This window comes from Thalia democratica, chromosome 6 (assembly GCF_965202585.1).
Source record: "Thalia democratica chromosome 6, ktThaDemo2.hap1.1, whole genome shotgun sequence".
Classification (NCBI taxonomy): domain Eukaryota; kingdom Metazoa; phylum Chordata; class Thaliacea; order Salpida; family Salpidae; genus Thalia; species Thalia democratica.
Window position 1 is genome coordinate 22708733 of NC_139170.1, and position 144179 is coordinate 22852911.

Here is a 144179-nt window from a genome sequence, read left to right on the forward strand (position 1 = left end):
ATTAAAAAGTTAGTATCAATATGGTTGCTTGTTCAGTTAATTAATTTAAAAACTAATAGGACCAACAATATAAAAACGACAAATAAAATACTCAATACTATATGTAAAATCCACATTTTCTAAAATGTGTTATTTGTATAACAGAAGCGCCAAACTAAAAACTGAATGAATATTCTAATATTTAAAGCTTTATAACTTAATTATAGTGAAGTAACTGTTTTACTTATTAATTTAAATTTATGGCGCAATAAACAATATTTCTTTAACGTGAATAGCTTTCACATTACAAATGACAATTCAATTTCTGACAGTTCATATTCCGACAATTAAAATTCTTGACAAATTATTTAAAAGTTATTTGCTATTCTAGGAAAGTTTTTAAACGTATTTGTATAACATTTGCTACTAAGTATGTAGAGGTCACTCATTTTATTTTATATTTTATTTAAGAAACGTTTTCAAAATTATACTAGTTTTATTCTCAAGTGGTAAACGTTAAAAGAATTAAAACATATTTAGATTTAAACTTTTATATGAATATAAAACTTATTTTTTATACTGTTTTACTTACCAAAAAAAGTTCAAATTCTTTAACATTTACAACTTGAGAATCAAGCTAGTATAGATTTGAAAACTTTTGTGAAATAAAATTAGTAACCTCTACATACTTAGTTGCAATTGGTATAAAAAAATGTTTTATTTTTTTGAAAATAACAAAAATCATTGTGTAATTCTAAACAATGACATTATGATAGTAAAAAATTATAAAAACATAATATTAGTAATTATTTCAGTAAGTTTTAAAAGTTAATTTACGTGTGTCTCATAAAATTATTAAAGTTTAATAAGATTTCGATTGTAAAATGTATTTGTTTTTGGTATTAGTTTAAAAAAATATTTAACAATAACTAAGTATTGTAAAACTTTTACCTTTAGAAACAACAGTAAAAAAACTTATTGATAAGGTAAATAATATAACTTAAAATATTTTAAGATTTAACCTTCAATACAATGTTTCAATCAAAAAAGAGACCATCAGTTAATAATAAAATCTTATTTAAATAGAAGTTATAACTCAATACCCATAAAGTTTGAATTGTCAGAATTCGAATAATCGTGCATCCACAAAATACACAATTCTATAAACTGAGACAAACATATTGATGCAACAAAATGATAAAGTTAAAAAAAAAAAAAAATTTAAAATAATAAATATTTAAAGATTTCTACGGGAGATTCTAAGAGATATCTCATTTTGATTTATTTGTTCGCATGGGTTTCTTACACTATTGCTTTTTTATCACTCTTTGAATCTTTTTAAGAAGAAGATCGTCTTTTGTCAGAGTTATTGGCAAGCTCCTCCTATTTATCAGTGCTGACTTTAAAGATCTTTAGGTTGCGCTTTTAGACGTCCTAAAACATAGTACTTTACGACCTCGGTTGCGTCTGCCAATGACTAAATCGCCATACAAAAGAGACTATGAGATTATTCGCTCCTCAACCATTCTCAGAACATGATCAAGCCAGCGAATCGTGCGCTGCCTTTGGGTAAAGTATTTGATGATAACAGTACGTATCAAAACTTCTATCGGTGATACTTTGTTGCCATCCAATATTAAGGTTACAGCAAAGGCATAGTAGGAAGAAGTTAAATTTGACTTCTTACAAATACTTTAATTAAACAAAAGTTGTAAACAGAGTTTGTACAAATACTTAAATTTTGGTAACAAGCTCTTTCTGTTGGTAGAGCAAACGTTCTGGATGATTGATTTCTGTGTCCAATGATGCGTTTGATGCGGTTACATGACAGTTCAAATTCGAACAACTCAAATTCCGACAATTCAAGTTCTTTAAAAAAAATTTAAAAGACCTTATCTCAATAAGTAATAAAAGTTTGAAACCAGTAAAAAATATATATGTAGATCTTATTAATATTTACAAGCCACTTTTTTATTTTATGCAAAATATTAAATATTTTTTAAGATATTTTAAAATTACTAAAAGTACCTTTTTTTTTTACTTTATATAAGCCATATCTCAAAAATTTTTAATGTTTTGCAAAAAGAAAAAAACGGCTTGTAGGTATTAATAGGACCTACATATGTATTTTTTACATTTGACAGATATACAATACTTTTTTAGTAGTGGCCCTTTCAATTTTCTTTTAAGAATTTGAATTGTCTGAGTTTGAATAGTGGTGCACCCGTTTGATGCAATACTTGATCCAAATTATAAAAAGTTTTTTTTTTACATTTTCGATGTCTTTGCCATCGATCTTTATTTAAATTAGAGTATCTGTTCCTTGGCTTAAGATTTAAGCTTTTTTTAAACTTATGATAAGGATTAAATTTTAGCATGTTAATGAAAATTAACTGAGTAATTTCTAAAGCTGACTTGGTAAAAAGCACTGTGTAAAGTGTTAAAAAATCTCTGGTAGTAGGATTTAAATTATTATTTTAATTAATTTAAACCCTTCTACCGGTAACTTTTTAAAACTAAAAACAGTGTTTTTTATCAAGTTTGGTATGAAGATCTCGGACAGAGTGAGCTAAAAATACAGCCTCATCATCTAAGAGAGTTTGTCGTTCTGTTAAGCTTTCACTTTGCTTTTAGACGTGCAAGTTTGAAAAAGCGAGCATAACGTTTTATTTGTAGCTTAACTCCTATAACTGACTATTAAAAATCGCAATTTAACAGAACTTAAAGGAAAATTTTGATTAGATTTGGAGCAAGAGCGAGGACCCAACCTAACTTTAAATAAACCAGAAACGCTATCATCAAATTAAATGCTTGCCCTTGTATTTCTGTGAAAACAGTTAAATTTGTTAAGAAGACTTTGAAGACATATAATCTTCAACAAAACCGCAAACAGCCATTCCTTATTTTCTATATCGAAATGTTTAGTTAGGTCAATTAAAGCATTAAGTAAAAGCACGTTCTGTTCATTGCATTTCTATTACAGCTGTCATACAAGGTAAATCATATGAGTGGTAAAATTATTACACCTTAATTCACATATATAATATTTAAGTCTGCTTTTGCGGCAGAGGAATAAACACACGTGCAATTTCTTAAATTAGATGAAAATTCGAATCCCGAAAAATCAAATTCTTATTAATATTTAAAGGGCCACAACTCAAAAAGTAATATGTATTAAAAAATGCTTCTTTAGGTCTAATTAACAAGATTATGAATGTAAAAGAAATTCAAAATTACTAGAACTACTATACTTTAAAACTTAATTTTGCCATATCTAAAAAAATAATGTAAACATTTAGAAAATAAAATGGTCATTTTTTGTTATTAAGAATATTATTATGGTAAAAATAAATTTGTGTTTAAACATTTAATAAAAGAGATAAACAGTATCAACAGAACTATTAAAACTTGAGATTTCCGAAATTAAATAGTTGTGCTAACAAATTCTTTACCATCAATTCCTATAAGACGAATCACTCTATGGTTGTGGAAATCCGACCTAGAACTTTGTTTTCATACAAGGTTATAAAATTACGATTTTAAAATCGTCTATATCTTGTGGCACCATACCTTCACTTAAAGATTCGAATTAAATTTCATGTAGAAGAGGTAATATACAGTGTAATTTGCAATGATGGAGCAAGTCGGGTAGTTTTCCGTTACTGCCTTCCTAGTGCTTTTCAAAGAACCATCCCTTTAATAGTTTTACGAAGTTCTTCTATACTTAGTTCGCTACTGAGGTCATTTATTATTGGTTAATGGTCAGACTATTATATTGTTAAATGCATCGTCATTAATAATATTATTTGTTGAATAAAGAAGAAAAAATTGTTGAATTCATCTACCTAACTTTTTATTCGTACTGTGTATATCTTTTTAAATTTTAAATTTCAAAGGTGGTGTTGACTCTGATACTGGTCCAACTAATTTTCTAAGTAATAAACTGATTTGGTATTGCTTTTGTTAGCAGCAGCTTGAATACTAGCATAGTTTTCAATTTAAACTCTGTTGTGCATTTCATTACTGTATTTTATAATATTTTTTTAGCTTCATGTAGCCAATTATAACTCGTGCTACTTAAGACATGTTTATAATCAATGATAGCTTGTTGCTTATTGTTTATAGAGGATAATCTGAAAACCAGTCTTTGTTGATATGTCTTTTCTAGACAAAATATTCCAGGGCATTCAAGTATATCAGGGGCGAGTTTTGACTAATTAATTGTTTCCTGGGCGAAAAAAAAAACTAGAATAATCTTAATTTAACTTATTGAATATGGTTCTATTTTAAAATATTTTACTAAAAGTTCATAGATTTATATCAAATTTCAGATATCATGTAAAGTTTCGTTTATATTTTTAAATCAATTACGTTAGAGTTTACGTGGTTTTATGAGTTGTTTATGTTGAAATAATTATAAACTGTATAAAAAATTTACAATAACGAAAGTTGCACAACTTGTAAGAGGAAACTTTTCATTCATATACATGTAGCAAATCAAAAGTGTTTTAAAAAACTACATTCTAATGACTTTACAACTCGAAGGGTTTTATTTTTAATTTTGGAAACTTTTGAACAAATCACTTACTGTTTTTATTTTTACTACATTTAAAAGCCGTAGTTACAAAATAGTTGTCCACGTCTACTATTAGTTTGTTTTCAAAAATGTTAAAAATATTGTTTTTGGAATAAACTTGATTTTTAGTTAAAATATTTTAACAGAAAATGCTTTACTAAGCAGTTTATTTACATATCATTGAATATGTTTTTTTCTATTGTTAAGACATGTTAATAAGTAATTTTGATTAGTACTTCGTTATTAGTTTCTTATGTGTAAAATATTTCGTTATTCGTGTTAGCTTCACAATGTAAGGCAAAACAAAAATAAAAACAGGACTTATGTTTATATTTAGATTATTTTACTAGAAATTTAAGAACTGGATTACTTATGAAGATTTTGCATTCTGTTTTACTAGTATTTTCAAGATGTTTTAAGTTAAAACATTTTTATGTACCTGAATAACTTAAGACAACTATTTATTAGAAACTTATGTGATTTTCTAAAGTGTACTATTAAAAATACTATACAAAACACTCATTATTGAACAAAAAAAATTGTGTAACCCCACTGAAAAAAGTTTAGATATGCCCTAAAGTATATATTTCTTGAATTCTAGATCGAAACTAAACTTAGTTGCAGATGTGCTCCACGAGTCCTAATGAGAAAGATACCAGGTCGTTAAATACTGCGTGCATTTTAGTGTTGTATATGTATTTTGTGTTGTTGATGATCGTAATGTGCAGTCTAGTATTTAAAGTACATATTAGAAAATACAATGAAATGTTTGTAAGTCAATTTTCAATCCGTTACTATATAGCAAATACAACTTACTTGTTTTAAGAAAAGTGGCTCTCAACAAGACAAAACTTCTGCAAGTATTTGCTATCAGACAAAGCAAAAGCTCAACACTTACCAAGCAATAAATACAAATGATAAGTCAAGAAAAAAATAATTCTTAACAAACCATATAAAAGTTGAACAGAGACTAAGCAGTAAACACAAATGATCTCTGCAAAAAAAGTGATTCTAAACAAGCCAGGCAAAAGCTGCACAGAGTTCAAGCTGTAAGTAATGATTTGTTCTGAAAAAAATCTCAACAAAAAAGGTAATAGCTGAACTAACTGAGAATTGAAAACTCTGTAATGGGAGGAAACTGAAGGCTGTTTTACATCCAAAAAAACAGTGGTTATGTTCAAAAAACTAAATTAATAGTTTTGGAAAACTCCAATTGTTGCTCTTCTACATAATTATTTTTTTAGTTTCGCTCATTTATGTTAGAGGTAAAAGGTTATATCATTAGATTTATACATCAAATCGACATATAACTGAAAGTACTAGAACTAGGTGTTTTTAGACTGAGCTTGCATACTGACATTTACATCTGAGTCTTTTTCGAAAATGTTATGTCTGTTGGAAGTCAGAGAATACTTCTACTTTCTTACATAAAAAACTTATTTATCGTTCTAACAATAACTAGTTTCAGTTTATGAGCTTGAAAAATTTCAAATTATGGACAAAACACATATTTTACTAACTTCTTGATAAAATTTTTAATCTTTAATTTTAGTACAAACTTTGAAAAAAATATCATTATGCTTTAAGTTCAACATAATAACTTTTATTTCTTGCACTTTTTTTGTGTTTTTGTATTTAGCTTTAGTTAGTTTTTTTTTATTTTTTTTTTAATATTAATATAGGCTGTTTACTACATTCATACATAGAATAGATGAAATATAACAGTTTTTAATATCAGTTTATTGCCTAAGTTTTAATGTGCAACAAATCTTCGCTCTTTTTAATTAGGTTAAGATAAAAAATTATGGCTTAGATTAATAAGTTAAAAATAGAGCACGTTAAACTTAAACTTCAAGTTTTATTTAAATAAAGTTTAAATAAGAACGTTGTTGTTTCCAACAAAAAAAAACACAAAAAGTATCTATAATCTGTAATAGGAAAGTAATAATCAGCTTACTAACTTTTATTAGGCATATAAATAGCTAAATACTTAAAATTTGTAGCTATTGTTGTTATGTTTTTACCAGGAATTTAAATCTAGCAATAATGATAATTGTATTTTTTTTGACATAAATTTCATATAAGTTTTACAGTTAAAAAGTAGTATGCAGTTTACATAATATTAAAATAAAGCCCTTATTGTAGGTTCAAGCTATTACAGATATAAGTTAAACGAGTATACAATTCAATTTTAACTTATTTTGGTAATTATAAACTAGCTTTTAAAAATTGTTTACTAGTACAGTATTACCTTATTCTTACTGTTATTTTTAACTTTTCTGTCTACCTATACTTAGCTGTTTTTCTAATATAACTTTTAAGTATTCTACCAATTCAAAGTTGTTATACTCTCTTTAAAGATGTGTCTTCATCTTTAACTAAATAAATTAATATTTATTTTAGTATTTAAGTAAAATGGTTTATTTTAATCACTTTTATTTATTTTCTTGAAACGTTAGTTCTAGAAAAACGCTTAATTAAGGTAGTTTTTAATTTTTAGTACTACATTCTTAATTTATAAACCTTAAAAATATTTCAATCATTTAAAAAGTAAAAAAAATTATTCAACTACAACTTAAAAAAAAACTACAAAAACTAAGCAGTTTTTTGTTTTGTTTTTAAAACAAACTGCAATCTCAAAAATTAGAACGAACCAGATTTAAAAATAAATTTTCGTCAACAGTTAAAGTTTTCATGAATTAAGTTAAAAACAAAATAAAACTCATTTTAAAATTTTAGCAACATCATATCTTTATTTTAACAACTTTAAGTTTATTTTTTGATTTTAATTAGCATTTTATTGTTAGAAAACAAAATTAATCCAGCTTTTTTGCTTAAAATATATAGAAGATAGTGTTCTTTAATATAAACTTTTATTTATATATACTTTTTTTAATTGTAATATGAAATGTGTACAACACCTTTAATATACTTTCAGGTTTTTTTTGTTTATATTATAACCATACTTAGATATTTCGAAAAAGTAATGAATGACCTTTGCAACATTCATCCGTTCAAAAAGAAATAAAAAGAAAAACAAATACTTAATATTGATATTCTTTGTGTCTCATTTTTTTTGCGTTGAATAAAACGATTTATATAATAATTAATGTATAAAAAACAGGAATAATATTTACAACGAACTAAATAACTAATTTTACTATATTTTGATTTTCAAACTTAAGATTCACATTTTGAAATGTAACGCATTAACAGTAATTTGTAAAGAAATAAATTATGTTTCAAAATATTATTTTATCTTACGGCGTTTCATTGTGCATATTGAAATACACCGTTTTAAGGATTCTACAGTTATAAGTTCATTACAAATTTATCGAAAATGACCATAGAAATTGAAAATTTTCAAAAAAAAATTGATTTAAAGATCTGGTGTATGAAAAGACCTCTCTATCATCAATTCGTACACCACAAGCTTAAATTACAACTATAATGAGTCAAAAAAAAATCAAAACTTAAACTCTAAAAAAAGAAAAACTCCCAATAAGACTTATCAAAACTAGAATAAAAACTAAACTAATTGCGACGGTTAACTTATTAATAATTTAACATAAGTGCAACATTTAAGTAACTAAAAAAAAAATAATGAAAATTAAGACTCTACTATAAACTAGTTTTAAATTATAAAAAGTTAAATAGAGAATTAACTTTTAAATCTGTTCTTTATAAACAAATATTTTAATTTAAAGCTATAAGTTCTAACAACTTTAATAAATATCTAAGTCTAAAAATTTTACTCTGACCAAAATAAAAATGTAAACGGGCAAAAAGAACACTTAAAACAGTTTTTTTGTAAAAAAAACAATAATAATAGAATAAGTTAAAACATTGTCAATTTTATCAGTAATTTAAGCTTATTAATTTAACATATATATATTTAATATATTCTATAAAAAATAATTATACAGATTTTTGTTAGTTAATTTACACATATTAAACGTTATCTATTTAATTACGTCATGTACTAGTACACTATTAAACTAAAAAGGACAATAAAAACTAATTAATAGACTTTTTACAGACTAGACTGAATTAATGCCATTGAAACACTAAAAAGTTACTGTACTCAGTAACTTCTTATACATATAAAAAAATTAACCTTGTTTACCTTTAATTAGCTTTATTTTACTAACTGATGTCTTGATAATCACTCTTAAGTTCAATCTGGAAATGTCCAAAACAGCTTTAGTCTTTTAAACTAATAGGAACTAACCATAGCTTACTGCCTCGATAAGCTAGTGACTTATGGTTATATTTGTTACTAAATCTTGGTAAATAAAATTTGATTTTAGGAACCGTGTTAATTCTTATACAACTTTAATAATACTTTTAAAACGATATTTAAAACTAACAAGTAGAATGTTATTTTTAATTTTAAACATGAAAACACTCAACTCGTATTTGAATAACTTTTAGACATACTTTGCTATTTTTAAGTTAATAACACTTGTGTTTTATTCTTTGTGTTGAATGCACCTAAGTCCTTAATTTTTGGGAAGGTTCAACTTACTTTAGCTATGTTAGTTCTTCTCAAACCACTACTGTCTGTACTTTGTATGAATTATAAAAAGTAAAATAAAAATTATCAATTAAGATTTTTGAATCAAAAAGTACCGTGTTTTATAAAAGTTACCAATTTTATTTGGTTTATTCTTTACTATTTTAATGTGTTCTGATAGTTTAAACTATTGTATATTTTAACTCCCATATACTTATAAATTATTACCTTTACTACTACTGTTTTACTTATTTTGACAACAAAGTTTATATTTTCTTAAACCTTTTTTCCAAAGTTTTAACTAGACGAAATAGTAAACTTTTAGTTTTATCTATGTTTGTTTTAAGTTGTTTTTAAGCCAGTTAGTGATTTTTTGAAGTGTAAAACTAGTTTGTCACTGTCTTGTAAAATGTGCTATATTTTTGAATGTTCTATTTAAATAAAGATGTGAAAATTAAATACTGTATTTAAAACCAGGTTTTGGTGACAAAAAATTGCGCCCTCTTCTAGTAAGATAAAATAGTAAACTGCACATAACGATGTTGCTTATCTATAATGTTATTTAAAAACTTATTCATGCGTTATAATCTAAACAAAATTAATTTCATGCATTAAAACTAATTAAATACTACATATTCAAAAATCAAGCTTATCAGTGTATAATTAGGTAAAATTAGTACTAATTTTAAAACAAATTTTATTTATTTAATATACTGAGTCAAAAAAATTAACTGAATTAAGAGCTGTTTTTAAAAAAGTTTAAAAATTTTTATACCTTGAAATTCATCTAAATGGAATTAAAAACTATCTAAAATTGGAACTTTAAGCCAAGTATAAACAAAACATTAACAAAAATCTAAGTCACTAAAAACTTTAAAATCTAATTTGTGTTAATTTAATGTAACAACTGAAATTTAAAAGAATTTAAGAATTATCTAAAAAATATTTAAAAAAATATATCTAAGTTAAACTGAGAACTATCTAAATTTTTTTATTTAAACCAAAAATCAACAAAACTCAATGAAAAAGTCAAAAACCTATTTTTTACTAGTATCAAAATTTGATTTAAGTCTTGTCTGCTTTCCAGTTTTATTAATAAAAAATTGTTTCTGTGTCGGCATGAGTTCATTAATTCCGTTCTTTTGTTGATGGAATTAGAATCAGATTCAAATATTAATAAATATTCGCTTCTTTTAAGCAAAACCTGCGTGTTATTGCTCTTGGTTTCGATTTTTTACCATTTGTAGTATTTTCCAACTTTTTTTCTAGTTCTTGTTTTCATTTTTTAAATTATGTGTTATTTTCAAAGCTCGGTTGCTTGTTTGTACTGGAGGTAGTTTTTGTCGTTTGGTTTGCTGTTTATTGTGTGTTGCTAAACGTTTTCTATCTAGTAAAGAATAATCCGCAAAATTTAAAATTTTTAAGCTACTTTTATTTTTTAGTCATCAATTTGTATTGACAACAAACATATAAATTTAAAATAGTGAGAAATGTACGATAATGCTAATTGTATTTTTTTTGTTTATTACAAAAGTAATGAGTTTTTTTCAAAAAAGTAAATTTAGTAATAACTAGTATTTGAAATTAATATTGAGTTAAACTTTATGCACTAACTAAAAAAAAACTGTTTACAAAGTAAGTATATAAATTTTAATAACTTTCTCTGCGGTAACTGTAAAGCCCCGAAAACCTCCCGACCCCTGCTAAATAATAAACAATTTAGTCTGTAAATATACTGTTTTATTTATGTCGTAATTTTATTAATTAAATATAATTAAGAACAATGAGTAAATTTTTACTTAATTGTAAAAAAGCTAGTTTTTAAAGAATTGTATTGAAATACTTTAAAACAATCCTCTTAAGCTTTATTATTAATAAAACTTTAAATATTAAATTTGTATAAAAAATTTTTTACAAAAGTTTAAAAAAATTTAAAAACGATAGCATGAATATTATCTCAGTTTTTTACATGTTTATTTATAAATTAGTGATTTTTTTTTCATTTGTGAATAAGTTTTAAAGTTAATTATTTTTTAAGTTAATAATGACTTTTAGGTATCATTATAAGTTTGATAAAAAAATTACTTTATCAATAGCATTTTACACGCTAATAAAAGTTATACAAAAAACTTAGCTAAAGACCTAGCATGATGATAAGCTATGCAGTTTTTGTTTATAAAAAACAGTTACATTGTTACAAAAATTATTAACTATGTTACATTACAACTAGCTGATTTTAAAAACTTCGATCAATGTTAGATAATTAAATTTCAAGTATATTTGTATCTTGATAACTTAAATTTAAAATTGAAGAACGAATATCAGCAAATAATACTTCAAAACACCAATACTTTAATTAAATATATTGTTTAATATAAAATGTTATACCGGTTGTATTAATAAATATATTTGCTTTTAGCTAAGATTGAATATGTTTGTATTATTATTTTACATTTATTATAAATAATGTTCAGGTTTAGAAAAACACAGTTTTGTTTATAATTAAATTTTTTAAATAAATAAAAAAATCACACAAGTTGTTTTTTATACAAAGTGTCTTATACAAATAAAATTTGTTTTTATGTGTTAGGTAATTTTTCTATCCTATTTTGTATCCAAGCTGTAATAACTTCAAACATTTCACTTCGTTTGTTTTCGCTAATTAGATTATGCTGAAAGTCATCAAATATCTGAAAAAAAAATTTATCAAAACATGTATAAATATAAAGTAATTTATTGTATTTTATTTTACTAACATCAAATAGATTAAACACATATCTTATTGTAAATAGTTTGCAACAAGTTTAAATACAATGACTGTTTTTTTTAATTTCAAAAAGAAATTAATCTTTTGTAAACAAAATTTTGATAAGAGGTGAGATACTCTTAGATTAATTAAAAATATTGTTTTGATTATAAAAACAGTTTTATCAGTGATCAACTTAAGTTTCTTATACCCAATAATTTTTTTGAATTTCGACAGATCATATATTGCATAAGTTAAAAATTACAAATAAGCGTTAACTAGTAATAGTTTTTATAATTGAAAAGTGTTTGTCATAAAACTTTGAAAATTTTGAATGCTTTTTGAACTAAAATATGGAAAATGTATATACTACGTTTTAAATAAATAAAAAAGATCTTTTTTTAATTACTGTCACGTTGTAGATAGCTCATATCTCAAATTCTAAGGTTTTTCTCTTTTAGCTTTGGCAACTGCAATTTTTTTCCTTTTTACGTATTTAACATAAGAATTTCTATTTGTATAAGAATTTTTTACGTATTTAACAGTATTCTGTTTTAAGTTGTGTAAATTGTAGAACAGACTATTGCTATCATCTAAAATGAACCTTTGATGTATTTTGATTAAGTTGTGTTAGTAATTTTTTTTGATTTAAAACTATGTTTATGCATGGTTGCCACTGATCAAGCTGAGAAAATTTCCTGACTTTTTCCTGACTTTTTACCAAAATTTTCCTGACTATTCTAAATCAAACTCTCAATTTAAACTTATTTTAAAATACATAAGCTATCACTTGAAACTATATAAAACTTTCAATCTAATTTTAATACAGGTTAAAAACAACAGTTTTTTGCTTAATTCTATCATCAAACTTCCAGTACATCACTTAAACCATCTGTGTATGATTGATGTTTGTAATAAACAGCTCTATCAGCAAAATACTTGTAGTATTACCTTATAAACACAGCTTGTCCGAAGAAAGACACAATTTTTTAGCATTTCCTAGCATAAATGTATCTAGATAAACAAACGACATATAAGGAACTTTTACAATTAAAACCTTAAATTAATAACGAACTTTCACAACTAAAATCTTAAAACAATAACGATTTTTTAGAGTTGAAACCTTAAAAGAATAAAGAAAACAATTTTTTAGAATTTCCTAGCATAAATGTATCTAAATAAACGAAACGACATATAAGGAACTTTCACAACTCAAACCTTAAAACAATAACGAACTTTTACAGTTAAAACATTAAAACAAGAAAGAACTTAATCAAATACTGTTTTTTTAAATGTATAACTAAAATTTGTTTTCTCCGTTTTTTTTTATTAGTACTTCAACCTCTTCATCTAATGAAGATATAGTTTCCTTCATCTGGTCTGCATTCTGCTTCATTTTTTTGGCAATTAAAATCATTTGCCTCATTTTATTTAAATCGCTCTCATCTGCTGTCCCTACACTTGTTGAAGAGAATCTTTTCTCTAAATCAAGCCACAACTTGTGGGCTTCATTTCTTTTCTTTTGGCACTCATTTATTTTTACCTCCAATTTTGCTGCCTCTGATTCCTTCTCATCCTCCATCTCTTCCTGCCTTTGTTCTTTTAAAAATGCTTGATATCTGATTGAAAAAATCTATATTAAAAGTATACTTAAACGAATTTTAATTTTAAAATATTACTCTAACACTAAAACGTAACACTCTAAAAAATACAACATACCTTGATCTTGCGGTGGCTACCGACATCTGCATATCTTTCGAGACGTTTACTTGATATGGTTCTAGTTTGTAAGCATACATGTAATCTTTAATTCTTTTTCTGGATTTAATACTTTCTTCTTTCATGTTATCTTCAAGGAGAGCTTTGTTAATACTAAACCCTCGTTCCACCTCCGCCTGTCCATTGTGCAAAACAAAAATGATTGCAACAGTTTTCCGAGAGAAGATTTGGTACAAACTCCCAATGTTTCAAAATAAAACTGGTCCAAACGATCTTGACTTCGCTTGAAGCTTTTAAACTTTAACACATTCATTTGGAAATTTATCAAAGTTCTAAATTGATCGATGCTCTCATCACCTTCAGTGTTTCATTAAGGAGTGCACAATATTGACAAAACGCTTAACCAGAACTGTGACTCCTAATTTGTCTAGGTTATGAGGATTTAGGCATGACATATTTTTTAAAAATGTAGTTTCAAAAGCCATTCTGCTCCGGAGACTTTCAACGGGTTTTATAACAAATACTCTACATTCTTTATTAAAATTTAAGATATTTTGTTCCTCAGCTAGGTTTTTTTTTCCTCAAATTTGAAAGCAAATTGGTTGCTGCACAACCAAGATCAAGGGCAGGCTTTGAAAAATTATAAAAAGGTAAAGTATACACATTAACTTGTTACATAAAATACTAAATTAACTGCTTAGTCATAAAGAACTCAATTATTTACTTAAACTAAAACACTTTGATTCTAAAATTATACTAGATTATATCACAGTTTCACTATGGAAGTGTCTTTGCTACAGATCATCAATATTAAAAAGCTTACAAAATATGCTTGTTCAAGTAGGGTACTTGTTCAATATGTTAATAGAAAATTTTGCGTACTTTATACTTTAAAGGTGGCAATTAAAGTTCTCAACTTAAATAAAATAAAAGGAGATTTATCAATTATAAATTTTAAATTTGATTAAACAAAACAATGTTTCACTCGTTTGAAGACGAGATCTTCAGTTGTTTAAAATCGTATTCAAATACAACTTATTCAAATATTTCTATTTGAATAAGATTTTAAATAACTGAAGATCTTCAAACGAGTGAAACATTGTTTTGTTTAATAAATTTTAAAATTTATTATTGAATAGAAATTTTTTGCAGTTTTATAAAGGACATTTTACTAATTTGTACCAGATGAAGGCATTGGAAATAAAATTAAATATTTTTGTAAATTTCTAGGAAAATTTTGGAATTTTTTGTGACTTGAAAGGACTTTTAATTAATTTTTACCATTTGAAGGTTTTTTTTCCTGACTTTTGTCATTTTTTTAAATTTTTCCTGATTTCCTGACTGAGTGGCAACCCTGTTTATGCTAGTAATATGTTGTTTTTAATGAATCTTGTAGATCTTCTATATTGTTTAGCTTCGTTTAGGTTAGATGTTATTTGTATACACCTTTTAATAGGCATTGTACATAAATACTGGCAAGAGTTATTTTTTGTTAAATTACTAAGTTTTGCTGACCTGTTGATCTGTTTAGTACACTTTGAATATGCGATCATATTACGTTTTTTAAATAAATTTAAATTGTAATCTGAATCTGTTTGAGCAAGCCTTGCATCTGCTTATTAGATACACAGAAAGAACAAGCAAATCTTCATTCCAGAAAAAACTAAATCAATAACAAAAAATAGCAACAAAATAAAACCAAAAACAAGAAAAAACAAAGAAAAAAATAAGTTAACTTGAACATAAGTTTTTAAGATAAGCTAATTAAAATTATTCAATTTTATTTGAAACGTCATAATGTGTTTGTTTTTTTGTGATTCTTTAAAATTTTGCTATGTGCTTTATATTGTTCTGATGAAACGTGTTAAACGTTGAAACTTAGTAAACAATAAGAAAATTAGTAGTTTTTTTGTATTATAAATATTAATCTCTGTTTTCGCATTAAGAACTTTGACTTTTGTCAATTAATAAACAATTTCAAAATAACTTTAAATTAAAATATTTTATTTATTTTTTTAATATTCTTTAACATAAATGTTAATTATTCATTAAGTGTTTGGCTATTGAGGGTATTTTAGCAGGTTTATGATTGATTTTGTCGTAATTTCATTTTTTTCTTCAACAATTTTCGACACACATTAGGTTAATTTATTTGATCCTATTTTTGAAATTTCTCCTGTAACAGAAGCTTTATCGGACAAAACTAGGATTAAATAAACATTTACTTAAAGGTGTGTTAAAGTTTGTTCGATATAACGCCTTTTACAAAAGCATTTGAATTTAAATACTATACAACTTTTGTTTAAATTGGGTATCGGATCTTTCAATTCCAATTTTGGTATCGAAACAAACATAATTTTCGGATATACTTGATTATACCTTTTATTCGTTTAATTTTTCACTCTAGCAAACATTTTTGTAGGATAATTAGAATGTTAAAGATTTGTCTGAAACTGTTAAAGATTTGTTTTTACACGTTGCTTACATCATGTATTTTGATGACTGTTTAGTTATATCTAATGCAGAAAACGAAAGTTAGACGCTTTACACGAAAAGATAGCTTTCAGTAAAATATTGGAAGAGAACAACCATTTCTCATCTATATATATATATTGATTACAAAACATAAAACGAAATTCCTAACGAATGTTTTCAGGAAGACAACAGTTACTGGGCAATACTTACATTACCAACTTTTTTGCAGTAAGAAAATAATAGTAAATTTAACAGGGTTGCGACTCGTTTTTTTTTTTAATTTTCCAGGTTTTTTTAATTTGTTCCAGATTTTTAAAAGTACACATTTTTGGGTCTATTTTTAGTTTAAAGTTAAGTTTAAGGTAAGAAACTGTTAAAATAGTATAATAACATTGAAAAAATACTGTAAAGCTAATTTAAATAGATTTTTTAATTAAAAAAAAAATTGATGATGACAAAAATTTTTTATTTGTATAATAGATTTTTTGAGTCAAATCGAAATTTTACTACTGAACATGTAAAATTGTTAAAATTCGAGCTTTTTTTAGTGATTTTTGTTCAAAATTCCAGGTTTTTCCAAACTAATTTCAAAATTTCCCAAATTTCAAGTTTTTTTTTTTGCCTAAACTGTCAAATTCCAGATTTTCCAGGATTCCAGGTAAAGTGGCAACCCTGATTTAATCAAAACACTATACCATAGAGCCTACAAGATATGTTCTAAAGTACTTCTTCACTTTTAGGTACAGACAATAAAAGTCATTCACGGTATTCAAGTAAAAAATGGATACCCATTGGGTTTAATCAAAAGAGTGATAAAATCATATGACAATAACTTAAACAAATTTAAAACATACGGACCAGAGAAGTTCCCAGGAGTTTTAAAGCTACCATATGTTTGAGATATATCACATGTTTTTGAGAAGAAATTAAAACTTCAACAAAGTCAACGTATAACCAAGAATTCTGAGAATTATATTTGTTTTTAAACTAATAGTAAAAATGGAGTGGAAAGACCCGATACCAAATTTAAACAAAAATTGTATAGTATACAAGTTCAATTTCTCCTGTAACAGAAGCTTTATAGGACAAAACTAGGATTAAAAAAACATTTACTTAAAGGTGTGTTAAAATTTACAGAAACCTCCTTAAACTCCAGGTCTCAAAAAGCTTTTGATTCTATAGGGTATCCTCAAACTATGGATGAGCTAGACTTCGACTCAACCATTTTAGAACCCAGTAGTGCCACTGATCACTTATCCAATTAAAATGCACCAGGTGCTGATGACATACCACCTGAAATGATCAAGTCAATTAAGCTTGCTCTGCAACTAATAAATAATAAAAGGCCCGCTATCAGCCGGGATCGGCTATGCGTAATTGTGCATACAGAATAAAAATAAATGATAATAATAAATTAAAAAGAACAGTGATGCAATAAATAAAACTAACAGATAATAAATAATAAATAAATAAAAACAACTAAAATTCATTATGTTTCTTATTTTTTCACATTCTTCGGTTTCTTAAAGTATCCTTTTTCCCTTTCTTTCAATCTTTTTGTACAGTCTTTTTGGCGGGAGCGGGTCAGAATGACACAGCGACAAAATGACACGGTTGTCAAATAGACACGGTGCGTCACTTTGGCACAGCGATAAAATGACACGGTGCGTCACTTTGGCACAGCGACAAAATGATACGCTGCGTCACTCTAGCACGGTGCGTCACTTTGGCACAGAGAGTCACTTTGACACGGCGACAAAATGACACGGTGCGTCACTTTGGCACAGCGACAAAATGACATGGTGGGTCACTCTGGCACGGTGCGTCACTTCGGCACAGAGGGTCACTTTGGCACAGCGACAAAACGACACGGTGCGTCACTTTGGCACGGAGGGTCACTTTGGCACAGCGACAAAACGACACGGTGCGTCACTTTGGCACGGAGGGTCACTTTGGCACAGCGACAAAACGACACGGTGCGTCACTTTGGCACGGAGGGTCACTTTGGCACAGCGACAAAACGACACGGTGCGTCACTTTGACACGGAGGGTCACTTTGGCACAGCGACAAAACGACACGGTGCGTCACTTTGGCACGGAGGGTCACTTTAGCACAGCGACAAAATGACACGGTGGCTAATAAGGGAGGGAACGATTTGTTATGAAACTTCAATCTTCATTGGTATGGACAACGATCTTGTTTTTCTAGGAAACTTTTCGGTTTCCTGTCTTCTAACCGGTTTTGTAGAATCAGCAACAATCACATTGATTAACTTTAAAAACAAAGACCGCAGGAATTTTTGATTGTGACTTCATAAAATACAGTGAAACAAGTAATGTTTATACCTTCTATTGTCCATCGTTGTACTTATAAACTACATACTTATTTTTAAGCAGTAGCAAGGTGTAAGGTGTGCTTAAAAGATGTGCTTAATAAGCGACAATCAATTATTTGTATCAAACAAAGTTCACAAAGATGCAAAAGCAGCAACTTTTTTAACAAAATACGACTGCCAAAGTTAAAGGGAATTTATTTTTGATTTCTTTCAAATGAAAAAAACTTAAACACAGTTTTGTACTAGAACCTGATACGAGTAATAAAAATTAAAAAATGACTTGCCATTTTACGACTAAAAAGATAAAAACTCATACAAACATATTTTTTAAACTTCAGCAACATTCTGATTTAAAAAATACAATCTACATTTTAGATCAATCATTCAGCACATCAAAACAATAAACTAGTAGGTGTAAACACAGAGAAAAATTTGTTTTATAAACTAAAACTCAGACGTTATCGAAAACAACTTTTCTGCTGTTGTAATTCTAAATTCTAATGCGGTTCTTATTTTTCGATTTTATGCTTAAAAAAAGTGATACTTGCGCTCTTTTGACGAGGTTAAAATTTTGAACTAAAATACTGCGTTTCCTGACGATTTACGTTAGTAGCAACATCTTCAAGAAATAATTGTGCACTTGACTTAAAAGATCGAAATTTTGCGCCTCTATGCGACTTTGTTAGTTGCAACATATATCGTGCACTTAGAAGTAGAAGTATAATGCTCTTTCGCAAATAAAATTGTGCACCTAAGCACTAAAACTGCATAGATAAAAGTATAAGTACAAATAACCGCAAATATTTTTTTTTTAGCAAAACATTCCCTACATCAAGCATCTCTTTAAATAAAACTCAATAAACCACTATTACACACTTGTAATAGACTATTGTAGACTTGCTTTAACAAAGTACAATTTTTCTTACTATTATAATACTAAAACTACTAGTATAAATGCTATTCAATTCCTTAAATGCAAAAAAATACTAGAATATCTGTCATACTCTAAGTTTAATTCTTTATATTTTAGGCTACAAAGTTTTGTAAAAATTAAAAAGACTTGTAGTATTAACTTTATTAGAATTAACTAAATTGACGATAAACTTAACATTTAATACACTATTTTTAAGAACAACTAATTTTGATTTATTAGGACTCAAGTTGTATAACCTCTTGTGCTTAATTTTCTTAAAAGTGATAAATTTATAAATGCGCATGAATGGTTGCATCAGACTCTTAATTTTCTCTCAACTGTTCATAATACTATTTTTAACTTTTTCATAAATTTAGGCTCCAGGACTGTTTATTTTAATTATTTGCTTTTAGACAAGTTTATTATACATTTTCAGTACAGAGTTTTAAGTAAACATCTTAACTTATTAACTTTTGTTGAATATTTTATTGTATGTATTTGGAAATTCAGGACTAAACATTAAAAAAAAAATATTTTTAACTGCACGTAATAGATTGTTAAAGCATGTGATTTACGACTCGATAACTGAAATGTTTTTTGGTATAACTTTTCGAGCGATAACCTTTTGTCGTTTAAAAAACAGTATAATAAAATTTTTATGTTTAAACAAACTACTAGGTTAAATATTAAACATATTTAATATAACTGGCTAGATACTACAAAAGCAGCTAAACTCTGTATTTTCAAAAACTAGAGTTAAAACACGCATGACTTTTTCTTATAACGAAATAACTCTGTATTAAATTATAGTTATTTTTTATAACAATTCCTGATAATAATTAATTAAACGTTTAACAAAAAGTACTAAATTTTATTCATTACATAAATATGAAAAGTTGTGAAACGTAAAAAGTAAAACTTAAGAATATTTTTGTTTTTATACTTGGACTTAAATTTTAAAGCATTGTATCATATATAGTTCCAAATGTATCAAGCTACAATAGTTTGGAAAAAAATATAATAAATCTTTTGTTCAACTAATTACTATCAAAGTTTTACAGTTAAAAGTTATATTACTGAAAAAGTTTATTTTTGCTTATAAGTTTGTTTATCCATGCTACAGTGATGCACCGTGTCATTTTGTCGCTGTGTCAAAGTGACGTATCGTGTCATTTTGTCGCTGTGCCAAAGTGACGCACCATGTCATTTTGCCGCTGTGCCAAAGTGACCCTCCGTGCCAAAGTGACGCACCGTGTCGTTTTGTCGCTGTGCCAAAGTGACGCACCGTGTCATTTTGTCGCTGTTCCAAAGTGACCCTCCGTGCCAAAGTGACGCACCGTGTCGTTTTGTCGCTGTGCCAAAGTGACGCACCGTGTCATTTTGTCGCTGTTCCAAAGTGACCCTTCGTGCCAAAGTGACGCACCGTGTCGTTTTGTCGCTGTGTCAAAGTGACCCTCTGTGCCAAAGTGACGCACCGTGTCGTTTTGTCGCCGTTCCAAAGTGACCCTCCGTGCCAAAGTGACGCACCGTGCCAAGGTGACGCACCGTGTCATTTTGTCGCTGTGCCAAAGTGACGCACCGTGTCATTTTGTCGCCGTGCCAAAGTGACCCTCCGTTCCAAAGTGACGCACCGTGCCAGAGTGACCCACCGTGTCATTTTGTCGCTGTGCCAAAGTGACGCACCGTGTCATTTTGTCGCTGTGTCATTCTGACACCCACCCCTTTTTGGCGTGGTCATTTCCAAGCAACTCTAACTCATCAGTTATTATATTCAAGCTTTTTAGGTCGCGCTTGCATACGTCCTTAAAACGTAACTTTGGACGACCTCGGTTGCGTTTGCCAACGACCAACTCGCCATACAACAGAGACTTTAAGATTCGCTCAGCACCCGTCCTCAGAACGTGACCGAGCCGGAGAAGCCTGCGCTGACTGAGAGTAAAGTACATGAGGTAAGGTTAGTACGTATCAACACTTCCTCGTTGGTGATCTTGTGTTGCCATGCAGTTCTAAGGATGCGACGAAGGCGTCGTAGGTGAAAGGTATTAATTTTCTTCTCCTGCACGCTAGACAACGTCCATGTTTCACTACCGTATAGCAGAGTACTGCATACACAAGAACAATAAAGGTTAGCCTTTGTGCAAATGCTTAACTTTTGGTTATCCAAAACTCTTGCAGTCGAACGAGCGAAAGTTCTTGAGGCCTTACCAATGGGAATTTTTATTTCTGTGTCCAATGATGCGTTTGACGCAACATTTGAGCCAAGGTATACAAAGTTTTTTTTTACATTTTTGATATCCTTGCCATTGATTTTGATCGATGGCAAAACATAATTTTCTTGACTTATAGTAAGGCCGAAATCCAAGCATGCTGTGAAAACTGACTCAGTAGTGTCAGCAGGTCTTGGGCAGAGTGAGCCACGAATGCAGCATCATCAGCAAAGAGAAGATCAAGTATTGTGACAATCTTCAGATTTCGCTTTGCTCTTAGACTTGCAAGATTGAAAAGTTGTATATCTACAACAAGCTCTGCAACTACTACCGCATGAAACCATTAAGTCTAGTTTAGTCCTTTAATAACAGCATGTGGGTACTGTTGTGAGCTGCTGTATCTGCCCTGGTGTCCATTTTCTTTTTATTGGAGCGCGTGGTGATTTGTTGTAAAGATAACGGTTTATAATTATCCTTATTCTTATTATGATGTTTCGACATATACGATTTTAATAAAGTAGGTTTAAGCTAAAATATATTTCTTTTTTAGTTGTGAAATTTATTTACAAAATTATAAGAGAAATAAGTGCATGCAAAAACTACAACACGATTAAAAAATAATACAATAGTTACAAGACTAACAGTTTCTTCGAATGTATACTAACTATCACCCAACAATCGTAGTGAATTTCCGAACTCTTAGTCCCTTATGCGTCGATAGCAACTATTGATTTAATATCTTGAGTGAATAGATTCTCTACGACGTTACTTCCCACAGTTTAACAATGTTTAGTGACCGATGGTTTTTAGAACTCACTCTTTTAAGAAAACGCGCTGATTTTATATTAATTCAAAGGAAGTTTTACTCCTTATATAAAAAAATGTTTGTTTTTTTATAAAAATATGTTTGTTTTTTTAATACTGGAAGCACGTCACAAAGTCTGCGTAAAACAGTTAACAACCTCCACTTTAAAATACGAAAATGAGATGTTAATATCATTACACTGTATAATACGATGGAAATATGTATGAGCTTTTTTATATTCAAAATGTCACTAAGCAAGGTAGTGTATGCACTTTTGGAACAGCAGAAGAAGGTACTTCATATGCAACAGACAACTAAATGTTAAATCCGAAAGCAAAAGCTAATGTACTATAAAAGAAAAAAAAACACACTGTTTACACAGGACACAGTCCATCACAACTAAAACGTTGAAGTAAGTGTTCTGCGGTAGCGTTTATTACTTTAAAAACTTAAAAGATATGCAAAACAGCTTAAAATAGTACAACAAATAAATAACGCTCAGTAGCTTTTCGATAAAAATTATTGTACAGGGTTGCCACAGATCAAGCTAAGAAAAATTTCCTGACTTTTTATTAAAACTTTCCTGACTTTTTTAAGTCAAGCTATTTATTCAAACTTATTCTAAAATACAAGATCAAATACTTAAAACTATATATAGCTTTGTACCTTATTTTTATACAGGTTAAAACAAAAGTTTTTTTTTGCTATTCATCTAACTTCCATTACAACACTTGAACCATCTATGTATGATTGATGTGTTTGCAAAAAACAGCTCTATAAGCAAAATACTTGTACTTTATAACTTATAAACACAACTTGTCTGAAAAAAATATCTAAATAAACGAATAGACATAAGTAACTTTTACAATTAAAACCTTAAAACAATAACGAACTTTTACAACTAAAACATAAAACAATAACGAACTTTTACAGTTGATCCTTAAAACAATAAAAAACTAATCAAACACAGTTTTTTTCACTATACGTACTAAAATTTATTTTCTCCGTTTCTTTGTTAGCACTTCAACCTCTTCATCTAATTAAGATATGGATTCCTTTATCTTGTCTGCATCCCTTTCTGCTTTATTTTCTTGGTAGTTAAAACCATTTGCCTTATTTTACTTAAATCGTTCTCATCTGCTGCTCCTACTTTTGTCGAAGAGAACCTTTTCTCTAAACCTAGCCACAGTTTGTGAGCTTCTTTTCTTTTTGCACTCAAATTAACAATTTTTACCAGATGAAAGCGTTGGATATTAAGTAATTTTGTAAATTTTTAGAAAAATTTGCAATTTTAGTCTGACTTAAAAGAATTTTTAATTAATTTTTACCATTTGAAGGCTTTGGAAAAAAAAGGAATTTTGTTAATTTGAGTTAACAAAATCTGACGTTTTTTTTTTCAAATTTCCTGATTTTTTTTCAAAACCCCCATTTTTCCTGACTTTTCCTGACATGTGTCTTGTTTTTTTAGTTTTTCCTGACTTTTCATGATTTTCCTGACCTTGTGGCAACCCTGATTGTAGCTAATAAGCTAGTTTATTACAAGGAGTTATGTTATTTGCAATGCTTATAAAACAGCATTAAACTTCAATTTCTTGTAGTCGGCAAAGTCAGTTGGTGCAGTGTTTGTGTTAAATTCGGTATCATTCCAGTGCGTTAAAAACAATGTCAAAATGTTTTAGTTATATCTTCGTTTATTTTTCTTTTAATTTTATTTATCACACGAACGTTAACTTAGCTCGATTAGCATTTTTTGCAACTTTTAAAAAACGTCCAAGCTTTAAATACAATTATTTTCCTATCTTTAAAGCTAACTAAGATTTTTTCTCCTTTGCCTTTAATTTTTTTTAAATCCATTGGATATGGGTTTGAATTTTTGATTGGGGCCCATTAGAAAAAAATGTTTTTTTTTTGGAATTTTTACTCTCACGGATGTTTTAGCTGAAAAATATAATTTATAAAATAAAATTTTCTAATGTTCTTACTTTGCTGCGTTCTCAAGGGTCGTTGTTTTTTTTCCTAATTTATAATATTTTAATTATATATACAAGTATGCCCGATTGTAAATTTCAAAATCCTTCAATTTTCTAACGGTCGCTGTAACAAAAAAAAAAAAACTTATTTTAATACACTTAATTATGACTATTTTAAATGGTCCACGCTTTTTTTTTATCTAAACTATTTTTATGTGAGACATTACCCATGTACGTTTTACTAAAATTATCATTAATTGAACATAAAATTGATCATAAAAGAAATATGTAAAAATATGATGTCAAATATAAAGTTATAATAATAACAATAAAAAGTGAAGTTAATTTATAAAATAAGTCTTATAGGGGTTTTCTGAAGAAAAAGTGGGATAGAACTGTATAAAAATATTTAAAAAGTGTTTGCTGATTATGCGTAAATACTCTTATAATCTTATTTAAATTTGTCAAATACATAGTTTTCAATAAACAAATTTATACCCCAATGTTGTCCGCAAAGTATTTTAAGTTTTTAAAGCTGACTAGACTTACGACAAAAAAAATATTAAGTAGTATTTAAAATAAAACTGATAAAAATATTATAAAAATACTAATTATACTTCGTAAACAAAACTTTATATATATTTTTTTTCCAAATACTAAAAATTAATAAAGTACAAAGTAAAAGAAGTAATTCAAAGGTTTTTTCGTTGACGGTTGGTTTTTCAATTAAAAGACATCAAAACTTGATTTTTACAAAGAACCCTTTAAATCTCTTTCCGCACAGCTTCTGTTTATAACGAAAGTTTTCAATTTAGTTTAGTTTAGTAAATACGCGAGAATCTTGGCTTCCTTGTTATCAATTTTGAATTAAGAAGTGATTTTGTTTTTTTCCCATTTTTCAAATTGCTGGCCCATTTTGCTTGGTAATTTATATTTCCTTTTTATATCATTCAATTATTTTAGTTTTTTCTCATAACTTTCATCATTTTGATGTACGATTTTAAAGTTAAACAACATAAACAACATAAAGTTAAACTCATAAAATAAATATGATGGATTTCATGTTCAATTAATGATAACTTTGGTAAAACGTACATGGGTCATGTCTTACATAAAAACATTTTAGATAAAAAGAAGCGTAGACCATTTAAAATAGTCATAATTAAGTGTATTAAAATAAGCTTTTTTTTTAACTACAACGACCGTTAGAAAATTAAAGGTTTTTGAAATTTACAATCGGGCACATTTGTATATATTGTTAAATTATTAGAAATTAGGAAAGAAAAAACAACGACCTGAAAACAACGACTTGAGAACACAGCAAAGCAAAAATATTAAAATAAAACAAAATAAAATATATTTTGGCTAAAACTTCCATTAAAGTAAACATTCCAAAAAATACATTTTTTAATGGCCCCTACTCAATAATTGAAACCCCAATCTAATAGATTTTTTTAATTAAAGGCAAAGGAGAGTTTTCTATAATAAAAAAAACATTTCAGTTAGCTTTAAAGATAAGGAAAATAATTGGATCTAAAGTTTGGACTTTTTTTTTTTAAATGTCCAAAAATGCTAATCGAGATAACTTAAGCTCGTATTTATCACTTATAGTTTAACATAAGCTTGCTTGTTGTAGTTTTCATTTAAACATCTTTTGTTTTAGTTGTGTTAATAAACTTTCGATCTCATTCACGTTTATAAAAAACATGACTATTTTGCCGAGAACACCGTTCAAAATATCGCCACTACTCGTATCTTTCCCCTTTAACTTTTAGCAACTTCCTGATTGCGACAGGATCGCTTTGCTAATGCATGCACAAATTTCAAATTCACCATCTGTCTAAGCGCATCGCTAACATCAAAATTAATAACCACCAATCAGAAGTGCTTAACAATTTATATATTTAGGTTCCACAACTAGAAGCAAGTTTTCTCTCGGCAAAGAGATAGTCAGAGGAATTGGGAGAGCAGATGCTACTTTTCTTCCCATTGGAACACGTGTATTGAAATTTCTCCGCTTATTTTTATAGCCAAGAATGTATAACGCTTGTGTTCTTTAGACACTTATATACGAAAGCGATCCTGGATATCATATACCGTTCACAAGTAAAGATTAAAATATTTTCTTTATGTGCTCAATGAAAAAGCTGCTAAAAATATCTTAATAGTATACCAAACACAGTTGTGCTAAATAGATGTTGTCTACCGAATATTTTCAATAAGTACCTTACGTCTTGCACATTGTTACGTAAGCTTAAATGGGAACGGGTCAAATTGCACAAAGACAAAATTGCACGAAGGGTCAATTTTGCACAAAGATACCTTTGCACAAAAACAAACTTGCACGAGGGGACAAAACTGCACAAAGACAATTTTGCACGAGTTACAACTTTGCACGAAATGTCATTTTTGCACAAGAGTAAAATAAAACAGAAAAAAAAATTAAAAGGTAAATTAGTAAAAAAACAAACATAAAAAAGTACTGACCGAGAGTAAGGGTTAGGGGTAACAGTGATAGTAAAAATAAAAAACAAAAATAACTAATAAAAATTCTTTAAAAAAAAATTAAACAAATAAATTAAATAATATAGAAAAAATAAACTACTGACCGAGGGTAAAGGTTAGGGTTAACAGTGAACGTAAAAAAAAAACAAGTAAAAAAATATTTATAAAAAAAAGTTACCGACCGAGGGTAAGGGTTAGGGGTAACAGTGATGGTAAAAAAAACTATTAAAATTTAAACTAACAAAAAAAACTACCCGTGCAAAAATGTATCCGTGCAAAATTGTTTGCTCGTGTTAAATTGTCTTTGTGCAGTTTTGTCTTCGTGTAACTTAGTCCCCTCTTGAAATTTTGTCCGCTCGTGCAAATTTGACATCTACTTAGCTTAAATGTAGCAAATTATTTGTGTTTTAAAATTTAGAACGATTTGAAAAATCTTAAAGCTTGTGTCAAAAATTCAAAATTAAGGTCCACGGCAAGATAAAAAATACCTTAAAGTATATTTAAAAATACTTTTAAAAAGTTTCTTTCTTTTCTTTGGTGAAATGTTAATTGATATATTCTAAAGTTTTTGGATATTTAAAAAGAAAAGTACACTATTTCTAAATTCAAAAACTGCTATACTTTCTGTAAATTCATTGGTGTTTTTCGGGTCAGCTGCAGTTATAAGTTTTTGAAAATGTTTTCATTCACAACATTATGCAAGTTTATGCAAATGAGGTAAATTAATAATACAGCAGAACATTAAGAACATTTATACCCTTAACCCCAACCCACCTTACCCAACATTTTTATTCTACACCCTTATCCCTAACCCATCTTACCAAAATAGATAAAAAATAAATCAAAAAATAAAAGTTTCATTACGTAAAATCTAAAAAAAAAATAAGTAAAACATTAGCCAATCAGAAGCGACCTTAGAACTGCAGCTGACGCGTGTTTTTCAGGTAATTTAAAGTATTTTTAAGAGTTAAATTTTTCAAAACACCCGTCACAAACAATACTTTTTTTCATATTTCAGAAAGTATGTCAAGGAATTTATATAGTTCAACTTCGTAGAATAACTGAGATGACGCGCAAGTTTCTTTGAGATTCAGAGACCCGACAAAAAGAAGCATCAAGAGGAAGACAAACACCATTAAAGAAATGTTTTACCTGCAAGAAACATACCACCACCGGACGCAAGGTTAGCTAATTTTGAAAACGCTTTGTACAGGTTAATTAGTAATATTAAATTTTAAAAATACAACAACAACTTATTAAACACTTTGAAAAAAGACATCAAAAATATAACATACTCCGACAAATTATTTATTTTTTCTGACAAATCAACTAACATTTACGAAATAGACAAAAACTCTTACAATAAACTTTTGAAAGAAAATATCACATCAGAATACAAAAATCAGACCCGGGCATAATCGAAAAATTAAATGAAGAAACTTACCAATTTATTAATAAATACAACGTAAAAGGCAAAATTAAAAAATAGAACAAAAACCCGCATTTATCACAATCAAAGACAACAAAAAATATTTTTCAAACAAACTAAACTGTAGAGTTTTGAACCCCTCTAAGTCCCCTTTCAACAATTATACCAAAGCTAAACTAGACACAATAGACAAAAGAACAATGGTAGGCTCAAAACTAGACCAGTTGAAAAACACAGACAGCATTGTCAACTGGTTCAATAAAAAAATTATTACTAAAACCCGATTCATAAAATTCATTATCACTAAATTTTACCCATCCATGACAAAAACAACCTTAATTAATTATTAAAACTTGCTGAAAAGTTCACACTAATCACAGACAACGACCAAAAATTAATATTACATTCATGCGTATCCACATTATTTTACGAAAATAAAACATGGTAAAAAATAAACACAACTGACCGTTTTAAGGTTTGCATGGGATCCTACAATGGAGCATGGTAGGACCATTTATGCTAAGCAAAATTTAAAAAAATTAATATATTCAACAACGAATGATTTGGAACTTGTAGAGACGATGGCCTCGCGGTCATATAATCAAAACCGCCGATAACCGTAGAAAACACAGCAAAAGCGCTACATAAGTTTTTTAATAAATTGGGTTTCAAAACAACGATAGACTCAGGTCTAATTCAAACAGACTTCCTAGACATATAGTTAAACCTAACCAACAAAACATACATCCCATTTAGAAAACAGAACTCGGATATCCTATATGTGAGTAAGCAACCACCCTAATCAAATATTAAAACGATTACCTATAAGTATCAACAAAAGACTAAACAATTTATCAAATAACCAATAATCATATAATCGTATAAAATATAGTTATCAATCAGCCATCGAATCCGCCAGCCACAAATTCAATCTAACATACCAGAAAGTAAATAAAACAACAAAAAGCAAAATTATTTATTTCAACCCACCTTTTTCCCTAACTGTACCCACTAAAATAGGCAAATAATTCTTAAACTTAGTAAAAAAACTGTTTGAAACAAACCACCGATACCACAAAATTTCTAACAGGAACACACTTAAAATTTCTTATAGCTGCATGGATAATTTCAAAACAAAAAATCCTAATAACAATAACAAAGTATTAACAACCTAAACCTCAAACAACAAGAAAAAATTTGCAACTGCAGGATAGAAAATGTCCTTTAAACAATAACTGCCTATCAAACAATATAATTTACCGAGCTATAATAAAAGCAAACAACATAACAAAATTTTACGTGGGTTGAACAAGCACAACATTCAAAAATAGATACAGTAATCATAAGGCAAGCTTTAATAATAAATTAAAAAGACATAATACAAAGTTATTAAACTACATATGGGAACTAAAAGACGCTAATAAAGACTATAATCTAAAATGGGCAATACTCTGCAGAACTAAATCAAAACCGAAAATAAAAAAGTAATTTACGTAGCCTAGAAAACTACGAGATTAAAAAAACTAAAAAAGAGTCATCGCTAAATAAAAAAAAAAACATCAACCCTGTCTTCACAACAAAAATATGTTTTTAAATGAACAAAAACATTGGTCAATAACAAAAAAATAAGCAACAAACGAAAACTAAAAATAAGAACATACAAGACAAAACAAAACATAAGAAAACTTGTACAGAAGTTATCTTTAAGATTAGCTAACTAATATTATTCAACTTTAATTTATTTGACACGTCATTATGTGTATTTTAGTAATTCTTTTTAAAAACTTGCTGTTAGCTTTATTATTGTTCTGATGAAACGCTTAATGCGTAGAAAACTATAGTAAACAAGTCGAACATTAGTTTTTTTTTTTGTATTATTAATAAATTTTAAAATATGTATCTTAAAGAGAGTATACATATTTCTTTAGGTTTTAGGTATTTTTGGGAGTAAATGTGACTCTCTTGAAGTAGTTAATAGTTTTTTTTCTCTTTCTAGTCCTAAAATTTCATTACAAATTAAAACTTTAACCACTTTTAAACAAAAACAAACCGCCTTATTCCATTTGTAATACTAAAAGTAACTTTAAAATGTATAATAAATAGTGCCTTTTGTGACATTTATATATCATCGGACACGTTCAAAATCCACCCTCCGTGATCAAAATCCACCCGATCAAAATCCACCCAGTCAAATTCGAGAACCACTTACGTAAGGGTTAGGGGTAACAGTGATAGTGAAAAATAAATAAATAAATAAAAATATTTTTTTTAATATATAAAATAAGTTAATAAATATAGCAAATAAAAAAAAATCGGGTGGAATTTGATAATATACCATATATCACAAACCGCTAGACCCACCTTTTCAGCCCACTGTGATTTGGATATGTCCGTTGAATAAAAGAAAGAACATACAAAAATATATCTTGTACAAAGAGCTTATTGCTGGAAAAAAATCTTGGGCACTCCCAACTAATATATCGGATTTTTTTCAAACGGGACATAAATGATTTGAACATTATCCTAAACAATTGGAAAGAAATTGTAATGGACAGTTGTAAGAGGAATAGTTCCTTGCAAGCCACTTTTAAAATTGATAAAAGTAAAATAATTATTGCATTTGATAACAAACACAAACTGAATAAAAATAAAACAAACATTGCCAAAAAGTTTCAATACAAAATTATTTGTAATTGAAGGAGGCCTACAACTACCATATCTGCCAATGTAACAAGCTTTAAACAACTTATGTATTAATCGGTTAAATTTTAATGATCAATAATATAGTCTTTTGAATGCCAAATAAAAAGCTTTTGAAAAACATTATACTTAAAATATAAACTATATTTTTATTAGCTTCACTTTTCTGTACTAAGTTATTCAGGGCTCATAAGTATTTTTTTTAAATTTTAGACTGAAGTTCCACAATCTAGACCAATTTATACTGACATTTTTCCTAACCTTTTTTGTTCGGCTCACAGTTTAGCTTTTAACCAGATAAAACAATGTAACCTGTTATAACTTATTAGATTAATTGTAATAGCGTAGTCTATTAATAATAGAACATTTTGGCACATATTTTTACCGAATTTTTTCATTAGATATGGCCTCTAGAAACGATTATAAAAGTTAGATAGAACTTGAATTGTCACTTGAGTGCTTTAGACATATTTAACCTTTTACTGTCGGAGTGCTAACTTACCAGTTCTTAATTTTTTTTTATAAATTGTGTTACAGCAAAACTGGTGCCCTCTATTTATGATAAATATACTTATTTCTAAGTCAGTTAAAAGTACATTACTAGCAAGAAGGTTATTAATATACACTCATAATTTGTTTTACAAACTCAGAAATTTACTGAAATTGATTAACAATTTTTTTAGAAATTCAAAATTTCAAGCATTTATTCTGTCAAATATTGACATATTGCCTACAAAAGGCAAATGGTCACTTAGAAAAAAATTCAAAATTTAATAATATATTTAAAAAAATAACATATTCTAAAACTATTATACATTTTCTAAGATTAAAAAAGCAAAAAACTGACATTTTGCTAACATTGCAGGGTTGCTACTGGTTTCTGAGATATTTCTTCCAGATTTTCTTAATATCTTCCAGGTTTTTAAAAGTACATATCTTTGGGTCTATTTTTATTTTGAAGTTAAGTTTAAGGTTAAAAACTGTGTTAAGTAGTATAACAACATTGAAAAGATACTGTAAAGCTACTTTTAAATGAGCTTATTAAAAAAAATTGATGATGACAAAAAATTGTTATTTATACGGTAGACTGTTCGTGTCAAATCAAAATTTTACTACTTAACATGTAAAAATTGTTTGAAATCCCTGGTTTTTTCAGGTATTGTGGCAACCCCAACATTGTCTTATTTTCTAAGAAATTCTTAACTTTTTCACTTACAAAAAAAAATTCTCAAATTTTCAAGCATTTTAACTGACAAAAACTGACATTTCCTAATTTTTCTAAAAAACTTATTTAGCCTAACGCGTATGAATCCTGCTTGTACTTTATTATTCAGGTCTTTTTTTGTTAATGAGTAGGAACCTCATTGAAGAAAATTTTAATTTTGTACATACTGACTTTTAAAGTTGCTGTAAAACGTAGTTTTTTTTTAGCAAATCAATCACGCATGATGTTCAAATTTCAATCTAACGAAAATAAATAAATGTTATAGACTAGTCGAAAACTAGTTAGTATAAAAACTAGTTTAATAGGTTTAAAAAGTTTAGACAAGCATGGTGAGTTTAAAAATTAAAAAAAAAAAAAAGCAAATAACTATTCAAAGATATAAATTTAAGCGTTTGTTAAGAAAGATACGAGCGAAACAAGCTCACTGGAATATATAATGATAACAAATTAAGCAGTATTCTTTCTTTATTACAATAACACATGTTTCTGTGTGTTAAGGGGTTAACACACTTCAACGGAGCTATGAAAAGTAATTTTCTTGATTGGTAGTTTCTTGAAGACTAGTTTCTTGATTTTCATAGCTCCGTTGAAGTGTGTTAACCCGTTAACATACGGAAACACTTGTTAGTGTAATAAAGATAGAATACTGTTTAGTTTGTAAAAATCAAACATAAATTTATGTTTAATTTTGTTTTAGTAGCTTGTAAATTATTCTTATTTTCTTAGTCGTAGCAAAAATGACTGATTGAATAAAATAAGCTCATAATGGGTATAAAAACTTTTTACAAAAGACAACATTGAGTCTGATTTATAAGCTTAAAGTTTATAAAGTAGGATAAACTTTGTGAAAATAGAAAATCTACTATATTTTGAATTACAATTAGTTTTGTAGAAAGTCTTTGATACAAACTCTTAGAAAATCATTTTATTATATTTACTTTTCTTGAAATGAAACCATTCTAAAAATCTATATCCTCCTAATTTTTTATTTCTTTCTATATTTTCACAAATATATGCTTATTAAAACATTAAAAATAACTGGTATGAGGCGTACTTTTCTAAATAACTAATTTAGTGAATACTATTAACATATATAATTGATTGTTGTTTGTTTATACATTATTAGAGATTGGACTATAAAATTCAAAAATTATTGCTTAAAAATTATAAATAGGAGGTGTATTTATAGTGAGATAGTCAAATTTCGCCTTTTTAAATCGCGTCTTTTATATCTTTGCTTATATTTAAAACAACTTTAGTTTTACAAAATGGTATGAAACAACAAGGAGCTTAGTTATGTAAAACATAAGACTTACTTTTAAAAAATAAAAACTTGTTAGGGGCTATTACTACAAACTTCTTTACAAATTGTGCTCATCGTGATTATTGACAGAAATATTTTTTATCAAAGTTTGTAACAAAATCAAATATGGATTGAAGTTGTAAAAAAAACTGTTGTCATCGATTTAAAAACATTTATCTCATAAATAAGATACCTATTCAAAGTTTAAACGATAGATAATCAAATTTATCAGAGAATAATATTAAAAATAATTAAAATAAAAGACTGTCGTTATTTTTTGAATATTTCTAGTAACAAATAAATTTCATCATTTTTATAAAAATAGATTACATGATTTACTTTAAACACATCACTGAAAACAACTTGAAATCTCTATTTAAGTATTAAACTCTCCTTTTTTTAATACAAGAAATCGTGTTTTATAAAACTATTAGTAAAGAAATAATAATGCATTTAAATTACACTTATAACAGTATTTTTTTAATAAACAAGATATATGAACAATCTAAATATTACTATAAAAAACAACACAAAAGCCTTCAATTGTTTCTACAAAAGATCTCACTCTGAAAATATATTTTTAATAATTAATATTCAAAATTTATGAAAAATAAAGATTTTTATCATTTCTATACCTTCAAAGTTTTGTCTGAAGATGGAGACTCTTCGAAGAGGCTTTTTGACACTGAAATATCAACTACAGAATCATTTTTTCCGTGAATTGCAAGGAATGGAGTTTTAAAACTACTCCTCAAATTCTTACAACATTCACCTAGTTTATTAAGTTCATGAACCATTTGTGATTTCAGCGTTCTAACTTTTAGCGGATCATTTTCACTGACGGTAAATTCCTGTTTGTTATACGTAAAAATAAAATCATTTATTACATAATTATTGAGTTAAGTTTGTACAACAAACACTTTAACTTTGTACTTTTATTGCTTTCATTATATAATCTTAATCATAATCACGAACTGTATTATAAGTATTTTAGAGTGAGTTATGTAATTGCTACAATAAACTAAGGGTTTTAATATTTTTCTACATTAAAGAAAATCAGTGTTTATCAAAATTAAAACTAGGCTTATGGTTCTAATCAAAATTCATTAACTTCTAACTTTATATAAAAACAAATCAAAGATAAAGCAAAAAAAACACTTGTTTATTTTAAAGAATATTTTCATTTAAATAAACATGCATACTGACTGATATCATTACAATAAAAAAAATGTTATAACTCCATCTGTAGTTAAACAACTTATAGCATTTGACTAAGTATAGAGCACTCTTTATGTCTACAAAAGTTAACTGAAATCCATTTTCCTAATCAATCCAAAGTATGACGTAAGCAATTTTTTACAAATAAAAAAAAATCAATAACTCCCTAATCAAAGATTAAACATCATGAGTTTAACATAAAACTTTTATATACTTTTTTAATACCTTATTTTTTCAAAAAGATCAGACTTTTCCAGTATCAGATTTTTTAAAAACTTCTATTAAATTGATTTTCAAAATTAAATAACAAATAAAAAAAAACTATAAAGTAAGTCAAAGTAACCAAGATTTAAAAATAAACTAATCTGCCGCTTGAGTGATTACTTTAAAAAGAGCCCGGAAAATGCGAACTTAGTAAAATTATGTTTTTATACACATAAAGCCAGAACTTCCCCAGTCTAATATGAACATAAAGCATTTAAGTTTTATTTTAACTTTAATGCACTTTATTTTATTGTTTGTTCGTAACATTATAGTTTATAATATTTGTTATAGCTTAAGTTTTGAAACTAAATTTAAAAATTTATCTATTTAAAAATAATAAAAGTTTATTATGGTTAAATATTATACTTTGCGCCTTCCTTTTAACTCATAAATGAGTATTAATTATATAAAACTCTTCGTTTAGTTAATCATAATATTGTTTAATTTTGATAATTTTAATTTAAAGACTATTTAAAAATTAAATTATAAATAGTAAAAATTATAGTAAATTTAGTAAAATTAATTAGTAAATATAGTAAAAATATAGTAAATATAGTAAAAATAGAACACAAAAAATTTGGCTCAAAAAAGCGAACTCACCAAAAGATTGCTATATTTTCTAAAATAATAACTATCCTTAAAGTATCTTTGTAAATGACTGCTTGCAGGAGATTTAGCCGACAAACTAATAACGTACTTTGCAAAATAACTCCTTACTTAAGTTCTTTAATTTATTTATAAATTGAACGATTTGTAAAACTAAAAGATGTAAAAGGATACAATTAGCTAAATAACTCTAGTCCCCTAATTCATTCAAAGCAAAAAAATCTATACTTAAGATATTTATAGGAGAATGGAAAAATAATTTTCAAAGAAAGCAATCAAGCAAATTATCTAATATATCAAATTATCTAATATATAATAAATCGGTAAAACAGTTGGACATAGTTCTAACATAGATAATTTTTAAAAGCTTTAAAATAAACCATAATTTAAATGCTGCGAGAATCCACTTAAAAACAACTTTGAATTATCTAGAACTCCATGCTAAACCCTTCCTTGTACTTTACTACTAAGCCTCCCTTGCGTATTATAGTCCTTAAACTGATTCAAGCCAATTGGCATACCATTTCAAGTCGGAACCATCAAAACAGGAACACGCTCTTCTTGTATTTGACTCGTAACTGGTACACCGGTAGTGTCACCGTTGGAATAGTCACCAACACTATCTAGACTTAGAGAATCAAAAAAAATCATGGCTTGATATAATTCATAGAAGCCAAGGAACTCCTTTGATTTAAACCTACTGGTTGATATACGATTGTGCAACCTTAGAAATTTTATGCTTCTTCGAGTGAGTCTCCATGAACCATTAATGACTATAAATTGATTGTGGAGAAGCATCTATTCCATTATTAGTCCACTTCTAACCCATTATAACGGATGAGCGCCGCTCTAATTCTGCAAGAGACAACATTTTGTCGCCACCTACTATAAAATTGTTTACCACAAACTGAAAAAAATCTGCAAATATCTTTTAAAAAGGGCTTTTATAAGGTGAATTGCGGTTGCAGCTTTGACAATTTCAGCCCGAACTGATTCATTTTTTTGTGTAATACCAACCCAGAAAACTATCTGTTGAAAACTCTTGTCTCTCCTTAGTGCGACGAATGTAACTTGTTGAGAACACAAGATCGTAAACTGACGAACACCTTTAATCTACTTTGTCCTTGTAAAATACAGTGCGTCATATCTAAAGTACGCTGACAAAGATAAAACATTTCTACCTTCTCAAATACACCTGAATACTTTTAAAAGCACTTTGACATTTAATTCATTGGTCAAATTTAGATAGCGCGATGCAGCATCTACAGGTAAATTAGTTTTACCAGGCATGTAAAGCTCTTTAAAGAGCCATCAAAATAACACATAAGCCAAAACAAAAACCAAGTATTTTAAAAATTTTAATTTATGTTTAGTAACAATTACCAGTTAAGAATATACTTTACTAAAATAATTTAATTTTCATAGTATACTAATAGTTTTTTTATTCTTACGTAGAATAAAATCAGATTAAATATAAAAATTACCTTTCCGTTTTCATCAGTCTTTACTTCACAATCATCCGACATAGTTTTTAACACAAAGTTTGGAAAAGTAAAAGACAATAGCGGTAGAAAAAATCTCTAAAAACAATATACATTTCAAAATCTGCATAAAAACAAAGTTTGTATTTTATTGTTAAAAAAATATTACTTGATTACTTTTTTTAATTACTGTTTTTTAATAACTGTGTTTAACGAAATAAATGTATGTAAATGTTAATTGCACTGTTCATTACTTTCGTTTATCTTTAATTTGTATAACTTTTAAGTTTTTTTTTATTCTTATGTTTCAATAAAGGGAAATGGAAATTTAAATTCCACTGTTCGTTATTTTCGTTAAATAAAAAATTGTAATGTGTTTGTTTTAAATATTATAAGATACACAACTTGTAAGTTTATAACTTATTTTCTGTTCCTTTAGTCAGGGTTGCCACTAGTTTTTTCCAAATTTTTTCCAGGTTTTCCAAATTTCTTCCAGGTTTAAAAAGTACACCTTTTTAGGTCTATTTTTAGTTTAAAGTTAAGCTAAAGGTAAGAAATTTTGTTAAATAGTATAAAAACATTGAAAAGATACTGTAAAGCTACTGTAAGTATGTTTTTTAATAAAACATTTTTTTGATGATGACAAAAGTTTTTTATTTATATGATAGATTTTTTGCGTCAAATCAAAATTTTACGACTGAACATGCGAAAATTGTAAAAATTCCAGGTTTTTTCAGGTTTTTTTTCAAATTTTCTCAAATTCCAGGTTTTTCCAGAACTTTTCGCCTACATTGTCAAATTCCAGGTTTTTCCAGGATTCCAGGTAAAGTGACAACCCTGTTTAGTTGAAAGTTATCTAAATTTAATACACAGTATAATATATTTTAAAATATAATACTTTTCTACAAGCACTTTTAGGTTTGTTTTTAAATTTCAAAAAGAAAAACATTTTAAACACAGCGTTTTTTGGCTAAAATGTGCGTACCATACTGGCAGTTCGTATCTAAGAAGTGCGTACCTAGTTGGCAGGTTACTGTATTTACTTCATTTAATCAGTATCACGTTTTAGTTTGTGTTAAAAAGTTTATACCTCATTAGCTTTAATAATCTAAGTTGATTGATTAAACAAAGACATGCAGATCATAACAATATCTTCTATCCCTTATATATCCTCTATTATTCAGCCAGGGTTGCCAAAGGTTTTTTAAAATATGTTTCCAAGTTTTCTTATTTTCTTTCAGGCTTTTTAAATTACAAGCTTATTTTGTTCATTATTAGTATAGAACTTAAGAAAAAAATATCGTAAATAGTATAAATTTTTTGAAAAGATACTGTATGGTAATATAAATGTGTTTTATAATAAATAAAATTCTAAATTTTACACAAAAAATTATTACATATGATAGATTTTTGTATCTAATCTAAATTTCATTTTCATACTTCTAAAAATTGTTTAAAACTCCAGGTTTTTCAATGTTAAGTTCACTATTGCTTTTAATGGAAACCACAGGTGGTCAAAGCTTTATAAAACTTCTAATAAGAACAAGTTAAAAAAACGATAAGGAGTAATTTAGAAAAATCTGTTAGTATGTTAAAAATATTTAATTTACTTGAAACTTTTTTTAAGCTAATTTTGATTATGACACTAAAAACTAAGAAAATTTATTTTTTGCAAATTTTGAATATGTAACTAAATAATGAATTTTATGTATTAAATGTAAAAATTGAGACAGTAAGTTACAAGTGTGTAGTAGTAGCCTATTAAATATTATTAAAACGATATGTTTATTTCTTTCATTATATTAATACTGACAATTAAGTTTTATAAATGCTTAGTTATGTTTTTTTGCGATTATTATTATTTATACTATTTTTTTGTTTTTATATTTCTAAAGTGCAGATCTTTCAATGCAAAGATGCACAATTTTACGAAACTAAATTTGCAGTATCTATAAATTGCCAACAAAAATCGAAACACTTCGATGCTAAAGTGTAGTAGTAAGTCGCTAAGTGACTGCAATATTTTTTCATAAAAGCATATAAACATACGTTATAAACACGCAAGTGTTTATTATATAGAAGCAAAATAATCATTCTCGATGAACACGTCTGGGCCTGAGTACTAGTTGATAAAACAAATGGTTTGTTTTTGGTTAGTACTGCATGTTTGATGTTTTTGATCAACTAAATCTCAAGACATTGTTCCAAAGACTAAATTGTATTTTTTTAACTCAAATAATTTTGCTGAGCTTTAAAGGAAACTGATTATAGATATTTTTCAGTTTTTTTCACACGTAAAATGTAAAAATAGTAATTTTTAGTTTTACTTTCACTTTTAAAATGTCAAGCTTGAGAAAAAAGTTGTGATGAAATTTTTCCTTTAAAAAAATTGTTCAACAGTTTTTTAAATCCTGTTAAATCTAAACTGTAGAGTGTAGACGCTTGTAAAAGCACCGAAAGAAAAAAATTTAGCTTCAAACATAAATCTTGAGCTCACTTAACAACACCTTCTGCTTTTGTCCCAAAAGAACTTTACAACTTCATCTAGAAATGACGCTTTCGCGGTTAACATATGACGTCACAATTAAGAAATTCTGGAACAATGCTGAAAAACAAGCGATTAAGAATTGATGTTTTCTAAATGTTAGAGATTTTAAATAAATCAGATGCGTCATAGTTTTTCAATCCAGATCAAGATGGCCGTACCCTGGCCCTACCAAACCTATATAGTGGAGAAGTTCGAAGTAGAGTAGCATAAAGTGAAACAGTGTGAGTGAAGAATTATGAACTAATTATTGACTCTATCATAGAACTGTTAATTTTTATTTAAATGTTTTTTTTGAATACAGTAACCTCTCGCTTATTTACGCACATTGTGTCCACAGAAAAAATGCGTAAAGATACGAGAGATCGTAAAGATACGAGAGGTACCAAATATACTTACTATAATGGCTGTTTTTAGATATTTCTTTTAGTTAAAAGCAGACTGGGTACTTTCTCACTTTTTAAAAATTTGTTTAATTTATTTATAAATATGTATACAAAAGATAAAACTATACATATATTAAAAAAAAGGATTTAAATTTATATAAAATAATAACACTTTTATAAAATTTTTACTAATTTTAATAATAAGTAGTTTTTATCTTTATTTATTTTTGATTTATTTGATACTGAACATTTATATTCTATTCTACTTAGCAAATTCAATTTATAATTAAGCATTTGTGTTAAACGTAACCTCTATATTTATTAAGTATCACTGCTACTTTTTGCTAGGAAGTTTCATAAGATTTCTTTTTTAGATGTTTGTTCATATATAGGGAAAGAGTGCTGTATTATTGGTTTGTGTTTTAAACTTTCATTATTTCATTATACTTTCATTATTTAACACAGTCATATTTCTTTCAGAATTTTAGTTTAAACTCTTATTGTTAACAAAATTTCTGATATACTGAGGTATAACTAAATGTTTATCAATTAGTCAAGGAACATAAGTTTACAAAGTTTAAAGATATAGTGAAGTTAGTTAGTATTTAAAAACATTTTTTACATTAAAAATTTAAAATAAATCTAATTTGTGCAATATTAAAACATATTAAATGTTTTTTTTAATTTTATAGAATTGTAAAATGCGTAACTAAACGAGAGTGCGTAACGTCACGAGTGCGTAAAGATGCGAGAGGTTACTGTATATATTTTTCAAAGATAACTTGTAACAAAATATACATTTTGTTGTTTTTTTAAATGACCGCCAGGGGGCGTTAGACGATTGTTTATCAAATCAACACACAATAAAACTTAAAATATGTCTGTTATTACGCTCAGTTAAGCCATAAGACCGTGCGAGATGCACACTAATTGATTATAAGAACTTTTTTATTATTTTCATTTTATAAGATCTTGATGTTTATTTGCATTATTATATTATATTGTGCTTAGTTTAACCATCGTTGTGCATGAAGCACGACATATATTAAGACTCTGTATTATTAGTAGTGTTATTAAGACCTATTTTGTATTTAAGATTTGTGACATCCAGGCACTTTAAGAACATTATTAAGACATTTGACTTGAAGAATTTGGTTTTTACTTGTTGTGTTTATATTCGCAGTTTTATTCTACTGATAAATTGGCTGCTTTATTATTTCTACTTCCTAATTTTCACATTAACATTACGTTTTCAATAAACTCACTTCATTAAAGAAATTATATATATTAAGTTTATTACATACTTATTAATTACTAAGTTAAACCTAATGAGTAAGGTAAATTCAGTAAAAACCTCAAGAGCTAAACGCGCTAAGAGTTTAGCACAAAAAAGGGGACTTCCCCTAATTAAAGGTAGTTCCTACCTCAGGCCCTGGAGGACTACAATTGGTGACCTTGACACACGACCGGACACAAGACCTTCTAATACAACAGAGGCTAACCCAGACGCGATGGCTTTGCCAAACAATCCTAGCTCAAGTAGTATTGATAGACCGACTATGACTGAACAGCAAGGTGACAGTCAAATGTTAGGAAGAGGATTACCGCCTTTCAATACGGTAAGGGACGAAGATCCTACTACTAGTGGACTTACTAGCTTAGTAGCCGAACTACGAGAGCTTAGATGTCAGAATCAGGAATTTGATAGACAGGCCTTACAAGCACAAATTAGACAGGAAAGAGAGAGACTCAGGACAAATCAGGATAGAATTAGGTTTGACATAGAGTCACCTCAGTACATGCCTGCAAGAGAAACCTTTCGCCACACAGAAACGCCAAGGTATTCAACTAGTCCCAGAGACAACCAAACATTAAGACAAACAATAACTCAGACAGAAAGATTCAATAAGGAAATCAGCTCATACCCAGAGTTTATCAATTTAGGTGACAGTAGACTTAAGTGACTGAAGTCATTTAAATTTGATATTGATGACGCAAAGGCACAATTTCTTTACTTTGAAGAACGAATGGCCGACCATGGCATAGTTGATAACACAGAAAAATACTGGGTGATTCGTGATTTTTGGCCAAACAAAGACATGTCAGACTATAACTTGTGTACAGCGCCTAAAGATAGAAACTTTGGAAGTTTACGTAAATATCTCCTGGAAAAAGATGGAGTTTTGCCACATATTTTACTGCCAAAGAAAGAATTTAAGTCTGTTAGTGGGTACGACCTGAACACTGAAGTAAGTAGGTGTTTACTCGACTTGAAGAACGAAGAGGTATTGCAAAAATTTTTATACTTGCACCTATTACCAAACCATTTGAAAAACAGGGTGTCAAGTAGCCTTTCACTAGGATTAGAAGATTTCAAAAGGTATGTGATGCACATTTGTGATATGGATTTTAGGCAAACAAGGGATGAAGGAAAAAATGTAAGGTATAGTTTTAACAGATTTAGTAAAGAACGATCTAAATCAAATTATTATGTTAACAACCAAAGAAATATTAGTCCAAATAATGAATACAACAGCATAATTGAAAATATCAACCATCCTATAAATACCTACACTCAAAACCAAAGCATTTCTGTACATAAAGATAATGACAAAATTCTAAAACACTGTTCGTTCGCTACCAGAAAAGCTCCTTTAGTTAGAACGATTAGAACGTTTAAAACAGCTAGACTTAAAAAAACAAGATCTAAAAAGACTTTAGAATCTGGAATTACTGGCCGAGTGGTGTGGTTTAATGTACGCAAAGGCTACGGATTTATTCATCGTGACGATCAAAACACTGATACTTTTGTCCATCAAACTGCCATTACCAAAAAAAAACCAAATAAATTATTAAGATCAGTCGCACAAGGCGAAGTTGTCCAGTTCGATATTGTTATGGGTAAAAAGAACATGCCTGAGGCCTCAAACGTATCAGGTCCGAACGGCAAACCTGTCCGGGGGTCCAAGTATGCCCCAAACAGATGGCCAAGCTATAGCCAGCAAAGGCCTCAACAAAACAATTATATGAGTAATGGTTATTGCAAACTAAGAAACTATCATCAGTATAAGAGAAGATCAAGCAACTACAGAAGAAGATACACATACGAGCATGATCCTAGAGTAATAAATAAACATTATGAAATGTACGAACAAAACTCCAGCTGCTACGAATCTTCTGAAAACAGTGAATCTGGATATGACTCAGATACCAACAATTTATTTTACAACTATGCAGAAAGTATAGATTCAAAACACTTTTAGTCTCAAAAGCTTAAATATTGTAAATAATCTTTTTATCAGGCAAGCAACCTTAAAATTTTTTTAAATCTATTAAAAAAACTTTTAGAAAAACAGGATAAAAATTTTGAGAAACACTCATTAGAACGTTTGACTGAATTTCATAAAAATCAATTAAACAATATTCTATATAAATTTAAACAAGTGATATAGCAGCAAATTTGTTGGTTGTGACATTATGTTGAATTAAATAATTTTTCAAAGATTTATTTAAATTAATAACTTCTGTTGCTTTAAAGCTTTAGTCTTGTTTGAACAAAAAGCTTAAATAATTAAACTTGATAATTTAAACGCTTTTTGACATTAGTCAAATTAACTGTAAACTGTAAAATTTTTGTAGCTTAAAAACTTTTTTATGCAACCCTTATAAGTTCAATGTGACTAAATGTAAAAAGCTTTCAAACAACAAATTCGAAATTGCTTATCATTTTGAATAATCAATTTTGAATAATTTAAGTATTTTATCTTAAAACAACCTTATTAAGTAAAACATAATCAAATTAAAATAAAATTAAGATATGTTAAAATGTTTTTTAATTTAATGTATTTTTAAGATTCAATGTAGATTTTTTTTGTTAAACATTTTAATTTTTATGGTTATAAGTTTTATAATTTCTTGTGGTGAGAGGTTTTAAAGAATTTTTAATTTTGAATTATGTATGTATTTGATCAAGTTTATTTTTAAAGGGAACATAAAAAAAAGCAGTGTGTGAAGTCAGTTTTAAATTTTGTTGTAACTAAAAAGTTTGTTATTGCTTAAAGTGCGAGTAAAAATGGCAGCTGATAAAAAGTTTTCAAAAAGTTTTCCACTAAGATTTAAAAAAATTGCAACTCGGTTAGAAAAGTAAAACGGCTTGTTAAAATTTGTTTTAAGTGTAAGATAGGTCAAATTTTACGACCATAAATGAAAAGCTTTTTCAAGCTATTTAAAGAACCAAATTAAGTTCAATAGTGTGTTTTTCTTAAAAAAATACATCTTTTACCTAATTAAACTTTGGCCTTTTAATTTTTAAGTCAATTTTTACAGCTTTTAATAAAAAACATGTGTAAAATTATATTAATCACTAAATTAACTTGCTTTCTTAAACCAATATCTTTTGACCTATAAAACTTAAAATGATTTAATACAATATTCAAACTTTGTTGCTATAACTTTCTTAAAATTGTTTCGTAAAGTGTTACTTTAAAAGTTTTTAAAGCTCATTGATTTTTTCGCTTAGTAAACTGGGAAGACGTAAAAGTTTTACAGTTGGCTAATCACGTATATTAAACTCGGGTAATTAAACTTTACTAGTAGCAAAATTATACGGAAAGCATGAAAAAATTTGCGATTTAAGAAAAAATAAAAGTTTTTTTATTGCAATAAGCATGGAGATTAAAATTATTAACTTTGCAACAGAGGGAATTGGAATTGCTTTCACACATTGTTTTTAAAACTTGTTTTTTTTATTAATTCGTTTATTTTAAGCAATACTTTAAGAGGTTTACTGTATTATGTTCTAATAAGTAATTTTATAACTTTTTTTTTTGACAATTAAAATTTTAATAACGTTGTTTTTGAGCAAAGCTGTTAACTATTAGAAATTAAAAATATATTAACACTTTTTTTTCCAAATTAACCCCAAACAGTTTTAAAATATTAAAAGCTTACCTTTTTATCGATATCGCTATTAATGTTCTTTTATTGCTTGCCTTGTGTATATATAAAAAGACTTTTGTATTTGATTTTTTGTTATTAATGGTTGAGAAGAAAAACTGTTTGATAACCATGATTATGTTATATATTAATCAAAAAAATTGATTGAAAATTTACAAACCATAACGATGCTAGTAAGCAAGAAAGTTTATATACGCAAGGCGCAAATACTTGCTCTTGTGCATAGCCTAACGGAGAAAACACTAAAAACGTCATCAGATAGTTAAAGAGACGCAAAGCAATGTTTCTGAAGTGTGAAGTCATTTGTAGCTGTTACACACCACAGCTGATGTTACAAACAGATCGAACCAAGCTGAAGAGAGGTATTCAACGGACAGACAGGCTTAGCGCCTAAAAGTGGTCAGATTGGAGAGGCAGGCAGAAAAAGCAGCAGCTGACGGCCGCCGATGGAGTTAAGACTTATAAAAATTTCTGAGAGACAGTATTATATACTTTTCACTATTGTATAAACACTTGTAAGAACCACTTGAACTTAGAAATAATACTATCTAACGATTTTGTACATTTTGAAAATTAACATTACTCAAACATTATGCAATAATAATTGTAAGAAACACTTAAAAACGTTGCAAGACCCCATCAAAAGACTTCAATTGAGGACTTTTTGGTGGGAAAATGTAACAAAATATTCATTTTGTTGTTTTTTAAATGACCGCCAGGGGGCGTTAGACGATTGTTTATCAAATCAACACACAATAAAACTTAAAATATGTCTGTTATTACGCTCAGTTAAGCCATAAGACCGTGCGAGAGGCACACTAATTGATTATAAGAACTTTTTTATTATTTTCATTTTATAAGATCTTGATGTTTATTTGCATTATTATATTATATTGTGCTTAGTTTAACCATCGTTGTGCATGAAGCACGACATATATTAAGACTCTGTATTATTAGTAGTGTTATTAAGACCTATTTTGTATTTAAGATTTGTGACATCCAGGCACTTTAAGAACATTATTAAGACATTTGACTTGAAGAATTTGGTTTTTACTTGTTGTGTTTATATTCGCAGTTTTATTCTACTGATAAATTGGCTGCTTTATTATTTCTACTTCCTAATTTTCACATTAACATTACGTTTTCAATAAACTCACTTCATTAAAGAAATTATATATATTAAGTTTATTACATACTTATTAATTACTAAGTTAAACCTAATGAGTAAGGTAAATTCAGTAAAAACCTCAAGAGCTAAACGCGCTAAGAGTTTAGCACAAAAAAGGGGACTTCCCCTAATTAAAGGTAGTTCCTACCTCAGGCCCTGGAGGACTACAAACTAAGTATATAACTTTTTCAAAATTAACAACCAAAACTTTAGTCACGAAAAATTAAAATTGAAACTAAGATAGGATTTTAGTTTTTGTTATCTTTTAAAGGCTGTATGTAACTTATTATAATTTAAAAGAAAGTTTGAGGAAAGTTGCCAATATTGCATACTTCATTTGGTAATATAAAGAAATAATTAATTTAGAACTAAAAATATCTATGAAAATAAACAGGCTTTGAAGTTTTTTTAAGCGAGTTTTTGAAAAATAGGTAAACTAGCTTACTGTAAGATGCTAGCATTTTGAAATGTGTATAAAGAAGAATTTGAATTTCGATTTCGCGCAATTAGTGTTTTATTTTCTTTAAGTCGGTACGTTTAAAAACGATATAATGTATTCGATTTTAGTTTTTTTAAGACAATTTTTGGAAATATAACTTTTGTAATATCGTTCGTTAATGTTTTTTATCACTTTAGTTTTAGTCAAGCTTCTGTATGTTGTGTAGTGTTCATTTATTTCAATCTTAATTCTGTTTTAGTTCGCAATAATAAACTGTTTATCTCATTTGATTGAATACCATAATATGATTGTAAGGTTCTTCTCTTTTATCTATCTTCTTATAACCCGGTATTTATACTAATCCTTTTTATCAACACGTTTGTATTCTAACTTTGACAGTACTAGCTTTATGTTAAAAGTTTTTAGGAAATTACTTATATTTTATACTTTATGTTTTCATATAGGATCCAATATTTATTTTTGTTAAAAAAGTATTGGTCCCCTCCGTATGGCCTTAAATTTAATGAAAATAATAAATTACGTAATTGTTGACTTCGTTTATTAGAAAAACTTTAATTTAGAGCAAACATGTTAGCTATAAATATGAACAGTTTATAATCACTAAAAATTGTTCAAAAAAAGCTTAACTTTCAAAAATTGCATTGTTTTAATAAAAACGAAAAAAGTTATGCACATAAAGCTATGAATAATTTAAAGTAACCTGTACTTTATTTACAATTGGTCCCATCATTCCTGCAAGTAGTATTGCTCCATTCACTTTACTTTTTCTTTCGCTAGCTATTACAAGCGCCATGGCCCCACCCTTTTTTAATTTCATGTAATTTTACTTAAAAGATAGGCAAAAAACTAACAGTAAACTACAATTCATTTCGAAAACGTATATTCAACTGTTGCAAAGAAAGCGAAAATATATTAAAAATCCCACAAAACATTTGACATAATAATTCAAATCATACAAAAAATGACAAATTAAAATTATTCCTTTTAATTTTTTTATCTCTTTTATTCTAAAATTTTAAACTATTAATTTGTTTATACTAATACCCAACTTAAAAAAATAAACAGCCCTATAAGAGTAAAAAATTCAATCTTGAAATATTAAAAAACCAAAAACAAAAACATTTAAGGAAACAAATAATTTTTAGTACAAATAATGAATGAAAATTACAAACATTTAGAACTAATTTGCACATTTTTGTAAAATATTTATAGTAAAAATATATCTAGATAACCTCTTTAAATTGATTTTAATCAGATCTGGTTTAATATGAAAGTAATTTTTTTATTTAAAATTTTTTTTTTTTTTTAATTAAGGATTTTTTTTTTGTTTTGTACTTGCTAATTTTTTAATATTATATAAAGTTAATATCTATATTGAACTATAGCCATTAAAAAGTTTTTATTAACAAATTTTTGAAAATATGTATCATTTTTAATTTATTTTAAGTTAATACAATACGGTTTTATCGATAGTTGTTAATTTTGTTATTTTTTTACTATTATATAAAGTTAATATCTATATTGAACTATAGCCATTAAAAAGTTGTTATTAACAACTATTTCAAAACATGTATCATTTTTAATTAATTTTAAGTTAATACAATACGGTTTTACCGATAGTTGTTAATTTTGTTAATTTTTATATTGAAAACTTATAAAAAGAAGATATCTACAACATACTTATTTAAAATAAAAATAATTTGCTCATTGAAGTTAATCTATTTTCATTGATTGATTAGTTTTATAGTAAACTCAGTAATATAAAATAGCAGCAATTGTATATTTTGTATAGTATATTTACCATAGATTGTCCCATAACAAATGCTGGTAGGTCAGAAAAATTTGCTTGCTCTTCATCAAAAAGTTGTAATGTATCTCTTACATATTTTCTGTAATCATCAATCATCGCTCGTTGGCCTTGACTATCTCCAAATCCAGCTACGATTTTTTTAACAGTCAAACTAATTAAATCAAAAGGAGGTTAATTAATGAACGAAAGTTAACTAAAAAAATTAAAACTAAATCGTTTAATCTCTTTTTAGTTTCAACTAAAAACTATCCTGAATTTCTGAAAAATAAAACAAACAAGCCTGAGTAGCCGGAATGTGTGAAAATTCTGAGCAATAGCAAAAACAAGTTAATTTTAATTAATTTTCATAATAGTTTTGAGATTATTTAAACTTAACTACTTTAAAATAAAATTAACTAAATACTATTGTCAACTTATTATGAGAATATTTTTCATATTAAAAATTTTAACAAACTTTAACTTTTTTAAATCTACTTGATTCTTTTTTAAAAGCTAAATGAATTATAAAACATTTCAAATTAATTTAAACTATAAACAAATAGACGGTGCTGCAATGGGTAGCCCATTAGCCTCAACCCTAGCATCTACATTATGAATTGCGCATGTTTCATATGTTGGTATGTTTTTATCTGTTCCGCAGTGGTCTGTAATTCGTCGGAAGACTTGTCGTGATGTCTCTCCAATATAGGCGATGCTCTGATCTGCAGAGCAGGTGTATTTATAAATGACATTATTGTCAAATATTTCTGAGCATTTACTTTTGTTTCTGTAGTAATCTGTAACTTTTTTACTGGTGTTGGCCGGTTTAATAACAATGTTGTGTCTTTGAAATATAGATGCAAATCCTTTTACGGAATCGTAATGAACAAACGTTCACTGTTAGGAAACAAAATAAATTTTTGATGTCTGTCTTCTTTTCATTTTTCGTGTTAATCTTTGGGTTTTGTTTGAATGTTGAGTTGTCGATTTTATGAATTTCAAGAAATTAGTTTGATTTTGCTAGTCCTCGCTAATGGGATAAGCATACTTTGTACTTTTTCAAAAAGTCTTGGAAGCATATTCATTGCACAACACCAGTATTTTTCCAGAGTTTTGCTTTCAAACTGCATTTTTTTTAATGTTTGTGCACAATTCAATAAGTTTATCTTTTAACGATGAAGCATGTCGATGAAGAAAACAGTGAGTACCCTGCAAGTGCGGAATACCCTGTTTTAACAAAACAGAGAAAAAACAAATTTATTTGCCAATATAGCAGGGGCACTGTCAGTACACACAGAACCAATAACTTAGATGTCCAGGTCATGTTTCGCAAAAAAAAAATCACACATTGGAAGATGTCTTTTGCTTTGATTGTTCTCTTCAGATCTTCACAAGATAAGAAATCTTCCATTAGGTACCATCATGCACATATCTCACTAATGCGATCAGTTGACTGCAATTTTCAACATCAGTTGTTTCGTCCAGCCGGAGGAAGATTTTCAAGGGACTACCTTTGGTATCAACGATAACTTGGTTTAAACATCCGAAGTTAAATCACTAATTTGACTCTGAAGAACATTATTTGATGACGACACTAATTCAAGCTTCTTTTCCCAGAACGATTTTTTTCATTTGTTGTTCACATGGCTTTATCACCTCTTCAGCAAATGTATGGGGCTTCTTGGTTTTGGCTACGTTATACGCTACATGATATGAAGCCATTAAATGTGGTTTGTTAGCAGATACAAAACTCAAGTTTGAAAGTATTCCTCATGATTCAAAGCGGATCCTTTTTGCTTTCAGTGATTCAACATCATGACCTGAAACACCTGCTCCACTATGTCGGTTGTTAAAGTGATTTCGCAACTTAGATGACTTCAAATTTTCGATTGAAAATAATATATCAAAAAATATGAAATGCGGTTTTTGCAGGCCTTCAGTAATTTCAGTGCAAGTAAAACCAAACTGCACATAACTATCATTCAACTTCCTTCACTTTGACATAATTAAGTATCAAGTACTAATTAAAAAATTGTATTCTAAGAAGTATAAAAAAGTTAATTACTAAAACATTTATTTTTTATAAGATTTATTTAACAAAAACAATGCTTCGGTCTATGACGTCGTCAGTTTGTTTTTTAAGATCTGAAAAAATTAATAGAAGTGGGGAAAAGGCACGAAAAGAGTAAATAAAAATTAGGCTTAAACTTGAAACAAAAACTTTCATCTATTTTAATATGATTTATTCATTTAAAATATAAAATCAACTGTGCTAGATAAAGCCAAAGTAATATTTTCAATCAAAAACTATACACTCACATTAGTCTTAAATTAAAAATAATACTTTGGTTCTTCAAAGATATAATAACTATAACAAGCTTTAGATTCAGGTAAAGGTAGTAATGTTTTTTGATAAACAACAGTTAAGGTTATAGGGGGGGTTAGCCATGTTTTTTAAAATTTGATCTTATTTTAAAGAGTTTTTTCTAAGCTTGAAGATGCTTTTTATCGTTTAAAAAAAATTCAAATTATTTTTTGAGATATGACTAGTTAAAGTGGGTCGCATAATAGGTTTCCTATAGAAAGGGAAAACTAAAACAGCGAAAAAAGACTATTTTATTTAAAATCTATCTCCTCCTACATTTTTCAAGGAATCTTCTTCAAACTTTCACAGTATAATCTTTATACAGTAACAAAAAAACTTTACTTTGGAATTAAAAAAAATTTGTAAATTTTTTTTTTTTAAATAAACACTTTTATTTTTTGTGATAAAGTTTTATTTTGTTATATCATTAAAATTAAAAAGTAACATTTTTTCCTTTAAATATAAGGAACAATTTCTGAAAATTTGAAGAACATTGCTTGAAAAACGAAGGAGGAGATAGATTTTTAGTGATTTTTTAATTTCCAAGAAAATTGACCCCAAAAAATTTGCGGCTCATATGTTTGTATCGAAAACTTTTTACAAAAAATTAAATATCTCAAAAGTTAAATGATATTTTTGAATTCTATAAAAACAGGCTTGTAGTTCGTATTTAAAGCTTCCATATAAAATCCATAGTTAATTTTTGTATAAAAATGTCAGACCCCCCCCCTATGGCCTTAAAATAAAATAACAACTAAACTAGTATTCAGTTCGAAAGCTTCGTTATTTAGGCAATTAGATTATGACGTAACAATCAAAACTTTAAATTTTTTATATGATTTGAATTGCTTGTTAGCTTTGAGAATCGATAGTTATGTTTTGTAAAGTAAAATAACTTTAGGCTTACAATTGCCCAAGTTGAGGAAAATTTCCTTATTTATCAAAGATTTATAAATAATTTGCAAATCGGTCCAGGACTCAAGTCAATTGTTGTTGCTAGTGACTTTTTCCCTGCATCAGTAGTTACAAAAAATAAACAAACGACGGTTTAAAAATCTACTAGTTTATTGCAACATTTTGTTCAAATTAATTTCGGACAACAGTCCTTCATCATAGAACTTTAAAAGTAGTAGAACTAAACACATTCATGCAACAAAGTAACTAAAAATTAAAAAAATATATTTAAAAAGTATATTATGACGTAGTAGTTCAAAACTGTGTATAAAAACTAAATTTTTAAGAGCTATACGATTTTTTACATTGTAATGATATTTTTGTATGTAAAAGTAAATTAAAATGAAATGCATATAAAAACAAACACTTTACTGATATAAACTTTAAATTCAAACCTATATTAGTAAAGAAATGTTTGATGTAAGTTATTGTTAATAAATATTTACTACTATCGTCGAAATATAAATAAAAACTTTTCCCAAACAATACTTAAAGTAATTACAAAAACCTTTGTTAATAAGAAACTGTATCTTACAAACTTCTTATCTTATAGAAATAGTATTATCAATGTACTAATAGTATCACATGGATAATACTATTTCTTTAAGGTAAGAAGTTTGTAAGATACAGTTTCTTATTAATATAGGTTTTTGTAATTACTTTAGGTATTGTTTGGGAAAAGTTTTTATTTATATTTCGACGATAGTAGTAAATATTTATTAACAATAACTTACATCAAACATTTCTTTACTAAGATAGGTTTGAATTTAAAGTTTATATCAGTAAAGTGTTTGTTTTTATACGCATTTCATTTTAATTTACTTTTACATACAAAAATATCATTACATTGTAAAAAATCGTATAGCTCTTAAAAATTTAGTTTTTATACACAGTTTTGAACTACTACGTCATAATATACTTTTTTAATATATTTTTTTAATTTTTAGTTACTTTGTTGCATGAATGTGTTTAGTTCTACTACTTTTAAAGTTCACTGATGAAGGACTGTTGTCCGAAATTAATTTGAACAAAATGTTGCAATAAACTGGTAGATTTTTAAACCGTCGTTTATTTATTTTTTGTAACTTATTTATCAAACAAAAATGAAAAGCCATCTCACACCCCCTGGAATGCTGCCTCGTACCCCTAGTTGGGAAACCCTGCCCTATATTGAGGGGAAAGATTAGGGAAAAACTCCACTTAAACATAAAAAAAACTCGACCTTGCAGTTAGATCAATTATCAACACTGCTATCCAAGAGACAAAAAAAGGGCCATGAACGTAAATTAAACAAGCCAGGGGCCACAACAAACAGGAACACCACCAGACCAATTCAAACACATCAACATCGACCGCTTAGCACCTTAATTTTGGTGAGAAAGCTCATTACTGTGCAGACCCAGCGTCTTATGATAATGGGGTATCCTCCAAAAAACGGGCACCCAAACTCCCCGCAGTAAGAGGGAGAGTGGTTGGGGGTATTCCATCTCGCACCAAAGCTGTCCACCCAATAATTAAGTCCACCCCCAGCTAAAACCCAGATGCCAGTAATCAAATCAATAAATTAACCCTACTTACCCACACCAACAAATCAAAAATATTGTTGTCAATTAAGAATTCAGATTCTGTTAAAGCACCGAATAAGGCATCAGAGATCTCAGATAATTGTGACTCATGTTGCAAGGTAGGGGGGTTGTCAGTGAAGACCAGTTTAGAGAGCTGCACAGTAAATAATGGCACGGAGATTCCTGGTGCACGTGTCACACCAAGGAATGAAACAGTCGATAGTCGAGTAGATGGAGATAAAAGTGCTAGGGCATAGGTGCCGCGAAAAGAAACTGTACCCAAAAGGTACACTGAGGGAGGTAATTGTTGTTCATAGAGCAAGGGTTCTGCCAAGGAACTTCAACCTGGAAGTTCAACTAATAGGGATCACAGTGTTAGGGTAAGGAAGCCGCCAAAAGAAACCGTATCCAAGAGTTGCACTGAAGGAGATCTTATTGTTGTTCCTAGAGCAAAATTCTTGCCAAGGAACGTTGAAGCCGGAAATTCGGCCAGTGGGGATAACGGTTTTAGGGCGGGGAAGCTGCCAATTAAGTCCGAATCCAATGATTGTGCTGCGGGAGATGATATTGATGCCCTTAGGGTGAAAATCAAGCCAGGGATTGATGCTGCAGAGCAATGCACAACAGAAGAATACATAACAGAGTATGGAAAGAAATCAAAGACGGATAAGGTTAATAACAGTGGTACGCAGGGAGTGCAGAAATAAGCTTTTCAATTGACAAATTTGCAGGGGTAAACACAAAGAACCTACCTCAGAACCTTCTTTTTGTGTCAGATTTGGACACAAATGTAGTTTTCCTTGTCGACTTGGGGTTGGAAATATCCATCCTGCCTAAAGAATTGACAAATAAGGTGAATAAATATTTTCCAACCCACAGCAGAAAGATACAGGGTTTCGGTGACAAAACAATTCATCCAATTGGAAGCGTGAATGCTCAACTCCAATTAGGGGAGTTAGAGCCCATAAATTACTCCTTTTGGGTGACGCAGCAACCGAGGAGTTATGGGATTTTTGCGTTGACATGCTGGTAGCACACCAGCAAGCCATTTTTTCTTCCTCCGTCAGACTTCCTGTGCAAAATAGGGTCTGGGAGATCGGCAAAGTTGTTTGCAGCAGCTGATCTTCCGACACCAATAGTGGCTTCAATTAACAAACTTGAACTGGTTTACATCAAAAACCCATTATTGGAGAAGAGATGCAAGAGATTTTTAATGAATTTCCTAAAATCCTCAAAAATCCAACTTACCATACAGAACCCAAGCACAACCATGAGCTGGAAATATTACTCAATGTTTATAAAGCCGTGCTGATTAAACAAAGAAGAGCAGGAGGTCGGAGGTTAGCCATTAAGGAGTATTTCAACGATTTGCTACGTTGAGACGTTGTTGTAGGGGCGAGGGAAGTTAAGGGGCATCCCCTGTCACTTGTGTACAGAAGAATGAAGGCACCATGCGCGTCTGCGTCGATTACACCAGGCTAAACGCGTCAACGCAACCACTGTGTTACCCTTTGCGGAGGATTGATGAACTATCTTTAATAATTCCTTCAGGTACAATATAATTTACCAGACTGGATCTGAAAGAGGCGTATTACAGCCTACCTCTTTCAGCTGACTCTAGTAGATGTGCTGCTATTATTGTGCACAGTGGTGTCTTCATTCCAAATAGGTGCGTGTTTGGTTTAAAAAACGCACCTATAAAATTCTAATTGATGATGGAATGTTTGATGAGTTTACAAAGGCTTCACATACGTCTATTTGGACGACTTTCTCATATACTCATACAATAAACAAGAGCATATTCATCATGTAAATGAGGTGTTAAAAGTGTTGTTGAAGAATGGCCTATTTCTGAATGTTAATAAGACGACCTTTGCACAATCTAGGGTAAGGTATTTGGCCACATTATCAGTGTTGACGGCATCGACGTCCCATCTTAGTTGGCGGCCATCAGGAAATACCCTATGCTGATCACTAGTAAGGATTTGAGAAGGTTCATTGGTATGATAAATTACTACCATGCCTTTGTGCAAAAGTTAGCTGAGATCACGTGGCCCTTGAGCCGGATATCTGGTGGTCCCAAGAAGACTAACCAAACTATATTGAAACTAGATAACATCTAAGTTAAGACGTTTGAGAATACAAAAGTGGCATTAGCAAATGCGGCCACTCTGTCTTTTGAAAATCAAATGAAACTCCTAATACTGTTCTCTGATGCACCAGACACTCATGTGGGAGCAGTATTAGAGCAGAAAAGGAAAAAAGGACAAATGTTACCCCTTGTACCTTGTCTTTTATTGTTTAATCATTATATCTTGTCACATTCCTCTTCTAAAAACCTCTTTTAAAAAAGTGTTATAAAATAATACATTTCTGCTTTGCTGTGAATAAGGGTTGCAAACATTTTAAAAAGTAAATTGAGAACTGATGAGGACTCATAAATTCCGCTATTTTGACACAAATAGCAACTTTTATAACTGCAACTGACTGTATCAGTTTGGCAAAATATCCCTCCAATTTAGCCGTCATTCTAAGATCATTTGCTAACAAATGATCCCAAGGCTTTTCTTGCATACTTTGAAATAGGTGTATGCTTACACCTTTTTTCCTAACATTTAAAGTTTCTATTGGTCTTTTGGTGTCTTTTGGTCAACCATTAACCGAACTAGTTGAAGTGAATTTGATATTACTTCAGCATTGGATGACCCAGAGTTTTACTGATGTTCCACTTAGTGGACTTTGATAAGTCTAAATACTACAAAGCAAGGTTTACCTGACGTATAGTACTAGCGTTCACAGATTAGGCAATTAAATATAACCGTTTTCTATTTAAAAAACATTGTAAACGAATAATTTATACAAAATATATACAAACACACTATAATGAGCTACGTGTTAAACAACACTATAAAGTTAATAAGTTTAAGCTAACATAAAAAAATAAAAAGTGCTTCAAGTGTCTAACAAGTATAGTGCTGATTTAGTTTTTTAGACAGCAAACTACTGCATTATCATACTATTGAGATTGACTAAACTTAAACTTCGTTTGTAAAAAACTTTGATATTTCTTAAATTACCTAGTTAAATTTATCTATTATAATATTATTTAATCCTATCTAAAAGTAAATTCTCACCCAAGTCATGGCAAAATACATGTCCATCTATTTCATTCAACTTTTCAGCAGTTTCATTAAATCTATCACAATGACTTCCAAACCCGTGATTGATTAACATTATGAATCTAAATCCAACAAGTAGGAACAATGAATAAAGAATATTTAAGTTATATTTTTTAAACAATAATTAAAACTACAAACAAAACCTAGTAAAGTTGTGGTATAACAAATCAACTTCATAGTTAAACTTAAGTTTTATAAAAGCTTTTATGTTTGAGTTTACGATGCAATTTAAACACTTAAACTCTATTGAATTCTATCAACTGAAAAGTATTTTTTAGAGACTTAAATTTAAATTAACTAATATACCAATAACAAAGCATTAATCATTAATTCTCTCAAAATTATAAGTATAAATAAAAATTATACACAATTTTCAAACACCATTTGTTACTTAAATCACTATACTTTTCATTTTAATCATTTTACCTAAAGCTATTCAAATTATATCTCCAACTCCTTGTCAAAAGTTGAATAGAAACTAAAAAAGTTTTGAAGAATGCTAAAACTTCAAATCTAAATCGATTATGATGTAGTTAAACAAGATCAATAAAAAGAAAGCTATTCAAACTAATATATTGTCAATTGAGCTATCTTTCCATTTGCGGCTACTTGTGTACTTGTGTTCGGTTTTCCTTTTTTGATAAGCATCGATTCTAAACTATAAAGTTCACCTCCAGCCCTCCTCTTAAGAATTTTGAAAATATTATCAGTGTTTAACTTTGAAATTGTATACATTCATTCGAGCGATCAAAATTAGCACTACGTTTGTGAAACCTTTGTGATCAGTAACTCTTTGTAACATTCGACATGATGTCTCGCATATGTAGGAGATGCTCTTGTCTACAGAGCAGGTATACTTGTATATGACACTTGCATCAAATATTTTAAAACAATTACATTTATTTAAAGTATTCAGACAACTTTATGGTGGTATATGCTAGTTTTATTTTACATTGTGTTTTTCTAAAACACTTCTTATTTTTCTTTTAAATCTTAACAAACAACTTTCAAAGTAGATAGTTATAAAGTACAAATATCGATTGACTTCAGAGCTTTTACCAGTAGTTTTTTAGCTCCTATTTGAAAGTCAATTTGTTGATTTTATGGGTTTCAAGAAAATTGTTGATTTTAGTTCGGATAAGTTGTTCCTAATATTGATTTCTTTACAGTATTTTGTAACTATTAAAAGTTCTACTTTAAAATCGACAAATATTGTACATAAGTATTTATATAATATTTTGCTTTGTTTAAAAACCAATCCAACAAGCCTAATTTGATTGATTTTGGGGATATATTTGTGTATTGCATTAGCAGGTTGGTATCTTGTGGCTTTCTATAAATATTTGTGTGGAGTTTGTTTGAAACTAATTTAACTTTTGTATCTGAAATAGTAGTTTATTATCAGCAAATCTTTCTAGAGTAAATGTTAAATTTGATTGCAATGCGTTTCTGCCGTTGTAGAAACTGTTTATTACATAGTTATTTTCCATAAGCACAAATATGTCATCAAAATACCTAGCGTAAAAAGCAGTTTTTGCTCTAAAATTGATTAAATAGTGAGTTTTCTTTTGATAACACAAACCAATTTGTTAACAATGGCACAAATAAACTACTTACTGCAATTAAAACGCGTCTATTTCTTTATAGACTTTTTTTATTATAGAGAAAGATACTTTATGAGCAAAAATTTTAAAAATTCCTTAAAATATTGTTTGTTAAATTGCTACCTTTGAAAATGGATTTAGTATGTTTATCTTAAATAGTTGCGTAAGAATCGTCAACAAATTCATTTAATGGAATTTGTGTATAGAGACTTTTGATATCTAAACTAGCAAAAGTGTCTATATGTTTTATGTCTAGTGTAGTATTCTGCTAACAAACTTGGTTGAAGATGAAATACTAAATAAGACAGGAGTTAGTCTATATATAGTAATATCTTTATCAAACTTTTTAAACTTGCGCTTCAGCCAATGTGGGGAAAAGCATGGAAGCTCAAAAATGAGGAGTTCATACAATAATTATAAATTTAACCAGAGAGTCAGGAAGTTGGGACCTATTTAGGTTGGTAATAAATGTTTACAGCAGAATCAGAGCCTTGCTCACTCTTAAAAATAGATTATGAGTGGAGAGATAATGAAGGTGGTACCACACAAATAATAACAATGCTTCATTAAGACTCACTTGGAGAAACAGAAAACTTCTAAGGTTGTACTAACCTATGTAAACCAGTATATATTAATTAGAAGGCATAGCTGCTATGGAAACCTACCAAGCATGATTTTTTTTTCTTAACAGTGTTAATGACCATTCCAATGGTACAACTACTGGTGGACCAAGTACAAGTCAAGTAGTAAAAGAGTGCATTTCAGTTGCAATAGTAACAATAGGAAAAAATAGCAACTTTCTAATTCAATATAAGGACCGCAATCTGCTAGCTTAAAGAAAAGTAATTGGTAAAAAAACATATAGATTAGAATTCTCTAATACCCAGGAAGGAAAAAACATGGTGTTAAAGATATTTTTAAACTATTATATGTATGTATTCTTACAGCTTTTCATAAAAATTGACTGTTTAAAAATTTTCAAATTTAGTTTTGTTAAAATTCAGTTTAGTGTTTCATTCTGTATTAGTTTTTTTTCAACTTCTTCAATCTTTTTTGTACCTTCAATGAGTTAGGAGGATAAAGAGTGATGTTGCTCATTGTACTGTATTTTATTAACTATTATTTTTTTGTAGAACAACCACAATTTATATTTCAACTAAAACTAATTAAACAGGAGTTAACTTTTGAAGACCTTGTAACACTTAATAGTGTTTTGCAGTCGAAAATGACTTTCTTTCTTTTCTCTCAGATTGTTTGTCTTAAAAGAGCTAGAGCCACGCTCGAAGGTGCGTTAGTCGCGGAGCTTTTTTGTCGCTTACGTTTTGAGTTGTTGTAGCTTGGCACTAATGACATTATGTTAATAAAGAGTGATGTTTTTCACTTTGGCTTTTTTTTAGCAGTTTGTTGCATTTTGTTTCATCGAATTTTTATTAATTTTCAAATAAACATTATGCTTCTGAGACTCAATTTCTTTATACTATTAGTTAAAGCATTCTAATAATCTTGTTACTGCGTAATTGGCTAAGTTTAAATGATAGTATAAGTATGGTTTGCGTTTGATAAATCGACTTAGCTAAGTTATTTAACTAAGTCAAATCTAAACATTAGCTTAAGCAACCGTCACAGATATTTATATAACGCGTTAAGTCAATTAATTGCCCGGCCCGCTTAAATCTAAGTAACAACTTCGGCTGACAGTATCATGGTAACCTGGATATTTGAGCACGCGCCTTAATTAAGTCCGTAACCTTCTCTTTTTTAATTTCTATGTTTTGTAGATGGTGACCCGAAATTAGTTTAAAACTTTATTAGGACATAAAGTTTAGTACACAAACAAAGTCTGATAAGTTATAATGGACACAGATTATTCTAGGCCTAGTAGCAGCCAACTTGTTAGGGACTGGAATGAATTTAAAAAAGACAAATATAAGCTATTAACTTCTAATTTTCCCGTGTATCGTCCTCCCGAACCAGTAGCCTACAGAAAACTTAATTGTAAGTACAATCTTCTTACTGAGATTGGCTTCTTAGAAGAAAACCTATTGTATTGGTTACTGCAAAGTCTAGATATTGACATCTACCAACTTGTATTATGGAAAGAGCTCGTAGCTGACCGCTTAATGGCTATCGAACGGGGACGTGACCCAGCCTTCCTAGCAGACGCGAGATATTTCCAATGGAGTGGGTATAGGCGCATCGAAGTAATCGAATCATCCCACAGACATCTCAAAGTTATTATAAAAGCCTGTAAGGAAGTTATAGATTTTAACCTTAAAATTGATGTGTTAAGAGCTGAGATTAGCAAAAGACAAAGTAGGCGCGATATACTCGAGAAAAGAAAGGTATGGTTCGAATATTATGAATTTAGCAATACACAGTACTATGACGTATTAATGGAAACTTTTAGAGAAATAGAAATAACAGAAAGTGTTTTAAGATTTCTACCTTCATTAGGTATGGTAGACAAGATTTCAGATGTTGAAGATGTAATTAAAACATTCGAAATTTTTGTAGGTATAACGGCATTGACGATCTAAACCATAGTGAAAAAATTAAATTCGTCTTATTTTCTAAAATATTACCGTCTGAAGATATGTTTATGTTTTTCAGTTCAACCCCAAATGGGTAGAGAAATTTCATTAACAACAATAGAAAAATTTGTGAGGAGCGTATGCGCGAATCAGAGCAAAAATACGCGAATTAGAAGCCGAATTAGCCGAACTCGATCGCAAGCATGCTGTCTGAATAGCTGCTAGAGAAGCAAAACGCAATCGCGCTGACGCCATACCGAACTATGACGTCACAAGTACAGCGCACAAAAATCAAAACCGACCTATTTCGGTCGTAAAGAAAATAGTTAGCGAGATACCTCGATCGTTTAACAAATCTATTTTAGTCAAGCCAAAAACATCTACGTCCACTGTTGAAATTGTCGACAGTCCCTTTTCCAGCCCTGTTTTCGTCAAACCGACAAACGCACGGAAATTATCCTCGTCTACGACCGGATGCACAGCAGCGACGCCAAAAACTTCTTCTGTCAAACCGACAAACACACGAAAATTATCCTCGTCTACGACCGGAAGCACAGCAGCGACGCCAAAAACTTCTTCCGTCAAACCGACAAACTCACAAAAGTTGCCCTTTCCTCTGAACAGAAGCACAGCAGCGACGTCAAAAAACGACGAAACTCAAATAAATGTTAAGCCCGATCGCAAAATCGTAGCAAAAAAACACATTTCTTACTTAAAACGCGAAACGATTGCGAATAACGAAAAACCTTTAAAAATTAGCATAGGACAGATTTTTAAGACAAACAACAAATTAGTTTGGCTTATATTTCACAAATAGCGATATAAAACCGAAGAAACTTTAAACAATAACGTAGCACGCATTTTTAAAACAAATCACGAATTAATTTGGTACATTTTTCATCGGTGGCGTTTTAAACATTTTTAAATATAAAAACTTGTTTGTCAGAAAATAAACCGTGGTGAAACTTTGAGTATATGTTCGAACGCGATTTTTCATCGTTGGAAAATTAAATTAAGATGTTATTGAAACTTTGCGGTTTATTAATTTTTGAACAGAAATTTAAAACCACCGATAGAATTATTTGTTTAGGTTTAATTGTAGCAGACAACTATTCTAAGAAACTTTCTAAACAAAGCTTAAATATCCATCGAAATCGAGTCGTAAGAAAAATGTGAAGTGTATTTTTAGAGTGTTTAACTTTAAATTAAATTTTATGTCGAGCTTTTGCTGATATTAAATAAACTGTCTTAGTTTGTAAAACTAAGTTTCAATTAGTTTTTAGTAACAATGTTATGTTAAAACGTTAAACTATAATATTCACAGTTGTACTATAATAACCTTGGTAGTTGCTGGTAACAAACTTTAATAGCATGTTTTTTGTTGTTGTAAATCTCAGCGTACTTTTAAAAACATTTTTTTAATAGGGTCATTTGAGCTATTAAAAATCTTATCCGGTATTTAAATTCTAGAAACAACTTTATTTAAAATTTTGTAGAAATGTGCCGCTCTCGCGGTAATTGTCTCTTATTTCCTTTCTTCTTTTCTCTCAAGCCGAGTATAAATTGAAAAATTGCGCGTAAAATCGGCGTTTAGTTTTGGCTGCATAGCTGCAACTTTAAGTCATGGCGACTTTCGCTACGCATAGTTGTGAATGGTTTCAATCTTGTTTAAGCAAATTTAGTTCGCTTCTTTATTGCTTTATGGATTTAATTTACACGGACGCTTAGTTTTCAGCTTCTTTGATTCATGTATTTTAGTCTTTTAAAAGAATTGATAATTCGAATTAATAGTTTTATGTTGTACAGTATTTTATCATTTTTTTGTTTCGCAGTTTTAATGTAATATAATCATTACACAGACTCGAACTACGTTTAAATTAGTATAAGTAACTTATTTATTAAACCTTTAGTAAATAGTAAGTAAGTCATATTAGTTTATTTATCAACTATAGTTTAAGCGTTAGCTCGGGGACATCTATTATACAAATTAAAGCGCACGTTGCGTTATAAACCAGGCCCCTAACATTGTATAAGTAGAACACTGTTAGCGACAGAGTATTGAAGTTTTAAAAATGAAGTACAAAGTTCACCAGCTATATACTCTTCTAAAAAACAAGTTTAAACTTTTGAAACGCATGTATTCACTTGTTTTGTAAACTATCTCGTGATAAATATGAAATGTTTTTAAATATGCTTAAAATCTTGTATAAATTTACTTCGTATAAACTGACGCTATAAATGTTTTTTAAGTTTTTTGAAAACATACCACACTTAAAAGTTTAAAAACTTAATTGACTAATCGACAAATAAAGTGCTGTTGCTAACTAATAGCAAATAACTTAGTAAATTTAACTTCTTCCTTATGTTTTTACTTGTTGTTAATTTTATTCAAATAGTTTACTTACACTCTATTTACATTTTCGCACGAAAAACGAAAAGTAAGGGCTCGAGAATCGGAAGGCGTAAACAAGTCAGCGAAGGAGAGGCAAGGATCTGATCGTACACTCAGCGAGGAGCTTGTACGGAGGCCGAGGTCGAGAACAGATGAGGTGACCGAGGTCTATGGACGAGGTAAAGGGAGCACTTGGAGCGGAGAACTTAGACCCAATTTATTTCTTAACTTCTTTTTTGTCACTTTTTTTAAATGGTATCACACTTTTTATTAATTTTGTATGTTTTCAATTTATTTCATAGAATTTTCATAGTAAAGAGATTTTTAACTACCAACCAGACAAAATTCGACGACATTCGTCGATCGTTTTTCGTTTATGCTTCTATATTAGGCCCGCATAATTCTATATTAGAGGTTATTTAGTGTTTTTTACAAGTTAAAAACATATTAAAGATAGTATTTTTCCAAACCTTTGCTGAAATTCCAAAATGACGAAATAAGTTATGAAAATGTAACACTTAATATTGTTTTGCAGTCGAAAATGACTTTCTTTCTTTTCTCTCAGATTGTTTGTCTTAAAAGAGCTAGAGCCACGCTCGAAGGTGGGTTAGTTGCGGAGCTTTTTTGTCGCTTACGTTTTGAGTTGTTGTAGCTTGGCACTAATGACATTATGTTAATAAAGAGTGATGTTTTTCACTTTGGCTTTTTTTTTAGAAGTTTGTTGCATTTGTTTCATCTAATTTTTATTAATTTGTAAATAAACATTATGTTTCTGAGACTAAATTTCTTTATACTATTAGTTTAAGCATTCTAACAATTTTGTTACTACGTATTTAAGCTAAGTTTAAATGATAGTATAAGTTTGATTTGCGTTTGATAAATCGACTTAGCCAAGTTATTTAGCTAAGTCAATTCTAAACATTAGCTTAAGCAACCGTCACAGATATTGTTATAACACGTTAAGTCAGTTAATTGCCCGGCCCGCGTAAATCTAAGTAACAACTTCGGCTGACAGGTTCAGCCTCAAGTCAAAACCAATGTAAATACTATATAAACTTTAATTTAGTCTAATAGTGAAGTTTCCAATTGGTGTGTAGCTCGATGACCAAAAAGTCTTTCTATATATCAGCTCTATCAAGCAAATTTTTTGATCATTGATTTTTTAATGTATTTGATAAAGTATAATCAAATAAATTGGGGCCAAATTGTGTTTTACAAGTATTAGAGAATGAAATAACATATAAAATCTGTCTTTGTGATTCTTTTTAAACATAAAGCTTCAATGTAGCCCAAGATTAAATCTATTGAACTTTTTAAACCAAATAAAATTTTCTTATTAGAACAAAACTTACCAGACTACAAGTAGTAGCTATTTAAATTTAAGGTTTCTTTTTCTCTGCTAATTTTATGTTAAAAATTACTTTTATTATAAAATTGATAATGAGACAAGTTGTTTAATATATTTTAACTATTTTCTTTTTGTAACAATTAGTAAACGTTCAGTAGATGCTAAATATAAAATTTTTATTAAAAAATGTTTATTTTCTTGGATTAAATCAAATTATTTTTGATATAATATAGATATGTTATAAATTCAGGCATCTTTTAATTTAACATTTATAAACTTATAATAAAAAATTTTTTAAAAACATAAAATTATTTCTTACTTTGGACTTTTAACTTTCCAAACTTTCTTTCTAAGATAAAGGCCTTCGTTATTAATAAAATGGTCTACATCTTTGAAGGGTTTGTTTGAATAAGTCAATTGTGAATGTTTTGACATTTTAAACTTTAATATTAACTAAAATTTAAATGTTAAATTCGTGATTATGCTGTTTTTTTTATAATTCATATAAGTGAAGAGTGTAGAATTTTACAAATACAGTTTAATGATTAATAAAAGAATAATATAATAAAAATACCTTATTTATACTCATGTACAATGTACTTGTACATAGATATCAGTGGCAATGCAGGGTATTTTTGTTAGGGAATGGGGAATTTACAAATATAAAAACCCTTTATTTAATGTTTTTTTTAACTATTTTAGTAAGACAAAAAACTACAATTACATCAAACTGTAAAAATCTAAAAAATTATAATAACAAATTAACACACTTCAACGAGCTCTTTAAAAAAATAAAAACTGTAAAGAAAGTATAGAAGCCATAATAATATCAATAACGATAAAGTAGTTAAACCCGTTTTAAAACTCAGGAACAATGTAAGTAAAAATTATAAATGTAATCTTAGCGATGATAATAATAAAAATAATAATAGTAATGATAATAATAATATGGATAAATTGTATATCGGTTTGATAAGAGGTCATTAAAAAGATTGGCACACTGGGCATAAGTATATTTCTAAGCACCTAAATAAAAAGAATAGCTCAAGGTTGTCAGATTTCGTTTGGCAGTATCTTGACAGGTATGGTACCAAACCAGAAATGGAATGGAGCATCCTTCACCACGCCAACAATAACATCAGTAGCGCAAGCAAGATCTGCCAAATATGCAACCTTGAACGAATGGCAGTTGTAGCAGAAGAAAGTAAACAATTACTAAATAAAAGACGTCATATTTCAAACAACTGTGTGCACAACCAACGGTTCTTCTTCAAATAACAACTTGGCGCTTTCTCACCTTTCATTTTCCTTTACATAAACACACACACTCACTTAATATATTCAATTATTTTTTATATATTTATTTCACACATGTCACTTCCTATTCTCCGACATTTTATTAATTCATTTTATTCTTTGACTATAATTCTTAATATTCTTTATGTGTTAAGTTCCAAGTTTAATTGGAAACCTGTATTCAAATCAGATATAAACCGTACTTTTTTACTTACTTCGCACAATAGTACAGCTAGCGATCTTTTTACTGTAGGTTTATACTTAGCATATAATCACCTTGTTGTTTTATGTTTTACATTTTAACTTTCATATTAAACACAAACCCGTAATTTATAACATAGTTAAATTAATAAATATTGAAAACATCTGTATAAGATCTTTAATTTATATACCCTACTGCTCCTTTCTAAAACAATAACTAATTATTCTTTTTACTTTTTGTATAAAATACATGTAGTTTAAGTCATGGTGGTTATATGTATGGCGCTGTAACTTAATTATTGGTCAGGACTTTGAAAGCTTAATAACAAGTTTGAATTTTGTGCTTTTTTTAAATTTTTAAATTTTAAAATTTAAATTCAATCTGCTTTCTAACTTTATCTAACTTTAATTTTGATATAATTTAGATTTTACCACTATTAACATTCAAAAAATAAAGTATACATTATACCAAGTTTCAGTGGCTTTTATTGCCTTTACTATTTTTTAATTTATTATTTCAATAATTAATGTTTGTTGTTTTACTTTTTATTCACAATAGATTACATATTACTTTATTTAATTAATCCTTACTACTTTTTCCGAACATAAGAAATAAATTATCTAACTTTGTAGTATAAATTAAGTAGCTAGTCCTAGTGTTCATATATATTGTGACGTAATTATTAGATACATTTTTTACAATGACTAGTAACCAGTAAATATTTAAAATTAGTTCTTCATTCATTTTTATTTAAGTATTTTATACTTGATTTGTTATCTTATTTTGTATATTTACTTTAATTTATTTAATTTAGACTTAATAAACAAAAACAACTTGTACTGTAATCTTCCTTTATTGTACCAACATATGTTTCTGTGTGTTAACGAATCAACACACTTCAACTGGGTTCTGTAAAAAAATAATTACTGTAATGAAAGAATAGAAGCATAGATTAAAGTAGGTGTATACATGTTTTCATTAAAATATAATATTTTCTACAGATAATAGTTAATAATAGGTAAAATACTTAATATTTAATCAGACTGTTATAAAACTATATAATATTTGTGATTATTAAGTCTATAATAAGTAAAGTAAATAAAAATACACAACAAAACAACAATTAAAAGTATAAACAAACAACTCACGTTAATGGAAAGAAAACTGGTTCAAATTTTACTGTTGTTAATAAACGAACAAAATAATTCATTACATCTAATAATTACGTCACAATATAAGTGAGATTATTTCAACTATTTAATTAGTATTGCAAAGTATGTTAATTTAGTTTTTATGGTTGTAATCTATTTTGCACAAAATAAAACAAATATGTTAGCTCAAATGTAAAAATCAAAATTTAAAAAATTAAAATTTAAGTAAAATAAAACACAAAAAAAACCAAACTTGTTATTGAGCTTATAAAGACTTAATAAATACAAATAATATATAGTTTTATAACAATCTGTTTTAACACTAAGTATTTCATATTTGATTAACCTATAAATATCTATAGCAACTATTTTTAGTTTTAATGGACACATGTATATACCTACTTTTGCTTCTATTCTATCCTTACAGTATTTATTTTATTACAGAACTCATTTAAAGTGTATTGACTGGTTTAACACACAGAAACATATGTCAGTGTAATAAAAGAAGGACACTGTATAATTTGTTAGTAGTATTGTTTTAAAACTAACTATTCAAAATTTAAGTTTAAGTGTTTGATAAAAAGATCCTAGTGAAACAAGTTCACTGGACTATATAATAATTACAAATATTATATAGTTTTATAATAGTCAGAATTAACATTAAGTTTTTTATCTATTATCAACTATTAACCTTTAAAAATCTATAGCAATTATTTTAATATTAATGAACACATGTATACACCTACTTTAGCTTCTATTCTTTTCTTACAGTATTTATTTTTTACAGAGCTTAGTTGAAGTGTGTTAATCAGTTATCACACAGAAACATATGCAATAAAAGAAGATACTGTAATTTTTTTTTTTATTATAAACATTAATTATAGTTAAAATATTATAAGTTGTTTAATATTTTCAGCTGAGGATCTGCACCAATCATGGTTGCAACTCTTTGAGTCAAAAAACAAAACTGTTCTGAGTGACTATAAACTTTCCTTAGTCATCCTGAGTTTCTTAAAGTTCTTAAAAGCACTTTTTTTACTTTAAAAAATCAATAAAAAAATTTATAAAATAACAGAATAACAAAACTTAATCAACTAACTTTAAAATCTCAATAAAATCAAGAAAAAAATGGTTTGAGATTTCCAAAAATCTTGAGCATTCTTGAGTTTTTTATTATTTGACAAAACTGGCCTGATTTATCCTGAGATTTTTTCCTGAGTTATCCTAACATTTTCAAAATTTTCAAAATTTCCTGATGTTCATGAGTCGAGTATTCTTGAGTGAATGACAACCTAGACCAATGATTTACCCCACCTGAAGATCCTGATAGATATTATTAAATTTTATTCAAATACTAAAACTTGATAAAGGTGAAAAAATTTTAACTTTATCAATCTTGTAAATAATTTTTTTTTTGTAATAGTGATAAAAAGTTAGAAACTAAAAATAATGTTTATATAAATGTTAAAAGTACTCAATGCTCTAGAGTCACATGTAAAGATAGTTATAAAAATTTACTTATGTACTAATTTACTTTATAAAAGTAAATAAGTAAATATTTATTTTTAAATCAAACATATAACTACTTTAACAAAACCTATCAGTGGTTGGTATTTTTATTTTTAATATTTTAATAATTCTATGATTTTTTTAGAATATTTGACTGCAATAATTATGATCTTATAACTTCATGAAATTTGCACTTTACTGCAGAGTAAAAATTGATCAGTATTTATTACAGCCACATGGCTAACACATATATAATGTTTAGTCCTGGACAAGACGTTAAAAGGTATCTGTGGTGTGCAACTCTGTAACCAAAATGCTCTTTGTGCACCAGATCCTTGAACCAAATATCTTGAGTGTCTTTTTTTTGTTGTTTAATAAACAATATTCAAAAAATAATTTTTATCCAATATTAGTATATGTACTACCAAAGGTGGTGTGCCAAAGTGTGGTGTGCAACTCCATAACCAAAATGCTCTTTGTGCACCAGATCCTAGAACCAAATATTTTGAGTGTCTTTTTTTTTTGTTGTTTAATAAACTATATTCAAAAAAAAAGTTTTATCCAATATTAATATATGTACTGCCAAAGAAAGTACAATGTATTATATTATGAACAAAAACTATGGTAAAAAATATAAGGTTTTATGGATGATTTTTTATGTGCTATATGTTTTGTAAAGCTTGGTAGGCAGGCGCATTGATAACTAGGTTGCAGTTACTGTACTATTGCGACATTTGATTTCATAATGAGCTTCAACTTCTACAATAACTATTTATTTTAAATAAAAAACATATCAAAAGTTAATTTTAGCCAAACTTCAGCTTAGAATAAAAGTTTTTTAAAGTCTTAATGATAAAAACAAAAACAAACTTACAAAACCACAAACCAGTAGGAGTCTTTTAATATGTTTTTTTATTGAAAATAAAAAGTTATTGTATAAGTTGAAGTGTATACAACAAAAATTTATCTACAAATTCTCCATTTTAAATAAAAAAATTACTCAAGCAGAACGAAATATGCTTGATTTTGCTTAATCTTAGCCCAAACAGATCGCAATTGTTTCAGTACTTGTATTGTACCATCAACCATTTCTGGCCTTTTTTTTCTAAGGTAGAAAAACATCAGAAGAAACTCACTCTCCCCTCTGCAACGATAAACGCTTTCTGAAGGTCAAGCTAGTGAGTTTGAGTTCATTTTCTGAAGGTCAAGCTAGTGAGTTTGAGCTCATCACGTGTTATTCCACCTGCCCTATCTTTAAATTTAATAAGAAAAAATGTTACCTTTTAATTAAAAAAAAGTAAATCTGTCTTTAAACAAAAAAAAAAAAGAACTTTTAACTAACCAAAATAAAAACAAAAAACTACTCCTAACCCTTTATTGAAAAAAACCCTGGTGACATCCTTTGGCAAACACTCACAAGGTTAAAATCTCAACATTAAAAACCACATATTACAAGGACCTAGCTAAGCACTGACTTATAAAGTATTTAAAACTTTATATTTAAACTAAACTAATTAGTTTTTAAATAATATTATGATATTTGTCTATACTATATAACTACTTTAATAATATGATTTTTTTTTTGTATACTATAAGCTGGCTATTTAATAGCATGAAGCAATTAGACTATATAGTAAGTAGTTTTTATATCATTACATTTGAAATTCCCTAACTCAAAGCTTTAATAAAATAAAGAGCAGGGATTAAGAACCTTATTTTAAAAAGGTCAGAATTTGTAGAATAAACTTTTCGCAGGCTACCATAATTCTTAAAATTACACAAAAATTGAAATCTTTAATTATAAAATAGTTAGAAAAAATTATCTTTTCAAAAGCCTTTTTTTTTCTAAAATTCGACTTAAATTTTGTCAGAAAATGTAAAGTACTAAAACTTAAAGATTGCCAGTTTTCGACCGATTTTTAAAGCTAAAAAATACAAGCAGGCCTTAGCTAGTTCGATCGCACTGTTTTTCCTGAAATAAATCCCGTTTACTATGCATTATTCAACAAAAACAATTCATTCTATTTCACACAAACTTAAGATCAATATTTTAGAAAATGGGGTAAAAGAGAGTTAGGTTTAAAGTTATTTTAATCTTTTACTACAACATTAATACAACAGAATCACCTCAGCATATTTTAGTGATTCAGAAAACAAACTTACTCTACGCATTTGTTAATGAGTTTTACGCTGATTTAAAACAAAATACATTATTGTTTCAACAGGAAAAATAAATATTAAATTTGCAATTTTTATTTGAAGCTAAAGTTTTATCAAATTTGAAAGTATGTTAAATAAAAAAAACTTGACTATTTAGTTTTTTAAAACTTTACATAAATTAAAATGTTTTGCGACAAGATGAATTGTAAAAAAAAATCATAGACTTTCAAGGATTTTTAATATCAACAACAAACATTGCTGAATTTATACTTATTTCTTTAAAAATCATAAAAAATTCCACAAAGTCCTATAACGTACAAAAAAATAGTTTTATAGTTTTTTCTTTTTGTTATAACATTTTCTTGTAATAATAAGTTTACTGAAAACACGAAAACTAATATGCTCAAAAAACGTCGTGATATCATCGAGAATTAAGAGTCATAAAGTTCAGCATTAGAAGTAAAGTAAATAAATTTTCGCAGTTTTTTTAATGCGAAGAAAGGTTTTCAGTATAGTATTTTTTATCTTATTAAAAAAAGTGCTATTGGTTGAAAACTATAACTTAAATTTATTAATTTATAAACAGTTTTTTTTAAGCAGTATAGCCTCGGATACAATTTTTTTTTGGTTTTTTAAAAGAGGATTGAACAATTTGTAGCTTTTGCAAAAATTAAAATCTGACAATTCTAATTTTTGTTAATAATTTTAGAGGCCGTATTTCAAAAATGACTAAAATGAAAACAAATTTTTCTTAATTTTGATTGAATTAGTGATGTTTTTTTAGGAAAATTTTTAAGTGTTGGTTTAAAAGAATATTTATATCACTAAAAAAATCATATTCAAGTTTTATCTTCTTTTAAACATATCATCAAGTTTTTTTTTTCAAATAACAATAATAATTCCGAAGGTACTAAATTCATATAAAAATGGTCAAATATTTTTAAAGTGTTTTTTTTTTTTGAAGAAAGTTTACAGTTAATCAGATTTATTAGTGTATAAGTTAAAATTTAAATAGTCGTGCATCAAGCAGTGAAAGTATTATTGGGAAAAAAAAAACCAAAAAAGTATAAGCAAAGTAGTACTGTTGCTTTGGTATACTATCAACTTTCATCCGAATAAAATTCCAGCATATCAAATACCAATCAGTTTATTTTTAAAGAATTACTTTGTCAAACGAAAGATCATTTTCACGCAGAGTAACATTTACGCTGATGTAATTTTCGCACGAGCTTTTATTTTTGTTCGAGTGACAGTTTTGCACGGATGGTTTCACTTGCACGTGTCGTCACTATCACCCAAGGGTTGTTACAATTCATATCGTCATTTATGCACACTTGACTTTTTTTGAGACTAAAATAAAACTAAACAGCCGAAACTATTTAGATTAAAAATAATGATATTTAAATTAAAAATATAAATTAATTTAAGTAAACTTAATTAAAAATCAAGCTTTTATTAATTTAATAAATAACTTTAATAAAGTTATAATCAATTTATGTACAGTCAAAATAAATCTAAATTTAGTTAAAACAAAAGTTAGTTAGAAATAAATATAATTGAAATTTTCTGATATATACTTTTAGAAAATATTTAACTTTTATGTTGATTTTTAACTTAAAATTATATTATATGTTTTCATTTTTAGAAAACAAAAAAAGAGATCTAAACTACTAGAGGAGATATAATATGTTTATTTTTTGAAGACTTTACTATGCAAACTAAGTTTCGGTCAAGGACCTCGTCAGTGCTTAAATAAATAAAAAAAATTAATTATTTTAATTAGAAGTTAAATAAAAATACTAAAAAGTTTTAAATATAAGTTTAATAAGTTAAATGTATTTTGAAAATGTATAATTTTAACCACTAAAGAATGTAGTGTAATTTTCATTCTACAAAACAGCAAAAACTGCTTAAAGATTTTAAACCTAGTCTTATTGATAACCTAATGACAATCGTATGCTTGTTTTATAAAAATCATAAATTTACCGATATTGATTTTAAGCATACTTGCTATTTTGGCAATTGGCGTTTAACCAAAAATTGTTCGAGCAAGACTTTTAAAATTGTGTAACTAGGTTTGAAACTAGGTTTTGAACGTTTTTATACTCTGAAAATTAAATTGTTGAAAATTGTTTGCACAATAGAATATATAAAAAATTAGTTACAACTAAAAAAAACACATGTCTACCTTTAATAAACCTAAATAAATTAGATGCTGATTAAAACTTGTTTTATTAAAGATCTATGATTTATATGAGTTAAATTGTTTTTAATATGGGATCAACTTAATTGTGCTAGTTTGAAAACTAAGCTGAATGAATTTTATTTCAACAAAGCAAATTACGTTTTGGATCAATTGAATTGTTCATTAAAATTTTCAATAGTTTAAATGATTTTGATTTTCAAAATATTGACTCTAAATAACTAAAGTTTCATGTTTTAGATCAATGAAAAAGAACTATATACTTTATCAACATCAATAGACTTAAACAAAAAATATCTTTATTAAAAATTATTTTATAAAAGTGTGTGTGTTTTATAAATTCACAAAGCCTTCTAAATACTTGAGCACCTTTAATGAACTTAAATAAAATATATGTTAAATACATTCTATTGAAACATCACTGACTATTAACTATATAAACAATAAGATAAACTATAAAAACTGTTTTAAAAACTAAGTATATTTATATTATAGTTATAACAAAAAATATTTGTACAGTATCCTTCTTTTATTACACTGATATATGTTTCTGTGTGTTAACGGATTAACACACTTCATATGAATATTATGAAGTGTGTTAATCCATTAGCACACAGAAACATATGTCAGTGTAATAAAAGAAGGATGCTGTATAATTTGTTATTATTATTATATGTTCCAGTGAACTTGTTTCACTAGGATCTTTTGTTTAACAAACACTTAAACTTATATTTTGAATACTTATAATAATTTACTAGACTATAGAATGAATTTATATCTTCAGGATTTTTATGACAAAATCATATGTATGCTGAAATTTTTTTAATTTTATGTTGATTTGATTTTATTATTTAAGCATATGTTTTAACTTTTAAAGATATCTGATATAGTCCTAAAATTTAGTTTGCAGAAAATGCATTAACACAATTTTTTCAGCTAGATATTTTAAAATTTTTACAGTTAATTAAACTTGTACTTCACTTTTTTCAGTTTTTAGCAATTTTATTCTGATGATTTTCTTAGCATAATTATTTAATAAACCTTCTGAACTTTCACAATGAGTGATTTGTGTATAAACTTTTTTTTAAAGTAAGTACCAAAACAGTTTTTTTTATATTAAAAAGAATATTATAATATACATCTAAAATTTCTAACTAAATCTAAATTTTAACGATTACAAAGTTTTTTTTGAAAATGTTTATAAATATGTTATTTTTTTATTGCAATGCATATCAGTCTGTTATATTAAATCTACAGACGTCATTTAGTTAGTTTTGTTGTGCTGCACCTTGTCCAATAAGATTTTTATTTTAATATTAATCAAAAACTTTTCAGCACAAAAACATAATCTACTAATTGTTAATTAAGACATTTTAAAGCTACAAAAGCTTTGAAAACTATGAAAATAAAGTTACTAACGTATGTTATACCAACTACACTAAACATTTAAAACTATAAAACAACGAGACACGCTAAATTCAAAGCCGCTATCATTTCTCATCCGATAAAATTACACTCAAATTGATTTCCACTTATATCAACTCCTACCCGATTTTATTCCCACCAGATCATTTCTACTCAAGTTAATTTCAACCCAAATAGATTTCATCCAAATTAATTGATATCTGATCAATTTCTACGACAATCAATTCCTATTTTTTAAACTTAATTAATTCATGTATTTTAGTTTTTGTATTATTGACCAAAAATCATCTATTAGTTAATTTTAAAGTTTCCTTTTATTTAATTCGATTTAGTGTACCCTATATCAAAAATAACACATTGAAAATAAAAGTTATAAGAACTTGACTGTAGTGTAAATCTATTAGTTGTAAATAATTTAGTTTCACAACTAAAATTGACAAGCTTTTAGTTTTGACTAATTAGGGTTAAAAAAGTAGAAGTTTGTTAGATTTAATGGGGAACGGTTCAGTTTTTCACTAATAAACCTGGCGTCACTTTTGCACAGATTTATATTTTATAATTTAAGTTTCGAATAAAATAAAACTGTATCATTACTAAAATGTACCTAATGATATGTATTTGTAATTTATAATTTGAACAACTTTTTTCGAAGCATAACTTATTTTAAAAATAAAACAAAATACAATTCTTTTTTTTTTCCTTAAATTCATTTGAGTACTTTCGAAGTAAGTATTATCAAAAGTTGTATCTTACTAAATTAAACTGAATTAAAATAGAAATAAAACTATACTGTAGTTTAAAGTTTTAAAATATAAAATGACGTAATGATCAAGTGTAAAAATTAACTAAATGCTTATACTAAAGAACTTTGCTGTACTAATAAAACTTATGTACTTTTTCTTTAAAGAAAACAATCAAAGTTCTCAAATTAACCAAATAGAGAATGATCAATTCAAAATTTTAAATTTAATTACCAAAACAGTGTTTCACTTGCTTGAACCTAGTCTAACGAGATCATCAGTTGAATAAAATCTTATTCAAATAAAATCAACGAAAATAAACCAGCAATAAAAAATCAAAACAAAACCACACTTTAAAATAATTACTAGAAAGCAATTAATTTAAAATTACAAGAGCAAGAAGTTCAACAGTTTAAAAAATGATTTGCCTTCAGAAATATCCAGTGTACTTAAAACTTCCGTACCTTGTAAATATTTCTAAGAGGTTTTTTAAGAAAATTTCTGAGGAAGTAAACAAGGTTTTCAGCTCTGTTCGTTTAAGAATAATTTTGTGTACTGTTCGACCGCTAAGTGGAACTTACAAAGATGTTTCTCCCACCCAAGAAAAAAAAAGCATTATCTATAAATTTAGTTGTCACTGAGGTAATAACCAGGGGCGTTGCGTGGTGTGCTGCACTGCCGCAATTGCACTACCTTAAAACTTTATAAGAAAAATTATGTACCTATAACGTTTTTGTTATTTTTTAGAACGAAATCTCTAATAAAACTCCAATTTAGAAAACGACCGTATTTCTCAATACACTGCCGCAAATGGACTCAAAAAAGCAAAATTTCTTCAAGAATTACTGCAAAATCAATATGTTGCGGTAAGTAAGCTAAGTTGAAAATTCCCTAAAACAGTAAAGGCTTAAGTATCATTCCAAAAGCTAATGTAAACAAAAGATGAAAACCAAGATAAGCAGAGCAGAGGCAACTCTAGCACAGGCATTAAGCAGAGGCAACTTAAAGGCGACTTGATTTTAATCTAACAAGTTTTATTTGTACCACAAATTTCTTTAGTATATGCATTTAGTTAATTTTACATTTGATTATTACGGCATTTTATATCTTAAAACTTTAAAGTTTAAACTACAGTATCGTTTTATTTCTATTTCAATTCAGTTTTATTTGATTTAGTAAGATACAATTTAAAAAAATAAATGTGTTTTGTTATATTTTTAAATAGGTTTATATTTTATTTTATGGATTGAAATGTGGAGAACATTTTTCTAGTTGTGTTTTTCATCCACATTTTACTTAATACTTTTTATACCAATTAGTTCAATAAACTTTTGTAAATGCATAAAATATCAAATTAATAAAAAAACGAAATAAAGCGTATATTGTCCTGGATAAGAAGTTAAAAGGTATTCGTGGTGTACGACTCGATAACCGAAAAGTTTTTTTCTTGCACCAGGTCCTAAGACCAAATATTTTGAGCACATTTATTGTCGTTGAATAAAAAATATTATTCAATCTCAGCTAACTGTGTAACCGCTCTGTAGCGGTATAGAGTCATTCTTTCTTTCTCTTCTCTCAAATTATTCCGTGTTAAAAGTAACGAACTTGTTTGAGTTTTCGTTTGTTGATTTTGATTTTTTCTTAGTTGGTTTTTGCTTAGTTTGTTTTGACTTTGCCTTCACTTTAGCTTTGTTATTTTCTGAGTTTTTTGTTCACCATCGTTACTAGCGTAACGATGTCGATTGTAATAAACTTTGGTTGTTAAGCCAAAGTATTTTATTTCGTACTAATATGCTAGTACAGCTTGTTGTATTTTTTCGCACATTTATTCAATGTAAATACATTCTAAACTTATAGACTCGATTTCAATTGTAAAAGTAGTTTAACATTTCTAACAACCTTATAAACCTACTTCAATAAACAATAGTTTAAGTTATCTAACAGCTTTGTAAACCTATTTCAATAAACAGTAGTTTAGGTTCAATCAACACTTTTAACTTATTAGAATAATAGTATAAGTTCAATTTACACTTAATAAACCTACTTAATTAATTAACGAGATCGGTCTAACACTAGCGTAGAACTATCTAAGGATTTACTATATATTAGCGCGTTATAGTCAGTAACCGCCAGGTCCGCGTTAAATATATAACCAAGCTCACATCCTAATACGGTTTAACTGTACTAAAATTTTTGAACATAAAAAATATTCTTACGCCATAATATCTTTAACCATGCATGCACATTACACAAACTTTATTATTTGTTTTTTGATTAAACATATCATTACTTCTCATTTGATTTTTTATTTCTGTTTGAATTGTTCATGTTTAGTACTTGCTTTTCCCATCAAACGTTTAAATTTTTTGCACGTGGCCTTCAATCCTTTGTAGTGCCCTCCAGCACAAGTTACAGCTTTGGAAGAACAAAAATGTTCCCTTTATATCTTAGGTGTCTAAACCCCCCTTTACATTTTTTAATCAAACAGGGTATAATTCTTCACAATAGTTATGGCATAAAATTTCATTCAAGCTTAATAAACTCCTTAATCTTTCTCTAATGCAATAAACAAAATTATCGGCAAAAGTTTACAGAGCTAAAGTCTAAACTTTTGTATGGTGAGACAAACTCAAGTTTAACATAAGGTTCGATCAAACCAATTTGATCAACAGACCACAAGCCTTCGGTAAACTGAGATCAAAAGACAATGCTGATGTCACTGATCAAATTGTAGTATATATAGCTTTGTCTATCTTACTTTACAGAGTTTTTAATCGTGATCATTGCGTTTGCATGAAACACCGTGTTGAACAAAACTCTCAATCTGAAATTGTCTAATTAATGTCACTGATCAATACTAGTAGATGGTTGCTTCATGTGAAAGCATTATAAACCGTTTGTAGATTGATGACTGCAAATTTTTCAGTTGTGACTGACTGATTAGTCCAAAAAAAAGACGAAACCGCTCTCAGTCTACCGAATGCTTGAGGTCTGATGAACGAATTATTATTTCAAACCCTATCTTTCTCTAATACCATGCAATAAAATTATAATTATATTATTAGTTTCTTATACAATAATAAAGAGAATATTTTTTTTTAATGCAAAAAAACTTTATTTAGTCTTATAAATGCCTAATAACTAATATTTTTCTGGACATAACGTTAAAAGGCACCCTTGATGTGCGATTCGATAACCGAAAGGTTCTTCGTGCACAAAGTCTTTTGACCAAACATTTTGAGCGTCTTTTTTTCTTGTTCAACAAACTATATATACTAAAACTTTTTCATTTTAATTTGTGTGAGTATATTCAGAAAATTTTAACTTTTGATAACTTGCTTAGATTAGGAAAATAGTTATAACATTTAAGCATTTGGTTTTCTTATTGTAGCAACCACTATGTTTTGATTAAGAGAACTAAAAATTTTCAAAGTAATTTAAGAGAAGTTTTTTGAATTTAGAAATCCCTTAGCTAAACTAGAAAAGTTGAGTTTACAACCTTGATATGTGTGTAATAATACTTAGATTTATTTTTATCATTTCGTTCTTTAGCATTTTTTGAAAAATTCAATTGAAACGAATAAAACTTTCGAAATAAATTAAACTAAAATTATAATTAGTCATGAGTATGTTTTTAAATCTAACTAGATATGTTTATTAATGTTAGTTAATTATTACAAATACATTTAAATAAACAAGCTTTAAAAGTTCTCAAAGCAGTAAAAAACCATATTAATTGTTTTTAAACTAAATTCAAATAAGACCCAAAAATAATTCAGTTCATGTTTGGTCTTTTTATAAACACTTTAGACTGGAACATCACATAGTTAAATTTGAGAAATTTTAAGTAAGCATATATAAGTTTTAATTAAATTATTTTAAATCAAAACGAGAAAAATAATTGTTTTGTGTGTAACAGTTTAACAGTGTTTTTCGCAGTCGAAAGTGGATTTCTTTCTTTTCTCTGAAATTTATTTACCTTAGATTCATCAAACGCGCTTATTTTTTGAGTTAGTTTTCAGTGACTTAGTTGATAACGCTTCTATTTCTTGCAAGGTGTTGTGTTCCTATCGTACACTTGTACGATGGCGACTGTTTTTTATATGAACTTTTGAATTAAAGTAGTTTTTTTGTACAGTTTGCTATATTTTGTTTAGTCGTATTTGTATTCATTATAATACACCTTTTTGTTAAGAGACTCGATTTCTATATATATAAGTATTTAAGCATTCTTAAATTCTTACTACTTAATTAGGCTAAGCTTAAATGATAGTCTAAGTTATTTAGCTAAAACAATTCTAAACATTTAAGTAACCGTCACCGATTGTTATAACGCGTTAAGTCAGTTAATCGCTAGGTCGCATAAACATAAGTAACAATTAAAACATCGTGTGTAGGCGCATGTGTATTACTATATAAGTAATCCATAAAGTTTAAAGCCTTATAGCAATTGCTGAAAAATAAAAACTTATAAATTCAATAGGTGTTTCTATCGGTTTGGGAGGTCTTTTTATGAGTTTCCTTGTTGTAGCAGCAAAAGTTTTGAAAAAACTGCTTAACTTATTCTTTTTTTTATGGTTAAATCATCAAAATACTTGGAATATAGAGAGACAAATCAACTTTTTTTTCTTCTCTTTATTAAAAAGGTAACCATAAAGCTTAAAACTTTATAGCAATTGCTAAATTAGAATTAAATTAACTAATTAAAAATTTATATAAAAAAGTTGAAAAATGACATAAAAATTAAATAAAATTGAGTTAATTTATATAATTTTTTTAAAAACAAATTCTACAGTAATCTTCCTTTATTCTACCAACATATGTTTCTGTGTGTTGATTCGTTGACACACAGAAACATATGTTGGTAGAATAAAGGAAGATTACTGTATAATTTGTTTTTATCTATATTCCAGTGAAGTTACTTCACTAGGATCTTTTGTTAGCAAACAATTAAACCTATATTTTGAAAAGTTATAATTTTTTATATAAATTTATCTTTTAAACGACCTTACCAAAATAATTATTCAAAAAAGCTTCAAAAAATAAGTTAAGTGGAGTAAAATGTAATAGTTTTTAAAAGGGAACCCATAAAAAGACCGATCCGTTATATTGGAGCTTTCTTGGAAAACTAGAATTATTATTCTTTAAATTTTTTGATTTAATTCTTATCGGTTATCTTTTTATGCTATTGTATATTAAACAGTTAATATAGCAATCCTATGATTAATAAATATTTTATAGTACAAAACTTTTAAAGTTATTCAAGTTTTAAGAATATTAACAATTTTTGTTTGATTATAAGTTAAAAAAATATTTGTAATGAGTTTGCTAATAAGTTATAAAAGTAAAAGAACATTTATAGTAAAATTGTTTTAATAAATTTGAATACAAAGATATTATAACTAAAAGACCATTTATTTTCTAAGTTGCTAATAAATTTGGTTATAGATTTATCAGAGTAAAATAATATTTATAGTTTGCTAATAAGTTTGAAAACAAAGTTGTTAGAGTTGAAAAAAGTATATATAATCTAATTTTGTTAATAATTTATAAGTTTAACTATAAGGTCTATTACAAGTAATTAAAAAGTAAAATAAGTTTGCCGGGTAGACGCTTTTGCAAGTGATTTATAGAAAAGGGCACTAGCCGATAGCCTGAAAATGCTAGAGTTGCAGGCGACTCTTAAGTAGTGTCACCAAAGTTGGCGCCAGCAGGCCCGCCGAGCGGACATTGTGACCCAGACGTGAAGCACCCGGCCCTGCAACAGGTGGAGAAAACCACTCTTATAAATTCTAAGTTAGATGTTGTAGAAAACAGAGTAGATAACTTGAGTGAAGAACAACTGTCTAACGCGCCGGTAAACCAAGGCGGCGATGAAGAGTATGCAAGGTCTGTCAAAAAGATGGAGTTTGAGCTTAAGAGAATGAGGCAGCAGGAGGAGATTGGCATTGTTAATTTATCTGTTAGTTTGAAACATTTATATTAAACCACTTTACTTACGTCGTAAAAATAAAAAAAAATTAACAATGTAAATGATAGTTTGATTAAAATTACTTTAGTCGTTTAAAATGACTGACGAAAGCAAAACAAAAAATAGTTTTAGTTTATTTAATTTATAAAACATATCTATATAGTTAAAAAGTTTATACTATATTAAATTAATACAAAAAGTACAATTTCTTCAAATTTGTTTTTAAAACTAAAGAATATTTATCAATAAATTTTTCTTAATGTTTTAGTACGTAAAATTTTAATAGCATATATATAAAAAATAAAGTTTTTATATCGTTTTTAAAGTTTAAAATTCTCTATTAACTTATTGAAGACTTTAGTGCTCGACTTTGGTTGTTTTGAAGGTTATTAATTGACTTTCTGGACTTTATTTTTATAGAAGTTGTACTTCTATTTGAGTGACTTTGGCTGTCTTTTGCATACACATAATCATTTTTTACATTTTTGTACCTATTAAAAAAAAATTCTAAGAAATTAAAACAGAAGGTTAATCTTTACAATAAAAATATTGACATTAGAAAGTTATTGTTATAAATAAAGCTTAAAAAGTAATATTTGTATTAGTCTTATTGCTACTAAAGGGCTGCTCCTAGTTTAGAGGCTCAAAGTGTAACCATTCTATTCACTGTGATTTGTGGTAACATCAGTGTATAAATATGTGTAAAAACAGATTTAATAGAAATTTTATCAGCGTGTGTTAGTTTTAAATTTCAAGCTTTAGTAGCTTTCCTAATTTATTTTTTTTCCTATATAATTTAGAGAAAGGAATTATAGAAATTGCTTAATTTCTAATTGCGTTTTGTTTCAAAACCATAGTAATATAGTACTTTAAATGCTCATTTAAAAATCTTATAAGAAGATTTTCTGTTTCAATACAAAAAAAAAATTAAAAGTATAGATCTAGTGTCAAAATTAGACTTTTAAGAAAACAGAAATGAATTAATTAGTAAATGAAAACAATCCGTAAAAGATGATGACTCAGAACATAGGTCATAAAAATAATCCTACTTTTTTAAGTCAAAAAGTCCTAAACAACGATAAAATTTTTGAAATATGTTTTTGAATTAATTTTGTTTAATTTTATCAACTTTATAAATATTTTAAATGAGACACTAAAACAAAATTACACAGAGAAAACGTAATAAATATAAGTCTTAGCAAAAAAACATTATAAGTCGAGTAAACGAAATCCTATTGTTTTCAAAATTTACGAAGTGACATAGTAAATTGAAAAAATCTAATACAATTTATGTTTAACTGAACTTATCTCTATTCATATAAAATTTTAGATTCTTTTCCAGTAAAATACATTTTGACATCCGGAAAAAACAAATAATTATAAGTTTATAAAGCGGCACAATAATAAAAGGCTTTAAAGTTTTTAAAACAGCACAAAAAACCTACACGATTTTTTTACCAGCTGTCCAAAAATTACTAAATTAAAGTTTTACGCACAAAGATATGGAACTAAAATATTTTTAGCCGGCTAAAATAAACAATATTGTACTTGATTGTCGCTATTTCAAATTTAACTTTTTTTTATAAAGCAAATTAAATTGTAAAAAGATAAATATTTAACTTAAGTACTAGTTTGAGTCGTAATAAAAACACTTTGATAATATTAAAAGTTAAGTGAAAAATTTTAAGAAGGTAAATTAGACGAGATTTGATAACCCTCGGAATTGATTTATTAATAAACAAGTATATTTAAGAAGTTCTATTCAGAAGTTATGATTTTTTACTAAGTAAAACAAAAGTATTTAAGTTCGCTTAATGATTGTTTAAATTCCAGTATCTAAAAAAGTCTATGCAAGTTGTAAAAAATTTTGTGTAAAATTTTAAATTTAAAGTGGAAACTCACCTTACCGCTATTAAATAGTAATAGATTATTTAACAGCTATATAACACTTGCACTAGACTTACAGCATTATCTTTGAAGATCTTTGTATCTGAATATTACATTTGTAAAAGTTTAAATTTTAAAATTTACCTGCGTTAAAAGTATATTCTACTTACGTAAATGAAAAAAAGATCTAACCTAAACTTAGTTATAACAGCCTGCTTTAATAATTCAACAGTGCAGAACCAAAAAAGAATTGGAAAAAATCTGATAAATCTGATAAATCTTATTTAATTAAAAAAAAAAGTTCGACTTAAGCAAATTGATATGAAGAAAAAAGTCAGATTAAGGAAACTAGCGTGAAATTATAGTATGTTAAAAAAAAGATTACTAAAATTTTTAGACATTAAGAGTCATTAAGCTTAGATTAAGGCAGAGTAAATTATATTTCAATATAAGAACTACTTTGTTAAGATTAATTCGATTTGGAAATAAGTATGGATTAGAATAAATCTGAAATACAACAAATTTTTACTGATCGGGTTAGATATAATCAGATTAGATATGATCACGTTAGATATGATTGGGCTAAAAATAATCGGCTTAGATCAAGCTAGAAATGATCGGTTAGAAGTGATCGGGCTAGAAATATCGTATTAGAAATAATCGCAGGTTAGAAATGATATTAAACCTTTTTGTATACCATAACTTTTGCATTAAAATATTATGCAGGTTGGCGCTAAAAAAAGTATTTTTGCTATTTATTTTAATTAAATTACAATAATTATTATGCAATAGTTTTTTTTAAGATGCACTATGTCGGATTTTAAATAAATTAAGTAAACATTTTAAAGTAGTTGTATTTTTAAAACACTATACTTTATTTGTATTTCAAAAAAAAAAAAACCTTGCAGATCAGAGATTTCTGTTGATTTACAGTTCATCACCGACCCCTAGTCTAATATAAACTATAACCGACTAACCTACTAATTATATCGTATATAAATTATTAAATGCTTTACTGTACAGTACAAGAAAAATTATAATTAAATATTTAATAGTTAAACTAATTTTAGTAGTTTGTAAAGCAATTTTTAACATATTTATATAACAAAAAACGCTTACTTTTTTCATATTTTTTCCATACGTTCAATCGTAGAAAGTGTTAACTATTTGTTTTGAAATAATAATAAAAAAATTGAAGGTTAGTTATAACTTGGTTAAAATTTAAAAAAAAAGCTGGTTGTACAGTATAATCTTGTAAACTGTTTTTCAATTTATAGTACAGTACAACATTAGTTTCTTAATATTGATTGGCTACCTTATTTCAATAAAAAAAAGAGTATTTAAGTATTCAACAAATTCGTTTTAAACAAGCATATGTAAAGTTCCAGAAAGGTTACAACTAAAATTAAACTCTAACTTGTTATTGTAGATGTGTACATAACCCATGGACAACAATTTATGAATGGTGAAATGTTGGGCTGTTTCTTTGAATTTGTTTACATCAACTATGTTTTTCATAGCTTAGTTGGTTGAACTGTTTAATTTAAAGGCTTTATACCAAATGCTTTTTTAATTAAAACTCTTAGCAGTTTATTCATATATATTACTGTTTGTTTAAAGTTGTTAGAAATATTCACAACACTAAAACTTAGCTTTAAGATATGAGTAATAAGTTTTGTGGGAGTATAAATTTTAGGTGCAATTCATTTTTCTTTACAAGAACAAAACATTAAAGGTTTTTTTAATTTAAGTGAAAGCTTTTTAAATCTGATATGACATCAACAATCACTGTAATTATTTAGAGTTTAGGGTTTATAATTATGTATCAATTTTAAGTATTAGTCAAAATACTATAATAAATGTTTTTACTTATTTTAATACTCGTGTAAGCATTTCATTTCAATTCATAAAACACAACAATGTACAATGTTTTATTATAAACCTTCTGGTTGTAATGTTTTTACTTAGTGCTTAATTAAATTGAACATTTGTGTTTAGTGATATATATTAATTTTTTACAATAGTATTAGATTAGATTAGATATAACATTTATTTTAAAACTTATCACTGAATTTTTTATACTAAGGGCATAGGGGGGGGGGAGGGGAGGTCAATTTAGTCTTATTTTATTGAGTTGTAACTAAGCTATGAGTTGCATTTTGCAGATTTTTAAAGCTCAAAATATTTTTGAGGTAAAGCTGGCTGAAGTCAGAGACTACAATAGTAATAATCAAGATCCCCCAATACCTAAAATGAATTCTTAAGGGAATTTTCCTTACTTAGAAAAAATTGTTCTCAGTCTGGCTAAATAAAAAAAAATCGCCCACGGAACCTGTATTATTAAAGACAGGTTTTCCAACCTAAGTTTAGTTTTTTGCTAAAAATGAACCTAGAAGATATTCACAAATCGTGGAAGATATTTACAATAATGTTTAGCAACCCTAAAATCATTTTTCAAGTTCAAGCAAATAAATTACATCATGTGTAATTCTATCTGCCCCATTTAAATATAACATTAAACCAGGGTTTCCCAAAGTGGGCCAACTGGCCTCAATATGGGCCATGACAGAAATTTAGTGGGCCATGAGTTTATAAATTGAAACTTATGCTAGATATTCTGGACTTGATGAAGAGCAAATAAAAAGGTTTTAGCTGTTTTTAATGGTAGTTTTGAATCTAGCATTAGATGTTCTGGACTTGATGATGAAGAGTAAAAAAAGGTCTTAGGTGTTTTTAATAGTAGTTTTCTGAGTAATCTTGTTGGAGGGGGCCATAGCTTTTTTAATTTCTTTTTAGGGGGTCTTTTGAAAAAAAGTTTGGGAAACCGTGCATTAATTAAACCAAAGATAAATACTATCTTTTAACAAAACTAACTCTTAGTGACACTTTGTTTGCCAAATATTCACAAGCTTATAATATCAACACTAAAAACCTTAATGTAGGAAAATCATGAAGCTGTAGTTCTTAAGCAAGTATCTCTTACATGGTTGCCACTGATCAAGCTGAGAAAAATTTCCTGACTTTTCCTGACTTTTTACCAAAATTTTCCAGACTTTTTTAAATCAAACTCTTAAATTAAACTTATTCTAAAATACATAATCTAACACTTAAAACTATATAAAGCTTTCAATCTAAATTTAATACAGGTTAAAAACAACAGTTTTTTGCTGAATTCTATCATCAAAATTCCAGTATATCACTTAAACCATCTGTGTATGATTGATGTTTGTAATAAACAGCTCTGTCAGCAAAATACTTGTATTATTACTTTATAAACACAGCTTGTCTGAAAAAAGACTTAATTTTTTAGCATTTCCTAGCATAAATGTATCTAGATAAACAAACGTCATATAAGGAACTTTTACAATTAAAACCTTAAATTAATAACAAACTTTCACAGCTAAAATCTTAATCAATAACAAATTTTTACAGTTGAAACCTTAAAACAATAAAGAACACAATTTTTTAGAATTTCCCAGCATAAATGTTATCTAAATAAACGAAACAACATATATGGAACTTTTACAATCAAAACCTAAAATCAATAACGAACTTTTACAGTTAAAACATTAAAACAATTAAGTACTTAATCAAATACTGTTTTTTTTTAGAATACTAAAATTTATTTTCTCCGTTTTTTTTTATTAGCACTTCAACCTCTTCATCTAATGAAGATATGGTTTCCTTCATCTGAACTGCATTCCGTTTTATTTTCTTGGCAGTTAAAATCATTTTCTCATTTTATTTAAATCGCTCTCATCTGCTGCCCCTACACTTGTTGAAGAGAATCTTGTCTCTAAATCAAGCCACAACTTGTGGGCTTCATTTCTTTTCTTTTGGCACTCTTTATTTTTACTTTCATTTATAAAACATTTCCTTTTACCATTTAGTATAAAATTTGTAACAAATAAATATACTCTTAATTACTTTAAAAATTTAAGTTACTCTACAAAAAATACAAATAATAAGTAAACTTAGTCTTGGCATATACCTCTCTTATAACTTATTTTATAAATTTATATATTTAAATTATAGAGGTAAAGTATACACATTAACTTGTTACATAAAATACTAAACTAACTGCTTAGTTATAAAGAACTCAATTATTTACTTAAACAAAAAACACTTTGATTCTAAAATTATGCTAGATAAACTTTTGTGTATATATCACAGTTTAACTATGGAAGTGTCCTTGCTACAGATCATCAATACTAAAAAGTTTACAAAATCTGCTAAGTAGGGTACTTGTTCAATATGTTAGTAGAAAATTTTTCCAGTTTTGTAAAGGATATTTTACTAATTTATACCAGATGATGCATTAGAAATAAAATTAAATATTTTTGTAAATTTCTAGGAAAATTTTGGAATTTTTTCTGACTTTAAAGGACTTGTAATTAATTTTTACCATTTGAAGGCTTCGAAAAACAAGGAATTCTGTAAATATAAAATGACAAAATCTGACTTTTTCTAAATTTTATCAAATTTCCTGACTTTTCCTGACTTTTTTTCAAAACCCCCCATTTTTTCCTGACTATTCCTGACTTTTGTAATTTTTTTAAATTTTTCCTGACTTTTCCTGATTTCCTGACTTTTCCTGACCAAGTGGCAACCCTGCTCTTAACACTATGAAATGTAGAATAAAAATTGAACAATATGACTTTTGACCTAGGCTTTGGTTTTCTATAATGTACATTTAGCAAAGTTAATTCATAATTTAAGTCAAGTTGTTCAGTCTTTATAATGTCAATAAAAACTGTAAAAACTTTGACGAGGCTGAAGTTTGTTTGATTTGTTGTCTAGAAAAATTACATGGGTTACATGGTTATGGAAATACAAACTTGTTTTCTTAACAACAGTTATCTAAAAAAATGAATTTTAGTTTTAATTTGAATAAACCATAAAAATATGACAATAATTTGCCATTCACTACTTAACATTAAACTTTTTATAAGTTTAATTTTTACTATTAAAACAACAGCATCCAAAACAACCTACGAACCGTTTTGTGCTTATTGGGTCTTATCAGGCTGGCGTAGTCGTGAGAAACTGCTGCTGATATCCAACACAATGTTAAGTTTATATGCACTGAAGTAAATATTAGTGGGTAAAGTCCAAAAATTGATTAGCTTAGTTTTTCATAGCCCAACGTCCAAGACAGAGGTAGGCAGATCAAAAAAGGATAAATTTTGAAACCATACTTATAGGCCAGTTTTATTTGCATGTTTTCTGAATCAGCATTTAAAAAAAAGATTTTTTTTTGATTTCTAAAATTTATACCTTTATCCATAACCCACCTTACCCAAACATTTAAATAATTAATCAAAAAATAAAGTTTTAATAATTAAAATTCCTGTTTTTGTTGATTCAGCAAATATTCAAATCAGACAAACCTTAAAGTTTACTAAATGATTTTGATGTGTTTAAAAATATATTTTTGCTACTTTTTTTGAACAAAAAATTTAATTTAAGCAATAGATTATTTTGTTAAGAAAATACAAAAGTTTTTTATTTGAAATCAATATTATATTAAATTAATTTAAATAAAATTTTGAAGGCCTAAAGGCCACAGTTTGCTGACTCCTAGTCTAAGACATAGTTTTCTAGTAATAAAGTTTTTACTCATTTTGTTAATTTACTTCAATTTTATTAACTTAAAACATAAACAATAATATATGAATAAACTTAATGTGAGGTGAGATAATATAAATGTCATTTCACAGCAGCTTGACTTTTAAATTGGCTGAGGTTCAAGGTTAAACAAACAAAAAACATAAACTTATGATTTAATTCCAAACGTGATTTAAATTTTAAATTTTTATTAAGAAAATTTAAATAATAATCTTTAAATTATAACCTTTATTTGAAGATATATCAGAAAAAAATACACAACAACATAAATAGCTTGCAGCATGATAAACTGCTCAAAATTACATATAAAATGGAAAATTAAAAACTAAACAGTTTCAACTTATGTATTAAATTAATTTTTATGATAAGTTTTAAAGTTTTTATTACTGTCCAAATTAAGACTACTAAAAGAAATTTATGAAGCAAATAACAATTTAAATATCAGGCTTTAATTTTTTTGTTTCTTTAAATTATATTTAACAAGTACAATTTTACCTTTTTATGAATGTTTGATTCTAACTTTTTTTCATAAATAAAAAATTCTTCAAATTTGTGTTTAAAAGATTTTACACAGGAATCAATTAAAGTTGAAGACTCATATATTGAAAAGTATAATTATTACAAAATCAGACAGCTACTAGGTTTCACTGCTGAACAGATTATCAAACTGCAATTATGCAATAAAAAAATTATTAAAATGACAAGTCTTTAAATTGATAAGAAAATCTACTAAAATGATAAGAAATTGGTAAAATCTAACTACATTTTGTATGTAATTTTATTAGTTATTTGATTACAAAATTGCAGATTGATAATCCTTTAAACCGTAAAACTTAGTAACTGTCTGATTTTCTAATAAATTTTTTTCAATAAATAAATTTACCATTAGTAATATTATTATGCTCTTTTTATCTTAATATTAAGTAATACTTTGATTGTAGGTTAAACATATATATATCTCATAGTTGCATTATGTTGGAAGAAATATCAGATTCAATTGATGCTATCAAACCATTAGCTTGCATTTTGATGCCAGTTTTGGTCATGGTATTAGCATCTTCCACTGGTGTTGATGCTGCTCATGAATTTTCTGCCTATAGGATGCAACAATATGATCTGGCTGGAATGAATTATGGCTAGTAAATTTAATTTATCAAATTAGTACTTTGATATTTGAAAACTGTTATCTTACTTAAAGTAAGGTATTATTTCAAAGTAAAATAAATACCTTGTTGTCAGTGAAGTAGATTACATTTTATTTTGCTTGTTGTAAAGTTTGTTTATAGTTATGAATTTTAGGCCATAAGGAAGGTTAAGGCACTTTTTAACAAAATTAAAACTGGCTTATATATGAAAGCTTAAAAATAAAACTTCAAGTCAGTTTTATACAATGTGAATACTTCAATTAACTTATGCATTATAGTCAGTTTTGTAACAAGTTTTTTACACAAACATATGTATTACATTATAGGAAGGTTTTTAAAGGTTTTTATGCAACTTGGAACTTGCAACTTTTTATGCGACTTGCAACTGAGTATGTAGAGGTTACTCATTTTATTTAAAAATAAAAACAAATTATACAGTAATCTTCCTTTATTGTACCAACATATGTTTATGCGTGTTAACAGATTAAGACATTTCAATTGGGTTCTGTAGAAAATAAATACTGTAATGAAAGAATAAAAGATAAAGTAGGTGTTACATGTGTTCATTAAAATAAAATTTTCTACTAGTATTTCTACAGATTTTTAGAGGTTAATAGTTGATAATAGGTAAAATACCTGATGTTGATTCCGACTGTTATAAAGTTTTATAATTTTTGTAATTATTAAGTCTAAATTAATTAAAGTAAACTAAAATACACAACAAAAAACAAATTAGAATATAAACCACTTGCATGAATGGAAAGAATAGTAATTCAAACTTCTTTACAGTTGCTAATGATTGAACAAAATATATCTAATAATTACGTCACCATATGTATCAACAATAGGACAGCTATTTAATTTGTATTATAAAGTTAGAAAATTTAGTATTTATGTTTGAGAAGGCAGTAAAGCGCTTTAATATGAAAAGTAGTATGCAGTATATTTTGAATAAAAAGTAAAACAACAACCATTAATTAGTGAATCAATAAATTTAACAATGGTCATTTTATTTTATAATTTTTAACACGGAAGTTTTAAAACTAAACTGAGTTTCATCTTCAAGAGATAAATTTTAAATGATTTTGAAAAGATTTTGTTAGTTTACAGTTTAAAAATAAGTTAAAGTTATGACGTATGACTAAGTTTGAATGAATACAGTTTTCAGAATTTAGCAAAATAAACTTTAGTAAAGATATAGATATGTTAAGGGCAAAGGGGGGTTCCCCTTGATTTTTACAAGTAGATCTTATTTTATAGAGTTTTATCTGAGGTATCAGACATTTTTAACCGCTTGAAAAAACTCAAAGTAATTTTCAAGATATGAGCTATAAAAGTTGGTGACCTCAATAGGTTCCTAATGGAAGGTGCAAACTAAAAAGACAAAAAAAGACAATTTCACTAAAAATCTATCTCCTTCATTTTTTAGCGATCTTCTTCAAATTTTCACATTAAGTCCATTATTAAATGTTAAAAAGATTGAATGCAGGAATTATTTAAATTTGAAAAATGAAGTTTTGATTAAAAAAACACCTTTTTTTTGTTTTATTTTTCTAAAACTTTAATTTTTAATATTTATCAAATTTCAACATTCAAAGTCTTTAAATTTATAAAAGGAACTTTTCATGAAAAATTGAGATCTCTTGCTAAAAAAATCAAGGAGAGGATAGATTTTTAAACTTTGAGAAAATTGACCCCAAAAATTTGTGGTCCATACGTTTGTATCGGAAACTTTTTATAAAATTTACAATATCTCAAAAGTTAATTAAGATTTTTTATTCTATAAAAACTGGCTTGTAGTTTGTACTTTAAGCTTTCATATAAGTTCCAATGTTATTTTTAGTAAAAAATTGTCTGACCCCCCATATGCTATTAATAAATAAATTTGTAATATTTTTTGTTTTAACTTACGCCATTTGGTATTCAAATTAGACCGTTTTTCTTCCATCAAATATTAATTCCAGGCTGTAGAGTCTGTTTTGTTTATATTTTATAAAAGCTTTAAAGTTTTTAACTATGTCAGAGTTTTGACTTTTTTAGTTGCACATGCTGTCAAAGCTTTAACATACTACAAAACTTTAAAGCTTTTAAAAAATGTAAACAAAGCAGACTCTACAGCCTAGAATTACTATTGACTAAGGATAATATTAAATTGAAAAATAAAACTATTAACAATTTATTACTTAACATACCTTAACTTAAGTTTTACTTGCTAAACTCTAATTTTTTTAAAAATTTTTTCATACATATTAATTTTCACTTATATTTTAGCTGTTTAACTAGCCAAATGTTTTCAAATTTATTTAACATTTATCACTAGAAAATTAAACTTAATATAGTTTTGTTCATGTATTAAAAACATAATAAGTAACCTCTACATACTTAGTTCAAAATAGTACTGAATATTTGCTTCTGTTTTTTAATCTTCAATGTAACTACTACTTTAATTTTTGAGCTAAAGATCTCAAATTTTCAGGAAGTATTCCTCAAATGTTTCAAATAATTACATAGTTTAAAAGTAAAACAATTGTATATTTTATAATTTTGTTTGCTGAATAAGTCAATGTTTAGTTTATTGGTTATCATAAGCTTATTATTGTTTTATAGATATAACATTTTTATTATTATTATTTAAGTTTTCGATTTATTTTTACAAAAAACTTTGTATGTTTATATTCAGAAAGAACCATGTATAAAAGGTATTTATATTTTCAAAAAATAATAACATATTATTAATTAAATACATTTACAGGCAGCCCACATGTTGCTATTAGTTCAGAAGCTAGGACATTTGAGTCTGCTTCTTTTGATAGAAAATCTGTATTCATTAAAACAGATGATTTAACCCTTGCAAACTACAATAAAGTTCTACAAAGCAATCCTTCTTCTATTATTGTTATAATTAATAATAACATGACCTATCAACAAGCAAAAGTAAGTATCCAAGTAATTCTGAAAGTTGTAAGTTAATAATTTTTGAGTCTCACTATTTTTGTAATTTTTTTACAGTACTTATTTATCTTATAAATAGTATATGCATTATTACTTGGCAGAATTTGATGGAAGTAGAAGATGATTTGGTTCATTCAGAACCAAAATGTCCTGTTTATTTTATAAATGAAGACGGTGAAGTAAAAAAAATATATACAAAAGTAAGTAAGAACTAGTTTTGTATTTAAACTTAATTAAATAAACTTAAATAATTAAAAGTAGCTCAATACTAATTTAAGTATTTATTTTTAATTACTTTAAGAATCTCATATGGTTTTAAATATTTTTTTTTTCTATTTTTAAGTTGCTAACAAGATTTTTTTCGGTTCTGTTTTTTTGTGGAAATTCCAGTTGCTACTTGCATGACCATACGTTATCATAATATAATCTACTAATTTTTTGTCTTTGAAATTAATAATTGTAATTGTAAATACTACTAGTTTAGTTAAAAAAAACAAAAGTAATTATATAATAAAAAGTATTTGAATATTTTTAGGTTACTGAGGCTACTAATAAATCGAAAGGATCAGCTCTCCAAGCAATGGTTGAAGCAGCAAGTTTTGTTGGTTACCACTTAACTAGTAAAAAATCATCTAGTTCGCCTATTGACAACCACTATATGACTAATATTCAGGTACTTATACTTTTTAGTGGTTGCATTAAATTAATTACTAAATGAAGTCAATTTTAAAATCTTTATTATGCTTTAAAAATATTTTAGTGGTTGACGTAATAAAGTATTTTTTAGTGATTTATGTAATCAATACTGAACTCATAATTGCTGGTAACTAAAGTTTGGTTTTTGTTGTTGAATGATGGTTCATTTAAATTTATTATAGTATATGCATAGTAAGGTGCTTACAAAAATTGTGACCTTTGAGTTTTTAGCTTGAAATCTATTTACATTTAGAAAATATCACAAATTCATAGTGTGAAATGTTTTAAATGGTAAAAAGAAGCGTGGAGTAAGGTGATACCATTTTTTATGAAAGTAGCCAATATGTAAGTTGTATGGAAATTAAAAAAATTGATCTTTAATTTTTGGGTTGGAATTTTTTCTACATTTAGCGATTATCACCAAATCACAATCTACGCTTTTTAAGACGATTTAAAGAATGTTTCAATGCGGCATTTCACGGATTTTTTCAAAAAAACTTATAATAAACAAAGAAAGATAAAAAATTAAAGAAAATTATAAGATATCTCATAATTTTTTTTTCAAATCGTTTTAAAAATATAGAATGTGTTTTTGTGATAGTTGTTACCAGGGACGTAGCTAGCTCGAAAAAATTACGAATCTGCAAAAAAATTAAAATATTTGAAATGATGTGTGATGACGTCATAGTGGTAAGAGAGCAATTTGAACTACCTTTAATATTATTGTTTATTAATATTAAAGTATGCAGTTATATTAAAACTTCAAACATAAATGGAATATTGATCATGATAAAACATGAATCAACCGCTTTTTCACTTAAACGAGTACAGTAACCTTCCAGCTAGGTACGCACTATGATCACAAAGTGCGTATCCAACTGGCAGTGCATACCTAGGAAGTTTTAGTTTTAAATTACCTGCAATAAGTCTAATACAAAGATTTTTTAACTTCAAAGCCACTAAAGCTAACAAATGACTATTAAAGAAAAAGTCCCCAAAACAAAAATCAGTTTCATATCAACAAAATATATTTATTGAAAGTACATACATATATTATAAGTCTTGAGTATAATAAATAGTATGTATTATTATATATGTAAATATTTATTTATGTATTAATAATTATGTTTGTAATTCACCCACAAAGTTTTTTTTATTATATTGTACAGTATACTACCGCTTAAGTACGCACTTTTTTTGGTACGCATCACGCCTAAGTACGCACTTATCCAGAAAGACAAAGTAAAGGATGTTATACTAGAACTTATAAGAAATTCCAGTTTTTTTGCCTAAATTTTCAATCATCAAGTTTTTCCAGATTATTTTATGTTTCCAGGTAGAATGGCCAACCTGCTGAGTTAGCCTGAGACTTTCACAACTTTTAAACTAGGGTGAGTAATCCTGAGTAGTCTAAAGTAACCTGAGATTGTGACAGTCCTGTTATTAAATGTTAATAAACTTAAGACTTATGTAGTAGTTGCAGAAAAGTAAAAAGAATAATGATATTTGAGCTGTAATAATATAAAATAAATATAGATGACAAAGTTAAAAAAACCTACAAATACAAAATAGTTAAGTCATAAATTAATTTAAATGTACATACATCGATGTTTTGAAAATGTTTGGTAAACAAAATGTAGTTTGGTACTTTTCCTCTAACAAAACAAAATGTAGCTTAATATTTTTTTTTAATCATTGACTGACATTGACTTTCTATATTAAATGTATGTATTAATTATGTAGAAACTTTTTATAGAAAAAATAAATCATTTCAAGATTTATTAAAAAAATTTACAAATTAGAATTATGTATTAAATGTTATTTAAAATAAAAAGACTTGTTTGTTTGGCTTAATTATTTGGTGGCTAGTTGTAAGAAAGAAAACAAACAACTAAATTTCATATTATACTATGTCGTCAAAAAGTACGCACTACCCGTGCTAAATACGCACTTTTTGGTCGGGTTCAATTTGCGTACTTAAGCGGTAGTGTACTGTATTTCCTTTTAACCTAAAAATTTACATAGTTCAAATAATTAATTACTAATTTTAAATAAATAAATGTTTGTAAAACCTTGATTGTGCATTTATTAATTTGTGATTAAAAAAAGCTAGTTTTGAGCTTTATAAAATTTTACTTCTGTTAATTTGTTTCATATTTCGCAATTTTTGAATTTTAACTAGTTTTCTTGGATTGAAAACACAACAGTAAAGGATTAAGTGTTGTTTTCGTTAAATAAATTAACTGTAATATGTTTGTTTTAAATATTTAAAAATATACAGTTTGTAAGTTTATAATTTATTTTCTGTTTGTTTTAGTTCAAGTTAAATTAAGTTTAGTGCAGTGCAATATATTTAAAAATATAATACTTCTGTATTACATACTACTTTTAGGTTTGTTTAAAAAAAAAACATTTTGAACACAGCGTTTTTCGGCTAAAAAATCGTACCATACTGGTAGTATGTACTTAGGAAATGCGAACCTAGTTGGCAGGTTACTGTATTATCAAAAACACAAAATAAATACTAACAGTGTATAACATAGGTAAATTCAACGAAATAATTTTTAATAATTAAAGTTCTTACTGTAACTTTAACAACTAAGCAATCGGTTCACTTTAAAAGTTTAAAAAATTTCAAATAAGTTTTGAGATAAAACCTATCTAAGTTTAAGAGTTTTATCGGTTCCATATGGAAGGTGGAAACTAAAAACACTTTCACCCCTACAACTTTTTAGTAATCTTTTAATATTTTTAAGTCTTATGTTTGTAAAAAAAAAGATTAATAAAAGTTTAACTAAGACAATCTTTAAAAAAATAAACAAATGTGTCAAGACCTTTTATCTTAAACAGTGTACAAAAATTGTTAGTAACAGTAAAAGGAATATTTAAAGCTTTAAGTTAAAATAATTAAAAACAGACAAAAAAGTCAAAACAGACAAAAAAGTTATTCATCATGGTGTGACTTAATTAGATTTTTTGTTTGTATGTTGATTTAAAAAATCAAGATAATCATTTTCTTTAATGTTTTTTAACCTGCATTTTTATCATTAAAAAAATTGGCTTTACTATTTTTATCTTATTTCTAAATTTATAGTATAGTCCGCTTTAAAATATAGTCTAAAATTATTTCAAGTTATGAAATAGTTATTAATTTAAATATAACATATTAATTAAAGTTATTAAAATACTTATGTAGTTGCTCTTTATAAAAGAACAAAAGTTGAATGATAAATTCTTTTCTATTACAAATTTATTATTTTGATATTTTTTTGTTAATTTATTAGGTAAGTTCATAAAATAGATTAGTTTCAACTTCTTTAATAGTACTTTAAAAAATACTGTTTTTAAGGAGATAAATATTTTATTTACACAAAACTAAAACAAATGAAAGTTTTATGAAACTACAACAAACAAGGCTAAGCATAAACTATGAGTGATAATAAACATTAAAACACAAATGAGCGAGAAAATAACTAAGATATACTTTTAATTTAAGATAATGAAAACGCTACCCTTTGTATTTTTTTTTACAAATAAAGTTTCCACAAAAATTCTAGACAGTTCAGTCACTTGACTACACAAAACAGGAACAAAAATATAAACTTTGCGGCGAAAGACAATATCAAATCGTTACAAACTAGCCTAAAATTATTGTATGATATTTTTTACTAACATCTTTTTTTAAAATGTAGCAGTTTAATTTTATATATATTATTTTTTACTATCGACTAGTTTTGTTAAAATTTTAGTATCTCTGAAAGTTTCTCACAGTCAAGTTGAGTGACAAAGTAAGTTTATTTTACAGCATATTTTGAATATCAATAATTAAATTTTATTTTACAGGGTGTTTTGCTGGGAGCAGGCGTGCCTGAACAACTTCCAACCATTGCAATTGTTGCTCACTATGACTCGTTTGGTGTTACTCCTGTAAGTTTTAAAATAAGTTTACTTGGTTGTTGTTTATAGTTCTTTCGTAGTTTATTGTTTAAAACTATTACTCCTAAAATTTTGATATTTTTATTTGGTATGTGTATACCATTTGCAACTAAGTATGTGTTTAGGTTACTCGTTTTCTTTTATTTTTATTTCACAAACGTTAAAAAACAAAAAAAGTTTCGTTTTCAAGTGATAATGAAAATATTTAGTTAATAGGTAGTTTAGAAAATTAGTTAAAATAGTATTGTAACGTATGAATATATGATTAAAACAGGGTTCGTGCGCGTCAGGCTAAGTCAGGCTAAATCAAGCTAAATCAGTTTTTTTGAAAAAAGTTGAAAAACGTCAGGCTAAATCAGTTTTTGTGTTTAAAAATTTGAGAATCTCAGTTTTTGTCAGTTCAAATGCATGAAATTTTTTTAATTAAGATCAAATTGAGATGTGAATTTATTTCTAAATAAAGATTTAGTTATTAAAGACAAAATCAGTCAGTATTTGTAAAAATAAGTGCTTAAAACCTTTTGTTGAATCTCTAAAATAATTTTAAGAATCTTCATTATTTTGTTTTTAGTAGATTATATACGTCATAACTATAAAAATTCATAAAAAAGTACAGTTTAAACATTACAGTTTAGTTCAACAACTTGACTGTTTGTTTGAATTTGTTTACATGAGCTTTGTTTTTCAGAGCTTAGTTGGTTAAACTGTTTTAATTTCTAATATAAAGGCTTTTATACCAAATACTTTATAGATTAATACTCTTAGCAGTTTGTTCACATATTTTATTTTCTGTTTATTCAAAGTTATTAGAGATATTCACAAGACTAAAAATTACTTATGTAATATCATATATTTATTCTTTCAAAAATTTATTTTACAAACTAAGTTTCGGTCAAAGACCTCTTCAGTGCTTAAATAAATCTTATTCAAATAGAATAAGAATTTATTACATATAGATATATAGAATATAGAATATTACATATAGAATATTACAAATAGATTCTATTTGAATAAGATTTATTTAAGCACTGAAGAGGTCTTTGACCGAAACTTAGTTTGTAAAATAAATTTTTGAAAGAATAAATATATTATTTCTCCTCCAGCAGTTGAGATCTCTCTATTTGTTTTCTTAAAACCAAAACATATTATGTAATATCATGATTATTTTGGTTAGTTATTTTAAAAATTAGATGCTTTAATGATAACATAAAGTTTTTGAGAGATGTGTTTAATTACATTTTGTTTTTCTTTTACAGACTTATTCAAATTTCTGTTTTAATAAAAGCTTCTGGTCCAGTCATGTAACTTATAATTGACAAATTCAAGTACTAATTGACACGAACCTTGTATATGGGTGATAAGTTGTGGATGTAACTAAGCCCCAAAATTTAATAAAGGTATGAATTCATTGAAGCAGAAATTATAATGACCAGTTAAAAATATTCAAGTTGCTGGGTAAGGGATTGATAGATGTTGAAAAATAATTCATTTAAATTTTTATTTTCTTTAAAAGTAGTTTTGTGAATACTTTTATTGCGTTAATTTGCTAATTAAGACCCCCCGATACCCAAAATGCCTTCTGAAGGTGATTTTTTCTACTTTGAAAAAATTTCAGGCTAAATAGGTCTCTGTCAGGCTAAATGAAAAGGAATTTCGCGCACGAACCCTGTTAAAACAGATTACAATTTTAGTATGTAACAAGTAAAGCTTGAGTAAAAATATGTTAATTGTAAGTTGTTAATAGTTTTAGATTTCTTTGTATTATTTTTTAGTATGTTATCCTTATTTATATAGCTTTTATTTATTTGTAACTATGTTATAATTTTGATATACAGGCGTAAAATATTTTATGAATAAATAATTTTTTGGTATAAAATTATTTGTAAGTTATACTAATAGTTTATTCTTATGCTGTACCTATTTTTATTAGCTGTTGTCTCATGGTGCAAATTCTGATGCTTCTGGTGTTGTTGCTTTACTTCAAATTTCAAAAATCTTTGGAAGACTGTATGCTAACCCAGAATCTCAACCAAAGTAAAATTTATAACATATTATATGCAAGCAAATTATTTTAATGTTATCTATTTATAGTTAATATTTTGATTGTATACAGTAGACTACCGCTTAAGTACGCACTTTTTTTGGTACGCACCCCGCCTTAAGTACGCACTTATCCAGAAAGACAAAATCGAGAATCCATTCTCATTTAAGCATTGAAAATCCTAAGAAGTTCCCTCATATTATCACGGGAGACATATGTTGGCTTTGGTGGTGAAAATTTACCTTTATCCTAATAATTGTTCCATAGAGTCATTTTCTGAAGCTTACCATACATTTTTCTAAATTTCTCTAAATTTTTCTAAAATTTCTAATTCTTTGTTATTCAAAAACTTTTAGAATATCTGCGAATGAAAGGCTAATTTTAGTGTGACATAATATAAAACTAGTTAACCACAAAAACTAGTTGCAAATTTTATAAAGTCAAAATAAAAATACAAACAGAAAATATGGCTTAATATTCTTTTTTATATCATTGACTGACATTGACTTTCTATATTAAATGTATGTATTAATTATGTATAAACTTTATAAAGGAAAAATAAATCATTTTAAAATCTATCAAAAAATTTTGCAGATTAGAACTATGTAATAAATTGTATTAAATAAAGTAGTTAAAGACTTGTTTATTTGACTTAATTATTTGGTGGCTAGTTGTAAGAAAGAAAACAAACAACTAAATTTCATATCATACTATGTCGTCAAAAAGTACGCACTACCCGTGCTAAGTACGCACTTTTTGGTCGGGTTCAATTTGCGTACTTAAGCGGTAGTCTACTGTACTTAAGAATACAAAATTAATAAAATTTTGTAAAACATTAATAAGGATCGTTTTTGTCAGGATTCAAAATAATTGAAAAAATCCTTACTCTATTTAAGTTATAAATTTCAAATAAAAATTTCATGACTTATTTAAATACGTTAAAGTTTTCAATTGGATAAAATAGATAAAAGTAATTGAATTTTTAGAAAATTACTTGCCAGTAGTTAGCTACTAAAGATCCTTAACAAACTCGTTGGAATATACAGTAATAACAAGAATTCGCACAGATTTTCATTTTCAACTGACGCACATTTCTCTGTGTTAAACAGTTAACTGATTAACACAAGTACTGCAAAAAAGATTAAAGACAAAGAAGATGAATACTAAAAGCTATAACTATAATAGATTGATAACTAATAACAGTAATTACGATAGTTATCTATCATTCACAATGTAAAACGGAGTAAGCGTAAGTAAATTAGTAAGAATTAATACATAAATTTAAATGTCAGTGTTATGAAAGTGATTGTTTATATAACATAAATTAATTATCTTATACAAATTATATTTAAGGCTTTAAGTTAGGAATGATAAAATAAAGTAGTTTTAAAACAAAATAGTTCAAATTAAAATTACAATCGAAGTGAGATACCCTTAAATTCATTTAAGTAGGGCTGGGCAACGTACGGCCCGCGGGTCGAATCCAGCCCGCAGAGTGAAAATGACTGGCCGCGAGCGAAGTGACAGGCCCGCTAAGGGTCAGTATTACAAAAGATTTATAAAAATACATATATCATATTCATATATCATATTTTTACAAAACAAAACTGTAAGAATTTGACATTAGAAACATGTTTAAAATTAGCTTTTTAAATTTAGTTTGTACTAATGTTTTGTGTTGTTCTAACTTAGTTGAAATATCCTTTTTTCAAATTACCCTAAGCAGAATTTTTATTGAAGTATGATATTTTGCATACGTACCTTTGTCAATTACCATGTCAATTCTATTTATAGACATCATATAAACATCTGAAATGTCTCAATTTACATCTTAAGTTGTCAGACTTAAGAAAGTTTTGTGAACTAAAAGAGTTCAAAAACGAGACCAACCTTATCCATAAAATTAGATTCCAGCCGGATCCGAAACTTTTATTTAAATTAAAATCTGACGGATCTGGATCTTTTTTTAATATCAGTATCCAGTCCGATCCAAATAAGTTTTTTAGATTAATATTCGGCCGCACCCGGATCTGAAAGTCATTATCCAGCTGGACCTGTATACTGGATTCATTAAATCACTTATTCAAAATGCTCCGGCCCGCAAAAAACTAGTTTTTCTGGATCCGGCCCCGTTGATTGAAAAACGTTGCCAAGCTCTGCATTAAAGCTTTCTAAATTAACTAATACTTGAAATAAAATAGTTATTTAGAAATTGACTTGAATCGCCATAAGCGACTCTAATTTTATAAATTAAAAAGAAAAACTAAGTTTAGTAGCGGGAATATGTAATAAAAAACGCGTTATAGGCAGCAGTAAAATTTATGTGTTTTCTCTACGTTTTTATTTGCCTCTTTAAAATTTCGTAAATGGATATAAATTGTTGTTATAGTAATGGATTAGTCTGTACGTATAAAAAGAGTAAATTTCTTTGCTTTCTTTATCAAACAGACAACGTTTTTAAAGCAGTGGCAGTAGGCAGTCAGGTGGTGGTGCGTTGTGAACTTACAATTTAAAATACTTCGGAATGTTTATTTATAAGATGTAGCTGGTTTGTTATCTTAATATTTAAGTATGAGCTTATTAGTTATTGGATTGTATATTTATGTTTGAGTATATTGTTATAAGTTTTAAATATTCAAAATTTCAAGCTAATCGTTTGTCAATAAAGTTCCTAGCGAATCAAGTTCGCTGTAATTTATGATAAAAAAATTCACTTTATTCTTTCTTTTATGAACTAACATATGCTTCTGTGTGTCAAGTGAGTTAACAAACTTCAACGGAGCTCTGTAAAAAATAAATACTGTAAGGATAGAATAGAAGATAAAGTATGTGAATGTGTGTGTTTATTAAAGATAAGTCATAATTGTAGATTAATATTAGGTACAAGGTATGTTTTATTAAATCGGACTGTATAAAAAATAAATAAATTAATATAGTTAGTTGTTTTACTTATTTTTTAACAATTTATAACAGTCGGAATGTACCTAATATTAACTATTAATCTATAATTAAAACTCATCTTTAGTAAACACACATTTTTACATACTTTGTCTTCTGTTCTTTATTTACAGCATTTATTTTTACAGAGCTCCGTTGAAGTGTGTTAACTCGCTTAACACATAGAAACATATGTTAGTTCAATAAAGAAAAAGTACTGCAAAATTAAAAAAAGTTTAAATATTAATTTTAATAAGTATGCTGTAGTTATCATTTATCTTTGTTTTTTTAGTTTGTAAATAAAATATTAACTTAATCAGATTTTTACGAATAATCTAGGACGATGGTTTATAATGATGCAGTTGACTATATATTCTATACTATACCAACATATATCCACATTCATCTTACCCGTGAGTACACTAGTTGCTTTTTAGACTAGTGGAATATTAAAAAAAATAATAATGTGCATGAAATTTAACTTCGTTTATTAATAAATTTAAATAGCTATAAGCTAATGTAATTTTGTTGTAAAAACAAGTTAAAATTTATTATTAGATAAAGATTTCAAAACTTATCTGAGTGTAAAGTAACCAGACAAATAAGTGTTAGTTTAAACCTGCAGTAAAAAATTTCTCGCTGATCTTATATGCGCCATCCATTAGGAACCTACTGAGCTTACACTTTAATTGCTTATATCTCAAAATTTACTTTCCATTTTTTAAAACATTTTTAAATGTCTGATAGCTGAGATAAAACTGTACAAAAAAAGATCAACTTGTAAAAAAAACAAGTTAAACCCGTTATGCCCTTAGTTGTTGTTTTTTTATAATAATACTTATAACTTTTTAACGTGTTTAAACAAAATTTTATTACCTTATAGCTAATTGTACCTGTTTATAAATATAAGTAAAACTTCAGGCATATTATTACGACATAAACTTTATTCAAAAATTCCATTGTTTAACTGCAACTTTATTTTAAGTATTAATTATTCTTGAAAACTAAAATTATTTTAAATACAGTTTATTTAATTTTTGTTATAAACTTAATTTAATTTTGGTATTATTTAGACTGTTTTATATTACCGTCCTTAACTTAAAGCTTTAAATATAACTAGGAGTTATTTTATGTTGCATAAATAATCAACTGTAATCTTTCATGTCACTATAGTTTAATATTATTAGTTAATGCTTATTAATTAACTTACACTTACTTAATTTTACACTGTGAAATACTATTAGATATTGTGGTGAATACTATTACTTTATTATAATTTTGGCTTATACAAAGTAAATACACATTTTCATCTTCTTTATCTTCTCTACCTTTTTGCATACTGGCTTTTTTTTGGAACTTAGTAAAATTTTTTTAATTGTTTAACACAACGAAACATGTATCAATTGAATAAAGCAACTACTATGCAAATACAATGTTGTTTTAAATAATCATGAATTTAATAAGTAATATGTTGTTTTAAATGCATTTTAGACTAGAGTACTTTATACTTGTTTTTAATTTGTAGATTTACAAAATAAAGGAAGTACTTTTTCTTTGATTTAGTACTTCTTTGAAAAATTTAATAAATCTTAATTAATTATTTTAATTACAATTGCTACAGGTACAACATGCTTTTTCTGTTATCAAGCGGTGGAAAATTCAACTATTTTGGATCAAAACGATACATCGAAGAGTCATTAGAGAATTCAGCGTACTCGAACAACGCCCATTATTCAAACACATTGCTTTCTAATGCTAAGTTGGTAATTTGTTTAGAAGCACTTGCCAACATGAAGCAGCAAGATGGCCCTGAAACACTTAATTTGCACGTTTCAAAACCACCAAAACAAGGATCCGTTGCCTACGACATTTATAGTTACATTCAAAAAGTTTGTTTTTTTCGAATATGTTGAATAATTGTTCGTAAAATTATTAATATACTTAGCTAGTTTTAACAGGGTGGCCAAAAAACCTTGAAAAAACTTAAATTTGACAATTTAGGCAAAAAAACTGAAAAAACCTGGAATTTTGTACAAAAATCCTAAAAAAACCTGAACTATTTTTTAATTTTTAGTTTTTAAACAATTTTGATATTATAAAAATTGTAAGTTTTATCATTTTTAGACTTAAAAAAAGTGTATACAAGTTTTTGATTAGTAATTGATAAATTATTAGTTAAGCTATTACTTTCATTAATAAAACTACTTTTTTACTTGCCTTTCCAGCGTTTTAAATAATTAATGAACTTTACCGCAAGATCAACAACAACAGCATCCGAGACAATCCTACGACCGGTTTCGTCATAATTAGGACTCATCAGGCAGGCATAGTCGCGTATAGGCATTGTTTTGAATGTCATGTAAAGTCAGTCAACCAGAACTTATTTCTGACTGATGCTTATTAGAGCTTAGATTAAGAGAAAACTAAGAGAAGAGAAAATTAAGAGCAATAGCAAAATAAGAGCAGAGCCAAATAAAAATGTCTGATGCAATGTTTTATGCTAAATGTATTTATAGCATATATAATAAAACTTAACTTTACAAGTTATAAGTCATTAGTTGTGCCTAGCGAATTTAAAGTAGCTATAATAAGTATCATTTAGTTACGTTTATTGTTTTTGTTTAATCATGGTTAATAGTTTAGATTTATACTATGATAAAACCATACAAGTTTTTTTTTTAATTCAAGTGATCTTATATATCTCTGTGGTTATAATACTTATTGATTAAGTTTTTTGATACCTTTTGTTGGTTAGTTTAACTTTTTAGCTTTACGTCATCTATACACTATACACTTAAGGCGTTGTTGTTTTCTTTTTCATAAATTCTATTAGTTGATCAAAACACGTAAATTAACAAAATTTACACACAAGTTTATCAAAGAAAAACTAGAAACTATTTTTATGTTTAACAAAAGTTACTTTTGTTAAAAGCAATAAATACTTTAAAGAGGCTATCAGTATCAACAACTTGAAGATGCCAGTACACAATTTAAAGTACACAAAAAATATTGTAAAACAATTGTTTTTTTAATCCTTTGACTTACAATTGATTCACAAAGATTGTTTTATTTTTCTGAGTTATATTAGATTAGTTCACTACGAAAAATGGTCAGAAAAAAAAAAGTAATTTCAAAAACCTGGAAAAAGTTTGCCGAAATAATTTGGCCACCCAGTTTAAAGCCAATTTATAGAATTGCATTAAGGACATCCTTTATATTACTTTAAATCCAATGATAGTCAATTATCTTATCTAGTTTGTTTATGTTTGCAGTATTATTTTTCTATAATTTCTTGTTTTTAAGAACATATTAACTAAAAAGTTATAGTTTTCAAAATTTATTAAAATACTATTGTATGACCTATAAACTTTATACGTGTTTAATAACTAATATTGGTTTTTCATAACAACTAAGTTTCACGTTAAAGCATCATTAACTTAAGTCAAGTACTCAATTTTTATAAAAGTCTACAATACAACTTTTTATCATAATTTTAGACTATACTTTTTCTAAACTTACCAAACAAGGTTTATAATTGATTGAAATATAAAAATAGTTACAAACTTCCAGTTATTAAAAAGTATATGCTCCTAAGTTTTTATAATATATGTTATAGACATGTCATTTTTATTAAATTATCGATAAAATTTTACTAATAATCTTCTTATTGTAATTTAAAATTTAAACAAAAACTTTTGCTTCAAGTAAAAACCGACAATTTTAGGATTTTTTTTCTGAATGTGACTAACGACACGTGATGATGTCATAGGGGGAGCGGTGCAACCTTAAACTGCCTTTAAAACAGTAATCTCTTATTATTAAATGTTCTATACTACTAAATTTTTAAAAAGTTTGATTTGTAAACATTATTTTGCTCAAAGAGCTCGTCAGTTCTTATAAAATTAAAAGTTCTTATTGAAAAAGAATGCATTTTTAGTTTTATAAGAATTGATGAACCCTTTTAGCAAAACGTTGTTTGCAAAAAGAAAAAAAATTTTTATTTTATTAAAAGTAGAGTTGCACAATTGTTTCCTCAACAATCAAAAGTATACTATTAAATATTTTGTTTCAGTTTATTTCATTTTTTAACTTTATTGCATTTTTCAATGTAAAATACAATTACATTTGTTGTAGTTTAATATGCTCCGCACATCCTATAACGTCAAAATATTAGTTCTAGCTATTTTAAACTTTTATATAGATCTATTTCAAAGTTAGGCTAACCGTGGCCTGCGAGCATGGTTTTATTTTAAATCGGATACGGCCAATGAAAGGTAAAACTGCGGCCTGCGAACATACAAATTTGACCTCCAATTTTGAAACTTGCTCTAGACATTCTGAGTTTTGAAATGAAGATCAAAAAAAGGGGTAGCTGTCTAATTTGCACGAGCGTACAAAATTGCACGAGGGGACAAAATTGCACGAGTGCACAAAATTGCACGAAGACTAACTTCACGAGGGTACAAAATTGCACGAAGATACTTTTGCACGAAAGGTCACTTTTGCACGAGCAGACATTTTTGCACGGGTTAAACTTATTTTGTTTTTAATTTCTGTATTAATTTAATTTTTATTTTTTAATTTGTTTTTATTTTTTACTACCATTGTTACCCCTTACCCTCGGTCGGTAAGCTGTTTTTTTTTGTTTTTAAAAAATTAGTTTTAAAATTTTATTAACATTATTTATTATTTTTATTATCACTGTTACTCCTAACCCTTACCCTCGCACAATAACTTTTTTTTGGTGTTTTTTTCTCTTTTTATTTTTTACTTCTTCTGTATTTTTTACTCTCGTGCAAAAATTTAACTCGTGCAAAATTGACCCTTGGTGCAAAATCGTCTTCGTACAATTTTGTTCCCTCGTGCAACTTTGTGCCCTCGTGCAAATTTGGCTTCGTGCATTTTTGTGCATTCGTGCAATTTAGTAAGCTCGTGCTATTTTGTCTTCGTGCAATTTAGACCCGTTCCCCGAAAAAAGGTCTTAGGTACAATTTAGGTACAAATTTCACTAAATATCTCGGATCTGTCATGGAGATTAAAACATCAACTTCGGCTTGCGAATAGTTTTACTTTCGATGTTTGGCTCGCAACCACCAAATGTCTGCCGATCCCTGATCTATACCTTTATAAATGTTTTTCAAAATGAACTATTTTGTTACTACTTAATATAATTCCAATAGAAAAAAAATTGCCATTTTAAGCGTTCTTACTTTTATTGACTAGACTTATTTATACTTTAGATGACAGCTATATTCGTTATTATAAAAAGAAGGTTTAAGCACCTACTGTTTCACAACGCACTGTGACACCAGGTTTCAACATGCGGGTAGACTCTTGTATTTCATATATAAAAAATAAATGCTTAAAGTATTGACTTAATGTATGCATTAAGAAAGTATTTTGAAATGTACGCTAATATAAAACTTTTCGTTTATCAAATACGTTAAGGGCAAGGGGAGTTGTAGATAAAACACAACTTTTTAGTCTTGATTTTTACATATTTAAGTAAGCTATCAAATACTATTTGCAGTTTGTTTAAACTTAAAGTAATTTTTGATATATAAGCAATCAAAGTTAGATAGTTCAATAGGTTCTTTATGGGTGGTGCAAACTAAAAAGGACAAAAAAGACAACTAAACTATAAATCTATCTCCTATGTTTTTTGAAACAAGAAACTAATTTTTTTTTTTAATTTGATATTAAAGATTATTTTAAATATTGCATGGTTTATTTCCTGAAAATTTAAAGCATTTATCTCAAAAATGTAGCAGAAGATAGATTTTAGTGATTTTTGTTTATTCACTATTTTAGTTTTCTCCTTCATAAGTAACCTGTTGTACTCTCTGAATTTAAATGGCAATGTTCAAAGGTTTGTTTGAACTTTAAAGCTATAAAAAGCAACTCTTAGCTTAGCTAAAACTCTACAAATTAATATCAAGTTGTAAAAAAATTGTTTTACCCCTCCCATATACCCTTTATAATCGTAATGGTAGTAACAAGTAAGATCTAATTAATTCTTGATTTTTTTTAGTATTTCTAGCATAATAGCATATTATGACTGATATAGGCTTCTTTTGTATAGATTTCAAACTTACTTCTTTAGCTCATGTGAATATGAAAATTTATTTGTAAATATTGTAACCAGTATTTATTACGGCCATCATCAAAAAAGTTGAGATAATTCGCGTCATCAATAATAAACTTTACCACACGACCATAAACAACAATATCCGAGACAACCTACGACCGGGTTCGGCCTTATTAGGACTCATCAGGCAGGCATAGTCGCGAGAGACCGCTGTTGAGATCTGACCAAGTGGGCTTTTAGTGCATAACACTTAAGCGACCGTTTGTGGGTAAAGTACGAAACATTGACGCAACCAAATCGTTTACAGCCCAACGCATAAGACATGTCAGCTTAATGTGAGATTTTAGTCTACGCTCGTTTGATCAATTTTAACCAGTATTTGTTACAGCCATCATCAATAAAGTTCAGATGAGTCCTATTAAGGACGAAATCGGTCGTAGGTTGTCTTGGATACTGTTGTTGATAGTCGTTTGGTAAAGTTCATTATTTATTATTAAATATTGTAGGATTATTTTTAAACTACTAATTAGAAAGTATTAAATCTATTTTATAGTTTATAATTGCCTTGTTTTTATATTTTTTAATTTTTACGTTAAAATTCCATTTATGTAGTTATTGAATACTATAAAATAGTTTAATTATATTCAACCTAAAAGCTGTTTTTTTGATAGTACCAAAAAATAAACAAGCTTTGTTTATGACATTGAAATGTAAAATTATTTTACTACGATTAGAAGTTTTTATTGATATTTAAATATTGAATAAGGTTATATTTAAGTAAATTAATATGTCTGAATTGGAAATAAAAAGTATCATTGAAAACTGCAAAGTTAGTAAAGCAACAAAGGAAAGTTTGCTACAACTATGAAGAAAAAATTATGCAAAATTTCAGTCAATGGAAAAAGAAATCCATAACTTGAAAAGTCAGTATGAAACTAAAATCAAGGAACTTGAAATCAGTATCCAGAATACACAAAAAACTCATGAGGAGGTCTACAAGAAACAAACAACAGAAAAGTCTCTTGATCACAAAATCAGTTCACTAAATGAAAGTTTTATGAAATTTAAAACAGAGTTCTGCAAAAAGTTTGATTATTTTGAAAAGAAACTTTCAATGTATGCAGAAGCATCAACAAACTCCTTTCAAAAACAACCAGACTTTATTAGTAACATTGACAGTAAATTGTCATTAGTAAGTAACACATCAAATAAATGCTGAAACTGAAAGGAAATTGAAAGAAAAAAAATCTTTAAATGTCATAGTATTTAATATTCCCGAAAACATTAGCAATACATCAGTTTATACGGTAGAAAATGCAAAAAATTACCTGAATAAAATACAAAGTTCTCTAGGTTCCAACAAGATAGCTGAAACTGAATTAAATACATTATACCGTATCGGTAAACACCTCTGCAATAAAACGAGACCAATAATTTTGAAGCTACTGACACAATCTAGCAGAAAACGACTCTTGAGTCTAAGAAACCTTAAAATACAGCATCTGGGAAAACAAATTAGTATCTACATTAATATTGATCGAACAAAATCAGAGATGGAACATTTTAGAAAATTGAGATTTGAACTAAAACAAGCAGAAGCTGAAAGTAAAAATTTGAACATAAGATACGTTATAAAACAAAACAAAATAGTTGAAAGTACTCAACTGCCCTTTCGGTTTAACGCCGAGGATCTCTAGGCCTAATAAGTCAAGCTTCAACACTGACATGCACCTTAAATCATCTAGTTTAAATTTTTAATTGTTCTAATACTAAGGCCTCAGGCACTGTTTATTCTAATAGTTTAACCTCTAGTAGAGATTTATTTTTAAATGTTTCATATACTAATATAAGATCTATTTTAAACAAGATAAGCTTCATTGAATGTTATATGTGTACACAAAATTTAGATTTATTTTTTTTAACTGAAACATGGTTAAATTCAAATGTTATTTATTCAAATTTTTGTCCTCTAGGGTATAATATAATCCGTAATGACAGAATAGGCAGGGGAGGAGGCGTTGCTGTTATATTTAAAAACTTTTTAAAATTAATTGAAGTAAAAACTAATTTTGTTTCATCTGATGGTTTTGAGTTTTTATGTTTTGATTTGATTCTTAAAGGACTCAAATTGAGATTTTTATGTGTCTACATCCCTCCAAGTTCCTCTAAATCTCTAGCTGTTGTTTCAAACATGATCGACTTAATCAGAAACCTTATTCCAAAACAGTCTCCTTTTTACATTTTAGGTGACTTTAATTTGCCAAATATAGACTGGAATATCCCAAGCACAACCTACAATGACTGTCACAAATGTTTTATTAAATTTTGTTCAGATAATCTCCTTACACAACTTATTGACTCACCTACCCATAAGAACGGTAATATCGTCGATTTACTGCTTTGTAATTATATGGCATTAGATAGAGTTAAGTTTCATTTGGTTGATTCACCTTTAACAAATATAAATGATCACAATGTTATATTGTTTGGGATAAGTGTTCACAAAAGTAAAAAACCATCTCCTAAATCACTTTATCCAGATTTTCGTAGAGCAAATTTTGAGAATATTAATAAATTTTTATCAGAAATAAATTGGAAAGTTCTTTTTAACAACTCAAAAAATCTACAAATGTTTTATGATAAATTTATCAAAACAATAAACTTTTCAATTAAACAATTGGTGCCTTTGATTAAACAAGACAGAAAAATGAAAACATATCCTTCTGATATAAAAAAGCTGTTAAGAGAAAAACTAAAACTCTACAAACAATGTAAGTTAGATAAGCAGATGATACAAAAATACAAAACTGTATCAAAAAAATATGAAAAAGCAGTAAAAGTGTTCAACATAGAACATGAAAAACGTTTTTGCCAAAACACAAACTCAAAAAAATTCTACAGCTATGTAAAATCAAAGCTCAAGTTAACACCTTCTTTACCTGTATTAATTAATGAAAATAATTTTCCAATAATATCAGAACTTGATAAAGCCTCTTTTTTTAACAGGTCCTTTCAAAAGGTATTTATTAAAGATTGTGATGACAAAAATTTTAAACTTGTTAGTAAAAAGTGTTTGGAAATGAAAAACTTCTTCATTAGCAATGATGAAATAATTAAGTCTGTTAATCATTTAAAAGATAAAATAATCAGAACGCCTGAAAACATTCCTTCATATTTTATTAAACGTACTATTTATTCCCTAATTCTTCCAATTTCACTAATTTTTAATTGTTCACTAGCTACATCCTCTGTACCAAACCAGTGGAAAGTCTCATATGTCATACCAGTGCACAAAAAAGGTAGTAAGTACAACCCTTTAAACTACAGACCCATTTCTTTGACAAGCAGTTTTTGTAGAATTTTCGAACATATAATTTCTCTAAAAATACTTGATCACCTTTTTTTAAATAAGCTAATTTCACATAAACAGTTTGGTTTTCTACCTAATCGATCATCTAGTTATCAACTGTTGAATTGCTTACACTCATGGTTGGTTTCATTTCTAAGCAATAAGTCAACTAAAGTTATTTACACAAACATTCAAAAGGCTTTTGACTCTGTATCCCATTTTAAACTAATAAAGACTTTAACTCAATACAAAATTCATAAAAGTTTAGTTAGCTGGTTCAAAGAGTTTCTTGAAAACAGAACCCAAAAAGTAGTTATTGGTAACACTTTTTCAGAGTCTTTACCTGTTTTCAGTGGAGTGCCTCAAGGAGGGGTTATTGGCCCACTTTTATTTATAATTTATATCAATGATATAGCTTTAGAAGTAGATGTTGATAGCAAAATAATTCTCTTTGCAGACGATACAAAAATTTTTAGCCATTCTGACACAATTCTACAAAAATCTTTGGATAAAATTTATCATTGGCTAAAAGAAAGAAAACTAGTTTTAAATCCTAGTAAATTTCAGGTTCTAAACATTCAAAAAAATACATCTAGTATCACTTCTGAATTTAGAATAAACAGCATAAGGTTACCTTCAACTAAAGTGTTTAAAGATCTCGGAATTTTTATTGCTGAAAACATAAAATGGAACCACCATATCAATTACGTTTATCAAATTGCATCAACTATTTCTTTTCAAGTTTTAAAGAGTTTTAAATCTACAGATATAAACATTCTAAAAAAAAAATATCTCGTTTACATTCGTCCTAAGTTAGAATACAACACACCAATTTGGTCTCCATACCTGAAGAAAGATATTAACCATCTTGAATCCATTCAAAGAAAATATACAAGAATAGTCTTCAACCGTTGCAACATCTCATACACATCTTATTTTGATAGACTCTCAAAACTTGGTATTAAGTCTTTAGAGTATAGAAGGATTGAGTTTGACTTAATTACTTTTTTCAAACTGATTAATAGTGAAACTACAATTAATTTACAGTTTATTTTTGAACCTCATAAATGTACTTATTTACTGAGAGGTAACAACAGAAAATTTACATGCAGACATAATTTCAATAATAATCAGGGTTCGTGCGCGTCAGGCTAAATCAGGCTAAATCAGTTTTTTTGAAAAAGGTTGAAAAACGTCAGGCTAAATCAGTTTTTGTGTTTAAAAATTTGAGAATCTCAGTTTTTGTCAGTTCAAATGCATGAAATTTTTTTAATTAAGATCAAATTGAGATGTGAATTTATTTCTAAATAAAGATTTAGTTATTAAAGACAAAATCAGTCAGTATTTGTAAAAATAAGTGCTTAAAACCTTTTGTTGAATCTCTAAAATAATTTTAAGAATCTTCATTATTTTGTTTTTAGTAGATTATATACGTCATAACTATAAAAATTCATAAAAAAGTACAGTTTAAACATTACAGTTTAGTTCAACAACTTGACTGTTTGTTTGTATTTGTTTACATGAGCTTTGTTTTTCAGAGCTTAGTTGGTTAAACTGTTTTAATTTCTAATATAAAGGCTTTTATACCAAATACTTTATAGATTAATACTCTTAGCAGTTTGTTCACATATTTTATTTTCTGTTTATTCAAAGTTATTAGAGATATTCACAAGACTAAAAATTACTTATGTAATATCATGATTATTTTGGTTAGTTATTTTAAAAAATTAGATTCTTTAATGATAACATAAAGTTTTTGAGAGATGTGTTTAATTACATTTTGTTTTTCTTTTACAGACTTTTTCAAATTTCTGTTTTAATAAAAGCTTCTGGTCCAGTCATGTAACTTATAATTGACAAATTCAAGTACTAATTGACACGAACCTTGTATATGGGTGATAAGTTGTGGATGTAACTAAGCCCCAAAATTTAATAAAGGTATGAATTCATTGAAGCAGAAATTATAATGACCAGTTAAAAATATTCAAGTTGCTGGGTAAGGGATTGATAGATGTTGAAAAATAATTCATTTAAATTTTTATTTTCTTTAAAAGTAGTTTTGTGAATACTTTTATTGCGTTAATTTGCTAATTAAGACCCCCCGATACCCAAAATGCCTTCTGAAGGTGATTTTTTCTACTTTGAAAAAATGTCAGGCTAAATAGGTCTCTGTCAGGCTAAATGAAAAGGAATTTCGCGCACGAACCCTGAATAATGTTTTGCATAATTCTTTTTTTTTATCGATCAGTTGAATTATGGAACAAGCTTGCAAACGAATTAGTTTCTTGTAAAAAAGTTGAGCATTTTCGGTTAAGGTTAAAAAAGTTTGATTTAAATAAATATTTTGTCAGCAAAATTCATAAGTAATTTTTTTTTTGTTGTTGTTATTTCTTCATTAACCACTGGTTGTATTTGTCTAATTTGGTTTAATCTATAGCTTTATTTTATTAGCGGCATCTTTCCTCTGTGTATAACAAAACCTGTTCCTTAATACATAGTTTATTGGCCTGTTAAAGTGCTTGGGGCCTTGGGTTCTTAAGTTTTGTTTATAGTCAGTGTTCTCAACATTTATCAGCTACTACGAAAGTCCAACAAACGCTGAATTATCTGAGTATTAAAGATTTGAAAGTAAATATGAAGCAGGCTCTCCTAACAAAAGTGAAAAACGTTGTTCAGATAAAAGCGGTTCTAGTTATACGAATAAAAGTGAAACAAGTTGTATGGATAAAAGTTAAACCAGTTACTCAAATGAAGGCTGAACCAGTTGTTCAAATAATGTGAAGCCAGTCGTTCGAATGAAAGTGAAACCAGTTTTGGAGTGAAACCATTTGTTCGGGTGAAGTTGAAGTAGGATATTGTTGTTCTCTTTTCGGAAGCACCGGAATTATAAATTTTGTGTTATAATTTTTGTGTTTTTATGTTAATTTTTAAACTTTAATTAGTTAAACTTTTTTTTTTTCATTTTTAATGTACAATTTTGGTTTATTTTTGTCTTTTTGTTGTATGACTTTCTGTATAAGTGGCCTAGGTTTTGATGCCTGGGTCCTTCGTATGACAATAAACTTACAATAATAATAAATTTATATCTGATAAGCTCTTTTTTTGCAGTTCAGTTTTATTAAAGTAATGTAGTTTTAAGGGAAAACGTAATAATTGTGAAAAGGAAATTTTAGTGTAATTATAAAAAATATTTATTGTATACTTAAGTAAGTATGTACTCTTAGCTTATCAAAGACTTATGTTTTATTGTAGGAATCAGTATGACTTGCTACAGTTGACTTTAATAATTAATGAACCTTAATTTTTAAAATTGATTTTTTACTACTAGAAGCTGTTATATATAAGGAGCTGCAAAATAAAGTTGAAAATTAAAAAAAAAAATAAAAAAAAATATTAATATTATAACTTAAAATAACAATTTTAAAAAGTAGTACGTAAATTGAAAACTAACTGTAGTAAAACTTTTTTTATTTAAAGCTTTTACGGCAATTTTAAGCTTTGTTTGAAAGTAAAGTTTTTAGAATTAAAAAATGAAGTTACTGATGTATCAACTTCAGACTTTTTTCAAAATGCATTCGATTGACCAACAATCAATAACACTAAGATACCAACAGTTAAAGTTTTTAATGATTTAGAAATGTACATCTCTAAAAATTTAAAATGTAATGAACACATAAACTTTTTATATAAAGTTGTTCAAATTTCATCCTATCAAATATAAAAAAGTTTTAAAACTAATTCAGCTACTATTCTGACAAAACTATTTAAAATATACGTTGGTCCTAAGCTTGAATACAATACACAAATTTGGTCACCCTAAAAAAGACATTAATCAAATTGAGTCGGTGCAAACAAATTTTACCCGTTTTGTATGTAGTCGTTGTAACATATATAATACATCATATAATGATATGTTGGTTAAACTTGGATTGAAATATCTAGAACATAGAAGATAGGATTTTGATTTATTTACTATTTATAAAATTATTAATAGCAAATATAAGGGTTTTTCAGTAAATTTTTCAGTTTTTTCCCATAATAAATATCAGTTAAGGAAAGTGTTCGAAAAACAAAATGTATTCATAATTTTCATAACAGTCTCTGGCAAGGTTCATTTTTTCACAGAGCAAAGATTATGTGGAACAAGTTAACACAGGATGTGGTATCGTGTGAGAGGGTAGAACATTTTCGCTTAAAACTAAAAAGATTTGATATAAATACTATAAATATCTGTAAAATCCATAACTTTCCATTAAATACAATGTTTTTTTTAAATAATTTAACTCATATAAATTAATTACTGATTTGTTTATTTCTCTATTTGTAATATTAATTAATTTTATTAGTTTTGTACGATAATTTATTTATTTGGTTATACTTTCTTACGGATGCGTATTTATCATTTCTTTTTAGTATGTACCAGGGACGTAGCTAGCTCAAAAAAGTTATGAATCTGCAAAAATTGAAATATCTAAAATGACGCTTAATAACGTCTTAGCGGGAACACAGAAATTTAAACTACCTCTAATTAATATGCAGTTATGTTAATGCTTCAAAAATGGAATGTTGAATTATGAGTGATAACTGAATACAAGGCAGTTTATTTTGGTCCACACCCCCTATGACTCTTTATGTGTTGCCACTTGTGTAAACCCAAAAAACTTTTATTGAAAATAAGTATAAGAAAATCACAATTTAACTTTAAAACATTTAACGTAGTCAATAATTTACAAGATTAAATTATGCAAAATTTTGTAACATAAAATGGTATGATTTTGATTTTTGAAGAAAAAGCTACAGCTTCCATTAGAATCAATTTTGCAATGCAGCTTTTTGACAAATTAAATCTTTAATGCCCTAAATGTACACAATTTAGATGTATTTAATTCGTTTAATTTTTACGACACTAAAAGTGCTAAAGAGTACATATATAACAAAAATTTTTCTCAGTGCATAACTAAGTATAAATGAATACTAAAAGCTAAAAAAGCAGAGTCTTTTCAAGCTGAAGTATAAGCAAGTTTTTGCGCACATAAGTATGCGTTTCTGCAGATTTGCAGAAATGTACTAAGTTATCGCCTTTTATATTTCGCAAATAAATAATTTAACTTATTAATGAGTTCTTCATAATTTTAACTTAGTATGATCTTTTGTTTATGTTTATATTTTGTGGTAATTTATTTTTTTTATTTTCTTCTTGTGTCTCCTGTTTAAGTGGCTCAGGTTTTGATGCTTGAGTCCAACATTGCACAATAAATAATATAATAATATTGTATGTTTTGTATTTGTTTCTGAGTAAGCTGTGTTGCCTATTTGATGTTTATTTAATTACACATTTGCTATTACATACTTATATACATTATTTTAAAGCCAATTTTTTCAAAAATACTTTAGCCCGCAAAAGAGTTGTTCCTTTTATTGTGGTCTGCGCATAAAGATTTTAAAATTTGGCCGATTCCTCATAGGTCTGCAGACCTCCGCTCTAAATAGTTTATGTTTTGTTTTAATTTAAATCCTTAATGCTAATTAAAAACCTCTTTAATTTAAAGTGATATTTTATTGATAATAAAAAATGCAGGAAATTGAAAATGAGATGTACCAAATTGAAACTTCAATGGTCCACAAGAAAATAAACATCAACACTGAGTTGTCCGCGTGGGAACACGAGAAGTTTTCAAAGAAGAGACTGCACGCTGTCACCTTTTCTACACTACCTTCTTACGACGTTAGTTAAAGTTGATTAAAAAAAATATATACATAATAGCGGTTTCGATACGCTTTACTTTAATTAGATTTAGTTTCACTAGTATGTAAAATAAATGCCTTGTGAAGAAAGAAAGATATTTAGCTTTTCTTAAAGAAACTTCTTCTAAAATAATATAGTTAACCTATTGTTACTTTATGATTCCCACTTTTCTAAATTTTTGTAATTATCTAAAATGCTAGATTTCCCTAGATGAAATTGAAAATTTTGTGAAAGTCCCTAGATTTTATTTTTTTCGCTTGGTCATTAAAATTTTTGCCATAATATAACTGATATTATTTTTTTGTTTTATAAATTTTGTTTATGTTTTAGAGTTATATTTTTATTTAAAAAAATATAGTTTAAAACTATAGCAAATTTAGCACGATATTAACAGTATTTTTTAGGTTTTTGTTGGTTTTTAATATATGTGAATCTAAAGTTATCAATATCTAAAATTTGGTAATTTTTTCTTCAATAAATAGTTCCTTATCTTAGAACAATAACTAAATACTGTTTTCGTTAAGAGGTTAAAGCATGTTCTAAAGACTAAAGTAAGTTGTTGTTTTATTATAATTGATTTGGAGTTCAAAGAAATAGTTATCTTTTAGGAAACTAAAATAGTTCTATTTTTCCACTATTATTTTTTAAGTAAACTGCATACCTGTTAATCCGGCTATGTTGGGCAAGCTTTTTTGTAATTATGCCGGATTAGCTTTTGGCCGATTAAAAACAAAATATTTTTTTTTATTTAAATAATACACCTATTTAGTATTATGCGATGCATATAATAAAACGCACACTAAATTTTCTTTTAATGTTATTTCTTTTCATTTTTTCAGCGAACCTAACAGTTAAAACACACAAAAAGTTAATTATGTATGACTTTAATAAAGTCTAAAGTTTATTTAACGAAAAGAAATCGCATTGAAACTATTCAATTTATACCGGTTATTCAATAACTAAGACGATTTTAAGCTTTCAAATAAAAGTTACATCTGTAAAGGTTTAACTTTGAGAATTTACGTGCATTAAAAATATTCTAGTTACGTAAATCACAAGAAGATCTAACTGAAATATAGTTATAACAGCTTACTTTAATAATCTTCGAAGCATGTTTAAAAAAAAATCAAATTTAAAAAAAAATCTTTTTTAATTAAAAAAGAAAGTACCATTTAAGCAGATTAATATATGAAAAAAGTCAAAATGAGAAAAATATTAAAAAACTTTAAAAAGTTAAAATAATATTAATACTCAAAATATGTTTTAAATAAAGCAATATAAACATTAAGTTTTGTTAAAGACAAAGTAAGTTGTTTAGATTAGTTTGTTTTTAAAATAAATCCTGGTTGAAAAAATCTAAAAGTAAACAAATTTTGTCTAATTGGGTTAAATTTTTTAGGTTAGATATCATCGGGTTAGAAGTGATTGGGTTAGGAATGATCGGGACTAGATATGAACGGGTTACAAAAGATATTAAATCCAATTTTCAGCTAAAAACTCCCATTTAAATCAATTTAAACTACAATCAGAGTTGCCACACACTCAGCGTTCTCATGAAAACTCAGGATATTTTAAATTCTATAAAATCTAAGGGTAACTCAGGATAATTTGAATTTTCTTTTTAAACTCCTGATGACTCGGGACAGTTTTGTTATTTATAAAAATCTTAGGATAGTTTTAAACCTTTCGAAAAATATCAGGGCAGATTTTTTTCTAAATCTAGAATGATTATCCATTTTCAATGTTTTGTTATCTTATATTACCAATATAGTTCAAGAACATGGTTTTTATTGATTTTTAAGTGCTTATTTAAAATTTTTTTAGCCTTGCTGCTAGTTCTTTATTATTCTTAGAAATAACGTTGTAGTTATTGTTTTTAATCATAAATAAATATTTTTATTTTATATTAAACAGAAACAATTTAGAGATATAAAAGTTTAACTATGCTTAAAAAATTTTGTTTAGTAAAACTATACTGTTTTATACGTCCTTAATTCATTAATATGTTTTTTGTTATAACTTATAAATACTTGTTTTCAGTAAAACATACTAAAAAATGAGTACAGACTCTTGTTGTCTAATCTTTGAAAACAGTATTTTTCAAAAGTTTAGTGAACATCTAATGCAGAAGCATACACATGCAACCTTCTTTGTAAATATTAAGAAAAAAATGAACATGAGGTATTAGTAGTTTGCGCCAGAAGCGAATTTTTTTAAGGACTTAAAAAGACTCAGGATAACTCAGTATAGTTTAAGGTTACTCAGGGCAGTTTTTTGACTCAGAAAGAGGTAATCCTGTACAATGTTAAATGTAACAACTTCAATTTTTACTCAGTTAAGATAGTTAATACTTAACTTGAGTCGTTTTAAATTCATTTAGTAATCTATAACCAACTAAGGCATCGGCTAGGTTCGTTGTAGGTTCAGGAAGCGTAGCAGGGTCACCAACGACTTGATCAGTTGTATACTCCTATAACAGCTTTATTCTCCAAACCAAAATTTTTTTAGTTGTTAAGATTGATAACTCTTTACTACTATAACTAGGTTTTTTGAATAGTAGAAAATAATTTATTTAGAGCCTATTTGAGCTAGTTTAAAACTAATAACAGGGTTGCCAAAAAACCTGAAATTTTGAACAAAATCTCTAAAAAACCTAAAATTCCAAACAATTTTTATTTGTAAAAAAATGAAATTTTGATTAGATACAAAACACATATTATATAAATAATTTATTTTTGTATCATTTATAACTTTAATTATTATAAAGCACATTAAAAAGTTTTATTACAGCATCTTTTCAATATTTTTATAGCATTGCAGACAGTTTTTTACCTTAAATTTAGTTTTATACCAAAAGTGGACAAAAATACTTGTGCTTTGAAAAACTTTGAATAAATTTTTCAAAAACCTTTAGTAACCCTTAGCAATAAAAATTAGAATTGTAATAAATTTCGGACTTAATTGTTTGTTCAAATAAAAAATCTTTAATACTTAGAAAATTGAATCCTGGTATACCTTAAAAATAACTGTAAAAGTAAACTAAAACGAAAATAGTACATAGTTTGAAACGCTCATACAGCCGCTACATGCATCTTAGAGGCTACTTGCGGATTGTAGTACAAAATTGAGCTAATTTTCTCACTACTTATGAAATTTTATGAAAAAGGATTCATTGGTTTCGATAGCGCTGACTAGCGGACAGCTTAACAACTTTTTTTTTTTGCTTAAATTTTTAATAAACAGTTATCGTAATTTTCTAAAGTGTATTAGAATTAACTAGATTGTATTTAGGACATTTTAAGTTATTTATCATGTCTTTTCTTATAAACTTATAATTTTATTTATGTTGTATTAGTTTTTAAACTAGCAGTAAGTTTTCTTTTTAGCTAGAATAGAACAGTATTTAGTTTTTAAATTTAATTTATCATTTCATATATAACTATAAAACAGTATTCAAGTAAATTATAATAAGAAATTTTGAAATTAAAATAATAAACAGAGTTACCAAAAAACCTTGAATCCTTGAAAAACCTGGAATTTGAAAATTCCGGCTAAAAGAACCTGGAATTTGAAAAGCTTCGAAAAACAAACCCGGAATTTTAAACAACTTACATGTTAAGTAGTAAAATTTTGATTTGACACAAAAATCTATTGTAGAGATACCACAGATGTTCTTGTGCTAAAACTTTATTTCAACTAATGGCGTTTCACTGCTCTCAAATAAATTTAAGAACAGATCTACTGAGTCTATAAAATATTAACACACATTAGAAAAAAAGCAGAAAAAGCATGTCAAATTGTAGAGATAATTTTTTTTGTCATATTCAAAAAGTTTTTAAATCAAAATTCACATTTAAACTAGCTTTACAGTATTTTTTCAATGTTGTTATAGTTTTTAACACTGTTTTTTACTTTAAGCTTAATTTTAAACTAAAAATAGACCCTAAAAAATGTAATTTTAAAAACCTGGGTGAAATTTTGACAAAAATATTTGACAACCCTAATAAAAAAGATGTCAAAAAATCTGTTAATAATAGTTACGCAGTTAGAACCATAGTAATAGTTTACGTCGTTTCATTTGGTTACAAGCAAAACTGTAAATGTGTTTAAAATTTTTTTTTGGAAAAAAAGTCGGTCTAAACTGTGGAATGTCAGTCTAAAATTGCAAAATTTTGCGAACGAAGCCTGGTTCTTATTATAAATCAGTTTTGTTAAATCTGGTATATTTTATTTTGTGAATGCAAAAATAGTACAATATAAAATTTTCCAGCAATCAATGATCTAGTGAGCAAAAGAATAACTTTTAAATATTCTTATGGAAAATTTAACACCTTTGTACTAAATTTTTTTAACTTTTATTAAAGTTAATATATTTGATTACTATAAATATTTTATATATGTAAAAGTACTGCAATATACGACTAATAGTAGGCTAGAAAACAAAACAGCAGAAAATCTTATTGTAATGTTCCTATTAACAATTTATGTGTTATTCTTTTGAAAGAAAATGAAACGAGTGCTTGGACACTGCTTGTGATTCTATGTCTACAACTTGCGATACACTCTATACTGTACTGAAAGATTATTGATTTGAATGTTGTCTTTACGTGACTATACGCTTTACTGAGCAATAAAAATACTTATTCAGATTGTTATTTTAATAAGTAGGGCTCATTTAGAACATCTCAAAATTTAATCTAGGAAGAGATCAACAAATAAAAATGTAGAAATTATATACGCACTCAATTTAGGACTACAGTGCTTCCTCGCTAATCCGGCCAAGTTGGGCAAGATTTTTTTGAAAATACGGCCGGATTTGCCTTTGGCCGGATAAGAACAAAATATCGCAAAAATACGTTCCTGACGAAACCAAATGTAAAGGGCGCTGTCTAGCTTGTCAAAGACGCCTCTCTCTACTTTTTTTTTGCCGTTTTAGCAGCTCCAATTAGTCCCAGCTCCTCCTTTTCGGCTTTAAACTTTTTGAACTTTTCTTCGCCTCTCAAAATGTCATTTAAAGTTGACTTACCAATGTTAAACTGGGTCATTATAACAGCTTTAGGCACATTATTGTTTGCCATTTCGCAAACTTTTAACTTGTTTTCAATTGTTAGTTGAACGCGTTTTTGTTTCTTTGCTGTCTTATCCATTTTTTAACTAGATATTTTGATTGTAGTATATTAAAGTGTAACTTGCTTAGCAAAGACAGAAAACTTGCAATGAATAATAAACAAGTTTGTTACAACTGAGCGGGAAAGGTATGAAAAAAAATTTAAGATTATACAAATGATACTTTATTATGACGTAACAATATATTGCTTGCACACTTATATAAAGTAAATTGAATACTTTTTCGAAGTAAAATGAAATTAAACGCTAAAAACGCTAAAGTAAATAAGTGACTTCTCGACTAAAACCGGCCGGATTAGCGAGGAACCGGATTAGCGAGGACCGGATTAGCGAGGAAGCACTGTACCGACAAAAGTTCTTCTGCAACATTTATTAAACAGTTTTCAATATACAAAAGATTAAGTCAGAAAATTTTTAGTTTTATTTAAGGATTTTCAGTTTATATCATTAAAGCTTTCTAGAATATCTGGTCATTAGGGTTTTTTATCTTTAGTTGTGTAACCAACAGCTTGTTCACAATTCTAGCATAATTAGATTGTTGTAACATGTAATTATATGCATACTTTTATTACTTAAATCTTATTGTGTGTATTTACTTATAATTCATCTAACATTTATTAGCTACTTTTTACTTCTATATTATTAGTTTTTTATTTGGTTAAATTTAATATTTATAGTTATTAATAGTGATTTAAAAAAATAACAATTTAGGTAAAAAAACTGGAGACCTTTAAAATTTCGAACAGAAGTCCCTAAAAAACAGAAATTTTACATGTAAAGTAATGTAATTTCAATTAAGTAGGTAACATTTATCATTATGCAAACAAATGATAAAAAAAACATTTACAGTATCTTTTAAATGTTATCATAGTTTGTAAGACAATTTTTTACCTTAAATTTGTTTTTATCCTATTACTGGACAAAAAACTTGTTATTTAAAAAACCTCTAAGAAATTTAGAGAATTTGAAAAAAAAAAATTCTATGGCCACTCTGTATGAAGTATAGATCACTAGTTTGCTAACTATCCTTTTTTAGTTGTTAAAGTATCTAACTATTAAGTGTTAACCAAAATATTTTTATGATGCTATTGAATAAAAAGATTTTGTACACTACATGTCTAGTTTTTTTTATTTAAGCTTTTTACAGCTATTTCTTGTGCAGAAAAGTTATTGACAGTTAAAAAAGTGGCCATATAGTTTGTCAATTTTGGGCATAACATTGACATGTTTTAAAATTAGTACAAGACACTTATGTTTATTCGAACAGTGACATATAAACAATATAAGTTTAAGTACTAATTATTATATTTAAGCTTTTGTTATTTGATAGTTATAAAATGTATTATTTTTTATTTTTACAGATGCATTTAAAATATAAACAATGCTATGGTGCTACTAAGCTTTTATGTGTTTGTAAGCGGATATCTTTATCATATAAAGCTACCTCATTCTAAATTAAAACTAGTCTTGATTATTTATTTGATATTGATTTACGATTAAATCAACAAATGTTATAGATTTTTTTTTAACTATTATGTTTAATTTTTATTACAAAACCTACTTATATATGTTTCCAATAAGTTTGATAAAACTTTAGCAGAAATTTAGTTAAGTCAAATTTAAACTTATTGTAAATCTTGTATCAATAAATATATATTGCAATCTGAATTTTAAATTTACTTAGTCATGCATATAGTTTTTATTAAATTTTAATAAATGTAAATTATATTTAATCTATCTTATTATAAAATTATACTCAGCATCCACTTCGTCGCTCAATTATGGATCGCATGGAATATCTGAATTTTGACTCTCTAGTGAACAATATCGATTTATTAAAAACATCTATTGCCAACACAATCTACAATAATAATCAAGTATGTTTTTTTACTTTTTAGTTATTTAAAAATGTAAAATGATATGGACCATATTTTAAAAGTTTTAGTTACTTTTTTAAAAAATAGTAGAGTAAAAGCCTTGTTAGTAAAGTTATTTCTAGTTACTTTATAAACTTCAGATATATAAAAAAGTTTTACTTTTGAAATGCATAAAAGAATATGTAATTTATTGAACGACAACAATACGCTCAAAATATTTTGTCGTAGGACCTGGTGCACGAAAAAACCTTTCGGTTACCGAATCGCACACCACGGATACCTTTTAACGTCTTGTGCAGGACAAGCTTCTTTTGTTTAGCATATAACTTTACAACAATAATTATTTTTACTAAAATTTATATAGCTATTCAGGTCAGTGTTAAATATGATAGTACGTAATATCTTAAGCCATACATAAGTTAAGAAAATTATGAAATTATACGTAATTAGTAAGAATAAAGCTCTTAAAGCTACAAATTATTATTTAATAGTAGTAATATAGAAGCAAATAATAAAAAAGTTAGGTGTAAAAAAAAGTTTATAATTTCAAGTTATAACTATTATATAGTACAATTAGTGTAAATTTCTAAAATTGTTACTTATTAATTGGTATGCATTTTTGGATTAATATTTAGACGAGTGGTCTTATCGGTTATTAATTATGTGCACACTAAAATTAGAATAAAGCACCAAAGTTCAAAATTCCCCTAAAGTAAAGTCGTACTTATTTATAAAATTTACCTATAGTATCTAGTGTAAGTTTCAAAACATTCCTTAAATATGCTTTAAAACCTTATTTTTTGCTCTTTGATCAAAAACTTCTCAACATTTAGTGTAAGTTTTGAAAGTTTGCCGGAATATTTAGTAGAATTTTCTAAAGTTTTCCGGAATATCTAGTCAAGGTAATAAAACTTTCTCCAAATTTGCTTAAGACCTTTTGTTTTTGCTCTTCATCACAAACTCCGCAGTTTCTAGTGAAAATTTCAAAATGAATTTCGTGAACACTAGTGTGCATGGATGCACCCCGTGAAGACCACTGCTTTAGACTAAAAGTTATATAATTTAAAAAAAGTAAAATATTGTTTTGAAAAGAAAATCCCTTATTTTTATTTTTTTTAAAACTTACTATACTGTTTTTTTTTTCATTACAGATAATAAAAATAGATAATATAAGTATTAATAATACAACAAAACAACTAATGTTCGTATTGTCTACTAAAGTTTCTACGCATTACGTGTTTCATCAGAACAATATAAAGCAAATAGCAAACATTTTTATAAAGAATCACAAAAAAAACACTTTCAAATTAAATTGAATAATTTTAGTTAGCTAATCCTAAAAACAACTTATGCTAACAACTTAAGTTAACTGATGTTGTGTTTTGCGTTGTTTGTTCTTATTTTTAGTTTCATTTTGTTGCTGTTTATGTTATTGATTAGTATTTTTTGTTCTTTTAATATACATATTTTGGTTGTGAAGACAGAGTTGCTGTCTTTTTTTCTTTTATTTAGTGATAACTATTTTTTCGTTTTCGTTCTTTTCTTGGCTACATAAATGGCATGTTTTGTTGTTTTTCGATTTTGATTTAGTTCTGCAGAGTATTTCCCATTTTAAGTTATAGTCTTTGTTTGCGTCTTTTAACACCCATACGTAGTTTGATAACTCAGTAACCATGTCTTTTTTATTTATTATAAAAGCTTACCTTTTCTTTACTAGATAATATAAACAAATTAATATATATTTTTGTAACAGGTAAAGGGAAACCAATTGTTAGGAGAGGAATTTAGTATTGATGAACATGAAGTAAGGTCATGGATTGAGTTTTTATCTTCTCAATCGAGAGCCCAACAGGTTAATTTGTCTTAAAATATTTATTTATGTTTATAATAATTCCTATTTTTACAACAAATCATAAAAAATGTTTAGATTAAATCAATAGAAAATATGAGAATTAGCGTCAGATATTTGCAATATAGATTTTTCTAAAGGTTAATTCAATTTTTTTTATAAATTTAATTATTTTGTGATATCTCTAGATTTTTTCTGTGACTACGTAAAAAATTCAATTTAACAGTCTTTTTATAGATAATAAAACCTAAAAAAACTAGTTTAACTAGTCATTGAATTCTCTTAATGTTATGATTTCGTTTTATTTTTATTATAGTTCAAAAGAATATTCAAAGTTACAATGTTAAGTCTAAATGTTTCAAATAGTTTCATAAACTGATTTTAGTAAGTTTTAAAATGTAAAATATCCAACCTAAAGTATCTAAATTTGTTTTTAAAATGTTTATATTTGTATACAAATACTTATTTTACTAAAGACTACATGATCAGGTCTTCTGAATCTGCAATTTAAAAGTAAAGCTAATTATTGTACTATCTGTATAAATAGATGTTCATATTTTAAGAGCAACGAAACGCCAGCAATTGAATGTAGTATTTGCGTACAAAAATATTTGTTTTTATTTTATGACGGGCTTTGCTTGTCTGTATTTTCGGAATTTAATGTCTTATTATTTTATTTTGGATATTTTTTTTTTAATTTTCGATTTGATGATGCGTTTTTTTATTAAGTTAGTGTAGTTTTCAACTTTAAGTTATTTTGTACAACTAAACACTACTAAAAAAGAATTTACGAAAAGCCACAATTTATTTTTAAAACAATAAACTAATGATTGAACTTATATGTAAATTAAAAAATTCAGGATCTTTCCGAAAATCACATTGTTGTAACAAGTTTAATGAACGAATTAGCACATCATTTAACACCTGCTAATGTCTACACATCAAAGATTTCTCCGGATAAAAGGTAAAAACCAAATTAAAACTATTTTAATTGCTCAGCATAATCTACACTCCTCAATTAGAGAAAAGAAAACTTTGGTTTAGTTATGCGAGAAATATATGAGAACTTTAACCATTTGAGCCGAAAGTCTAAATGCATACTTTCACGTTGTATCGAGAAAAATAATTTAACTAATTGTTGATTAATTCAGGGTTGCCATACACTCAGGCTGTTTTTTTTAATTTATGAGCCTATTTAAATATTTATAAGTTGTTTAAAAGCTTGTTTGAAGTTTTTTCCAAACTCAGGTTAATTTAAATGTTTTTTAAAAGTCTCTTTAATGACTTGATTTTTTATTTATTATATAGTTTAAGTTTTTTATTCAAAGATCAATTTTACTTTTATAGTTATTAGTTCTTAAGGTATTCAAGAATCATTAGCATTATTTTTTATTTATTCAAGGCTTTTACTATATATTTGTAGTTTTCTCTTTAACTCAGGCTAGTTTGATGTAACTCGTGTCAGTTTTTTGTTTCAAAGAATGGCAATCCTGTTAATTCGAATTTTACTTTTTATTGTTTTTATATTTTTTATCAATAGTTTTCTGTAGTAGTATAAAATGGTCGTTCTTTTAAAGTATTATATCACAGAAAGTTGTTAATACTTTACTATTTTTATAAACCTAACAGTTTTTTGCTTTAAATTATCAATCAGTAGTAAAGGTTTATTAATATTTAGAATTGACATAAATTTTCAAAAATGGTAAGCAATTAAATGGAAACCGTATTTGCCATTTGCGATAAATTTTAATTTCAATTGCAAAAGTATTTAATTTTCACTCGAATTAATTCATATCATTTCCCACTTTATGATTTCTATCTGATTTATTTTCATACAATTGATTACAGTATTAAAGTTAATACTTAAATCAATCCAACATAAATAACTCATTTAAAAAAGGTTTATTAATTAATTTCGTTTAGCGCATCCTCAGAATAATCTTGCTAAAAACTGATAATATTATGGTATAAATTTAGTTCTAAAGAATGATTTTGAAATGTCTAGTTAAAAATAGTTACGTCATAAAGTTACACTAAGCTGATTTGTAACTCAATTCTAATTAAAACCTTTTAAACAGACTTTTATACTTTATGATGTAAGTATTTTTAACTAGACATTTCAAAACTATTCTTTATAACTAAATTTAAACCATTAGGGAACGGGTCTAAATTGCGCGAAGACAAAATTGCACGAGGTTACTAAATTGCACGAGAACAAAATTGCACGACTGTACAAAATTGCACGAAGATACTTTTGCTCAAGGACTAGTTTGCACGCGGGAACAAAATTGCACGAAGACTATTTTGCACGGACGCTCAATTTTGCACGGAAGGTCAATTTTGCACGACAGACAGTTTTGCACGGAGGGTCAATTTTGCACAAAAAAATACTAACTTAAAATAACTAAATAAAAAATATATTAAAACCTTTATATTTTATAAAAAAAACAATAAGCATGTATTAGTGTTATTAATTTTAATTTAATTAGGTTAATATTAATTTTATTATTATTGTTTTTTTAATTTATTTAATTTTTTTTTTAAATTGAAACTAAAATATTGTGTTTAACAACTAATTTAAATTAAAAATTTTTTTAATAAAAATAAAACTAGAATTTTATTTTAATAAAAATATCTCCTATTAGAGAATAAACATGTATTAATGTAAACTTAAATTAAATTAAAATTATACTAAAGTTCAATATGAAATAAAACAAGATTAAAAATAAAAATAAATAAATAATATTTACATGGGTAGGTGTTAAAATTGCACGAGCGTACAAAATTGCACGAAGATACTTTTGCACAGAAAAAAACGAGCATACAAAATAGTGATACTATTAAATAAATTTAGATAGGAGAAAATCCGTCTGATGAAATTTTTATTGTGCATTGTTCAGAAAGTTCTGTTATGGCTGTGTACTTTCATAAATTATACTTAAAATTGTTTTTTTTTTGTTTTATAAAACAGTTTTAAACATAATTAATATATCTTTATTTTCTATTTGTCTAAACTTTATCTTAGTTGCATCATTAATTGCTCTGTTTCTCCTGCTCTGTTTTTTCTCATTATCTAACCCAGACTTGCGAAAAAGCACTGTCAGAAGCAATTTTCTTCTTACTTTTTTAGAAGAAAAAGGAGGTACAAGCTTTTGACTAAAATGAAACAAACAAAATGTTACAACAGCTAAAATTAGTTAATTTCGATTTTTAACAAAAATAAAATTATTAATATAAACAAAACTCTATTTGGTAATTATATTTTGATAACGGTTAGAATCTAATTTTATAAACTAGTTTTTATTTTTATTTATATAAATTTTTTTGATTTATTTTTGTTTATTATTTAATTTATTCATTTTGAATTTTTTAATTATTATTATTTCTTTTAAATTTATTTAATTATTAATTTCATTTGTTTTGACTTTTTTTATTAATTTTATTAACTTTTGTTTTGGATTTTTATTTAATCTATTTATTATTTAATTTATTAATTTTTTATTGTTATAAGTCTTATATAATTTTTAAATTTTTTTAAATTTATTTATTATTTAGTTATTTGATTCTTTAAATTCTGACTTATTTTGTTATTTATTTTAATATATTTAGCATTTAATTTTTATTTTTTTCTTGAAAATATTTTTTTTTACTTCAAAATATTATGTACATTTTTTTTAATTTAGATATTATTATTTTATTTTTTTTGATTTGTTATTTTTACTTAATATATTTTTTTTTAATTGATTTGTTATGCTTTACTTAAAATTTTTTACTAAGTTTTTTTTTTTTAGTTTCTTTATTATTTATTTATTAAATTTTCTAGTTAATTTTTTTTTAGTTTTTTAAATATTTTTTTTTTCGTACTTTTTCTATTATTTAGTTATAAAATTTTTAATTCTAATTTTTTTATTTTTTTTAAATTATTATAAACTTTTTCGTGCAAAAGAGTCTTTACGTGCAATTTTGACCCGTCCCTGGGAAGGAAACAAAACCCGTGCAAAATTGACTCTCCATGCTAAATTGTCACTCGTGCAAAAATGACCCATCGTGCAAAAGTGTCTGCGTGCAAAATTGTCTACTCGTGCAAAAGTGAACCTTCGTGCAATTTTGTCTACGTGCAATTTTATCTTCGTGTAATTTTGTACTCTCGTGCAAATTAGTCTTCGTGCAATTTTGTGTTTTCCTGCATTTTTGTCCCCTCGTGCAATTTTGTACGTTTTCGCAATTTAGACAGCTACCAATACCATAATATTATCAGTTTTTAGCAAGATTATTCTGAGGATGCGCTAAACGAAATAAATTAGTAAACCTTTTTTAAGTGAGTTATTTATGTTTAAATTTTTTAATTAAAACTAGTACCAAAACCAAACTATTCAACAATCCAATATTAAAAAATAATGTTTAGTTAATTTAACAAGCTTAAATTGCTTTCTATACTATCTAGCTTTGAAATTAATTTACTTTTTATGTCTATTTGATCATCACGATTAAACTAAAATTACCGTGTTTAACAAAATTGGAAGATAAATGTTCAGTTAGAGTTTTAAAATGTATATATTTTATAACAATAAGTTATTAAAGTTTTAAAACATAAAATTTATTAATTTAAGCCTTGAATCCATCTTTTTTTTAATTTGTAAGACTATTTAAATATTTGTCTTCCTTAATTTGTTTCAAATAAATTAAGCTTAGTGATGCCTTAACTTACAAGATAGAAAATTTATGAGTTTTTATATCACTTAAGCTTGTAAATTTGGATGGTAATTGATTGGATATGAAATAGTTTTGATGTGAACTGGTCAAATGAGAACTAATTTAGATTGAAATCCATCTTATGGGATTTGATTTAGTTACATCAAATGGGAATATATTTTATGTAAATTTATGTAATGGAAGGTGATTTGAGCTGGAACATAGTTTGTAGTCCTAGTCCGGTGGTAGGAACTACCTTTGATTGGGGAAGTCCCGTTTTTTGTGCTAAACGCATAGCTGAAAACGGCTTTTACTGAATTTACCTTACTCATTAGGTTTAACTTAGTAAATATTTAATTAGATTTATATATATATAATTTCTTTAATGAAGTGAGTTTATTGAAAACGTGATGTTAATGTGACAATTAGAAAGTAGAAGTGATAAAGCAGCTAATATACCAGTGGAATAAAACTGCGAAAATAAACACAACAAGTAGATTCAAAATTCTACAAATTAAAATGCTCTTAAAGTGTCTGAATTTCACAATCTTAAATACAAAAATAGTCCTTACTAGTAACTCAGAGTCTTAAATTGTTATGTGCTTCTTGCACGATCTTATGGCTTAACTAAGCACAATATAATACAATAATGCAAATAAACATCAAGATCTTATAAAATGAAAGCCATGAAAAAGTTCTTGGAATTCAGTTAGTGTCTTAAAGTTGGTGTGCCTTCCGCACGGTCTTATGGCTGAACTGAGCACAATAACAAACATTGTTAAAGTTTTATTGTGTGATGATTTGATAAACAATCGTCTAACTGTATACTATCAAAATCCACCCGAGTTCAAAATCCACCCAATTATTTTCAATTTTCTTTATTTATTAATCTATTTTATATATTTGTTTGAGTTTTTTTATTTATTTTTCACTATCACTGTTACCCTTAACCCTTACCCTCGATCAGTAAGTGGTTCTCGAATCTGACTGGGTGGATTTTGAACGCGGGTGTATTTTGAACGTGTCCGTCGTCTAACGCCCCCTGGCAGTCATTTAAAAACAACAAAATATACATTTTGTTACAAGTTTATCTAATGAGAAATATCTTACTATTTGAACAAAGACTAAGCATCAAACTGCAATATGCTTTGGGTTTAAAAAATGATATTATATTTTGAATTTTCAAAATTGCAAGCTAATGTTTTGTTAATGCACAGGGTTGCCACAAGGTCAGGAAAAGTCAGGAAAAAATAAGGGTTTTGAAAAAAGTCAGGAAAAGTCTGGAAATTTGACAAAATATGAAAAAAGTCAGATTTTGTTAGTTCAAATTTACAAAACTTCTTGTTTTCCACAGCCTTCAAATGGTAAATAATGGGTGCACGACTATTCAAATTCGGACGATTCAAATTCCGACAATTCAAATTCTTAAAATGAAATTGAAAGGGCCACAAATAAAAAAGTAATATATATATAAATGTCTATTATAAAAAATACATATGTAGGTCATATTAATATCTACAAGATTTTTTTTTCTTTTTTGCAAAATCTTACACATTTTTCAAGATACTTTAAAAATACTGAAAATAACTATATTTTTTACCTTATTTAAGCTATATCTCAGAAATAGTGAAATTACTTAATTTCTAATGCCTTCATCTGGTAAAAATTAATAAAATGAGTGCAAAAAGAAAAGAAATTAAGCCCACAAACTGTGGCTAGATTTAGAGAAAAGATTCTTTTCGACAAGTGTAGAAGCAGCAGGTGAGAACGATTTAAGTAAAATTGTTTTATATGCCAAAAAAAATTAAGCGGGATAAAGACCAGATAAAGGAAACTATATCTTCATTAGATGAAGAGGTTGAAGTGCTTATTAAGAAACGGAGAAAATAAATTTTAGTACATATAGTAAAAAAAACTCTTTGATTAAGTTTTTTATTGTTTTAAGGTTTCAACTGTTAAAGTTCGTTATTGTTTTAATTGTAAAAGTTACTTATATGTCTTTTCGTTTATTTAGATACATTTATGTTTAGAAATGCTAAAATGTTGTTTCTTTTTTCAGACAAGTTGTGTTTATAAGTTAGGAAATACAAGTATTTTGCTGATATTTAGTTTATTGAGCTCTTAATTGCAAATACATTAATCATACATAGATGGTTCAAGTGATGTAATGGAAGTTAGATGACTGAATTCAGCAAAAAAAAACTGTTGTTTTAATCTGTATAAAAATAAGATTTAAAGCTTAATATAATTTTAAGTGTTTGACTAGTATTTTACAATAGGTTTAAAGAGCTTGATTTAGAAAAGTCAGGAAAATTTTAGTAAAAAGTCAGGAAATTTTTCTCAGCTTGATATGTGGCAATCCTGAATGTAGAAAATGCAGAACCTTACTGCTATTACATACAATACTATCATCGTTATTATTTTGTATATAAAGACCGTAATATTACTATTATTATTTTATTTTTTATTAATAATGTGAAAAGCAAATTATGCACTAATATTGTTATGAAAAAAATAAACATGTCTTAATTGTAAAAGATTTAAAAAATAGGTATCTTATCTTTTATCTAGTTTTGTCTTAGTTATCATACATTTTTACTGTTTAACAAAATTAAAAGTAACTTTTGAGATATAAGCGATCAAAGTATGAGCTGAATAGGTTCCTAATTGAAGACGCAAACCAAAAATGCAAAAAAAGAAGTAATTCTTTAAACATTTATCTTCTCCTTCATATTTAAGCCTATCTTTTTAAACTTTTATTTAAGTAAGTTTAAAACTAATGAGAGAAAAAAATAATTTTCTAATGATTTTTTTAATTTTTGAAAAATTTGACGATGAAAAATTTGCGGGCTATACGTTTGTATCAGAATCTTTTTACATAAATAACAATATCTCAAAAGTTAAATAAAGTTTTCAGGCTGTATAGAAATTGTCTTGTAATCTATAATAAAAGCTTCAATATAATAGCCAATTCTAATTTTTGTAAAAATGAATACAAAAATGCTTTGACTGCTCTTAATTGCTTAGTTTAAGAAGTTAATTTTTGATAATCTAAAAAAGTTTGATGCGTTAAATTGATAGTTAATTATATGATTTTGTTTATTAGGAAGTTTAAAAAATTGTCAATTAATCTTTTGTTATAAGACTAACTATAAAATTTATCAAAATTAGTTTTGTTTGTAAAATCGATAGTTTTAGATGCTAGATTCAGTAAATTTTTATTAGATTATATAATTTAATGCTATTTACAACAACTTCGCTTAGGTACGCATTTCTTATGCACTGCTGGTTTGGTACGCACATTTTAGCCGAAAAACGCTGTGTTTCAAAACTTTTTTTTAATTAAAATAAAAATCAAAAACTAGTAGTACGAAGGTATAATAAATTACACTGTATTAAATTTAAATAAATTAAAACTAAAGTAAGCAGAAAAAAAGTTATGAACTTAAATTGTATAACAAAACTAATATTTAAAAACAAATCTATTTCAGTTTATTTATTTAATGAAAATAATGAATAGTGTAATTTAAATTTGCATACCCCATGAGTTAAACATAAGAATAAAATAGATTTGAAAGGTAATACAAAACTTATTTACACGAAAATAATGAACAGTGCTACTAATAATTGCATACTCTATGATTTAAACATAAATGTAATGATAGTATGAAAAAACGATATTAATGAAAATAAAGAGCATTTCAGTTGACATTTTCATACCCGATGATTGAAAAAAATATAAACAGCATATAAAAATTCGTTATTAATAAAAGTTAACATATTAGGCCAGGGTTGCCTAAAGTGAAGAAAACAAAAATAAACAGAGAAATTCAGGAAAAGTCCGGAAAAAATGGGGGTTTTAGAAAAAATTTAGTAAAATTCAGAAAATTTGGTATAATGCTCTTAATAAGAAAGTTTATCATCTTTAAAAACTGCATTTTGCCAGTATTATTTTCAAAAAAGTTCTGCATTTTTTCAGGGTATAACTAAATTTCAAAATGAATTAAAAGTTTTATGATCTCAATTGTGTATTTACTATGTGGTAGAAAGTAAGTTAATTTTAAGGTGTTTAACTAGAATTACTTGTATAGAAAACTAGTACTTTATGTATAAGGTTTTCATACTCAGACTAATCATCTTTGGTTTCTTTTAAAATACTTAAGAGTTATTCAAATATTTTAAGTAATTTTGTTTAACATTTTGGTGTTTTATTTATGTCAAATTCAAGAATTTTTGGCTCTCTGAAAAATATTTTCTGAATGGCTTATTAAAGATGATGATACAAAGATCTTTAAATGCAAGTGATATTTATTTACATTGGCACTGTCCATATGACTGGTGCTTGACATAGAAATAAAAGGCCACGAGTTAACACAGCTCAATCATATTTCTATAATGCTGGATCAAGTTCCAGTGATCTGAGTGGTGAGAGCAGTGGTAGTAGTATAAGCCCATCAGTAAGTTTTGTGAGTAAGTCACAAACTGCAAGCGCTTAATCTTATGGGCTTTACAAACTCACTGTCAAGCACAATTACTCTGCCAATTCGTGTGACAAAGTGACAGAGCTTAACAAAAAGACCAAAAGATGACCAGAACCAAATTGTCATATATATAAATTTTGGCCTTAAACCACAATTCTAAAACACATTGCTGGAAGCAATAAACATATCCAGGTGGTATAGTGTATCTTTTGATGAAATCTACAATGACATCATTAGTAAATCTAAAATGGATATTGTGGTTCGGTATATGTGTAATAATTGAGTGGTTTCACAATACTTAACTTCTAAATTTTTGGGTCACACCACCGCTGAGTACCTCAAAGAACTTTTTTTCAGCTTAACATCCCCTACATGAATCCAAACTGGTCCAGTTAAGTATGGCCGAGCCCAATTCAAATCGGTCTATATATATAAAGTAAGGGGTCAGAGGAATTTGATATGGAAAAGTTAGGAAAAGTCAGGATTTTTTTCAGTTAAATCTGTTGCAACCCTGCTTAATGTTAGTAATTAAAAACCTAAATTTCTTAAGTACGCACTTCTGGCTAGGTATACACTATTGTGCTGTTTAAAAGGTGTATCTTAGAGGTAGGTTACTGTACTTTATATGGTTAAGTTTTATATACATAAATGTTAAATAAATTAAAGACTAATGATATTGTGCTACTCCTCTTGCACAAATATTTTCAAAGTTTGATTACTTTAATAAAAAAAAAAAACCTGCAACTAGTTTTTAAAACTATGTAAGCTTGGTTTTACTGGTTAATAAGTTTTGATGTTTTGTCGTACTATAACAACTTTTTTTCAAAAAGCACCCTTTAAAGAAATTAAAAAAGCTATGGCCCTCTCCAACAAGATTTCTCAAAAAACTACCATTAAAAATGCCTAAGAACTTTTTTTTTGCTCGTCCTCGTCAACTCCAGAATATCTAGTGTAAGTTTCAAATTATGACCTCATGGCCCCCATTTGTCCTCTTTGCTGCTTATGCCCGCCTAAATTTCAGCAATGGCCAACTTTAGGAAACCCTGTACTAAGCTGTTCTTAATATTATAGAAAGAAAATTATAGCTCACTTGGCTGTGTTTAAAAAGTTTTTAATATAAACTTAGAAATAACTTAAGTTATTACTGTTGTATAACTTAGTTTTATTAATTAATGGTTTGAATAGTATGAATTTAAACTGGTAATGAATTATTAATATCTAGTATATTCAAAAAAAGATTCAACTTATGCTATAAATTAAGATGTAATTAAAAGTTGTAAAAAGTACACTTAATCTATTAGGATTTTGAATTTAATATTACTACTTGATAGTTTGTTTTTAAATTATAGTTTAAAAATATGAAAACAGGGATCCCGAGTACAAGTTTTATTCAGGAATGAAAGTTCAAATACATGCTTCAATTGTAAAATCAGCTTTTTTTGATTTATACATAACCTTCGTAATTTTTTCTTATGTTGCAACAGTTTACATGGTCGTGAACGTTAGTTGCTTTTATTTTTTGTACTTTACAGTTTTATCTTTAATTTAATTGTAAATACTATCCTTAATGCTTAAAACTGTAAACTTTTTAAAAGTGTATTTTTTATGTAATTCTCCTAAATAAATTTCAGTTTATGTATCAAGAAATCAATTATAAACTTATTATTATCTAAGTTCTAAATACACCAAAAATTATATTTTTTTAGACAATTTTTATTTCTGCACTGTAATAATTTAAAAAAAAAGATCAAGAACAAATTTAATAAAATAGAAGTTACAATTATTTTTATTGAAATCAATATTTTTAGGTTTATTTAATAGTTTTTACTCTCTCACTAAAAGTTTACAAAATATAAATTCATAATTATTCTTTTATATGCCTTTATTTTACTTTTCTGTAGAAATAATCAATATGCTATAATAGCAATATTTCATCCTAGCTCTCAAATCTACTTTTGTGTTCTATTACTCTGCGAAGTTTTTTATATATTCAAAAGTATTATAAACAAAAATAAATTTATTTAAATATTTCTTCGAGTTTATAGCATCTACTTATGTTAGCAGAGTAGGTTTAACATTAAAGCTCGATAACATAGTTTTTGAAACTATATTATATTACTACTCTAATTATGCTGATAAACTTAATTTTCAAACACAGAACTTTCAAACTGTGGTGACTCTAGCCAAGAAGTACGGTGCCATACAAAAGGTTAAAACTGCGTAAACTTCAATAGTTGCTAATTTAGGTAATTAGTAAAATTTTTCTTTTGTATTTCTTTTTTAGCACAACTTTCTATTTATTCACACTGTACATTAATTAAATCTTTAAAGATTTATAGCTAAAACTTTGAGATTACTTATTTTATTTTATAATAAATACTTTTTTTTATATGTGTACACATAAAGTGTATTTATTAACTTTATAATTTATTTTGATTTCTATGTGTGTGTTTGAAACTATTATTATTATGCTTCTTTTGAAAAAAAAAAATTATAATAAATACTTTTTGATTCACTTAATGAATTTATAAATTTCTTAGAATTTACGAACCAAAAATTTAAGTAAACATTTTATTAAGTTAACTAATCATATAATAATAGAAACTTCACAAGTAAAGTCTAACAAAAATATGTTTTTTATTTTAGTTTTTCAAGTGTAATTATAATATTCAACCTAAATCTCATATATTTTAAAAGAAGTCTTAATTACTGGAAAGCATTTTATTACCTAAATTTAAATAACATACAACCAGGGTTGCCCCAAGGTCAGGAAAAGTCAGGTGAACTAAAAAAAAAGGACAAACGTCAGAAAAAAATGGGCGTTTTTGAAAAAAGACAGAAAGTTTGAAAAAAACGTCAGGTTTTGTGAGGCTTACAGAATTCCTTATTTTCCAAAGCCTTCAAATGGTTAAAAATCCTTTAAAGTCTAAACTAAACTTGCAAAATTTTCCTAGAAATTTACTAAATTACCTAATTTCCAATGCCTTCATCTAATGAAAATTAATAAAATATCCTTCATAAAACTGCAAAAATTTTCTATTAACAAATTGAACAACTACCCTACTTGAACAAGCAGTTTTTGTATACTTTTTAGTATTGATGATCTGTGGCAAGGACACTTTCTAGTGTTTATTAGTAAGAAAATACAAGTACTTTGCTGATAAAGCTATTTATTGCAAATACATCAATCATATACAGATGGTTTAAGTGATGTAATGGAAGTTAGATTATCAGCAAAAAAATGTTGTTTTAACCTGTATAAAAATAAGATTGAAAGCTTTATACTTCATATAGTTTTAAGTATTTGATTATGTATTTTAGAATAAATTAAAATTAAAATTTGTTTTTATAAAGTCAGGAAAGTTTTAGTAAAAAGTCTAAAAAAAATTCTCAGCTTGATCTGTGGCAACCCTGTACAATATAAGTATATACTTTAAAACAAAGCACTTTTACATAAAATAGCGAAAATTATTCAGCTTTAATTTCAATCAGGTTTATAAAATGCAATATTGATTATATAATGAACCCTTTAAAGTAGGGGTAAACAGCCTTTTCAATGTAAATAGCTTAAATTTTTTAGGGACAATTATATTTTTGAAACTAAATTATAAAGTGAAAATAGCGCTTATTAAAGTTTGAAACAAGGTTTATCAAAAGAGGGAATATCGCTCATTTTCAGAGGCTTTAGCAAATTAGCCAGCAATAATTAGTAAATAGGCAAAAAAGGGGAAATATTTCAAAGTAGGCTTTTTTGCACCTAAAATTTCTGTTGTTATAGTACAACTGGTGATCCACCGGATCAGACCTTTTTTTGCTTAGATCCGTATTTTGATTTCAAAAATGTATCCGGATTTAGTTCCTACCGGATCCATGTCCAATTAGTAAAAGGTAGTAATACTTTTTTTTATATAGAAAAACGTATATATATATATATAAATTTCACTAGTTTTATAATAAATCAGGGTTCCCCTTCTATGATTTCCCTAGGCTTTGCATTTTTCCAAAAAAATACTAGATTTTACTTTTTTTTTACTATGTTAGAAATTTTAGTGATAAACCAGATAAAGTTTTTTATTTATAAAAGTATGTTTATGTTTAAAAGTGTTAAAACTGAAATAATAAAAGGGTATATATTACACGGTATTTTTATTTTTTGTTAAGCAAATAAAGAATAAAGGTAAACTATGTAAAATGTAGTAATTTCTTTAACAGTGAATAGCTCCTTTTTTTATTATTGATTAAATAGATTTATGCAAATTGTATATTTTATTCGCGACCGGTTTCGGTGGCAAGAGATTGCGACCTTTTCAAGCAAAAATAAAATATGAAAAGCTCTTTACATCCCAGTAAATTGAGCATTCTTTTTTAGTTAAGGCAAATAACTATATTATTGATTAAAATAGTTTTTGTTTATATATTAAAGTAAGCTCAAATGTAAGTTTTTACTTTAATTGATGTAAAATTTAAGAAAAATTTATTTTCAAGAAACTTAAATAATTCTATTATATCCTCTACTACTTTTGTTAAAAAATAAAAACTTGTTATTATTTTAGAATTTTAAAAGTATAGTAGACTACCGCTTAAGTAGGCAAATTGAACCCGACCAAAAAGTGCGTACTTAGCACGGGTAGTGCGTACTTTTTGACGACATAGTATAATATAAAATTTAGTTATTTGTTTTCTTTCTTACAACTAGCCACCAAATAAATAGTCCAAAGAAACAATTTTTTATTTTTAATAACATTTAATACCTAATTCTAATCTGCAACATTTTTTAATAGAATTTAAAATGATTTATTTTTTCTATAAAATGTTTCTACATAATTAATATATACATTTAATATAGAAAGTCAATGATATAAAATATTAAGCCATATTTTGTTTTGTTAGAGGAAAAGTACCAAACTGCATTGTGTTTACCACAAATTTTCAAAAAATCAATGTGTGTACATTTAAATTTAATTATGACTTAACTACGTTGTTATTGTAGGTTTTTTTAACTATGTCATTTAGATTTATTTTATAGCATTACAGCTCAAATATCATTATTTTATTAACTAAAAAATATTGTTCAAGTTACTTGAATGTAAAGAGCTTTTTTAATTAAGAATACTAGTGCAAGTTGAGTCTTTTATTTACTACCAGGTTTCAGTGGCTAAAAAGAATTAAGACTTAGTCAAGTATAATAAAATATTAAACTGCATTTTAAAATAGAAACTAAGTTATGTTAACTTTTGATAATTTCTTAAAAATTTAACAGCTAGAACATAGGTTGTAACAGTTAAAATTACAAGCTTTAGGTATTCAAAAATTTATAAATTAAAACTTATAGTTTTTTTTTTGTCTAATGAATTGATTTACAACTGAAAATTAATATAAATTAAAACTTACTTATATCTAAAAAAAAAGTATTAATACAGATACATGCTTAATAAATTTACTTAAAAAACAATAACAAAAGTAGACTAATGTATTTGCAATCTTTGTTTTTATCAGCTGTTTTTACTAACCAAGATTATGATATTTTAAAAGATAAAATAAAGTTGTCTCCCTAAAACTATCAAACTCTTCAATTTTGAGTATTTTTCCGAAAAAAACTTGTTTTTGAAAATATATGTTCGCACACGAAGTGACACTTTAGCACAATCAAACATTTTAAATAATTAAATACTAGTTAAGAATATATTAAACATAATTTAACTTTAAATTGTCAGCATCCTGTTGATTACGCATTTTAGACACTTTAAAGTGTGAATTTAAGGGGAAAAATGTATACCAAAATTATTTTTATTATTAATGTATATGAAATTATAGTTAAATAAGGAGTAAGTTGTACGACAAAGCTTGGCAGCCTTTTTAAGTGAATTGCGAATAACATTTAGAGCAATCACTCGTAGGTAGCGATAGTTAGAAAAAATCTTTAGTAGGCTCTTTTTTTTTAGAAGAACTATACTTAATAATAATAAGTACTAGAAAACAAGAAGTTGCAGTAAATTGAATTGTTATTGAACTATCAAATACTTGATTAAATATTTTAAATCTTATACTATTTCAATTCACATAGTAAAAAACTAATATTTTGATTACAATTTATCTAAGTATTTTGCTTGGCTGAAAGATTGAAATTAATACTTTTTTTGTGAAAAACACTAGTTTAAACTTTATTAGAAGAATGAACATAAACAAAATTTACACAATTATATTTAATCTATACTAAAAATGTACTGAATCTCACGTAGGAATTCCAGTAAGCTATCGTTTTCATTAAAATTCGAAACAAGATATAGATAGAAAAAATTGTGAATTAAGTTTACTTACCTTTGCAGTAGTGTATGTATAAATCTTATTACATATACATACGTATTAAAAGGTTGAGACACACGTAGATTTATGTAAATTAACATTTTTTTGTATTGCGATATTCAAATCTAGAATATGTATTTTTAAAATGAATTAAGTAGATTTTTTATAATCTATTAAGTCACAGAGCTTTAAAAAAACAAAGGCAATTTATTCATCAGTATTTATTGATATTTAACACATTTTATTTAAAATTTACGCTTTAAATCTAACTTTACTAAAATTAGTTTAAGTTTATTAAATTTTCTATAAAAAACCTGGAGCTCGTAGATGTTTCTAGGTTTATACAAATAGTTTAATGTTCAAAGTATTAATAAAGTAAAAGTTTTAAAACATCTTCGTTAAAATGTTTTGGTAAAATGAGTTAATATAAACTTAATTTTATATTATTATTAGTAAGTTAAGATTTGCCCTAAAATAACCAGTTGTGTTTTTTATTAAACACGAAGGTTTAGTTTTAACTTGTAACATTTTTAAAGCTTGTTAAATTTTAGTCTATATGTTGCATAGTCAATTTTTAGATTTTAAACATAACAGTATAATGTAATGTAAGCATAAAAAAAGATTGTCAGTCGCCGTGCTAAAGTTTCACTTCGCGCTGAAGTTTCACTGTGTGCTAAAATGTCACCTCTGCTTAAGTATCACTCCGTGCTAAAGTGTCACTCTGTCCTTAAGTGTCACCCCGTGCTAAAGTGTCAATCCGTGCTAAAATGTCACTCCATGCTAAATTGTCACTGTGTGCTAAAGTGTCAATATGTGCTTAAGTGTCATTCCGTGCTAAAGTACCACTCTGTGCTAAAGTGACGCCCGTGCTTTTCTGACCCGTTCTCCAGTTCTTAGAATAAATATATAAACTATGTTTTTATTATATTCCTAGCTACTAATTACTAAACTAGAGAACAATTTAAATTTTCGTTTGCAAAACAAAATAAGAACTTTAATTTGCAACAAATGTATTATACTTTTCATATTTTAACTTAACTTCAGTTGTATGGGTCTTAATCTTAAACAAAAATTTTAAGTTGAAGTATTTAAATCTTTTACACTCGTGTTAATCAAGAATCAAACAGTTTTTAAAGTTTTTTTTACCATCTAACTTATATCCCTTGTTTAAAAATTAAAAATCTATTATTTTTTACTAAACTAATCACTTAAGTTTAACCTTAAAATCATAATTTGATTCATATTGTATAGTTTTGTTTGTGTTTATATACCAATATTTCATCTAGTTCTTAAATAGCAAACACTTTTCATAAATTTAAAGTATGCTTTTTCAGATTTTTTATTTTTTAAGCACTGATGAGCTCTATGAGCAAAACATTGTTTTCAGAATAAACTTAAAAAAAAGTACTTAAAAATATAAATTATTGCAAAATAAACAGTCACTCTGTTTCACCGCAAAACAGACTTTCAAACTTTGATTGTTATTCAAATTGAATAAAAACCATAATTTAAAAATCCGTTTTGCAGTGAAACTGAGTGAATGTTTATTTTGCAATAAATTTAATTAAATACATAACACGTATAAAACACGATTTTTTTTGTGTTAGTTTAATACGTAGTAAATTAAATGTTGAAATACTTTTATATTTTAATCTATAAAATTAATATTTGTTGAAATCCTTTATTCAAACGTCATATTTTAATTTTTTGTTCTTTAAAAGTCTTACTAAGCAAATATTTTCAAACTCATTTAAGATTAATCACTTGAAAAAGAGGTTCAAGTTAGCTTTGAAAACGTTCGGGTAATAAAAATAAAATGAGTGACCTATACATAATTAATCGCAAATGGTACATAAGTACGTGTAAAAACCTTCCTATAATAGTATAAATAAATCGTTTTTTATAATACCATTTTTCCAACTTTAAATAAATATCTTTTTCACTTGTACTTATGGTCAATTTTTTCTAAAGTTATTTATTTGCATAAATGTGAGCCAACGCAACAAGATTTAATGCAATTTTAGCTCTCGATTCATTTTTTTATGATTACTTGTTTGTATAAAAAAAATTCTTAAAGCCAAAGTATGTCAATACCTTGTTAAATATCTTTGATGGAATATAAAAAATTATTCCATATGAAAGAGCATAAAGTTATATTTTTCATTAAAACCTGATGTATACATTTTTTTTACATTAAGTTTAGGACAGTATCAGTACTTTCAGCTTATTAATCTTTTTATATTAGATTAGTACTTTTTTCTAAGCTTTTCTGATTATATACGTTATTATAAAGACACAAGCCTTTGTAGCATATAACACAATATATAAACTTAAACCTGGTAGTTAACAAATAAGAAATTTCTAAACAAAAATTAGTGTGAAAAGAACACTTTAAATGCGTGCGGAATTTTCTAAACAAACAACATATTTTTAATGATAAAATGTAATTTTGCTTTAATCAAATTGTTTCAAGTTAAACTGTACTTAAAATTTAATTAGAATTCAATTTTAGTATAAACCTTATTTTAATTTATAAGTTGAGTTATCTTTGTTTTAGTTTTTTAAAAGTTACT

At 27.0% G+C, this 144179-nt stretch overlaps 2 protein-coding genes across 6 annotated transcripts; one reads left to right on the top strand and one right to left on the bottom strand.

The window, feature by feature from the left end:
• Positions 1-11463: 11463 nt before the first annotated feature.
• Positions 11464-66927, bottom strand: LOC145838458 (monoglyceride lipase-like). Of its 4 annotated transcripts, none has more exons than XM_082946054.1 (9): positions 66862-66927; positions 66548-66622; positions 56296-56402; positions 48290-48426; positions 47189-47290; positions 36977-37072; positions 34040-34255; positions 17153-17304; positions 11464-11761 (listed from the first exon to the last, which is right to left on the bottom strand). In XM_082946054.1, exons 1-8 carry the CDS (start codon positions 66921-66923, stop codon positions 17206-17208), a joined length of 894 nt encoding a protein of 297 aa, XP_082802180.1. In that variant the 5' UTR covers positions 66924-66927; the 3' UTR covers positions 11464-11761; positions 17153-17205. The 4 variants fall into 4 exon arrangements, with proteins under 4 accessions (XP_082802180.1, XP_082802179.1, XP_082802182.1 ...); XM_082946055.1 differs by lacking the exon at positions 11464-11761 and adding an exon at positions 13946-14166; XM_082946053.1 differs by lacking the exon at positions 17153-17304.
• Positions 66928-84171: 17244 nt separating this feature from the next.
• LOC145837951 (BOS complex subunit ncln-like) lies at positions 84172-137745 on the top strand. 2 transcript variants are annotated; one of them, XM_082945446.1, is made up of 14 exons: positions 84172-84283; positions 89353-89526; positions 92289-92466; positions 92586-92684; positions 93020-93157; positions 97024-97107; positions 99047-99150; positions 103716-103983; positions 117110-117256; positions 124165-124281; positions 126035-126133; positions 126991-127094; positions 136672-136804; positions 137462-137745. In XM_082945446.1, the coding sequence occupies exons 1-14, from the start codon at positions 84222-84224 to the stop codon at positions 137525-137527; spliced, it is 1773 nt and encodes a 590-aa protein (XP_082801572.1). In that variant the 5' UTR covers positions 84172-84221; the 3' UTR covers positions 137528-137745. The 2 variants fall into 2 exon arrangements, 1 of the variants encoding a protein (XP_082801572.1); XR_014370021.1 differs by lacking the exon at positions 126991-127094.
• The last annotated feature ends 6434 nt before the right edge of the window (positions 137746-144179 follow it).

Excerpts from the sequence above, each read along its gene's own strand:
- LOC145838458 (XM_082946053.1), bottom strand. The coding sequence starts at position 66,923 with ATGAATTATTTTGTTCGTTTATTAACAACAGTAAAATTTGAACCAGTT. Across the intron at positions 48,427-56,295 it reads TGTATTTTGCCATGACTTGG|CTGGATTTGGAGATAGTCAA; the intron begins GTGAGAATTTAC and ends AAAAAATCGTAG. Across the intron at positions 37,073-47,188 it reads CAATTGTAAATAAAGTACAG|AGATTTTTTCTACCGCTATT; the intron begins GTTACTTTAAAT and ends TATTGTTTTTAG.
- LOC145837951 (XM_082945446.1), top strand. The coding sequence starts at position 84,222 with ATGGTGAAATGTTGGGCTGTTTCTTTGAATTTGTTTACATCAACTATG. Across the intron at positions 84,284-89,352 it reads ACTATGTTTTTCATAGCTTA|TTGCATTATGTTGGAAGAAA; the intron begins GTTGGTTGAACT and ends TATATCTCATAG. Across the intron at positions 92,467-92,585 it reads TGACCTATCAACAAGCAAAA|AATTTGATGGAAGTAGAAGA; the intron begins GTAAGTATCCAA and ends ATTACTTGGCAG.